General features: G+C 44.3%; 2 protein-coding genes and 1 long non-coding RNA gene across 6 annotated transcripts; all 3 read right to left on the bottom strand.

The window, feature by feature from the left end:
• Positions 1-44,210: 44,210 nt before the first annotated feature.
• On the bottom strand, positions 44,211-75,397 carry MAB21L3 (mab-21 like 3). Of its 3 annotated transcripts, XM_067003981.1 has the most exons (8): positions 75,308-75,397; positions 59,689-59,797; positions 56,222-56,362; positions 54,070-54,141; positions 51,539-51,830; positions 48,562-48,743; positions 47,597-47,791; positions 44,211-45,361 (listed from the first exon to the last, which is right to left on the bottom strand). In XM_067003981.1, exons 2-8 carry the CDS (start codon positions 59,734-59,736, stop codon positions 45,128-45,130), a joined length of 1,164 nt encoding a protein of 387 aa, XP_066860082.1. In that variant the 5' UTR covers positions 59,737-59,797; positions 75,308-75,397; the 3' UTR covers positions 44,211-45,127. The 3 variants fall into 3 exon arrangements, with proteins under 3 accessions (XP_066860082.1, XP_066860089.1, XP_013038525.3); XM_013183071.3 differs by lacking the exon at positions 54,070-54,141 and having other exon boundaries at positions 44,213-45,361; XM_067003988.1 differs by lacking the exons at positions 54,070-54,141; positions 56,222-56,362.
• On the bottom strand, positions 59,742-112,072 carry SLC22A15 (solute carrier family 22 member 15). 2 transcript variants are annotated; one of them, XM_048050197.2, is made up of 13 exons: positions 111,780-112,072; positions 98,815-99,027; positions 95,709-95,841; positions 94,479-94,643; positions 93,310-93,439; positions 91,387-91,602; positions 90,551-90,691; positions 89,686-89,771; positions 87,462-87,582; positions 86,501-86,573; positions 82,909-83,097; positions 79,720-79,802; positions 59,742-59,872 (listed from the first exon to the last, which is right to left on the bottom strand). In XM_048050197.2, the coding sequence occupies exons 1-13, from the start codon at positions 111,864-111,866 to the stop codon at positions 59,830-59,832; spliced, it is 1,680 nt and encodes a 559-aa protein (XP_047906154.1). In that variant the 5' UTR covers positions 111,867-112,072; the 3' UTR covers positions 59,742-59,829. The 2 variants fall into 2 exon arrangements, with proteins under 2 accessions (XP_047906154.1, XP_013038867.2); XM_013183413.3 differs by lacking the exon at positions 59,742-59,872 and having other exon boundaries at positions 76,320-79,802; positions 111,780-112,070.
• A 13,663-nt stretch (positions 112,073-125,735) lies between these two features.
• LOC106037495 (uncharacterized) lies at positions 125,736-128,158 on the bottom strand. Its single transcript, XR_001208069.3, has 3 exons — positions 127,015-128,158; positions 126,048-126,097; positions 125,736-125,821 (listed from the first exon to the last, which is right to left on the bottom strand). It is a non-coding gene; the product is annotated as an uncharacterized lncRNA (long non-coding RNA).
• Positions 128,159-129,648: the final 1,490 nt, after the last annotated feature.

Genomic DNA, 129,648 nt, shown 5'->3' with positions numbered 1-129,648 from the left:
TACAAACTCTTTTTGATACCTTGGCATAGTGACTGGGAGAAGCAGAGATAACATACAGGGAACTTCACTCCTGCCAGTGGATTAGGTCCAAGTCAGTTTTTAATGCCTGAAAAATCCTGCTCTTTGGCTTGCATGTCCCTCTCAGTTCATCCTGTGAGTAATCATGAATCCTTTTTGAAGATTTGAGGCAAGAGGTTGTTTTTCCCTCCCTCCTTGCTGGGGTGCAGTTGTGGGATGCTGAAGGGCTGTCAGATTCCAGGGGGAGGAAACAATGGACGAAATGAAAAGGGTGGGGCTTAAGTAGATAGTGCAGGGCACTATATGAATGCCTGCTGCTGGCTGCTGTTATTAATACCTTGTCCATCGCACCATCTTTCTGTAGCATTTCTTACTTTGAGAACCCGAGGGTGCTTTACAGCAGGGAGTTTTATTAAGTCCATTTTAGGGATGGGAAAATGGAGTCAAAGGGAAGCCAGGCAGAAAAGATTTAGCAGATTCCAGGTAAGTGTCCAAGGCTCTGACGGCCTTTTGCTCTTGCTGTTAGGGACAACAGCTTCTGCTCAGGCATATTCCTGCTTTTGGTAGCAACCTGCACGTAGCTTGACATAGAGAAGCAAACCTTTATCCATTTGCAACTGCTGTAGCTTAGGGCTACATTTGCTGGGAAAGCTAGGATGTTAGATACCAGTGATGGATACTACCTGGAATAGGAAAGAATGTCATCTCCCACCTCATTTTTCTTCCTGTGAGATCTACTGTGTCCACGAGCATTTTTCACGTGTTGTAATTAGAGCCACGGTTTGGCCTTCACCTTGGAAACCACAGCTGCTTCTTCAGTGGCAAGTAATACATGCGCACTGGGGTAGTTTGCCTGTGGACAGTACAATGTCCTTCACATCAGAAAAGAACCACAGAATCATCAAGGTTCGAAGAGACTTTCAAGATCATCTAGTCCAACCATCACATCTCCTGCAGTTCCCACTTAGCAAAATAATAATAATAATCCATTCTCTCCAGAGAATGGAGTTGCGTACAGCACACTAAATCAGGCAATAAAAACAGCAGCAATGCAGATAAAGCGAGCAGTGTTCCTCCGTAAGACGTCTATATAAATGCAGTTTAGAAAGGCAATCAAAGAGGATTCACTTAATAGGGGACACGGAGAACCCCAGGTGATTGCATGTAACTATTTCTCTCCACAGTCCAACCGTAATTACAGGTCTCACACCCCCTGCTGGCTTGTTTCCTGCTTTTAATGAGATCACTTTAAGAGATAAGGCTGTGACTCTACTAAAACGAGAAAACAATATCTAACTATGGGGTGAGCAAAGATCAAGATCCACTACAGCCAGTCAGGCTTGGCTAAGTTTCTTCATGTGCTTTTTTTCCTCCCTCTGGCTGATAGATTCAACATTTTGCATTTCTGACAGTGCTTTGCATTTTTCTGAAGCCTTTCAACTAAGTCATTCAAATGCTGTTTGCAAAAACATGACAAAGAGTTCTTAAAGTCCCTTTGAAAATTAGGCTTCCATCCTTCGCCATTGCACATGAATGGTACTACCTTCATTCAGAGCCACAGCATTGTGGGTTGCAGAGGCAAAGGGCAGAAATATCAAACATTCCAGTCATTTTGAGTGCCTCAGTGTTACGCTTATATAAAATTCCTAGGCACTTGGTACTTTCGTAGGTGGGAACTTTAGCTGCTCAGCCTTTCTCAATAGTAAGTTGAAAGTGTGGTGGAGTTGGTTTGTTTTTGTTTTTTTTTTTTTCTTCTTTTTTTCTTTTCTGCTTTACTGAGGAGGTGGCAGAGGCTTGCCATAGTCATGCAGCAAATCAGGTCAAAGTCTGGATTTTAGGAGAGCTGGGGTCCTGTCTAACTGCTCGATGAAGGGCTTTTATTGCTGGTTCACAACACCCCAAAGATGACTAGTAGGGGGATGCAGGGAGAGCAAGAGAAGCAAAGCCATTGACAGTACGTTCAAATATGCCATTCAAGGATTTGCACTTCCCCAGGAAAAAACAAAAAAAGTTTGGGAATCCACAAATAAAACGATTTTAAACTTGTGCTCTAGGAGTTCTAGAGCCACTTAAAGCTGTAACCTGCTTGTGATGCCTTTTTTATAATGAAAAAAATCCACACCATAATCTATCATTCCATTTTTAGTTACTGACACTGTTTTTAATTCACCCTTCTTTGCCAGTTAGCTATCTGGGAGATAAAGCAGCTTTGAAATCCTCAGACTCCCTGGAACCACACTTTATATCTGTCCAGGGTCTTATGTGCACTTCGCGGTTCCAAAGCAGATAAACCAAGTGCCACCTAACTCACTGCTTCTCTGCAAATTTTTGACCGTTAGTGGCTCTATGGGCATAATTGAAAGAGCATACGATTGAGCTAAAAATGTCTTAATGTGCTCTTTTCTTTCTTTCTTTCTTTTTCTTCCCATTTGATAACTTTCTACTAGAAATTTGCATTAGTAAAATGTGACGTTTTCAAAGAGAAACACCACGAGGTCAGGATGTGCCAAAGTCCAGCCTCTGGTCTTTCCACCTGTCTGCACCCACGCTGTGGTGCAGTCTTCAGTTACAACAGGCTGCTGCATTCAGCATTTCAGGTGAAATGCTGCCTGATAAATAAGAGGGAGCAAGTTTCTGTAGACCAAGGTTTATCTTCATTGTTCTGATCTCTGCCAAATTCATTTTATCCACGCCATTTTGTTCCCCAAAAGGTTTGCCCCATTAATACCTAGCCTTTACTTTGTATTCTCTATTTACAAGCATTAAGTCAAATCTGGTCAAGAATAAAACGCTTGGCCTTGAGTTCTGTGAAATCCTGGACCCTTAGCTGAATGTGACACAGCTGGTGCAATCCCTGAGACCACGGGAAGGATTGGATGGAGTCTCATAAAAAGGAGGAGATGGTGCCAATGCAAAGGCAGCTCACTTGTTACTACATCAGAAATTGCAGTTCTACGTTTTAATGTTACTATCTGTAACGGTCTTGGCTTTGGCACTTCCATACCACCTTAATGCTTCTTTTTACAAAATTAATGTTCTGAGATTGAAAGCACTCTCTTGTAGGACGCTGGGAGGTGTTAAGGAGAGGAAAGCAAGCTGATGGAGATCCTCCTGGCTGGCACCTGGCTGAGGCTGCGCCTTAGCGACTCCTGGAGACCAAGGTCTGTACAGAGCTCACTGCCTTGCCTGTTGACTGAGTGCCAAGCAAGGATGACAGCAGGATCCTGAGATCTGCCTGGTGGTGCTCTGATGGAGCTCACTGTCTTGATCGTACCATCTGATACCTGATCTGGTCTACAAGAGCTGTGCCTCGCTCCCCCACATGTTACACACCCAATAGGGCTCCTAAAACTGGGTATTCTTGGCAGTGAAAGAGAGGATATGGCTCAAACGTGTTGAAATAGCCTGAATGTGCTGAGTTTCTAGGCTAGCTACATCAGCCATCTAATTGACAGGGCACTTGGGGAAGACTGAGAATATTCTTCCCAGCACAACAAGGATGGATTTTCTGGAGGTGGCTGGTTCTGTTCCCGTAGAGATGATTACTTTAATACAATAAAAAATGAACAATATGAGTTTGGGCACCTACAGCCCTAAATAGCCGCGTCTTTAAATTTCATTTAAGTCTGCATCCATCAATAAAATATTTGATATTTTTTCGCTAGACAACTGAGTTCTGCACAAGATGTTCAGTCTGGCCCTGGTTCATCAAAACACTTAAGCGCTTTGCTGAATCAGGGACTTGCTTCTCATTAAATCAGGCACTTTATGCAAGGAAGCAGAGAGCATACTGCAACCTTACCTCACTGTGTGGTCTCTCTTGGCAATTGCTGTGCACAGTAATAGGTTATGGATTAGGACCCTCATCTTAAGGCCCAGGCTCACTCCAGATCTTCCACCAGACACATTTTCAGTTGGTATTTATCGAACTGGCGTGGGAGTGCTTGAGCGTCAGGAGCGAGCTAGTTGTTGGTTAGGGATGGCACTGAAATAAGTTTCCCTGAACCAATGAAATTCTTCTATACAGCCTCAGGCTTATAGAGAAAAGGTTGAAAGTGCTGGGCTCTGAAAGGGAGTCAGGCATTGTGCAAGTTCACTTTTGGGACAGTCCAGTCCCCATGAAGGTTTTAGCAAAAGGTTACAAAACCAGATATTGTGATAAGGCAAGCACTACAGAGTGGACAGTCTAGTAGCTCCTCTCCTTTGTTGTCTGAAAACTTCTTCGGAGTTTTTCTCTGGGATCTGCTCTCACATCAGGTCCACACAGACAGCAGTGCCAGCACAAGGCAGCATTGCCTTAAACTGGCATTGCCACTACAGCTTGGAAGCCAAGAGTCCCCAGATTTGTTGGTAACCATGTCTAGCCCCTATACAGGTCCCGGAGCTTATAATACCCGTTTGATTCACAGCTGTTTGGAAAAGCATTATGCACACCTGGAAATGGTAAGGAAGTGCTCATGTCTCCATTACTGGACTGAGGCACAGGGATAGGAATTCAAGATGCTCCTGGGGTCCTGCAGAAGTGACAAGACTAGGAAATGCCCCAATCCCACTGCATTTGGGACAGTCTGAGGATGGTCCTGATCCCTGATGCTCAGCAGTACTCCTGACTCATGCAGTTTGCATGCAGAAAAAAATTGTCCCCTTTGCTGGGGGGTGCAAGATGTCTTGTAAAGAGCAAGGATGTCAGCTATACCAGTCACAGCCAGGTAAGCCAGTGGCCAGGAGGTGCAGTCCCACAGTAGTTCTAAACTGCATTTACATAGTGAGTCTTGTGCCCTGGGAAATGCGAAGCACATACACATGATGGGTGTTTATATGTGGAGCTATTTCAGGGCAATGTAACCAGTGGGAAATATGAGGATTATAAAAAGGTTTTGAAACAGACAAGATACCTCCATAAAATCCTCCGCTGCCTTAAGTGGAAAGCCAACAGAAATAAGCTTCGCCAACAAACACAATTCATTCCAGCTCTTGTGGCAGGGAAATAAGACAAGAGAACTGCCAGAACAGTGGGTTGCAGTTCATCTCGGGAGTACATCAGGATCATTATAGCCCTGAGATGAGCAGTTGCCCTTAGTAAGAAAAGCATACTCAGCAGCAAAATTGTTCTGTGCAGATGGGTGATAGCCCAAAGGTAACTTGTGTTCCCAGAGCAACTTGGATAGATATGGATAAGCAAAATGCTGACCAGCTGTAGGCTTTCATTTTAAGTTTATGGGTCCTTCTCATCTGTAACACAATTTTAAAACCGACCTGTTAACACTGATCACTTGTTCTGGGACAGAAGAGCTGCCTATCAACACTCTGTAATTTTACCCTACAGGAAAAAATAAGAAAATTAATTACAAGAAGAGAATTGATGAGAGAGAGGGAAAGAGAGAGAGGGAGAACTCAGATGACAGATATGGCTAACACGGTTGCTGCCTTTCACAAGAAAACATTTTTAAAATATTTTATATATGTGTTCAGAATGCAAGTAAATGAGCTTAAAAAGCAGACTTGGAGGTAGTCAAGATCTTGAGTATGTTTCCTCTGCATGTTGAAGTACAGCAACTCTTTAAAGCAGGTACTTAGAAATCCATTCAGTCCTCTGTCACAAAGAGCCCAGCCTAACACCCTCTCCTAACTTCAGCAAGCCTTGCAAAGAAAAGGTTCGACTGGGCACAGATGCATGACATACCCAGGGGAGGGTGTCCGGATGTTGTCCTCCCTGCGTGAGCCCAGCCCCTGGCCAGGGCAGCAGGCAGCTCATCATCTGTCCAAAACTTAACACAGAGCAGCAGTGGCTCTGAATCAAAACGGGCAAGGACCCGTGTTGTCTCATCCACAGAATCACAGAATCGTCTAGGTTGGAAGAGACCTCCAAGATCATCTAGTCCAACCTAGTCAATCCAGGCATGCAAATCCCACAGTCCTGGTTGCCAGGCCAGAGCCAGCCACCAAGGAAAGGTTTTGGGGAGATTACTGCTCCAGGTCCTTTCCTCCCTATTGGAAGATGCCCACCTCCACCCCATCATACCAAGCAGGCTATCGTGTGGCTGTCACACTTCTGGGCACTGCTTCTGGCTGCCTGAGATAAGAGCTGGGCAGAGGCTCTGCCTGAGTGACAACATCCAGATTAGGAAGAAGAGGTCCCACATGCAGAACCCCATCATGCCATTATCTACATTGTGCAAGAGGGAGGGAGGGAAAAAAAAAAAAAGACGTCACAGGGAAGCAGGGGTTGGATCTATATTATTGCTATGCTCACTAGAGAGCAACCAACCTCTCCAAAGAGCAATTGGTTCCACCTACATCGGCCCCTGAACCAGCATGAGAGGAATCACATGGAATTCCTCATGTTTCTCCACTAACTTTGACCCAGTTAAAAACCTGAACTTTTGGGCAAGCTAAAGTTCACCAGGATACCGATGGTTCCTTTTAATGTATTTCTGGGAGTGTCTGCAAATGCAGCTTTACATTCACGCAACACATACTTTTACTAGGACCGTAACGTTGGTTTAGCAGCACTTGAAATTATGGCCAATCTACTGACTTGTACTTTTGGATTTTTCCCTGATGGAGTGAGATGTCTCCTGCTGGGCTCTGTTCTGGGTGCTTTCCTGTTGCCTTCTTTGTTCCTTCTCCCAGGCTGCTGTAAAAGCAACATTCCCTGGGACTGTAGGATGTACCTCTAGCACTCCAAGATGCAATTACAGTGGAGACTGTAGATCAGGGGAGCAGCCCAGGGAAGAGAGCACATGTCCCGGGAGAAAGTTCTTTGCTCCTTGAATGACACTGCTCTCTCAAGGCCCACAGGTATCTGCCAAGTACATTCCTCACCAGCAGCCCAGCTCCCTATTCCCCACTGTGGTTTGTTTTTTTTTTTTTGATTACATAGTGTTTAGATAGGTTAAGACTTCAGCTTGCCAGCACATAGCTATTGTCTGCACGGGCATGTCCTCAAGAAACAATGCAGAGAGCCCATTATGGTTTGTGATAGACCTGAGCTGTATAATTGAGATCCACCCTCAAGCCTCAAGATGTTCTGATCTAATGCTCAAATCCGTCAGTCTCCTCTCCTGCAGATAAAAGCAAAAAATCACCAGACACAGCATTTCCAGAGCTGAATTCTCCCAGTTTTAAAAAGTCTGAGGATTTTATTTTGGCTCAGTGTAAGAGTTCAGTTCCTGTTCAGCGTATCACTGTTCAGGAGGAGAGCTGGATGTGCTAGCTGTTTCAAGCCTGGTCTGTAGTTACATTGAAAGTACCTTGTGGGGAGAGGCTAATCATGAGTTTAGTAAATACCTGGGAAAATTCATTGTAAGATAAGTCAGTAAAAGTCTTTTTTGTGCCAGAATAGCAATTACTGTTAAGGCATTTTTTTTTTTTTGGCAGATAATTTGAAATTTCCGTAATGGCCAAAACCTTAATGCAAATGCTGTTGAATTCACTTATAAGTTGTTTTGCCAATATGTGGCCATTTTTTTTTTCAGTTATCAAGATCAGCTAAACCAACAAAATTCTTCTGAGAGAGTAAAAGCAGTACTCCTACAAGGAAGGTTTGCTAGGATAGCTCTTTTGGAATACTTACACTTGGAAATTTTAAGAATAAGACCCTGCTGAGGTTAAAAAAAATAAAAATAAATCATATATCCATATAGATTGTGCAAAGAGCTAGTGATGAGAACAGCTTAAAAATGAGTCTTCTCCAAGCTATCCCAATGGGCAGATGAGCAAACTTTGCCTTGCTTCCAGTTCCTACATAAACAGTGAGAGCTTCCTCTGTTATTTATGCCCCGGTGAGTAGGAAGACAGGAATAACAAACACCAGCCTTGTCTCATTCTACTCAGCTTATTACCCTTACAGTGCACACACAAACCTCTCCAAGGGCATTGCCAAGCTCACCAGACTGCTTCCCTGAGGTATGTTCTGGAGAGCTAAATGCACGTCACGCCCATTCAAACCTCTTTTCATGCATCTCCAGGCAAGGGCACGGACTGCCCATAAAAACATGCAAATGATTCTCTAGGCATTGTACAGACATGTAAAAGAAACTATTTCCTTGCCCTGAGGAAGTCACTGGCAATGAAGACGAGACTCAGAGAAGACTGGGGAAGAAGTGGAGGGGGTTGGCTGCTCTCAAGCTGAAATAAGCGTTGGGGGAATAAGCAGGGTGATGCAGGAGGCATAATGGTCATGCCTGCCGACAGAACTGGGAAGTAGGGCAGAATTCCCCTCCTGGCTCAGCTCAGCCTAAGCAGATCAGTTGTGGTGGCCCTCTCCTCTTCCTTCATTTTTAGGGTGACATTTTCCAGTTGTACTTGCAAACTTAAAATGCAGCTGTCTCAAAGGCTTCCTGGTGCAAACAGAGTGTGTTGAGCAAAACGCCAGCGTTACTAAACTGGAGTGGTACCTCTCCTTCCACAGAACCACAGCGGAGGAAGCAGAAGGTTTTGCAGACCTCATCAGCTAGTCCTATGGGAAGTCACGAGACCAGCTCTCGTCAAACCAAAGCACTGAATGCTTAAACAACAAATTCAGATGTTGATTAACAGGAAAAAGCCTTTTAATCTATATTGGTCAATCAAGTTCAAAAGGGAGGTTTATTGTTGCAAGTGTATATACTATAAATAAGGGGGTTATTTGATGTTCTGAGCATTGCACAACAGGCTGTTTTATATGATCTTTCAAGAAATGGTTTTCACATGAGCTAGGTGGGTGGTTCTCTGAGGTGTTGGATTTCATGAATATGCTGAGGCTTTGGGGAGAGCTTCCACCCTAAGAAAGATGGATCTGTTGTGTTGGCTTTCTGCCTCTCCCAGGTGACAGAGAACAGAGTGATAAAAGGACAAAACCCTCTTTGAGGAGACAAAGGAAAAATAGAGTTGTTTGGGTGAAGGAGGAGGGGAGATTTGTTTACTGCTCTTCCAAAGGAGTCCGCTCTGCATTTGAGTTTTGGAAATACTTTTTGTCCATGTTGTCAACACAGGCAGCAGCGCACCAGGAGCCTGATAGATCCTAGCACTGCTTCTAGAGTCTCCTTTAACAAAACACAGATGTTTTCATGGCCTGTGACCACCTGGTGACCCTGAAATCAGCTTGAAAGGGGATGAGGAAAAAATCACAGCAGAACAAATTAGTGCATGACGGGACATCAAGGCAGGGTGACATGACGTACTGTAACAAGCTGGAGTGTAGTGAAAAGGTGGCAGCACTCACACATCTGAACATCTTCAGGACCTCAGGGCAAAAATGGATGCTCCACCTCCCATGGTTATCTTTTCAAATTCCTGCCCTCCTATCATGCCATGTGGAGCCCCATTTCCTCTGCTCTGGATCAGTGCAGCAGATTGCAAAAAGGTCTCTCGTAGACACAAGACCATTAGCAAATGTACTGCTCAGAGAAGGCTGGGGCAAAAAACAGCTGTGCAGCTGGATGCAGCTCTCACCTATGGCTCCTGCTGGCAAACAGTGCTTGTGCCTCTGGTGATGCAGGATTTTTGTTTTTTTGATGTGGCTGGGGCAGGAAAGCCAAGATCCTTGCTGCCAGTCTACCCAAGTTAATGAGTATGAACTGGGTCATTGCCACTATAACAGGGAATGCCTTAAAGAAAGATTGTAGTGTAATAAAAAGGTAACCCAAGTACTGAAGTACTGTATCTAAGTGCTGAGCACTGGGTAGTTGAGATCTTACTCACTCTTGCAAGAGTTTTACACCAGTTTAACTATGAGAATAGACTTCTGCCCTAAATCAGAAAGAAAAGGTTAAAGTTGAGCCAAAGGGTAGGACTTACAGCTGAACTGGGAAGGCCACCAATCTGTGGGCTTAACAGCACAGGTATTACCCTGCTTCCCACCATACTGAAGCCTAAAATACCCTGTGCTAATTGGTGAGGATTCATCACAGAGTCTAGGGAAATCCAGCTACATCTTAAGTGGAAAACCATTGTTCTTCTCTGGACCACACACCCATATACAAGAGCGCCTACCTCTGTGCCTTCTCCCACAGTGGGGCTTTGATCACCCAGCCTCTTGGAGCCAGATGCAGGGGATGCTGACTAAGTAGGTGATGCATTTCCCTAAAGCCTTCATCTTCCAAAGCTAAAGGTCATGGGCAGTACCTGATTGCCTCGCTGGTTAGCTCATGCTGATCTAACATGTTCGTCGGAGGTCTTGTTTTCTGAGCCCTCTGTCTAGCTTGCTTTCTCTCAAAATTTTTGATCCCCTCTTTAATCTGAAATAACCCAGAGAGTCTGAGATAATGTAAACTTAGCCTGAATCCTGACACTAACATAAAATTCCCCTTGACCTTAAGTACACAATTTCCCTGTTGAGAGAACAGATACAAGACTGAAACATGGAGCCCACCTGTCTATGGGGATGTTTGCCCCTGGATCATAACATCATAGTTTTTTTTTTTTTGTTTTTTTGTTTGTTTTTAATTAAAAAGAAGTCCAAATCCTGCCTTTAGCCATCTCCAAACTTTGGATAAGCTCACATTTGAAATGAGTGCATAGGTCCATGAGCAGAGCCCAAACCACATTAATTCCTGAACCAGATATTAATAATGCAGAGGAATTAGAAACTTGGGATACTCAGCTTGATTTACCAGAGGTCACACCTGTGGATTGAGTTGCAGGTCCTAGCACTCAGACTTGCAGGGCTCCTCTGTGGAGGCAGAGGAGTGTTTGCAGGTGGCACTCCTTCTTGCCCTCCCACAGGCACCAGCAGCATAAAGCACAGTGTTTGTTACTGATTTGGGTTTCAGCACAGCTACAGATGGTAACCAGAGAGGCCATAGCAGAGCCATGGGGAAGGCAAGCTGAAATCGATCCAAGAAACACGTAGCCCATGGGCTATCCTGTTGCAAATCCTACTGAGAGGATGCCAGTATAACAGTAATGGAGATTACTAGAGAACAGGCCTCTCATGTTTTATGAATTTAAAAAAAAAAAAAAAAACAACACACAAACCCAACAAATTTGCAGCTTATGTATCCCTGTCTCAGGCACCAAGTCTAAAAAGCCACATGTAGGAGAGCAGCTGTAAGAAAGCCGGATCTCACGGGCATCAGCTTGGTCTCTGGAACCCCACATCCAGGAGGAGGGCCTTTTCCCCTTCTCAGGAAGGGAAGCAGGGAGTTAACAGTCCTGTAGCTACCTGCTGCAGCTTGTGATGGCACCCCGCATGCCCAGACCCAGAGGATGGGCCCTCAGGCTGCTGTGTGAAAGGAAGAGCTGCACCCTGCTTCACCAGGCTGTGCCAGCACCTACCCATGGCCTTGGAGGGGCTCTGGTCAGCCTGACACATCCCCGTGCACTCACCTCCCTCCTCTGGAGCTGGCAGGTGGGAAATTCACATCTCCATGTTCATCTCCTCTGACCATGCTACAGGGCTAAGAAGAGATATGTCCCTGTGTGCCAGCACTTATCTCTTATTCCCAACCCCTCTCAGCTGCATCCAGTTAGCCAGAAAAAGGCACAGTGCTCAGGAAGAGTTTGCTGCTGGTGTTGCCCTAGCACTGCTGGGTCCTATCCTGTGGGATGGAAGAGAGGGGAAGGTGGACAATATCTGGTGGTGGGACATGGGGTAATGGGGCACGAGCTTGCTCCTCGTGCTCACTGACACTGGGGCTTCACTGTAAAAGCCAGCATTGTCAGAGCTGCTTTGGAAGCCGTGGTTTTCCAATAGCAGGTTGCAAGAGCTACATCCTCTCAATCCACGCCTCTTGTCCCCTTCACCACACTCTATAACAATGAGGTGAGAAGCAGATAAAGTTGACACTTGTAAGGTCGTTTACCCCTGTTACCTGAAAAGCGGTACCTAGACGACAGCTTCTGCTGCTGAGGTGGGATTTTTTTCTGGCTGATTTCAGCTGGCCTTATTCCCATCCTCCTCAGATTTACCTATTCTCTGCCTTTTCAAATTGAAAGAGTTAATGCCCTTATTCTCACAAAGTCGGGCAAATATCCAGCTGAGTGTGGAGACAGTGAAAGGACAGGGGTTCATTAGCAACCTCGGAGTAACGTATGAGAAATCTCGTGCTGTATTCATCGCTCGGCACCACCACAGAGATTTGGACTGGATTGACGCTGCTTCCCTGCTTGTAAAACAGAGATAATCAGAGTGCCCAAATCTGTTGCTGGGACAAAGTTTGTTATTGCTTATTAAGCCCTTTGAGGTTGCTAAAGGACAGGCTGGCTGGCTGAAGGAGGTGAGGTCTAGCCCCCAGCTGGCAGGCGCTCCGACTTGCAATACAACAGCAGGGGAGGGGGGAGTCGTAAATTCCACAGGGCACCAGATAAACCAGAGGCAGTGGAAAGACAAAAAGGCAGCAGCCACTTCAAGTCCCTTCCCCCCAACCCCTGCCTCCTCCCACCCACCTTTGCCATGCCAACACAACAATAATCCTGACAGCCCTCTCCATCAGCTCTCCGGGCGAAAGCAGCGTGCAGTTATGCTGCGCCAGGTCCTGCTGCCCATGAGCCACATCTGTCCTTCATCCCTCTTCCTCCTCCCAAGATCGGTCAGCAGGTGGACAGCCTGACCGACCCCTCTCCTGGAAAATGAAGATGAATGGCGATGGAGGGGGAGGACAGAGGAAGGTGGGGAATGGGGTGGGATGGAAAAGCTGGAGCAGAGCAGGAGGAAGTGGAGATCCTGGGATAAGAGGAGGGGGGAAAGGAGTACACAGACACCCTCGCGAAAGATGTGAAGGGGTGTCAGTATGGAGGAGAGACTGTTTTTTGGGGAACCGGTGTAGCAAAACATAGCAGAGGCAAGAGGTCGCACAGAGCCTCCTGCCCTGCATGCACATCTCCAGGCAGGAGCCTTGCACACCCAGGAGGCAGCACTGATGAACACGCTTAGCAGCCATCTTCACCTGCCACTGCTGGTGCAGAGTCTTGGGACCAGACCAGAGACCCACAGACACGATGCTGCCTTTGTTTGGTGCAAGAAGTGCCTGCTTTGCCCAGCTCAGCCCAGACTGTTCGCCTTTTCCCTGTGTGGGGTGGCAATCAGTCACCCACTCGTCACCCAACTTGTTCTACTGCTTTGGTTGGACAACGCGGAAAAGCTACAGGAGCCTGGAGGCTTTCTGTGAGGGTGAAGGCAAAGAAAACAAGGCTGCACTTAAAAGTTTTACCTGTGTAATCACTTCGGAAGGGGGCAGGGAAGAGGAGGGAAGGCAGCACTTTGTCGGAGCAGTAACAACCCATGCGTAGATACAGTCATGCTGCAAAAGAGCACTTTAACCAGGAAAGCTCACTTCACTTGGGAATTATTGCAAAAAAAAAAAAAAAAAACCGCTGGCAAGTACTTTGTATGGAGAAGTATGTTTGCAAGACTGTAGGTATGCACCCAGGTCACTGTGGTGTAGCAAAGTCCTGCACATCAGCTGCTCGTTGTCTGTGACAGAATTCAGAGTTCGCAGCACATGCAAGGATATTGAATGTATAAAAACAAACAAAAATATTTTTTTGGGGGGGGAGGGGTAGATTGTTAGCGTCAATACCTTGACAATCTGTCTCAGCTCTAAAATGGTTGGGTCCTTACGCTCTTAGACTTACCTCCAAACTCCCCTTCATCCAGAAGCTTAGTCATTAGTTGGCCCTGCTGTGACAGACTGGGACCACAGGCTACTTGAAGCCTGTAGGCTGAGAACTGCCTTTCCCCAAGCGAACGGTAAAAGAATTTGCCTCTTTGTTTTAAGGATTGCTCTCCCCAGTCCTAAGCACAAGCTGAATATTCATGAACCCCCTATGTGAATTGGTTATCTTCTACATGCCAACACAAAGTCCCCATTCTGCATGAGGTGCCCAGGCGCTGGACAAAGCCGAGTGTCTGTTCTAACAGTGGATTTCCCAGACACTGTGCATGCTGCCATAAACCAGTTATGATTGCCTGCTAAAGCAGTATCACAACAGAACAAAGACAAAGACTCTTGCAGAGCTGTTTGAGGCAGCTGCAGCTAGTTCAGACTTCTACATCTCTTGACCTAACGTGACTCCCAGGCTGCCACAGTGTCTGGATGAGAAGCAAGAAGGAAGATAATGTGTTTTTTGTGACAAGTGCTGCTCACTGGTGCAGCCAGGCTAGTTTATATTAAGAGTTCAGGTTGCTAAGTAGCTTGATAGTGCAGAGGTTCAGATTCGTGTTTGTGCTGTATTTGTGGTAGGAACAAATCGGTGTGTATGTGCACAAATATATATAATGGCTTATTTACAGGTGTTCTTGGTAGCATGCGTGAGGGAAATGTGCATCTCCATCTGGGATCTCTCCTGAGGTTGTTGAGGACATTGGAGAATTGTTCATTATATACTTGACTGAGCTGACATGACAGTATTTAAGAAATGGATGTCACTGAGGAGGCAGACCCAGGTGCAAGTGAGATGGGAAAACGGAGTGAGCAAAAAAGGAAGAAAGGAAGAAAGAAAGGAAAAAAGGAAGGAAGAAAGGTGGAAAGGAAGAAAGGGAGAAATGAAGGAAGAAAGGAGGAAAGGGAGAAAGAAAGGAAGAAAGGAAGGAAGAAAGGGAGAAGGGAAGAAAGGTAAAAAGATAAAAAGAAAGGAAGAAAGGTAAAAAGAAAGGAAGAAAGGAAAAGAAAAGAAAGGAAGAAAGGAAGAAAGAAAGAAACAGCACTGATAACTGTCTTGGCTATTGTAGAGCCATGCCTGCACAGCATCAAGGCTTTCCCTCTTTTCCCTGTCTTGACAAAGGCCAGTAGGCTGGAGGTGGCTGAGAGGCTGGGAGGGGACACAACTGGACCAGCTGACCCCAACTGGCCAAAGAGGTATTTCATGCCATATGACCATACCGTGTATCATAATAAAAGCTCAGGGGAAGAAGGAGGAAGGGGGGACGTTCATCTTATTTCTTCCCATATCCTGTTGAGAGCACCTGGATGTGCACCTGACAGCCAGCCAAAGCCAACCCAGGGGACTGTGCTTTTGTTCGGGTGGCCTGTGTCCCTCCTGAGTCCCTGTGGGTAGGCAGTGGGGCTGTTAGGCCTGTGAGGAGGCTGCTGAGCAATTCTGAGGGCCCACATGGGGGATAGGAAGGAGTACCAGGGTTGGTCTGGCATTCTGTCCAGCTACCTGGGAACACGAGTGTTGTTGCCCCTCAAAACACCACCACAAGTGCTACAGAAGTACCTCAGGACAGCAAGTGCCTCTGGGCTGGCCCTCCCAAACCAGCAGGGAGCCGTCCTCTCTGGGCACACGGAGGCCCCTTACCCTCAAAAGATGCTGAGGGACCCCAGCAAGTCTGCTTGCTCCATGAGCCAACTCCATTCCCCCCAGCAGCAGCAGGGACAGGCATGGTCACAGCACGGTTCCTGGGACCCTAGACACAAATCTCTTCCTCATCGTGAGAGATGCCCTTGTTGCAGCCCCAGGAGGAGGAAGATGAAGAGGGGGAACCAGAGTGACTATTTCTCTCCCCATGCTTTGGATGCTTGCAAGGAGGTGGGCTATGCTCTGGTTCCCCGTTCTTGCACTTCTAACCCTTTGACCTCATCCTTTTTCTTCCATGAGTTGTCCCCATTTCTGCTGTTTTTCTTTATGCCCCCTGGCCCAAGCTCCTTGGTTCAGTTAGGATCAGCTGATACCCAACCTACAAGGTCGGGTTTTCCCCAGCAGGCCTTGGCTGGTGGCCACACCACTGCAGGCAGCAGGAGAGCAGCAGGGGGAACCCAGCCTGGCATTAATGAGGGCAGGAGGTTGCCGTGTGACCCCGCTGAGCAGCAGGAGCCTGGCCCAGCAAATGTTGCCATGTGTAGCAAAGCTCCTCTGTAGCCTAACGCTGACCCCCGGCACACCCAGGGCTCTCAGCATCCCAGCTTTGCTCTTTCCTAACCAGAAAAGACTGGAGGGTGCTTGTTCCTTGCAGCAAAAAATAAAATGGCTTGCATTTCAGCTGTAGTAGTGTGTGTATCCTGCCCAGCTCTGGAGGTTGCAGTGTCCAGCGTCCTGTTTGCAGGACACAGTTGCATTGGGACCTGCCTGTGTTCCCTGCTGCCATTCAGGCACCAAAACTCTCATCCTTTCCTTGTGCCAGTGCTTTGGTGAGGGCTGCGTGCAGGCTGTGAGAGCCAAAACTCTCTTGTCTGGCCAAGCTCTTTCTCTTGCAAGTCCCGTACTAAGAAAACCCTTCTCAGTGTAGCTCACTGGTAATTGCACAGTAAAACACTCCGGGCTTTACACTACCAGTGTAGTTTATCCCCACTTCTCCAAGTCGAATACAGCAGGGAGTTGCTGACACAGCTCAGTAAGCAAAAGATCACACTTCTTCACAGCCTTAACTGATACCAGATGTAGGGAAGGCCTGGCCCTAAAGTCCCTGAGGTGAATGTCATCAGGAGCAATTATGTAGTTTAGTTATTACTGTACCCCTGCACACAACAGTGGTCCCCAACTGGAAGCCTGGAGGCAATCCATAATGCTTGTGCAACCCTGAGAACAGATTATAGTCTCAGGAAGCCGCTGTCTATGCGGGCCAGAGACATCAAAACAACGTATTGCCCACAACATGCTCTCTGCACAGTATTGTTAGCTAAGGAATGACATATAATATGTGGTCATATCTATCATCTGTTTAGCTATGCCAGCATAATTCACACAAAGAAGTTATGCCAGCAAAATTTCCCTAGTGGACAAGCCTCATCATGGTTTTCTGACAACCACATAATACAAAGTTTTTGTACTGTTTAGAGCAGACAGGCAAGGATCAGACCTGGCTCTCAGTTTAAGAAACCCTGTGAACAAAAGCAGTATGCTAAAGGGTAGGTCACCATCAAAGATATTTTCCTGCTCTTCTGGAATTAGGAAAACAGAAAAGTTTCTGGCCTTCTAGAAAGTGAATTCAGAATAATTTTTGCCAGGGACTTCAAAATCATAATTCTGGAAACACCAAATGACAGACAGTGCTGGGTCTGTATGCGTCAGGAGAACTTGTATTTGCAACTGCATTTCTGCAGCAGAGATGTGGCTCTGTTCAGACCCCAAGTGGGAATCAGGCTGGTATAGGAGTTTGCACAGAGCGTGTCTGTCAGCACAGATCTCCACTGCAAAACCCTGGTCTCAGGGCAAGGACTTCCCATTGTAGCCTCGACAGAATTAACACGTAATCACTGATGGTTTCCAGGATGTTTATTTTCCATGTAACCTGAGCAGGGACCTTTGAGGTCAACCACAGATCCAAGGCCAGTGAAATGGCTGCTCTGGGGATGGAGGTGAAGCCGAGCTGTCATTCTGGCCAGTGTCTGAGGCACATTTGAGCTGGTTGCTGAGGACATGCTATGGTCCTCACCTGTATCAGTGACCGACCAAGAACCTCCCTTCCTTTTGAGCTTCTCCAAGAACAAATAAATTTACCAGATCAGAGTCCAACACATGCCCCAACACAAGGGTCATGGAGTAGGAGAGGGGTTGTTTGAACACCTTGCATGAGGTCATAGGCGGCTGTATGCTTGCCCCATTAGGCATACCTGTGTGCATGAAAGGATGTTGTGATGCTGCACTGCAGTTAAAGGGAGACCTTTAGAGGATGAGGCTACAGTGTAAGGTCCTTGTCAGCATGCTAAAATGAAGCTACCTGTGCTTCATCAGCCAAACACCTCAAACATGCCCCAGCCTTCAGCCTGGCTAAGGAGTGCTCTTCAAATATTATCTGCAGACATGATTTTGTCTTGCTGTGTCATTCAGGAGGATCTGCAATATTAATGGGATGGCAGAAAGCCTCACATGTGGGAGGGTTAGACAGTAACGCCAGAGATAGAAAGTGCAGCAGTGCAATAGGTGAGATGTGGAGCAATGTCACGCTGTAAACAAAGCTTGGCCTCACCTACGTGGAAGGGATCGTTCCAGGTTTGCCGTATCACAGCCTTGCAAAAGCCATGGGCCAAACACTGGTGTTTCACTCACATCAAGAGCACCCCTATTCAGAAAATAGTTAAATGCAGTTTTAGTTCTCTGTGGCTGAAAGGGATCGATTTTCCTGTAACATGATTAGGGGGACTGTAACTGGCTGCTTCAGGGCTATGGTATTCGTAACAGGGATGGGGCTTTGGCAGCCCAGGAAGTGGGAGGCGAGAACAAGCCATGAGCTGCATGTGTGCAGCCGCAACAGATGGGGATGGAGGCAAATTGTCCAGATGAAAATTGTCCATGGGTGAAGCAAAGGCCTGCCTGCAGACACCTGGGTGTGTCTGAACTTGCCCACCTGGAGAGGGTGTTGGAGTGTCAGTCCGAGCCTCTGGAAACTTGGTGGTGTAGGAGGTAAGAGTCAGAGCAGAATAGATCACAGGGTTCATACTGGTGGACGGTGCAGACCAGGTAATGGAGTCCGAATCCAGCAGCTCCGTCATCCTGTTAATCATGAGGATGAGGGGAGTTTTGCAAAATCACATCTTCAGGCCTTCGGACAAAGTTTGCAAAAAGGCATCTTGGTGCTGATGCACGTGCATTGCTCCCAGTGAGGCTCTGGGAGTACAGAGCAGAGGCGGCATTTGACCTGTCCTGGTTTTATCCCCTCCCTCTCTACTGCCCCCGTCATGGACAGTGAAAGGATTGTGCAAAGGGTTACCCAGCTGCTTTCCCATCACAGCCCCCTGACCGCGATGGGAGGTCTAGAAAAGATGACTTGGGTTCCCATCCAATCTGTGGGAGACTGAGAGGAGCCACAGTAATAGGCTTCAAACATGTGAAAGGTCACTGCAGAAGGGAAAGGAATAACCCGCTCTCTTTTCCCGCTGCGGGAAAGTCAAACTCATGTGCCTGAAACACAGCGTGAAGAGGCAGGTCAATGGCACAAACCACTTTTAAATAGTAAGTTGAGCCAGTCACTTCCTGAGTGGGCTGGAGGACTGCAGGGCTGCTAGGGATGTGCCAAAGAAACATCTTTGAGGCATGGGTTAGGTTGAGTTAATCCTGCTTTGGAGAGGAGGATGGGTTGGCTGATCCCAAGGCCCTCTGCTATTCTGTGTTTAGTGATCACATGAATCCTCCTAGTACCCAGGGACCGAAGGCAGCTATTAAAAGCTTGTGAGATCCCTAATGGTTTGTGCTTCTTCCACAAAACAAAACAAAAACAACCAAAAACACCACCACCACCAAAAAAACCACCACCAAACAACAAAAAGCAACCAACAAACTGACTGACCCATAGTTTATTTGAGGAGGAAATAGATATTCCCGAAAGGAAAACATCCTCCGTTTGCTCTATAACTAGTGCTAAAGGGAGGACTGTGAAAGGAACCAGGTCCTGCAGTGTTTTCTAAAAGCAAGCAAAGCTTTTCCCTCAGGAAGAGCATGAGGGACCAGACATCTGAACGAGGTATCACCTGGGCTCCACCTTAGATTACTCTCCCAGGCAGCAATCTGTACTTCGGAGCTCTTCTTTGTGACAGACTGAAAAGCACACCATTTAGAAAGGAGAGGACTGTGGCCAGGCAGAGGGAAAAACAGAAAAAGATACATTTTTGATTAATAACAACAGGCTGGTCTATAAACCCCCAGGGGCTTGCCATCACCGCCGTGGCATTTCTCACGCACTCAGGGATGGAGCTGGCGGTTGGCTCAGATGCAGGACGTGGCGTCCTCCTCGGCCATTTGTGACCCTTGCAAGTGTCCCGACGTATGCATCTGGTGACAGTGACGCCAGGCAGCTTTGGCCTCACGGTAAAAGCCTGGTGGTGGTTGCACAAGCTCCTCTCTGCTTTATGTCCCTGGAGGCTCCCAGGAGGTTCTGCTTCAGCTCCTGCGCCGGAGGGCTGGAGCATGCCGTCCTGCAGCATGGAGCATTGTTAGCAGAGACCAAAATGGGCTGTGCTTGGCAAGCACAGTGGAAACGAAAAAGAGGGTGACCTAGGAGCATTTCTGTTCTCACTTCATTTTTCCATTGCATCCATTCCTTTTTTTTTTTTTTTTTTTTTCTTCTATCAAGCCCAAAGAGAGAAGCAGAACAGAAAGGAAATATAAACAGGTTGTCTCGACAAAAATACTACAGTAGGGGAGCACTGTCAGAGAGAGGAAAACAAGAAGGTCTGGGTCACAAGCTCTGTTTTTCCACTCACCCCCTCTTCTGCCTCTCATTCCCCTGGTCTCCAGCATCCACGCCTGCTGCCACTCAGGGCTCTGAACAGACATTCGCAGTGCTGCCTCACACGGGTACCAGACAAAGAGCTATAGCATTGGCCCCGAGGACTGATTTTTGGAAGTGCCTCAGCTCTCCCCACAACGTATTGTCAATGGATACAATGGCTCAAACATGACAGCAGCTGAAGGCAACGGGGATGTTATTGTTCTGAGAGAAGCCAGGATCCCACACCGCTTCTGACTGCTCAGTGTGGCCAGGCTCCTTGGTGGGGCATGGACAAGGCCATCAGAGATCAAACAGACAGTGCCTTTCCCCTGTGGCACCACCTCCATGCTTCTTTTGGCTGCCAGGAGCTGAAGATCATGGGTGTCTGCCTCAAACTGAGAAACATGGTCCTCGCCAGCTGGTCTGGTGTGACCCCTACTGTGGCTAGTTCAGCTGGAGGATCAATGAGTGTGTGGTCCAGAGAGATGTCCTGCAACAGAACATGTATGGGGAAAGGTTGCTTTGCCACCACTCGGGCTGTGACACCTTTCCAAATGCTGTGCATGCAGTATGGGGTTCAGGGACACAACATGTCCATCAGGAAACCTGCTTTGCCCTTCCTCTCAAGAAGGTCTCCTGCACCACCCGCCTCCATCCCTGTGTGGCAGGGATGACAACGCGTGGGTTATCAGTGCTCTGCTCCAGCAGCCCTGCAGCTTTGCCCATTCCCATGACAGCATCATGGTCTGCAGAGAAAGGTTCACAGAGGACAAGATGACAGGAAAGTCCATGGAGAAGATACATTTGGAGAGGGCTCCCTTTTGAGACAGAATCGCACCCATGATGATCCAACTGCCCTAGAGCTGGATCCAGGGAAAAGACATTGATTTTTCCAGGTTTGACTGGAAGTGTTACCACCCCAGCAATGGGCACAAGTCAGACCCCTTGGTCTGCCCCCCTGAGCTTGGCTCCCTGTTGCTAGCAGAGCTGCAAGGGCCTGGGAACTGCAGCTCCCAAAAGCCTCAGAGCAATTGTGTGCTCGCCCACAACAATGAGTTTTTAAGCAAGCGAAGAGTTTACTCAGACCTGCAGGCGGAGAAGCCAACATTTCTTCCCTCTGAAGAATGGCTCCGAAAACAACAGCCATCAGGAACTACCTTGAAACGGGCCCGCGGCCAAAAGCACATTAGTCCTAATGCAGGGGAGGAGGCTGCAGGAGGCAGCTCTGAGTGCAACCTCAGGCAAGTCGCTGCCACCACTCTGCCTCAGCTGCCTGCACCCCAACACTGCCCGAAGTAATCCTTCCTGGCTTTTGCTTTATGCTGGTGGATTTGGTGGCCATGCTGCTACAAGCAGACCCTCTGGGGCGGTGGCCGTGCCCTTTAACAGCAGCTCCTCCGTTCCAGATGGCTCTTGCAATCCTCCTGTGTAACCTGAGCGGGCAGAATCGGTGCTGGCACCGCAAAGCAGTTACACAACGTGGAGGAGGTGAAAACCTTTTGGCGGGGGGATGCGAAAGCAGACACAGGTGGGAGGCTCCAAGCGCTCGGGCAAACGCCGACATGTCCTGAGAGCCGGGCAGCGAGGGGATGGAGAAAGCCACTTGAGTGACTGTCTGCCTCCAGGCTGTTGTGCTCCCCAGCCGTCTCTCCCACGAAGAGCAGATGGACCCGGACAATAAGGGATGGCACTGACGATGTCAGGCCAAGGCACTCTCCATCCACGTCTCAGGAAAGCAATGCAGGAGCTAGCACCTCTGATGCTTTTCAAGCCATGTGAGCCATGCGGGAGCATTTTGCCATTGCTAAATATCAGGCTCGGGGACCTCAGCTGGGGTGCTGGCCATCAGGTGCTGCAGCCTTTTGAGGCACTGCAGGTAAATGGGACAACCCAGACCTCACCGGGTCTGAAAAGCCACCAAGCAGGAGACCCACAAAGATGCTGTCACCCCTGCACTTGTTGGAAGAATCACCCTGTGGTGTCCAAAGCCAAGCCAGCCACACACTCACTGCGTTTTACCCTGCCTTCTGCCCTAGCTGATGCAAACTCAGGAGGCCCCCGGGCTGAGCAGGGGCTAACCCAGCCCCAGGGAAGGAGCCGGGCAATGTGCAGCCTGCATACCTCACCGTACAGGTGAGCATGCCGTGCCGTGCCATGCCGTGCCTGCTCCCAAGGGCAGGGCTTGGCTCAGGCAGCCCTGCCGTGCTGGCACGTGCTCATGGCAGCGCTCGCATCCTGTTCCTTTGCACGGGCTCGCCGGCATGTGCACCGCGGTGTGCTGGTGTGGCTGAGCCACCCCATCTCTCAGGGGGTGATGCCTGGGGCTGGCACCACCCCGCTGCCAGGAGAAAAGCTCCAACCTGCTGGGGCAGGATTTTGCCCGCAGTATGGTTTTTCTTCAGCCATGCAAATTAATTCCCTTGTAACTGAGAAGCGTGATCTAACTGGTTCTCTGCACCAGCTACACGTGCCAGGGCTGCCGGGGCTCCTGTCCTCCTGCAAGTGAATGCCCATCAGTGTTTCCATCTGCATGAGCCATGCAAGTTATTTGGAGAGGGGTCCAGTCCTGGGCTTTGCCCCTCTCTGCAGTGCTCACTGCTGCAGGGCCAGCTCGCTTTAAGCCGAGTGAAATTGCTCCCCACGAGCTGATTGGGAAAACACTGTCTGCGCACTGTCTCTCCAAGGTTTCTTACAGTCAAAATAATAATTACGTGGCCTGGGAAACAATGATTACTGCCCATGAGCCTGGGAATGGCTTTTGCTGTTCAGCCTTATGGGAACCGATCGGGCTCCTATGGAAGGGGATTATTTACCTAGGCCCTGAGAAAAAGCAGAGGAGCCTGCGTGCTATTGTGTTGCCGAATCCCACAGCGGTGCAGCCGGCGAGCAGCTTCCTCTGGCTGTCATTAATCGTTGATGCTTGACGGCCTCCACACGTGCATCCTTCAGTTCCCGGCTGCTGGGAAGCCGGGCCATTGTTTCAGGGCTTTTGTCCCAGACCCAGAGCTTTCTGGAGCTGAGGAACCAGGCTTTTCTGTTTGGCTGTGTCTGGCCAAAACGTCACAAAGTGACCAGATTGCAGCCTGACGGTCGCTTTGGCCCTTCCTCTTTCTCCCAGAGCCAAAAGAAAGCATGGGAGGGTTTTTAATGGGGTTGGTGCCCGCGTGTGCATGCACACACGTGCTTAGAAGGAGTCAGGGCATGCAGAGAAACCCAAACAGGCCCTTGGCTTGCAGAGGCCTGTGTGCTTCCTTCTTCTCCAAAACAACACTTGTGATGGCCGTCAGGAGGTGGGGAGGAAAGAGGAAGATGTGGGAGATGGGTGTCGGTGACTCAGCCATCACCAGACCATCGTTGTCGTGCAACAGGCAGGTGGGCACCAAGGGACGCTCTTGGGCAGCCTGCAATAACAAACCTGCGTGTCCAGGTCAGCCGTCTGGAGACCTTCAGACCTTCAGGATCTGCCACCTTCAGTGACAAAGCAGCACATTTTCCCCCCGGGCAGCAAACCCACGGTGTCCTGGGCAAAACCAGAAGGAGAAGGGCAGAGCTTAGCCAAACAAGTCCCTACTTTATGGCCACTCACTGCTTTGTGAAGGGTGGGGGGGTGAGGAGGGGGCTGAGAAAGCGGCCTGTTCCACCAGCCGGCTCACCAGAGGAGCAGCCAGGATCTGGAGAAGGTCTGGCTGACAGCCCCCGTGGATTGAGGAGTGCTGGTGGGGAGCCAGCTCCCTCCCCGGGACATGTCAGCCCCGCACAAGGCTGCAATTAGACGGAGGAGACGGCGTGTCTGCCTGCGGCGTGAAGCCTCCTGCCTCCTGGGAGCAGGCTGGCACATCCACGGCCCTGCTTGGGGTTGCTCAAAGGGGCTGGGAACATGGCCCGAGAATGCCAAAAGTGTGGAGGACAGGTGCTGGGGTACCTGTGGAGATTTCCCCCGAGGCTTTGCTGGAGGTTTGAGGGATGAGCTGGCTGGTGGCACTTGGTGCCCACTGTCATGGCTGCATAACCAGCATGCCCTTTGGCAGGATTTGGGGATTTTCCGGCATGAAGGATACTACGGGAATATGCGGCTCCTGAGCACAGCCCTGCTTTTAGCATCCTCCTCCACACTGTGATTATCCAGCCCCCGATGAAAAATTCAAGTGTGCTGGGAAACAAAGTCCTTGTCTCTGGCTTGGAAAGGCTCAAAATTACCCTGCAACTGTCACAGATGTTTAACATGAGCCCTGTTTGGCAGGGGCTGTACAGCAGGGAAGGGAATAGGAGCACACACCATGCTGCTACCACAAAGCCTGGCTGGGAAACTCGTGCTTCGCTCTCTGTAGACATAAAGGTCCAGGCAGAGAGCTAGGGGCTCTAAAAAGCAAGCAGAGTGACCAGATGAACTGATTTCCTTTTTTTTTTATTTTTTTCCCCAGTTTGTTTTTGCTGCCCTACCAAAACACAGATAAAACAGAGTTCATGCGGCCTTCCCAAGTGGTGACAGCAAAGAGAAGTGCTTGAAAAAAGCCAGAAACTAACGGGAGAGAAAGCAGAAAGAGGAGAGCCCTAGTGAGACAACGTTGTTTAGGTTTTTTTTAAATATCAAATAATATGCTTCAGACTTGCAGTGGTTTTCTGCTTCCTGTTCAGCAGTTTGAACCCAGCCCAGCTGTTTTCCTTCTCTTCTGGTCATTTTAAGGTCTTTTTATTTTTTTATTTTTTGTTCTTGAGGGGAAAATAAATGCAAGCAGAGGGAGGAGACCTGCTCCCCTCACTGTCCCCACCTGCGTGGGAGGAGCACTGGCCAGGAGCTGTGGCCACACCACGTACTGACCGGGCTGCCCGAGGGAGGCGCGCGGACGGTGCCCGCAGCATGTTGGGAGCTCTGCAGCAATAGCAGCTGATTTGTTTCTGCCTCGAGAGCAGCCAGGGTTGTTTTTGTTTCATTTCGAATAAAGGCTTTGGGAATCCAGAGGTCATTTCCGTGGGATAACAATGCTCCTTCCACAAAGGGGCACCGGCAGGGTCTCTGGTACGCCCCATGCATCGGGTGGCTCTGGGTTTCCCTGGGGATGCTCCAGGCACATTACCCACTGCCCCAACCTCATCTGCATCCTTCTGGAAGCCTGGGCAGAGGGAGATACATCCCGAATAGGGGGTCCCCTGCATCTTCCTGCCCTGCCCAACGTCTGTCCCTGCTACACCTGCCCCCCAAAGACAGGCACAGCCCTAGCAGACCCTCGCCCAGCCCCAGCAGCACAGATGCAAAGCCTTCTGCATCCATCGCTGCAAGGCAAAGAGAAACCTCCTAAGGAAGTACAGGGCGGGGACCTGATGTGACCGAAAACACACTGATTTAAAAGCTCGCCACGTGTGGAGGTTTTCCAGAGGTTGCCAAATGTTAATGGCAGGTGGACGTGCCCCACTGGCTCCAGTGAAGGCAGTGCCATTATCTGTGTCCACACAGGTGCGTCAAAGCACTGTGCTTTGCTCAGCTCATGCAGAAAAATTTCAGGAGAGCTGGGAGAAAAAGCAGGCATCTTGGTTACCTGCCCTCTGCTCCAGTAATACCATGTGCTTCTGTTCCTCTGTGCTTCCTAAAGAGCTACTTGCTCAGGCTCTCAGCAGGCAGAAAGCAATGGATCTGTAAAAAATGCAAACCTGAGGCTCAGGCTGCTTGCTGTCTTGCAAGCCACAAAAAAAAAATCTTTCTCTCTCTGCTGGTCAAACAGCCTTCAAGTTTCAGGCCACTTTGCTTTAGAAGTAAACTATCTTCTGCTTTGCACAGGGAAAGAATCTGCAGGCAGAAAAAAAAAAAAAGGTTAAAAAAAGCTCCCCTCCTCAGCAAGCAGTGCTGTTTGTCACCCACTTGGAAATTTATAAACTCTTTTCTCTGTATTTATCTAACTCTGCTATTTTGGGATTTGCTGGAGCTGCCTGTGCTGGTGGTGTTTGTGTGCATGGCGAGTGCCCGTGCCGCTGTGCTGGTGGTGTGACAGCCACAGCCAGCAGCCGCAGTAGGGCTCAGGTCCCCCGTGTCCCCCAAGCACCTGCCCGGCCAGGGATGACAGCCAGAGACTAGCACCCTGAAGCAGGGCTCCCCCCTAATTTGACACAGGCTTGAAAGACCACAGGCAGACGTGGAGTGTGCACTTCAGACCCATGCGTCTTCAAACCTGAAACAGGGTCGACGTGGGCTGTGATCTGGGGTGGTTCAGCCCGGTCTCCCCATGCAGCGGTGGCACATCTGGGCTCAGGAGGCCACCGCAAGGAGAAGGCACCATGGCTGTCCCCATCCATCAGCAGGTAGATGCGCTCTGCCCCAGCCAAAATCCCGGTCACAGCCACTGTGCATCCAATAACCACGCTCGAAGCCGATCCCCATTTCCTGGAGGCTTCGTGGCAGCGATGTTTTTCAGCTCTGGAGTTTTGACGAGGGCTCATCTTCCAGTAGCCAGGAGGTCATGGTGTCTGGATAGATTACAACCTGAACATCTGCATCCTATTACACAGCGATGGTGATTATTTTTCAGCATTCCCCAAGCCTTCTAGCAGTGACAGTAGCGATTAAAGCCCGGAGTGGATTCCTGAGCAGCATTTCAGCTTCCTTTACTTTCGCATCCTGATCATAAACAGGAGAAGAGGGCTTTCCTTGGGTGCTGAGTCAGGAAGCCCCTGTGCCTTACGGTGATGCCGACGCGCTGATGAAAGCCCACAGATGTCAACTGAGATGTCAGCTGAACAAACCTGCCAAGGGGGATGCCAACAATAGCAGGATGTCACTGCAGCTCGCAGGGAGGATGTTCCCATTCACTGATTTGGCTCCCGCGCCACAAGCCTTCCACTGGCCCAAGGAATGAAGCCAAGGTCTCCAGGAAGTGACCACAAGCAAGCCTTGGTGGGTCAGCGCGAGCGGCGTGGATTTAGTTTCCCATCCTCAGAGCCAGGAAGGGACGAGGACATGTGCCGAGGGGAGCTGTGGGCAGCACCACCATCAGTAGCTCTCGTTAAGTCCAGAGCTGTGCCTGTGACATGGGGGATCCACAAATCATTGCCGGAGTCCAGGGCTTGGGGAAAAATGGGTTGGGGAGAGCAAGGAGCCAAGAGGAGCAGGATCAGTCTGGACAAGCCTGTAGAAAGAGCCTGGAGCAGCAATCCAGCCTCCAAGCAACCACTCCAACCGGGAGACAGCCCCAAAATTTCCTGACCAAGGAAGGATTTTAGTTTCTCTCCTCGTTACGCAAGGAGACGTTAACGAGCCCACGTTTCTGGGCTGTTGGTTTTGGGCTCGTGCAGGTCAGCGCTCAAAAACCTTCTTTCATGGTAGTTTTCCCTGCAAGATTTTGTAAGGCAGCCAAGGTCAGGAAGCTGTCTATAAATGAGCGCGGCTGCCCTGGGTGGGTCTCGGTGCTGAAAGCAGCGGCTGTCCGCAGCCTGGATGCGGCCAAGGAGGCGGGAGGAGGGCAGGCTCGCCTGGCCGCTCGCCCCGTCCTTTAGGGACAAGCACTGCTGCCAGCTTCCCCCTCACCCCCTGTCTCCATGTTTTTGCCCCCAGGGGCTGGAGGAGGCTCTGGAGATGTTGCTGGGAGGAGGGATGGGGACAGCCATGTGCCACGCCGCTGGCCAGAGCCAGCCAGGGGTGCTGGTGATGCTGGTGGTGTTGGTACGTGCAGTGGCTGTGTCGGGGGATACACAGGGGGAGAGGTAAATAAAAGGCAGGCGCAGCCCTCGAAACAAGATAAAAATGAGTCAGCTCCACCAGCTGATGGCCAGGGGGGTCCTGGAAGATGTCAATGTTCCTGTCTTACTTTCTGGAAAACATCCAGCCTCGCACACATCCCCCAGTGGAAAACTACTGCAGCAGGAGTCACAACCGCGGCCAAGCCCAGCTGAGATGCCCGTGCTGGAGCAAGCTTCACGCTTGATGATCCCTGCAGGAGGGCACCCCATCTCCTGCACCTTTCCCAAGCATCCCCTGTGCCCTGCGCCTCCCCTGGGGTACCCCTAGATGCCCACCGCCTCCTCCACTGCTTTATCCTCCTCTGCCAAGGCAGTGCATGGCTGCAGACCAGCCCACAGAGCCCACCTGCACTGAAGGCAGCAGGGCTTGGTCCTTTCCCTTTGCTGGGGGGCTAATTTAAGGGCGGTTGGCTGCTTCCCCCTCCCCATCCCACAGCACTCCTGGTGTTCGTGGGGTTTAGTGACAGCAGGGAAGCATCATGCATGTTGCAGCCTGGACACATCAGCCGGTAGGCAGCTGGGATTTTCAGCCTACTTTTGATCTTTCTTCACCTATGATTACCTGTACCCGCTCCTTGTTTCTTGATATCTAATCACGTATCCTCAGATGACCGTGTTCAGGCCAAAAGCCTGGCGCGTGGACCGAGACGCAACCAAGGGCACACCACGGTCTTCATCACGGGTCAGGAGATAAGCATTCCTCCCTTAATGAGGGCATCGTACACCTGGCACGGCAATGCCCATCCCCGGGAACAACAGAGCCTTTCACTCCACGTGCTGGCACGGTCGCAGCAGCCGTAGGATGGAGGGGAAAAAGGCAGTTTAATCAGCTCAGGGCCTCCAGCTGCAGGAGGATGGAGGGGTACGGCTGCCCCTTGGGCTTTGCTGAAGGCAAAGCAGGATTCGGGTGGGGACAGCGGTGCTTCTCCTCCGGTGGCTGCTGGGGTGAGCCCATCCCTGGGGAAAAAGGGCAGCATCAGCTCTACCTGCTGCCTGGGAGGCAAAGTCCCCAGGGACAGGAGCCAAGCCTTTCCTGAACGCATCTGGCCATGATGAATTACTGAGAGCAGGGATCTTGAGGCTGTAGGTGGGGCGGAGAGGTTTACAGGTGGCTGGCATCCCGAGCCTCTGACGGAGAATCACCCCTGTTTGCTGCAGCACAGTTATTCAGCTGTGGAGGAGCACAAGCAGCTGCGGTGAATGCTTGCACCCCGAGGAATTACTATTCTTGGTAGTCTGCTGCAGCCTTTGGGAGCACTACAGTGAACCTGTGATGAGCAGATAACCCCCAGCCACCCTGTTCTCCAAGAATATCCACAGTCCAGCCTTTGCCCTTGCTGGGTGAGCCCCACACAGCCTTTCCCTGCCTCATCAGAGCAGGGAGGTGGATTTTTTCCTTCTTCCCTCGCTATGCCCATCATCCTTTTCCCTTGCAGACAGGCTGTGGAGCAGGAACCCATGGTCACCCCATGTTGGGCCACACACTCAGACTCTGCTGGGATTGCACTGGAAATGTGGGCACTGGGTTCCTGACACCCCAGTCACCCATCTGATGTTAGCTGCCAAAGTCCATCACACCGAGCTTTGCAGCCAGAAGGTGGGCATAGTGCTCCCACTGGGAAGGTGACCGTGGTCCCCAGCATCAGCCGGACCCACTTTGCTGCCAGAATGAGACCAATGGGACAGGTCATGTCCCTGATCCCACCTCTACAGCCCTCTATAGCTTTTGATGCCCATCACCCCATGCCACATGCTCCTTGTCAGGCTCTCACCAAACTATAGGCAGGAGATCCAATGTTGCCAGGAGCCATGCCAGAATAAGAAAAAAGAGGATGTTTTCCCTGTGAAACGGGGTGCCCAGCACCCTGTGTGTCCCTTGGGAACCCTAAGTAAGCCCAGCGTGTGACACCGAGCCATGGGGACACGCCATGGCCGGGCACTGCACTTGAGGGACTCACACGCAGCGGAGAGTGCAACGTTTTGTCTGTGAAACCTGGTCTCTGTGTAAGCAATGAGCAAACCCTCAGATGCCTTGGAACCAGACTTCTTCCCACCCTCCTGCTTCCACGTGACTGGGATCAGTATAAAAGCCATCTGCAGTTTCCAAGCCTCCTGAATTTGCCAAAATTGGTCTGGATTTGTGGAAACTGGCTTCCCGATGAGACCTCGGGCACTTCCTGCTTCAAACACCAAGCCTAAAACAACACAGCAGTGCTTGCTCTTCCAAGTTTTGGTATGGCTCTTTTAGTCCCGCACGGAGCCACAAGTTACAAAACTCATTGATTTTGAAATCTTTAACGTCAGATGTCTTGGCTTCCTACAGGCTGCTCCGGCTGAGCATTGCAATGTCACTGGGTACAGGGAAAAATTTGGGCAGTGGATGCCTCAAAGAAATGTCAGCTTCTGGTCGCTGACACCAGCGCCAGGTGATCCTGTGCTATTAAACAGCTCCCTGAGGTCAAAGGCAGGCAGATTAATGTCGAGCAGGCATGAGAGCTGTTGTCCCCTCTGGTGGGGATCGCTGAGAAACCCTTTTTGGGACCTGGAGAGCAGGAAAGTGCATTACAGCTGACCACGCTGCTGCGTTGGGTCAATGAAGCCTTTGTTCAAAGACCTTGTAATCCAATATAAGGGGAACAAGAAAGATGAAATCATCAGGGTGGAGAGGAAGCCAAGGGCTGGAGGAAAGTGTGATGTGTACCAGAGCTGCAGGGACTGAGGCTCTCTATTCCTAATTAACAGACTCGCTTGTCTCATTTTCTGCCCAAACCACCCTATTAGCCTGTTAAATACAGAAGCCCCCCCCCCGTGCCGTGTACGCAGCCATCCTGGCACCACCAGCCGTGTCGGCTGCCTTGCCACAGGTTGTATTTTCAGAACTGCTTGATGGATGCATTAACAGCTTCCTTTTTATTGCCAGCTCTTCAGCTTTTGTAGAAAAAAATAAAAAAAAAAAATCATATGTGAGGCACCAAAGTGTCAGGAAAATGGCTAAAAAAATCACGACTTTTAAAAAGTTTTTTTTTTTTAGGTTTTTTTTTGCTGCTTAGTTTCAGAAATGTGAGGCTTCTAGGCTCATTTTTTCAACCCCCCCCCCCCCCCCCTTCTTACTCCCCCAAATGTATTTTAAATGAAAATGTGGTGGTTTTGGTAATTATATGGCTGGGAGATCTGGGGCTTGGCTGGAGCAACAGCAACAGGCACCTGCGCAGGGACCATCAGGTTTCGGTCATATCGAAGGTGAGCAGCAAGGTCTGTCCCTCTCTGCTTAGGGCTTGGAGAAGTGATATTTAATATGAAAAACATGGAAGCAATTTACATGTATTTATGACTGCTGATAGAGGTTTGATGTACAAAAGAGTATAAATCACATAGTTTGTTTGGAGAAATGATCGTTATCGAGAGGGAACGGAGGGCAATAGCCCAGATTTACAATTTTCCCTGTAGGTAACACAAACAAAACCCCAGCGGGGAGCAGAAGGAGGTGCAAACCGAGGGGAACACAGCAAACGGTACACATGCTGCTGGAGATGGGACGGAGGCAATTAAAAGGTGCGGCTTGCTCTATCACCTTGCAGAGCTGCAGCGAAGCAGCAATTCAGCCAGGAGTCTCCCGTTCCACATTTCCCGTAGTGGAAACCCAACCCCCCGAAGGACAGGGAGGGATTATTTTCGCCTGGCTGCCAGTGGCAAGCCTCCAGCCGTGCTGCAGCTCGGGAGGCACGCTGGTTTGATGCCGCGTGGCTGCTGCAGCACAGCTCCAGCCCCTGACCCTGGTCCCACCCGGGTGGATTTGGCTGCAGCCACGCTCCCACCGGCGACGGAGCCGAGATGGCTCCTTGCACTTTGCATACGCCTGCCGGGGCCGCAGTGAGTCAGCCTCCCTCTGCCTCGGCGACGCCTGTTGTTCTCAGGAAACGCGGGGTGACGTGACTCATTTTGTCACATCGGTGCAAGGCCAAGCGCTTTGGCTGGCTCAGCTGCCGGTGCCGCACCGACCATCCTCACCGTGAGCATCCCCTGCAACCCCTATACCTGCACCTGGAAGCACCTGGCCAGGCCATGGAGCTGTGCCACGGGGCACAAGAGGTGTTCCCCCCTTTCTGGCTGCCATCCAAGCCCCGGGGGTCGCTGCAGCCCCGGTGCTGTGCCTGAGGATTCGCACGGACAGCCCTCCGTGCTCTTTGTGCCCTGGGGAGCACTGCCGGGCACGTGGGCTCCAAAAGTCACTTAGCCAGGGCTGGGCTGAGCTGCTGACACAGGGCCTGCCCTGGCTCAGCAATTAATTTGGATGCAAGTGGCGTTTGAATGTTAATTGTTCTGCCTAAGTAACACCATGTGTGGAAGAAGAAGAGCGAGCGCTTTTCCCCTACTCTGGAATAACTCCATTTATAGGCACGCTCTCTGAGGCAGATGAGGCTTCACACAGCATCGCCCCAAATTGGTCTGAGTGCTGTGTGGGGCCAGCTGAGCCTGGGGGTGCTTGGGGGGCAGGATCACCCTGCCAAGACGTGCAGGGTCCCCCCCCAGCCACCCTCACAACCGAGATTCGTCTGGGCTGGGGCATCATCGCTTCCCCCTGTGCTGCTGGCTGGGCGCGGGGAGGAATTTGGACCCCGTGGATCTGGTTACGAGCACACGGCATTAAGGAGGCACAAAGCAGACAAGTCAGTGCCAGCAAGCCTCATCGGCCAGCTGAAAAGTCTGGCGTTTGGATGACCGACGGAGGCTGAAGTGCCTGGCTGCGTCCAGACCCCGTGCTGGCTGGGGGGCTGCAAGCTGGAGCCTGCAGCGTGCTCTGGGGAGGGGGGAGCAGAAAGTGCCTCCCCCCGCTCATCTGCAGTTTTGAAAGCTCTTCTGGAGAGAAGGAACAGGGGGGAGCTGGGTAAAAGGCTGCTGAGAAATATTTCAGTTTCCAGCATAACTTGAGTCATTTGGAACGGAAAGTTTCCATTGCCCAATAAATCTAACACACTCATTTAAAGGAAAAAAAAACACACAGGAAGACAATTTTGGTGCTGGCTTGAGGTGGTTTCAGGGCTTGAGGAAGAGAACAGCGCAGGGCAGGTGCTGGGGCACACCACCCAGCAGGTACATCTTGTTCCTGGCCGAGGAGGTGCACAGGCAGCACGGGGGGCAGGGGACACCAGGTATGTGTGCCACAGAGGGAGAGCCTGCTTGCTCATGCTGGCAGAGCTCACAGAGAGGAAAATGCAGGCTTGGACCAGAGCAGGTGAGGAAAGAAAAAAAACAATCAACCAACCAAAAAAAAAAAAAAACCCGAACCACACAGCTTTGCATGACATTATAATGCATGAGGAACTTTTCAGGAGGTAAACACTGGTTTGCACTAAACATGAGGGCACTGTCACCGTGTTTCTGGGCAGATAGATGGCAGTCCAGAGACTTGTATAGCTGTCTGCACAGGTTGGAGAAACAAAATTCCTGCTAATACGGCTCGTTCTGGTCCATCTGAGAAATACCATGCTTGCAGTCACTGCCCTGCTACAGGACAGTGGGGGCCTGGCAGCAGCAGAGATGATGCTCCCCTCATGACCAACTTGCATGTAGAGCCAGAAACCAGCAAAAAATATTTACATCCAAGGCACAAGAAACGCTAGAGGTTGTGCAGACAGAGCCCTGCAACTGGATAAGAGACGGATTTGTAAACACCAAGCAGGATTTAAACAAACAAAGCAAGCAAGAAAGAAACCCATATCCATTAAGAATATCAAATAACAGCAGGGAGAAGAGCAGAGCAGCGTCACAAACAACAGTGGCAGCTTTTCTGAGGAGCAGCCACGGGCGGAGAGATGGCTTCTCAGCTCAGCACAGGCTAAGCAAGCAGCAAGGCCAGCGGGACAGAGGGCTGGGAGAGCTGGGCCCGGGTCTGCCTCTCCCACCCTCTGCATGTCACCTTGGATGAGCCACTTGCTGCCTTTCTGCACCATGCAGAGACACAAGCAATGCTGACAACCACAGTCACACCTCCCTTTCCCCCAGCCAACGATGCACAGCACTGCCTGTGCCAAATGGCCATGCTCAGCAGGACAAACTACAGCTTAAATGTCCTAGCAAATGTTTAGCAAACCCGCCTCGTGTCCTAGCCAGTCTTTGCAGGCTCTCAGAGGTGGGCTGGTGCTTGCAGCGTGTTTGTACCTTACCCGATGAGGTCTAGCTGGGGCACTAAGGGGTCTGAGGATGCTTTGGGGATGTTCTGTCAACAAATTGAAGGGAAATGGAAGGAGAAAAGCAGAGATCACAGTGATTTTAATGGTCATCTTCTCTCAAAAGAGCACTGTGTACCTTGCATCATAAACATTTCAAATATGACTCTGGCACCTACGTTTTATCTGACCAGGATTTTGTTATGGGGGTTTTCCAGCTTGTAAGAGCAGTCCACGGAAAGAAATCAATAAAAGCTACATCTGATTCGTGGCCTCTTACAGAGTGATTTTTAGATTGAGCTGTTGTCCAGGGTACGTAGGCAAGAACCGGTGTTTTGTTCCCATGTAGCCCTGTTGTCAGCATTACAAGACGCTTGCTGGGTTGACATTAGGGTTTCTGCCCATTAAGCCTCAGAGTTTGGCACATATTGCAGTTTTCCTTCATTATTGTTCACACACCCGGTCAGCCTCTCTGTGAGCTGAGAAGGGGATGCACCTGTTCCTACCTCAGAGTTTTGTGTGAAATTTCCGGCTTACCACGGGCAGCACATGGGTACCAGACCAGCCCCTCCAAAAGCCATGCCTGCAGTGCCCGTGGCACAGGGTACAACAGAAATGGGCATCAGGACTCTCCCAGGCTGCTCCCACAGTGGTGCTTTAGGCTGCATTTTAAATATGGAGTTTTGCCAAAATTTCTGGTTTGTTTTGTTTTGTTTTGTTTCCTGTTCAGAAAAATGCACATGGACCCTGGTACCCTCCTGTTTACTAACCATGTGTTACGAAGATCTCAGTTAGCAGACACTGGTTTTGAATGCTAGTGTGTTTCTCATAAATTACATGTATTTGGGATGCAAACAGCGACTATTTATTGAAGCATTGTTTTCTGTTTTCTTATTTTGATTGCAGGGTGAGGGTTCAAAGAGATTCCGCCTGAGAACATGAAGAGTGGCCTTTGCTGTGGTTTCCTAAGTAAAAGAGAGAAGTGAAATAACGTAAACAGGCACATGGTCCTTCACTTTGCCTGGAAAAACTTAAGTCCTAGCAAACGAACGAACCGCTTGCTATAGCTTCTCCATGCTGGGAGAGCACAAGAACAGAGAGTGCCCGGGAGCAGGGCGACGTTACCTGAGAAAGTCCCCAGGGTAACAGGAGGCCAGCCTTCGACCAGGCCATCCTCCTCCGCCCGGCCACGGTGTGCTTTGCACCCTGCTCACAGGGTCAGCGGCTTCACCTCCAGCTTGGTGCATGGGCAAAGGGAGCCTGGGCTCTGCCCCTGGGACATGTGGCCTGCATAAGCATAGAGAGGGATGCAGGAAAACACAGCCTACGTCTGGAATGCTATGTCCATTGTATAATGCATATCATATCCGTACTGCATGTGACCATCACCTGCAGCAAGACCTGAGATGCCTTCGCTGAGAGCATCTTCTTTTTTCCAGCAGGGATGCTGTCGGGAGCACGTGGTGCCACACAGGGATGAGCTCCTGAGGTCTTGTAGCTGCTTTCACCCCACGCACACTGGCTCAGACCGCTGCTGTAGCCCAGGTGGGCTCGGCCAGCTAGAGCAGGATCCCTGCCCCTGCTCCACTCCTGCCTTGCTGTGGGCTGAGCACAGAAGCCCCCAGGCACTGCTGGAGGGCTCTGCCTCCAGAGCAGCTTCCCCAGCCCCTCCTAGGCCCAGGAGCTTGCCCAAAAGCTGTGTGTTATGTGGAAGTCCCGGGGGTAGCCCAGGGCTCCTGCTGGCCCATCCTCTGATCCTGCTGCAAGGTTAAAGAGTGTCACAGGCAGATTTATGCTTTCCCATTGTGCAAGTGCCCTTTCTCAGTTCCTGCCAGGCACCGAGAGGGGAAGACAGCCTGCTGCCGTCTTTTTCTTTTTGTTAACGTCGGATGTGCGCTCCCTGAAGCCATACATCGAGCATCTGGCACCGCCACCCCCGGCGAGCCGGCACTTCATCATCTGAAAGCAGGGGACACCGCTGGCGATCTGCGTGGAGGTAATTCTTGTGCCGAGCGAAGTGCCGGTGTCTCCTCCATCTGCTCCCCTCATCACCTCAGCGATCATCTCGGGCGGCTGGAAGGTCTCTGGCTGCTTTCCAGCTGTTTGGATCAGGATCTCCTCCCTTGCTCTGAGTCTCTTCTGTGGGTTTGTATTGTGTTAAGTTTCAGGAAGCACAAGGAAAATGAAGATCTTCCTATGCCAGGCTCCTGCCCTAAGCTACTTAGTCTCTAGGGAACAGAGAGCAGACAAAGGAGGAGGAAGAGGGCATAATATCTGAGCAAAAGATCAAGCTGATGAAAGAATATATTATTCATTAAGTGCATCTCCAGGACAAGTAACAAGGAGTGCAGGAACAGAGCTTACAATTGTCTTAGGTACAGTTGTAAAAAATGCATGCACGTGTTTTTATCTCCACTTTCTGACAGCTGTTTACTTCTTTGGGGATAGGAGTCAGCTTAGCTGATTTTTGAAGGTGGGTACATTTATATATTCCTGCTGATTTCACTGGTGATAACGGGACAAGCATGTGATTATGTGGGTGCCTGCACCTCCCCCAAGACCAGAGTTTCCCTAAGAAAAAGCAGTTTTCTGTACAGATTTTGCCCCCTAATTGGCTTTAACTCCAGCACAGAGATAAGAATTTAGTAGCCAGTGCATCACCTACACCCCCTAGGTTTTCCTTCCCATGCGAGCCCTCACTTCCAGTCCCCATTTGGGGTGACAAGCACAGAGAGCCAGCCCCGTGAGGAGCTGGTGGCTGCAGGGCCACCCCATACTTCAAAGCAGGTCCTAAAGCCTTTCTGCTGAAAACTGAGCCAGGAGCCAGGGGCACAGACCCTCCGCGGTGGCTTCCTCTGCCCCTCTCGACCCCAAGGAGAGGTGACTGCACTGTCACACAAAATTAAACTCGTGCTTTATTCTCCAGCCTAATCTCTCCCTCCACAATATGATCCCGAGGTTTAATCTGATTATGAGCCTTCGTATCACACGATAACAAACGGTCCCAGCTGCCAGGCTGAGCAGTTTAATGAGATGCCGCGCTGACTGTGAAACAAAACACGGAGGAGAAATTTCAGACAAAGGAGTGGTTTGCTCGGTGCCATCCTTGGGTCGTGGTTCACAGGCTGCTCGTGCAACTGATGTCCTGTTTGACGCAGACCACTGCACTTGGGAAAGGAAGAAAATCTGCTTTCTGCAAGAGTTTTGATGGAGAACTATGCTCTGCCCGGCAGGGTGGTGGATGCCCTATGGCCACAGCCACACGATGCTTGCTGGCCACGGGGGTCTGAACACAAGATAGAGGAAACGCAGTTTATCTTTGTTCAGACGTCACTAGACCTAATCTAAACATAACAGTCCAAGATGCCTCACGTGACAGATCAATGCCATTGTTTGTTAATCCAAATGCAATCAGACACACTTTTTTTTTTTTCTTCCTGCCCAGATAAGAACCACGCTCCCCCCTCGGAGCTGCAGCCATAACGTAATTCCCTCTCAGCAGCTAATGGCATTCATAAATTACTCTCAAGACCTATTGTTCATTTAATCCTTTTTGCTGCTATTAGCTCTGGTCACTGATCTGTTGCCTCTCCAGCCTACAGTATTTTAATGATGAAGATAGAAAACAGCCAGACTCTGCGGCTGAGGTGTAAAAAGCCAGATTGGTGTTGCAAGGAGGGATGGACACCACCAGTGATTCAAGAAGCTGGGGAGAAGCTCAGCCCTGAGACAGCCACGGGCTGGGGAGCACAGGGAGGAACACACCGAAACAGACCGATCGATTCTGGCTGGAGCTCAGGCCTGCGGGAGATGATGAATCTGTTGGCTCACAGCCTTGGGAATTCGGTTCACTTCAAAGACAACCGGACCACGGCAAGCCTTTCAACCAGCCTAACCTGGTTTGCTGGAGGAAATCATTGACGATAGTCGCTCCTCCTTTGAAGCTGCGGTTATTTTTTAAGGGGACTTGACACTTTGGTGTTCTTTTCTCTTCAGCACAGCATGGATTAGTACTATCTATGTGACGTGCCACTACAGGAGATACTGATGAGACCCCATCTGGTTATTCACACTCAGATGAACTACACCTGGAAAAGGTGCAGAGCAGGACTGCAGCAGAGATTTCATCAGAGAAAAAAGAGACCTGAAGAGTTTGGCATACCTAGTCATGCTCTGCTAAAACCAAGGGAGCTTATGATTACCCTTGTGATGGCTGTATGGACAGCAAACCCTACGGAGGGAGAACAGCAGCTGGAGTCTGTGTTGGTACAAAACCAGACAACACTGGCTGAGAACTGAATTTCAGCCTGAATTCAGACTGAAAGCTCAAAGAAAGATCCTGATGATCAGTGCAGCTCTGAAACACTGATTCCCAAAAGAGTGTCTAAGAACCTTTGAAACAGCTCTTGGTTCATTTAGGAACAAGGACCAGAAAGAGCAGGTGATGGGACTCAGTGGCTGATGAAACCCCTCGCCCAGTGTCCTTACCCTTTTAAAAGGGGACCACAGGAATCCACCACGTGATGTCCATTTTCTTCAAAATTCTTTTTGCCAGAGATTTTTTACTTTCTCCTGAGATGCATTGCCTTTTCAGGTCATTATTAGCTTAAACACAGACATTCAAAAGCTCTCTTGAATTAATAAAACTCCTTCCCTGGCAAGTTTTGTCTATCCCCCAGAGTTATGAGGCATGCAGCCTTGAGCTTTGGGCTGCCCAGCCACACCAGTGACAGTATTGGCACCGCAGAGAATATGACCTGGCCTTTGCCGCTTGGATATGGTGCAGAAGCAGATGGGTCCAAGGCTGTCTGCAGCTGCAACAGAAGGGATTTGGCTGCCTGGTTTGCTGGGTTACAAATGGTACCCATCTCCTCCAAGGCAACAGCAAAAAAGCAATGGCAAATGGTCTATGGCTTGAGATCAGCCTGCAGAACACCCTGCGTGCTCAAGTGGCATGGCAGAAGGAGGCACAATGCAGGTTTCCCTGAGCTGTTGGCCCCTACAGCTGCATAAGTCCAAGAAAGGCTTCTCTAAAAAGGAAACAAGATGATGTTCAGCTTTTTAATCGAGAAAACTTTAACTTGCACACACCACAGTCATGCAGCTGGTAATTACCACCACCCAAGGGAGCCTGAGAAGTTGCCATTCATTCTTCTAATTACTACAAAGCCTTTCAATCTGATTAATTCTTTCCTTGATGTATTTCCTTGTAATTTCTATTTGTGAGGATGCTAAGGGTAAATTAGAGAATCTTTCCTGTGGAAAATGTATTCTGCACTCTCTCAAAAGCCCTGGTGCCTGGTAGCCTCTGTGCATTCCTCATCACACACCCAGTAGATGCTTTCAAAGCCAGGCTCTGATTCTGTCCCCTTCTTTCAGACAAAAGGTGTTGCCTGGAGCAGAACTGACAAATACCTGCGTCATGAGAAAAGCATTTTCCATTTCTTTGTGCTGCAACAGCTTGGGTTGAACATTTGCCACTTGGAGCTGTTTCCTTTTTTGTGGGACTCTTCATCTTCCTCCAGCCAGAGAAGTCAGATCCCAAAGAGGTTGGGGGCACCACACACCTGCTACGGCGATGCCAGGAAGATGCAGACACATGTGGCAGAGGCTGGCCAGAGAGGGCAAGCGGGATCTCTCCCCTTGTTTTGAGCATTGGTGTCATGCCCCTGTCTCACATGACAACACAAGGGCCTTGGATGAGAGTATTAGAGGGAAAAATAATAATAATAAAAAGCAATGTTTATCCTTAAGGACAGCAATCCTAGCACGGGTGGAGAGGAAAACATCTATCATGAAGGCAGAATTAGCTTGTCATCTTATCTATCACTGCAGTGTCCTAGTTTTGCTCAGAGGGGCTGGGCTGCTCCACCAAGAACACGGTTTGCAAGGTAGTCTAACTTCAGTGTGAGGCATCACTCCAAACCAAGAAGGAGCACGAGAACAGGGTGGATGATCTGCAATGGACACCGTGTACACGCGGGTCTCATGACATGAAGGAGGGATGACGTGCAGTCAGGGCTGACCATTCCCAACAGAGCTGAAGGAATGGCATCAGAAAATGTGTTGGGAGAAAATCTCTCCTGGGGAAAAGGAAGAATGAGAAAAAGAGGGAGATGGAGATGCCAGGAAGCTGAAGTCATGATTGTGTTGCTTTCTCAGTGGGCCCATGGAGAGAGGGGCAGGCAACGTGCCCAGATGGGGCAGGGTGGTGTCTACTCCCAAATGTTCCCTCCTTCCCAGCACCCTGTCTGCACTTTGCTTGGTGGTGCTCTCCCCAAAACAAGGCTGTTGGGAATTACTGCAAGCCCATCTTCTGCTGCAGAAAGCAATAAATCCATAATCTGGCTCTTGGAGCGGTTCCCAGAATTTAGAGACTTTCTGCCTGAGTCTTGCTATTCATTAGAAAGCTCTCCCTTGGTCTCTTGCCTTCTCTCCTTTTTGGCAGTGGAATATAGCATTAAATTAATCGAGTTCATTTGTCTCTCGGTCCAACGAAAACTAATAAGACACCAGTTTTGAGAGCAAGCAAGAACCTGGATGGGTGTGAAGGTGTGCGTTTTTGAGAGCGAGATTGCCCTCTAGTGACTTAAATGCAAACAGTGTAATAGTACTAGAACATCACAAGTTTTTCAGGGTTTTACTTCATAGCAGAGCTCCAAATTTCCAATTGAAGTTTCTTCTAGATGGAGCAACGGTGTCTGTGGTGGGTGCTGGTAATGCCCTGTATCTGTAAGGGGGCTTTCCCTCCAGATGTCCTGAACAAAGACAGAGCCTTTGATTAAATTCAACATACTTCAAGAAAGTCTATATTTATCTAGACTTATTCTTATTTTTTCTTAAAAAAAAGGTAAAGCTTATCCTGTAGCCAGACCACAATGTGACATCCTTTTGGGGAGTAAAAGCGTAAAGTAAGGCCATGAATTTACAATCAGGCTGGATGCTAAGAGAAAAGCTACTTGCAGAAAGTTTACTAAAATAAGAAGTGCAACAAGTACATTTGGAAAAGTCATTTTACAGAAAGCCTCCTGAACAACTCTCCCACCACCACAAAAAAAAAAAAAAAAAAACAACAACAACAAAAAAACACTCCCCCACTCAATCTGACCTGCAGTGGATGATATAATGCACGTAGCATTCTCCCCACCCATCTCTGAGATAAAATTTTTTTATTGCATTCCACCCCTTCAATGAACATAATAGTTCTTCCTCCAAAGCCTTTTCCTTCACTCTTTTATTAGCAGCCATCCCTGTCTTGCTGTTCTGGAGAAGAAGCTGGGGATTGCTCTGTGCCTTTGTGGTCAGTAGCAGTGTAGCTACCAGGGCAGATTTTAGTTTTATACGGTCACAGTGGTATTTCCTGCAGCAGTATATGCTAGCTGATGAATTTGCCTGTGTGTCAACAAGAGAGGAAAAAAAAAAATACTGGACTTGGCTCAAAGCAGGAGCCCATCATTCTGGGCTGGCTCGCTGGCTTTGCTGATTCATTCTTGGCTGAGCAACAGTACCTTCCACCCCACGGCTCTGTGAATGATCCCACTTCACAGCAGGCTGTGAGCTGCAGCAGCTGAGGACTCTGCTGCACAGCTGCAGCCAAGTTAGGATACTACCACTGAAAAAAAAAAAAAATCCTCCCTAGTTATACAGGGAGGTAAACTCTTCAACAGCTACAACTAAACCCACCTAAACCACGCATCGGGTCTCTAAAATGTAAAACATGGGAGTTTTAAAGAGTCCTGCATATTTTCTCACTGTCCTTTCAAACTGCTTTTGCTCTCTTCCAGCTTCAGAAGCTACAACCTACAACCGCAAGACAAATCAAGATGAAACAGGAGACATTACTTCATAGTCCCAACCGTCTGACTCTGCTCAGCAGATTGATGTCTCTTTGCTCTTTATGTGGAAGGTACTGGAACAGCTCTGCTCACCAAAAACAGGAAAGCCATGCTCGAACGTGGTGGTGTCGTCAAGAAATTGCCACTCATGCTCCCTTTAGAAATGAGCCTGGAGCACAGAGTTTTAGCAAGAGAAGTTACCTGTTCAAAACTGTTCCATGCAGCTTGGTTACTGCTGTGGAAAAGCAACCTGGAGGGTATTCCCGGGGGTGGGATCTGATGTAGGGGAGTGGTGCGAGAAGGGCCACACAGCTGGAATCCTGCCTGGCCCTTCTCTCCACCAGTGACGAACTAACTCTGGATGAAGACCTCCTATACTTGGCTGAGGGATGAGGAACCAAAAGCTTTTTAAGCAAATGGCTGACCCCCAAGGAAAGGGAGACATGAGGAATATCCCATCTTCTCTAAATATGGCCAGCAAACTTAGTAGAATTAATACATAAAGATCTACATTTTAGTACTCATTAGGGATTTCTAGGTGGTAACCAGGCTGAAATAAGAGGGGAAGGTACCGATGCTGGACGTGGATGCATTCACTGGGCTTATCCTAAAAGCAACCCTTCTGCCAGGTGCTGGTATCAGTAGAAGGACAACACTTGATCACCTGCAGGTTATCATTTTTTCTAAAAACACGCTTAATTTATACCAATGCACATACTTGCTCAGGAACATAAGAAACTCAATGACATTGTCAAAGAGTTCAGTATACAGTGTGTTTTTCTGCTTTGCCAGGAACAAATCATAGTAGGTAAAATTAACTTGGGAAAACCAGACAAGTGAGAAAAATCAGACAAAGCTGTGAGTAGCTAAGGAAGAAGGTAGTAATCACCTCCTTCTTCTTCACCAATCCACTTCTCCTGTCTCTAGGTTATTGTCCATGGTGAAAGAAGTCTCAGTTTGGAGAGCACAGCTCTGGCTCCCCATGGATAAGCTGCTCCAGCTCTTGTGTGAAAAGTGCACTGAAGTTGCACAGGCATGGTCACCTTGTGGAGGGAATTGTTTTCTCTAGTAGCTGCCCTCATGCTGACATACGCACATTGATCCATGCAGAGTTGGCACCAACCTTTTGCACTAACCTCCAGTCCTCCCTCGCAGATTTGCTTTGGCATCATTTCCTCTTGCTACAGCAGTGTGACATTACAGTATGTGGCACTGGGGAATCCTTTCTTTCTGGAAAAGGGGAGAAGTGAGAGTCTCACCTGGTATGCATCAGGTCTACTACATTTTGTAGACTAAGCATGGGCAGCAAAAAGAATACCATGCGAGATCCCCGTATGTTTTACCAAGGCACAAAATCTGTTTTGAATATCCAGTCTTGTGCCTCCTCTTGTTTTCTTAGAGTCATTTTGAAGATAGCTGACATCACAGTTCCTAGCCTTTGAAATTCTGTGCACCCTAAGTTTGTGTAGATTTGTGCCAAAGGCTTTGAAGAGATATAGAGAAGATGCAGGGCCTCAGCCACAGCAGTCTGGTAAGAACCCATCAGCAGGAGCTCAGCCAGACCCTGCAGCATCAGGCTCATGAGCGCTACAACTCTCAGTTATCTCTCAGCTACTTTTTATCAGAGCAATGGGAGATAACCCAGCAGCAATCACTACATACCCTGCAGACCTCACAGCCCAGCTCTGCCTGTCCTAAATTAACATTTAGAGCTGTGTGAAGTCAGGAGGGGAAAATGCATCAATGAGATTACGCTCATACAGGATTTGGGGGAATCTTTCTTTAATAGAAAGCAATAGATTGTCTCAAGCAGAGAGTTTGGAACTGTGGCTCTGGGTCTCCTGGAAGGTGCTCCTAGAGGTGGGGTGGGTAAGGACTTCTGCATCCTCTCCTGAATCCTTCCTGAGCCTGTAACCAGCTGTGAGCCTGGGACCAGCACTCCCATACAACACAGTTCCTAAATGCAAGTGGAACGGACTGGTGAGATGGGAAGTCTTCAGAAGCCTGGGTGAGACCCCAGGGACCCAGGGGCTGGACTTTGGGAATGTTGGTCTAGGATATGAGATAAAGTAACTCCTGCAAGAGTTACTCCTGTGTTAAAAAGCAAAGCCAGAAAGCAGAGACTATGCTAAAGATGCATGGTTAGACCACAATTTGACACAAGGGGGAGATGCTCTGCCACAGATGGTTCTCTTGCAGGCCACCCACCGAAGCAGCTCCCTGGAGTACGGGCTGCAAATCGCACCCCTGCCACCTCACCTCCCCTGGCAAAGCAGATACTTATTTACGTTCCTGCACAGGTGTAAGAAAAAAGTCCACTTTGGTTTAGTTTCAGTGATTTAATAACATTAAAAACAACATTATTATAGAACTCTGTTCTTTTCAAATACTAAAACTGATTTTCTTTTTAAACTAACATAATATTAAAAGCATGGAGGGTTTGGGAATTAAGAGCCTTTGAAAAACATTCTTCTGTACACCACCCAAAAAGATATGGGTGCTAAAAACTAGGGAAAAACCTACTCCTCCTCCAGCCTGTTGGATGGAGCTGGGGGTGTGAGTGAAATCTGCTCTGGCAGAGCCCCCTGGTTTTATGGCACTAACAGAACTGGCAAACATGAAGAAAATATATTTGAAGTATGAGAGGAAAAATGGAGGTGGAGGAGAAAAAAAATGAGGAGGCAGCAAAAACCAACATTCCTCCTCTTGCTTCCCTTGAGCTATTCAAGGCTACTAGCGTGGTTATCTTTGTACTGGAGCAGGATCCCATTTAACTGTAGATGGAGGCATCACAGACTGTCTCAGAGGAAGCTTCCAACTTCAATACACCTCAGAAATCATGTTCCTCTGCTCTTCTGCAGAGCTGGCCTGTGAGCTTGGCAGGGAATTAAGCACAGCGTCCTCGTGAGAACGAGGGAGGCAGCCGCCACCCGTGTGCTAGGTTACACAGCGGGGAGGCAGCAGGGTGAGACATCTTCGCAACGCCTTTCTGCTTGCATGCCACAAGACTGGAGGCAGAGAACAAGGCAGTTGCCTGTTCTGACTGACACAGAACTGGGTTTCACGGGCTGTAGCTTCCAGGAAGGTTGTCACTGCTGAAAGTGAGCTAGATCGGCTGGGCATCAAGCGATACCTCCATCAGTTTTCACCGCCCACCACTGCCAGCTTGATGCGTCTCTTTCACGCTGCATGTGCCAACTGTCTTAGAAAGCCAGCTGCAACATCTACTGGAAGGACACACGAAGAACAACCACCAGCGGGGAGAAGAGGTGGGGGAACAGCTCGAAGTTGGGGCAAGGAGGCCTTCCCCTGCCTCAGTCCAGGCAGAAGACAGGGTTCTCTAAGAAGACTGCGAGCTTGCTGGCCACCACGTCCAGGTCACTGGTGTTAGCGTATTTGAGCAGATTGGTGTTCTTGACAAAGTAATGCTTGAGGAAGTGCTGGCTTACGCACTTGTGCAGCTTCTGCACCAGTCTCAGGAAGGCTTCGCGGAAGCAGCGCCAATCCTTGGTGCGTGGGTATTTTTCACACGTCCAGAATAGCACTGTCTGCAAGAAGCAGATGGGAGAGGAGAGGTGTTAGAGGTTCTGTCGAGGGCTCACAGAGCTTACTAAGGCAATTTTAGTGCTGGTAAATGGCTGGCAGCCTTGGAAATCAAAGAGGCTCGCACTGCAGTCTTCCTGTGCTAACGTTTCTTTGACAGAGAGATCACAACCAACAGCCCAAGGCAAAGCCCTCTCACCTCCCCATGGCTATCCCATTTCCTTTGCCTTGTAAACCTCACGGGACATCCTGAAGATCCTGCACTGAGAGCAGGAGCAGGCAGGGAAGGGGGATTCACAAAGGCCAGCCAGGTTTCTCAGGATCCTCAGAAAGTTAACAGGGAGAGAAAGCTTCCTCATGGGATCAGGCAGGGCAGCTCTGTGATGTTCCTGGTAAGGATCTCTCCCCCTGAGGAGCCCCTCTCCATTAACTGCTGCAGGAGCCCAAGGAAACTGGTCTTGCTAAGACAACCTCACCATCCTCCAGCATGGGTCACTGTAGAAATTCCAGGTGTTTTAGGTGTTAAAATACCCTATTATACAAGTGTGGAAGACAGTAGGTGCAAGGAGGGAGAGAATAACAATTAGGTTAGCATAATTGTTAGATCCAGTCATACTTGTGCTGCAGATGCATGCAGATCTGCCTTCCAAGTGGACTGGGATTCCAAGCAATTATTGCAGCTGGAGGGCTTGCTTTCTGGTCAAACACAGCCTGTTTGTTTGTTTGTTTGTTTGTTTGTTTGTTTTCTGACGCGCAGCACAGCATGTGCTATGTTCTATTCTCCCAAGTTTATTTCATGTGATATTACATTTAGGAAATCAGTAGTTGAAATAATGAAATGCACGTGATTATTGCTATTGTGGGATTTAATTTTACGCTGCCCATGCTGCATTTTTACAGACTTTCCTGTGACTGAGAAGAATGTTCTGGAGGTACTTATACTTACTGAACCAAAAAAGCCATACCGACCATTGTAGTCAACCTGACAAACCAGTTCTAAAAGCACAAAGTCACCCTTCTGGGGAGCCAGAATTCCACTAAGTTCCTTAGTGTCCTCTTAATCCCAGTTTTCTTCTGCAGATTCAGTGTCCCAAATAGACCCACAGATACTGTGAGACATGGCTGAACTACAGCCTTCAATTCCTCTGTTTCTTCAGAGGTAGAATTTCACCAAAGTAAGCCATCATCTTCTAGTTTGCCTGCTTTTTCCCCCTCCAGTTGGCCTTGCAATAGCTGTAGTGATGAGGAATTTCTTCCTAGACAGCTTTTCAAACATGAGCAGTTTTTTATTCACAGCCACAATAACTGCAAAGACTTCTTTTTAATCTTGCCAGGGAACAAAAGACGTAGTGAGGAATTCAAGCTGTAGCTCAGTGAAAGCTGCCCCTTAGAGGTTTGCAGAGCACTTACCTCTCATCAGCACTAACACCACTTCAGCAAGATCCATGGGCAGCTGTTACAATGAAGTTTCTGGAGGCAAGGAAAATAGTGCTGCTTTTCCAGTTAGGTGACAAGCAGGTGATCTATCCCCAGCATTTACTGAACTGGCCTGAGCTGCCAACTGTCTAAAGAGGCACAGAGGTGGCTTTCAGGCTGCAAGGAGGTCTTTCAGAAGGTGAACGTCATTCCTAGGAGGGTAAGCACAACGAATGTGCTTACTTGGTCCTCTGAGGCTTTCTGTCCCTTCTTCACAAGTGCTGTTTATAAAGTGAAGCCATCTTGAATCCTGAAGAATGTTTAGGGAGGACGCTACCACCTTTTTATGCCTTTCTTCCCTTCTCACCCCAGGTAAAATAATACCAGAACTGGCAGTTAGCCCCTCATTTATGAATAATTAATTTTGTTTGGTGCACATCCAGAAAGACAAATGCACAAGTTTTGCTGCAGACAGATACGTGGATATGGATGGCTGGGTAGTCAGGAAGTAGGAGGTAACTACACAAAAACAATAATGCAATGACTATGTGAAGGCAAGACAGAGCAAGTGCCTCAAGTCCAGCATTAATTGCATCTCTGCAATCACGATGTTCCTATAGGATTTAGTTTCTTTTTGAAGTATGGAACACGTGCTCATTAAACTTCTTACCACTAGAAAGCAATGAAGTGGTATGGCAGTTTTAACAACTACCTTAGAAATTACATAGGAGACTCTACAGGGATTTAAGTTGTGACATTTTGACATTGCCAGGTAGAAGCCAGACTGTATCTGAGACCGTATCTTGTATCATGGTGATGCCTACCTGAAGGTGATAAGCAGTGATGATAGGCTTATTTCCAGCACACCAGACATCTTCCTTCATCTGCCTCATGACCCTGAAGCACTTCATGCGACAACCACCATCTTCATCGAGGCCTTCCATGAGCATATGTTCAGCACGGGCGAAGCACATCTGCCAGTGATAATTGGAGCGGGCCAAAAGGTCAAATCCAAGTGACTGTGGACAAAAGGGGAAATGTGATACCAGATCTGAGGCAAACTTCTCTGAGCAATGCAGAGCGATGTTACGAAGAGGATGTGGGACATCTCTCAAAGTGGGGCATGGTGTACTAAACAGGGTTAACAGAGACAGCAAACATGGGTAATGCTCCCATCATAATTCCCAACTGAATGAGCATGCAATTTGTTTTTTTTTTCCCATGTGGTGACATCAGTTACTCCCAGGAGACCCAGCTTTAGAGCCACCAGGTGCAGTACAAGCAGCTCTACTAAAGCCAAGGCACAGATCTGCAGGCACTGTGCCATGAAGCAGCAGGTCATACACGAGAGGGGACCAGGACTGGAAGGCAGAACTGGACTTGTGGGAACATGGCAACTGGGGGTGAGCTGGAGTGCCAGAATCCAGCCAAGAGCTTTGTAGGGATAGACAGGATTAGGCTGGAAAAAAAACAACTGAGAGATAGTGCCCGATTTGCAGAAGGGTTACACGAGGCGGAGCAGAACAGCAAGAAAGATGCATTGAGCTACCTGGCCAGAGCTGTGTTCAAGAGACACATGCAATAGACAGTTAACTCAGTTTTCCTTTCACAGAATTCACCACCATTAGGGGAAAAAATTCCCAACAAAATCTGACAGAATAACTTGAAATATTGCTTCTCTAGGGAGTACATCTTTCAACCATGCCATCACCCTGCAGTCCTTCATTTGGGAAACCATTATTAGATGTCTGCAAGGTAAATTTCTGCACAGACTTTTTATACTGCTCACCTTGATGCACTGCACTTTTTCCTGGGAAGGCCAACGCTTAAGGCAGCGAGGCCACCGGGCTTTCCCAGGCCAGCAAGTTGGGATCTCCACAGTAGGGACCAGCTCCACCTCCACCTGGGATTCTGATGTCTCCACAGCTACCCGGACCACTGAGCTGAAGCTCTCCAGCACCGTCACTTTGCCTGTTAAGGAACAACAGGATAAGATAATAAAGGTAAAAAGATCCTTTTCTACAAGCCAAGCAAGGGGCTGTCTAGTGCCCACGTCCAAAATGGGCCTTGCAGTTCCATGGGTCTTAACACTCTCTTCAATGACATAAGGAGAACACACACACACAAAACTTATCTCAGTCTGCCCTGGGGAATGAGAACAGGAAGCAAACGAACAACTAGATTCTCAATTTTGCATTCAATTACCATGCTTCTGTTTTCCCCTGTGGGTCCTCTAAGGTCCTAGGATCAGCTTCTTTAAAATAGAAGCTGATGCTTGGTGCAACCCAGCATTTCAAATGGTGCAGTACGACACTTTTGATTAGAGAGAACCAGATGAACATTTCATATTTAATGTCCTCAGTCCTTCAGAGGACCTGTGATCAGACCGAATGCTTACCCTCACTGGCAATGTGTACCCCCACTTACCCTCGCTGGTCATTCAGAATGTTTTTGTGGGGTATGCACTTTTTTTTCTTCTTTTTTTTCTGGAGATGCACTTGCACAGAAGCCAGTGCCAGAATTTATTGCCTTTTGTGCAGAGCTGTCATACAGAAAGGGTTAACTGCCTGTCTCACTGGGAACAATACGTTTCATGGAAGAGAGAAGAAAGGAATGAAAGTTGCAACTAATGTGCTTAGTGAGATGTTTCCTGTTGGTCCTGCTGTGTTCATGGAAAAAGTTTCTGTCCCATCTTTCCCTGTCACTTTGGACGGATCACTGCTCCTTCAGCTTTGTCGTCTGAGCCAATTGCGTGATCATGCTCTAACCCACTAAAGTAAAAGACAGCAGAATACCATACGCAGTTTAAGTAGTAGTGTGTTAATCCACCTCGTTTTGATTGACATGGGCTAGGGAGCAATTCCACCAGGAACCCACACAACAGACTTGAGGGACAGTGAAGAACATTTGGGATGGCAACTCTTGCTTTCACTGAGGAAATATCTGCCTACTCCCAATGGCAATTTAGCATCTCCTCCAAAAAGCACACTGGAATCCATTCCCACTAGAACTTCATAACCCTCAGTAAAATCTGTGTTATTTCCCTGCTGAGCCAAGCCTGGCACCAAAACAGGAACTACACTGCTACCAAGCTCTCAGCAGGGATCCCCAGCAGCTGAAGAGCATTAGAGCCATAGCTGTGTCAGCACATAAGTAAATTTACAGCATTTCCAAAAGTATCATGACTGTGCTACCTATCTTTCCACCAATGGCAAGTGAGGCACCACAAATACTCAGTTTTTGCTGGTGCTTAAAGAATTAAAAAGCAGGGAAGCTATGAGACGTGGAAATTCTTGTGTAACTTTAGATAAGCCATGGAATGAAGGGAGTTTGTTCTTCACAAAAACAAAAATGGTAATTACTCCTCCTGACTCCATCTCAGTTCATCTCCTCTGTCTCCATCTCCTCCCAGAGGAGAATTCCTTACAAAAAAGGAATCAGAATCATCACCCCAGACTTCACTCTCCAGGTCCCTTTGAAGTGCATCTCCTGGCTCAACAACTTGATGAACTGCTTCTAGACACAATGTCAGGTTTCCACCTCAACACAGTGACTTCCACATAAGTAAAGCTTCAGATAAAAGCCCTTTTCACCTGACCTTTTCTGTGAGCCTCAAGGGTAAAATTTTATTCACAACACCCTTTTCCCTTCTATCATAAGAAACATTTCCTGGAAGAATGCAATAATTTAGCTGAGCTTGACTTTAACATGTTTTCTCTTGTGAGTAAAATTCAGAGTACAATCAGAGGAGGTGAAACGTGTCCTGTTTCTTTGGAACACAGAAGACCCATATCAGGCTGCTGATGAATAAAGTCATCCTGGAAACACGCTGTGAGAAAAGGCACCATAGTCTGAACTTGACTGTGTCACAGTGTCTTAATGTGAAAAGATGAACACAGACTATTTGGCTTGGACAAAGCCATGTGTTCATTAGGCAAAGTCTATAATATGCCTCTAGGATGCTAAGAATTAAATATGAGGATCACTGTTCAGGCAGCATTTTGCTGCAGATGTCACAGCTATGAAAGCATGTTGCATGCACCACTGATTGCATTATGTCAGCACTTCCAGTATAAATAGCCACAGGAAATACACAGGCACTTTGGAATTGCTCACAGAAGGATCAGCACCACTACTGAAAGCAAACTTCCATGATAGCTGCTGAACACTTCTGGATTAGCCTGGGCGCTGGGGAAATGACAGTACTTGTCCAACAGACATTGCTTGAAGTTGAAGTCCTAATGAGTCCCTACCACCCCATGCTGGAAATGAACAGGCATCTAAGCTTTCCCTAGAGCATTATCTGCCCTACACATATCTTCAAGCACTTTTGCCTCCTCTAGCTTATGGGCTTTCCCTGTCTCCAATTTTCCTACAGTATTTTTCTTGCTAGTCAAGACATACTGTAGATGCTGCAGCAGAATAAAAAGACTTTCCCAGACAAATTCCTAAATGCTCTGAAAATCTGTGTTGCATCTTGGCTGAACTGTGAAGGTGATGCTGATGGAGAACTTACTTACCCAGACTCCTAAGAAAGGAGCATGATTTGGGGTATGAAGAGCCTATTGACTACTTAATTCTGTCTTCAGTGCAGGTCTACATTTATATCACTGCAGTAGGCTAGAGGGTCCTTGAATCTCAAAGGGTTTGTTGTTTTTTAACTTCTGATCATGTGAACGGCCCAAACACTTTGTGTGTGTGGTATTTTCCCCTCCGCCAGCTGCAGAAGACAGAGTTCCCCTTACAGGTGTCCCCACTAAACTCACTGGAGAGGTTACAGGAGATAATCGACTTCTCCACCAGCTCCCGGAAGACGACGAGGACTTTGGCTGGAACCAGATCGCCTTCGATGTTTACATCTGTTTCATGCCACTGCTGAAGGCTTTTTGAGAACTGCTCCACCTCTAGCCATTGATGCAGTTCCTCGGGGTCCCGCACGGAGGAGAGGAGCTTGGCTCCGTGCACGGTGTAATAACGCCAGTGCCGCACTTGGCATTCCCTGTACCCGGTCAGGCCACGCAGAGGGACTGTGATGAGGAATTGGCTGGGTGCTAAGACCTAGGAGAGTTCAGAGACATTAAGAGAGAAGGCAAGGGCAGATCCATGGGCCTGAAGTGAGCAAAAGAGGGTTTAGGAAATAACAGGTAAAACTGGGGGCTTTGGAGGGAAGGAAAACCACGGTGTGATAGGGACAAGTGAAAACAACCAGGACCTGTTCCATGCCTGTCTGAGGTTCACCTTGGAGGTACACTGAGTAAGAGGAAATTGTCCTGTGAAAGGAGTCTGATGCAACAGCCACAGCCCACAGAAGACAAGAGCACACTGGCTGATTTGCCACCACATCTGCCATAGTTAACCCCATTCCTTGTTATTTCTAGTCTGCAATTGCATGAAATGTAATAGCTAGCAGCTTCCAAGAAGCCGGAGAGCAGCAGAGAGCTTGTTCGGACATCCAGCCTTGGGAAACAAAATAGTGAAAGTTATTCCCTCAGAATCATTACTAGAGACAAGCCTAGAGTTCAACAGTAGTAACAACTATGGCAAAAGGTGTTTTTTTTTTTTTTTCAAACTCCACCTAAAGACTTTAATAAAATAAGACCGTGGCCCTTTCATTTTACAAGTCTTTTGCTCTGTCTGATGGGAAGAGCTGTGCTGCCTTGAGAAAGGGAGAGAGATAGCAGGCAAGTGGCATGCCTGCACCGACACAGGCAGAGGCACTCTCAGAAATAAACCCGGGTTTTGGCCAGAACTGTATGAAACTGCATCTCCTGCTGAGCAGAAGCCAGAAACAGTGCAAGCATGGAAACAGCAATGAGTGGATAACACACCCACAAGCAGGCTTGTTTGCAAGACGATTTATCGGCCTCGCTTCGAGGATCATTTTCCAATCAAAGCAGTGCTCAACCAGTATTTATGAAGAGCGAACAAGGTGAGACACAAACACCATGAAGCCTCAGGCTGCTTCAGGACACAGCCAGACATCGTCCAACACTAGTTTGGAAGCATACGGTGATCTTGGCTCCAGTTGCGGAGAGTGGGTGTCCAAGCTCATTCAGACTTTCATGGTGTTGACTCAGAAGCAGTTCAAATTCACTCACTACTAAGCCCACCTTACACTGGCATTAATAAAGTGAAACCGCTGCGTGATCAGGATGTGAGGTGACGGCTGTTGCTGGAAAGTGATTACCTCGAGGTGAATTCAGCACCCTTGTCGTTCCCCAGTAATAACCCAAAACATTCTGGTAGTCTGCCTGGTAACTGAGCCTAATTAAAATGTTACTGCAGAGGTCCCAAGGCCCTGAGGGCACTAACAAGGCATTAACAGCCCTGGACAGGCTTTCTGGGCCTCCTACCCACACCTTATGTCGATGGGCCCATAACCCCCATTTCAGCTCAGCCCCAGGCTGTGCTCTTTCCTGTACCAAATCTGACTTGTTTTCTCCCACACAGGTGGCAATCTCCCCACACAAAATCAGAAGGGAACTAGCTTTACAGGCATGCCACAGGTTGGGAAATACTATCTTGGCTGAAGGCACAAGGAGAAAGGCCCTAGGTCATAATGCTAATTTGGGCACCACACAAGAGCAAGCTCTGCTCGACCAGGCTGAAACATCACTTTGAGAACTGTGCTTGGACCAAATTCAGCCACATGCAGCAAAGGCCAAATACATCACCATCCCTACCGAGGAACAATGAACAACAAACCAGTACCACTGTAGAAAAATGGTATTCAATGGCCACCCAACAGGTTTTAAAGGGAAGAGCTGCAGCTGTTATGCAACTGCCTGCAAATACCAGTCACGAGGCTCCTCCACCTGGGGCTTGCCAGGAAATAGCAGAAATCACGAGGCAGGGGATGGTGCTGCAAGGCTGGGTGGCTGTACACCAGGTGTCCTCGTGGTCTAGACAAATACCAGTCTGCACCCGTGCTCTGCCACACAATGGTCCTGAACGGCATATGCAGACCACAGGCCTCAAACAAGTCATGGGTGATGGAACAAGAGCCTCTGGGACAGTTCTGGGACATGTAACCTACAGCCAATCCTGTTGTATTAAAAACCTGCCTGCAGTTTGTTGAGCAAATTAAATGCAGACTCAGTTTTGCACTCCTGGCTGGGATATCCCAGAGGTGGAAGCGTTAGGTTTGAAATAAAATATGTATGCTTTCAGCAAAAAAGAAAACCTCTTGCAAAGAAGCTGAGATAATCACGGGAGGATGGGTTAGGAGAGTGAGGTTGTATGAAGAAGAGGGTGGGTGAGGAGGAAGCAGGCTCCAGGTGGCAGGAAGGCTTTGTACCTGGATGGATGGGTGGAATGGGCGCTTCCCCCGAAGCATAGCTGACCACTTGGCCAGTAAAGCCGGCTGATCCTGAGAGAAGCAGAGAGGAAAAGAAGAAGTACACAGAACAGAGAGAAAGCATGTGCCACATCATTCATTCACAGAGCAAAGCCGCAAGCTTCCTTCAAGCCTGTTGTGTTAAAGGAAAATCCCCCCCACATGCCAGGATTACAGAGTTGAACACTTGGCGGTGCAGCTGGGCAGTGCTGTACTAGGAATTACTCTGGACACCAACCCGCTCCTTACGCCTTACCGAAGCCTCTACAGCTTCTGCATCAGCCCTGCATGGATGACAGCTGCAAAAAAATGGTGGGCCACAGCTAAAACACTTGAAAGTTTCTAAAGTGAAATATTTAATTTTGTTCGTCTGAGCTTTATTTCAAGTTCTCTTCTTAAAGATTTTGACGTTTTGTCCCTGGGGTGCAGAAAAACACTGAACATCTATAACCTTTCTTACAAGTCCCCACCCAGCCCTGGATATTTAAAAGGAGTCTTGTAGTTTCTCAACAAATCTAGACCCTAAACCAAGTTAAATTAATTCCTTTTAACCAGAAGCTGGAAGTTCTGAAAAGTCACCATAAATTTACTTGACAGGAAAAAAGATGTTGCAAAATTAAACACAGAATAGTTAATATACTGGCTTTCCCTTGACACAAGTCTCCTCTAGGGTGAGTTATCTTGGCAACAATATTAAAGATTCTATTTTTTTGGAAACAGAACAGACCAAGCCAAAAATATTTTCTCGTTAACCCATTCTTTGTTGCCCCACAACTACAGCACAAAGTTAGCCAGCCCTCCAAGTAGGACTGCCACAGATTTATAGTGCTGGGTTCAGTTAAGTATAAGTAACAGATCTGTCACTTTATAAGAAAATATATTTCAGTGATTTCTTTTAGGCAGACATTGTCCAGACCAGTCTACAATAAAATCAAGTTACTGCTCAGAATAGATTGCCCTGTTTTTTTTTTTCCTGTTTTCCAGAACAGCCATTTTATCTTGACCCTGGTGTTGTTAGACATCATTATCCAAGCAGGTTTGTTTCAGTATGAGAAGTGGATGGCAGACTATGGCACTAAGAAACGCATAGATCAGGACGTGGCACTGTTTTGTGTCACTGTGGTCATTCTTACTGGCAAGCCCACGTGCCCTGGGATACATGCTATTACAGAAAAATCTAAATATGAATGTTTGTCCCCAGTAGCCACATTTCAGACTGGATGACACTATTCTGTCTCCATCTCTATGCCCTTCCAGAAACTTCACAACACAGAATTCTCCCCTTTCAATCCTATACAGCAGCAAAAGTGGCCTCATGCTTTCACATGCTATGCTTTGGTCTGCAAGTGGCTACATTTTAGTGTAAGGGTTGACATAGACAGAATAAGAAAATGATCATTTTCATCTGAAGTTGCCATTGCTGATTATTTCTTACAACCTTACAGTAGTTATTCTTGTAGTCACAGGAAATAACCAGTCTTCTCTTGTCACAGCTGGGACAGGACATTATTATTTTGGGATCTGAAGGTTTAAAACAGGGAGGTGGTTCACTTTTCCCACTTATAAGCATATTTCTTCCCAGTAAAAATGAAGTTCTAATCCACGACCAAGAAAATATATATATACTTATATTTATTTCTGAAGAAATTGCCTATGTTCAAGCAGAAGAAAGGTTTTTGATTTATTTTTTTTTTAGTGTGTTGACAGGTTTTCCAGCTGAGAAAAATATGAGTCATAGCTCATGAAAGCATGAGCATTTATACCTCTTAACGTTAGAAAGAAAAAAAAATTGCACAGCACTCTCTCAAAGAGTTTTGGCTCCTGCTTGCAGACGACAGCTCTGGCAATAGAAGCTCTTTGTAAAATAAGCAGCTGTGTAAAAATGCTCTCTGCCTGATTTACCCAGCCCTTTTTGATGCTCCTCTAGTTGTAAGATAGCCACGAGTAAGTCAGTATGATCCAGTCAGTCACTAGAATTCCCACAGTGAAGTGTCAACATATTGTCTGTGGTGTTCAGGGTGAGGTACCTGATCCTACAGACAATTAAACAATGGAAAATCACTTACTGAGTGCCTACTAGCTGCAGAGTCCATACTAGATCTCTTGTTCATACCTTAATATTCTCATTGTGAATGCCAGAGTTGGAGATAGCCTGGAATCGTGTGGCCTTGTAGCTGATTTCTGTGGTCAGTTGCTGGATGATTCTCTGCACCTCCTCCACTGTTTTGGAAACCAGATAATGTCGTGGTTCCACCTGTCAGTTCCAAGAAAGACACTTCATATTACAGATAACTGCAGTCTTTGTCTCCAGTGGAAAACAGACAATTGCATTGGAGTACCTTGAAATATACGTGCCTGTGCTGCACTGGGAATAAAAACTTACTGTTCCCTGTAGTTACAACTAATTTACCATGAGACAGAGCTCTTGCCAGTGAACATTGAAGGGCCAATATTCAAGACTGCTGATTATTAGTTGATATTCCCATGCCAATACCAATGGATGGAAGGGAAGGAGTGCATTATGTGGATAAATTTGCTAGCAACTAGCTACAGTCTCATTCTTTATCTATTTTTGATCCAGAATACCCAGCTATTCCCCTGCATGTACTAGCTACTCTCAGAGCCAGAGTAAGTTACGTTCCAACAGCTGACTTAAGGAATAACAGATACCCTGTGTGTTAGTCAAATCGCAGCTGTATGTGGCAGCGCTTACATGCCTACGTAGCACATTGAAAATATCCATACTGTCTTCATATCTGAGTACAAACGAGAGTCCATTCTTAGATGGTGACATGGACTCTTTCCAAAGCTGGTTCCATTGATGGGTAGGTGCTTGTGTGACTTGACGGATAGTCCTTCGATTCAAGTCGTAGTAGTGTAATTATTTATTAAAAATTATTTCAGTGCAAAGTCTGAGGTGAAAATGGACAACTGCTTGCCTAACATCAATTAACCAAGGAAGAGCAATTGACTAACATAGAAGTTAATGAGCAGAGTTGGAATACACTCCTTCTCCCCTTCCCCTGCCAACAAAAGTAACAGTATTTTTGCTAAGCCTGAATAGTACTTGCAAGTGGGAAATACATCAGGACAGCAGCATCATATTCCCTTTGCTATGCTCTCATCTACCTTTGGCATCCCAATTTTTTGTTGTGTTAACAACACACAGTCCCTTATGTTTATAAAATACCCGTTAGTTTCCCTAATAATCCACCCTCCTCCTCACTCCAGTTCAGTCTTGTCCCTTGAGACTATCTTAACTAGTTTACAAGTACTTTTTTCTTGGTAAAAAAAGTAAATAAATAAATTTAGCTGATGTTCATCACTTCTTCATTTCATTTACAGCACATCTCCATCTGTAGCAGTAACTATTTTCTCTTCCATGTGTTAGCTTGTCCAGAATTCCTTAGTTCTTATAGCAGACCAATAATCTTGAATTGCTAAACAAGTATCAAATGGTATGAGTGGTAGAGAAAGTTGTCCACATCTACAAGCCTGCAGGCAGAAAAATCAGGCTCTGTTTAAAGTATACAATCACTGTTGGTCAGCTCAAGCTGAGGTCCAGGATGGCCCCCTCTATTCTTTGCTCATGCCATGCTATCTCTGTGTGGCACCTGCTAGACACACTTCTTTCTATCTCTGGTATCCTAGTAGAATCCATACAACCCGACCTGGCCTCATTTAATTGCGCCTTTATCACCTACTGGCTAGACTACAGCAGTTGACATGGAAACTTTAGGAGAGTACATACTCTCAAAAAACTTAAGGGAGGTAGCACTAAACACCTTTTGCATGTAGCTCCTCATCATTGAGGCAAGGATTAAAGAATAAATGACAGAGGACAGATGGGGCTAACCACTGCTAATCCCAATTACCTCTCTAATCTGCCATTGGATGATACATAAACTTCCTACAGAACAGGAGGCATAAAAATCAAAAGATGGAGAATGAGTGAGCGAATGCAGCTTCTGAAAAGGCCAAGGCATTTATCTAAGATGTCTTTAGCACCAGAGGGAACATGTTGGGAAAAGAGACATGTCTTCACAGAACAGCCACTTCTACAGCCTATTGGCATTCCCATCACTAGGTCTTCACCTTGGAAATTTGCCAGAACAACAAGGTTTTATTAAGGTTTTATTGTGGAGGAAAGAAACAGAACTGGGATTGACTGGGGACTGCAAAGAATGTTTGGGTTTGTTTTTATTTACCCCAGTCACCTTGGCTAGATATGCATTTGAGTATTTCCTCTGCTGGACGAGTGGGATAAGGAAGAAATCTTTGGAATCACAGAGATGCATTGCATCAGGTGGTTGACCTGTTTTGAAAAACAGCACCATTTTGCAGGCAGAGCTGTGGCTAGCTGAAGGTTGAACAACCTCACTTAGACAGAGGATTTGGGATCAGGCAGAAACTAGTAAGCTGTCTGAGCTGGAAGACTGCTAGAAAACAGATTTTCAGCAGAAGATGAGATATGCAGTTACGACCCTCACTTAACTACACTGCCTCTGTTCCCTGTACTTATGGCAGTCATATGAGCGTCTTCCTGCACATGGCTCCTTTTTAGCTCTGCTTTATGAATCTTTACAGAAGTGTTCACTATTATAGATCACTGAACAGATTCTGATGGAATGAGCAAAACACCGAATGGTTGAAAATGAAAGTTTTCATTTCAAAGAAATACACATGCTTGTCACCAAAATATTTCCATAGAGAAAACAAACCTTTCCCACCAGCCCCTTCATGGTTTTAGAGTACTTCATTCTTTTTCAGAAAAGATAGCCTTATAGTTTTCGATTCAGAAATGTTTTTTCCACTTCAGTGTCTTGCATTTTGTAGGAGTAAACAGACAATCAAACAGAAATTAGCTAAGCACTGTGATGAAACACATCAGCTTTAACAAAATAAAATATTATGGCTCATTTAGAATTACTTTTATTGGAGTGTACAGTTTTGTGGATTATTTTTATTGTGTTTTACTTCTTTTCATAATGGAAAAACAAACACCACCAAAAAAACAACAGAGTGCTGGAACACCTTATAAAATAGAAAATGTAGCTCCAGCCTGCCTGTGCTAATGAGACATGCTATTTAGTCATGGTGAACAGGGAAGTATCCTTAGTTAAGGTGACAGACTGTCAGAAGAATTCTAACTGTATCCATCTCTCTCTGATTCCTGCATGCATCTTTCTAAGACACAGCCCCTGTTATTGTGGTTTTGCTGTTGTTTCTGTCAAGCCGAGTCCAAAGGGACAGGGAAAGAGGTAAGGACCTCTCCTTAGATTAAATGCTGGCAATTACAGCCAGGCTCACATATGGAATTACAAAATTGGGAGCAAGAACTCAAGACTTCTAAAGGTAAAGAGGAGAACCTTGGAAAACAGGGGTACCAGCTGAGATCCCTGATAACACTCTGCATAGAAACCTAGACATCTCATTAGAAATACAGTTCTCACGAAACTTCACCCAGTCTTGTCTCAAAAAAATGAAGACAGAAGGCAAGCAACTAACTGTCAGATTTGGCACCCTTCAGAATCAACACCTAGTGTGGGAGACAGAAAATCTGGACAGATAAAGCCTTACCTTGCTCTGGATGTAGATTTCTACATCTTCATCTGTGAATGGTTTCATGGCAAGATGGTCTTCGCTGCTCTCTAAAGTGTGAATTCACTCTTCACTCGTTTGCCTGCATCTGGAAGTAGAGGGACACTCGGAGCAAGCTGCTCAGAGCCTTTTTGCCCCATGAAGCTCAGAACACCTAGTTCTTCTACGGATGAAAGAAGAGAGAGAGAAGCAGAGAAGTATGCCTTTTTTTCTGGTCTGAGTTACAATGGTGACACCCGGCTGCTTAGGAAAATTAGCTCCAATTACTATTTTCTAAACTCAATCGTTATTATTCTTACTATCTCACTACAATTACTCTTAAATGGTTTGTCTTGCATGCAGGTACACACAAAAATATCCCAGTTAATGCTTTGTCTCAGGGCAAGTCTAGAAGTGCCTTTCAGGTTGCATTGCAGATTCAGTAGGCTCGAGCACAGTATTATTATTCCGTACCACAAGCACTTCCCTATTTCTCTAACCCTTCACTAAACCACTTGTTAAACATTGTTATCCCTTGTTGACTTCAATCCACCCACTTTCTATCTGAAACTTTTACACTGAATTTTTACACTCAGATCATTCATTGGGGTTGCAGTCTGCAGCTTCTGCTCCCCTCTCCTTATATCTCCTATCTCTCTCCGGCTGTATTGACAGTAAATACCCTGCTGCCTGTCCCCTCCTGTAGCTTGCTTTGCCTTCTTTACAGTAAACAGACAGAAAGCTGTCTCTCTTTCTGCCAACAGCTCAGCTAACAACCCCATATGGATAATTCAGAGGGAAAAACAATTGATCAGGACTTATTGATCCAATGAGGGTTGGTGGCTTTTAGAAAAAAGGGTACAGCGGCACATGGAAAGGAGCAGCTGAGTATACTGATGGGATCCCACGCTGCTGAGCGTCCCTTATTAAGGAATGCACACTCCACTTTCCAGTAAAGTCATTATTTCCCCTGGAAATTGAACTTTGACATTCCTTGACTGACTAATTGCCTCTACAGCAGCTAGAAAAAGGCAGCACTTCGGGTAGGCACTGGGTGAAATCTCAGAGTAGGCTCTGTTGTTGCTGGTTATCTTTCGTGACCATTGGCCCTTATTAAGAGTTGAATGCAAGTACATTAATGGAGTACCAATACTTAAGGACATCTGATCCCCCAGAATCCACAAATCAAACTTTTCTCTGTGCCTCCCAGGCATCTGCCTTTGTCTTTTTACTGAGGGACTGGAGGAATATTCACAAACACATGTAGGCATTTACTTCCCAAGTCAGCTTCCATGGGAGCTGGACACTAAAAAAGATGAGGCCCTCAATTTTCAGGAGCCCTACCTCATCCTTTCTCATTTCAAGACTTACTGCCTCTTTTACCTGAGGGGCCAGCAGTGTATGAGAGCTCTGCTAGGGAAGCCAGAGAAAAGGCAGGATCTAAAAGAGGGTAGGAAATAACCTAGGAAGGACTCATAGGGCCAGGCTGGAGGGGGTTAAGTCCAGAGTGTGCAAAGTGGGAGAATGAGACTTATAAAAAGGTCAGATTTGTCTAAAAATATGTCCCTAATACATTAACTCCCTTGTGCCCCCTCAAGTATTTTATGTACTGAAGACAACTTCCTTAAAACTCTTGAGACCATACAGTACTTCAATACTCAGAACATCAGATATGTAGTAGGAAGCAGAGAGATTCAGAGTCTCAAGTACTGGCAGATACCCAAATAACATGGTTTTGGTCATTTTTCTTGCACACACTAACAAACCTTAAGTTTATCATCCTTTTCCATCGGGATGCACTTCTCCAAGAGGGCCTGGATGTCCCCAGCTCCCCTTCTTCATATAGAAGGAAGATGACAACAAGGTCTTGGGACCTGGATTGTCTGTTTTTTTTTTTTTCCTTTTCTTTTTTTTCTTCAATGTCCAAACATATTTAATTTCAACTCTAAGTTTACGCTCAAGTCCAAGGATCTGAGCAACACGTCCTGCCTGCATCTTCCATCTGGAGAGTAAATAACTCTCCCTTACCATCATTGATAAGGGGGCACATGGGGAGATGGCTGAAGAAGAAGGAACAAGAAATCCAGTATAAAAAGTAACATAAAACAATTCTTCTCAACCCCAAGAATTCCTTACTCCAGGTAAAAAAAGGTTGGTGCTGCTTAATTTGCTTGGACCAGTCTTAGAGAGGAATGAAGAAAAGCTATTTCTTGTTCCTTACTCTTTGACAAGCACCAAAGAAACCCCTCATACTACTTACACACTCCTTTTTCCAGGAGAAGGCATATTTTGTTCCTTGAAGGAGAATATTTGCTAACTGTGGCTTTTTTGCTCACATACAGGTAACACTCCCAGAGCAGGGGATGCCATGGCCTGCCCCAGACATGTCCCTTCACAGAGCTACCAGCCATGGCCACATGTTCCAGCTCTCCTGAGTGTCAGCCTGACTGCTGAGCCCACTGGGGGCTGAGCGGATGGGAGAAGCTCACAACTGCTTCATGGAGATGCAAAGACACAAACAGAAAAGGTCACTTCACTTCTAGTTCCTTTGTACCGCGTTTGTTTTGTACCTGTGACCTTATTTGCTTACTGATATTCCTCCAAGAATATTTAAGGATTTCCTAATACCTCCAACTATAATGAACCTATGATAGATTATCTTCATTCAGGCCTTTGGCAACATCCAGAATTAGGTATGATTGTGGGTCTGAGAAACCCACATACAAATATTCTGTGATATATACCTTAAACGGTATTAGATTGGCTCTTGTGTCTTCTGAAGCTACCAGCTACTGACACTTTTCATGCTTGCCTAGCTTTCCTTTCTTCACTCTTTAGTTCTGTAGATATGACAAACATATTTCAAACATACAATCAAAAATCATTTGAAACGTGAAGAACAACAAAAAATCACCAACGTCACGTAAATCAGAACAGTAGCATTAGCTGTACAAGGAAGTCCAATATTGTGGCATTTGCTGTTTGGAAACTATCTGGAAAAACTACTCATATGGAACAGTAAGCATGTATTAAAAAGCCTCTACTAAATCACACAAATGAGTTAGCCCAGTGTACCACTTGTGACTCACACATGATCTGCAGTGACAACAAATAAGCCCAGTTGAAGACGCTGCCTTCCAGATGAAATACAACACTTAATTTGCTGTAACTAATGATGACCCATCACTTCTTGCTCTAATTACCAGAGGCATTAAGTCTGTTGCATTAGCTGAAGTGTGTACTTGGGTCAAGAGAGACTACCAAAACAAATCATCCCTATATATTTAATAATTTCTGACAGCCCTCTTGCCTTCTTAAACTGTTGCCCCTTTTCTCCCCATTAGTGGATTAAGTGACTGTACAAAATGAGTAATCGTAGCTTGAATGCCCTATAACATATTTACACTGTAACAGTCTTTAGCAGTGATGGTTCAGTATTGTTCAGTCTCCATTCAGACCACAGTAGCATAACTTAATCAGACTTTTCAGGCGCACAAGTTCTTTGAGCTCCCCCCCATCCCCACCCTGTTGTCTTTTAACAAATAGATATGGGCAAAGGGGATGCTTCAATGACAAAAGCCTGGGATGGGCTAGAGGGAAAAGAAAGTGCTGCTAATTCACTGTGACAGCATCAGAATTGCATACGGATGACAAATTGAAATGCTTCTCCACTCATTCCCAACCCTCACTGATCAATACTTGGCAGGCTCAAAAGTGCTCCAAATGCCTGTGCTGCTTGTGCTCACTGCCACACGTTCTCACACTAGCCTTGGGCCTGTACTACACATGAAGCAAGCTAAAGGTTTATATCCTTTCCAGACTAAGCAGAGCACTGGAACAGTTCCAGTGGTTTATATCAAGCCTGATATCTTTTCTCCATTTTTGGCCAGACTGGACGTATCAGAGAAAGGCAACTAGCTTTTGCTAGAAAACAGTTCACTCGGCCTGGGAAGTCTTGAAATTCAGAACAATTTACAAACTGAGTCTTTTTAGGCTGCAGTGTAGTGTTTCCAAAGAAAACGATCACTCTGGGAGAACTAGCTGAGGATGGAGGTAATTCTGAAAACTATTGAGATGGGTGATGCTGCCACCTGCCATTGACCACCCTTAAACAGCAAATTCATGAGCTCTTAAGAAGCAAACCACAGGATAACAAATATAAAGCATACCATAGCTTCTAGTATTGCTAAGACCGCTGGTACCCAGTATGGTCAGCTGTTCAGAGAGCCCGGAAATTTCCAAGTTCACAACAGTCAGCTAAACGGGTGGTGAAGGAGGCAGGAACCTGGGAGCCCTGGCTGCATCAGCTCTCTCTGAGCTGAGATATTGGGCAAGAAAACTGACATTTTGACTTAGTTCCTGTGTTGTCCTCTGGAAGTTCACTGAAATAGTCAAGTTTGGTGCATCAAGATTTAAAGTATTTCATCAGACCACTTCTAAACATCTGCAAAGGATATTTTTCCCCTATCGCTGTTTTATACATCATTAAACTACAGTGACAGATCTATTGTTTCAATCAGGATGTCCCATCATCTTGAAAAACTACCTGTAGCCAACATTCATAACATCAGGAGCCTTCCAGCACTTATTTATATGCACAGGTAAATGAACTGAATGCCAAAAAGGAAGTATTCAACACCAAGAAACTCTCACTGATTTAAACACATGGTTGGGAGAATTGCATCTGGAGGAAACATGGTGTTTGGCAGAGCACAGCGCAACTGGAAAAACACTTAGCACTAGAAGTCATGGCAGCTGAGAAAAAGCTGCCTCACTTTTGATCTCGGCATAGGTTTGCTGAGCTCTTGGTAGACTGATTACTTTCAATTGTCAAGAAAGAGATTTAAAATCGAGAGGCACAATAACTCTGGAACAGACAGACCACAGCCACAATTTAAAAGACCCAATAAAATAAGCACATTTCTAATGATGCTCTGTCTATATGAGGGGCTGAATCAGACTGGGCCACAGCACTTCCAGGAGCTGGTATTTTTTCTGTGGCTGCCCTCCAGAGCACAAACAATGTTAGCTTGTATTATTTTTACACTTTATGGTTGTGTCCAAATCGACCTGATTCAGAACTTATTGCTTGTGTCTGTGGCAGTTTGAAGCAAATTGAATAAATCACCAGTGCTAAATGAGAGCAGTCACTCCCAACACAAACTCACTTGGGAAAGAGAGACTCAGATTGGCATCCCTGTTTACGTGCTTCATCCAGTGACTGATCATTAAAAAATGTGTTCACTGAAGCCAGAACTAGAAACTAGGCTTCATACCTCAGCGGCAAGTGACAGCTACATGGCCATGAGATCTATTGCTTTCTCTAGATGAAAATAGAATTATTCCAGAATAAACAGGTCAGCTTCAGCAAGCAGGTGGGAAGGACCCCCAGGCTCAAGAAGTCTGGTCCTTGGGAGCTACTTCTGGATGCTGGGAGGTGTATTTGTGTGGGAGGGGGTGACTCAGGTGAAAAACAAACCAAAAAGGAATGAAGAGGGCTGGACCACCACACTCAGAACGTGCTTTAACAACATTAAAGCATCTGTGGTTTTGTACAACCTTGTTAGCAGTATGGGCTGATGTACAATAAAAGCTGTCTGATCAAACTTCTCAGCTTGTGTCACATCATACAGCTAATAAATACCAAACATAACTAGCGAGCAATCCCCAGGATGTTAACCTGGACGCTGCATTGTATTTTGAGGCTAACATGGCACTGAGAACAGGGTGGAAAAGGAAAGCTGAAGAAGCAACCAGAATAGCTTAGGGAGTGGCTGAAGAAAAGCACTGGGAAAGGATCAGACAACTGCATGTTTTGGATGGAAAGAAGAGAGGGGAGGGGAGAAGAGGATCATTAAGAAGCTTTATAGCGTGAGGGCCCTGAGGGAAACAGCTGCCAGGAGGGAACAATAAAATACAGACAAGAATGAGAGCACCAGCAGAAGTGAGAAAAAGAGATGCACTTTATTAGAAGTACGATACATGTACCACAAAGTAGATCAAGAGATTCAGCAGACAAACTGTAGCGAGAACCAGCCTTGTCTGAGAAAGTATCTCAACAGAGGCTTCAGTCAAGTCTTATCAAAGGGTTTCTAGACAGATCAGACCATGACCTGCATTGCTACACACTCCAATTCCAGTCACTGGAAAACAATTTAACAGCCTCTAGCCCATGCTGTGTATTGCAAATAGTGGTTATCTTTTTAGTTGGTAACTTCTAAAAAATTGTCATCAAGAGCACGCAGCAAAAGGGGGAATACTATCACATTTTTTAAGCAAACACTTCCTCCTCTATTTCAGACCATAAAACTATACAGCTCCAAGCTAATCCCCATAATCAGCTGCCCAGCCCCTTCCACTTTATTGGCTGCTTTGTGCAGTCAAAGCCAAATTGCCAAAGGGCAAAGGGTCAATCATTTGCACTGCATCTGCTCCAGGCAGCGTTAGGACACAGGGTAGATATTTAGGGCTAGAACTAGTTAAATGCAGATTCAGAGCACTGAAAGCAGGGGTTGGGGAGGAAAAACAATCCTGGCATAAAAGCACTGCAAACATGCAGAAAAAGTTGCATGGCTAGGCTATCGAGTGACAGGAGAAAGCCATCTCTTTGCTCCTTGGGCTTTTCTGGAGAGAGGGGAGGGGATGGCAGATGCATGTGTGTGGGGAAGGGGTGGTGTTTATGAGGAGAAGCAAGGTAAATAAAGCTACCAGTTGTCTAGTAAGAGAGGGAAGGGCTGTTTCACCACCTTGCTGAGATTGGGCCAAAAGGGAAGAGGAAGCAGAGCAGCATTTATAGGAACACGGGGTCATTCTGTCCCTGGTAGCAAGAACTGGACAAGAGAGGTCTCATTTGAAAAGGTTCAGAAAACTTCTACTGCTTTCACTGCAACAAACAAGAACAAACACCTGCAGCTATAATTCAATGTTTTTGAGGAGGTAAGGGACTCTCAGTTCAAACAACCCAATATCCCTCAGAAAAGGCCACAGTTGTGAGCATGGCTTTCTCCTACCCTTGTGCATATTGTTTCTGAAAGCCACACCATCTCAAAAATTTACCCTTCCTCTACATACCATGCAGGGATTAAAGCATTCAAGATTAAATTCCTAGAAATTCTCAGTTTCTCTGTAACATCATGCCAAGCTCAGTAAAGATGCCCCCGCCCAGCATCATCAGCGTAAACACTCGTTGAACATAACCCGTGATCCATATAAGTTGCATTGGCTCAGATTTATAGATGAGAGTGAAGGATTGTAGAAAGCAGCAAACTTGGTGAGAAAAAGTGACTTACCCAGAGCTGGTGCCAATTTCAGCTCTAGTACTCAAAGGTTTTGTCCTAATCAGCACACTGGCAATGTATGTGTTGGCAGGGCTTGCAGAGGGTTGAGCAGATTTTTCTCCACTTCCTTTAACAAGTTATTAATCAAATATTTCAATGTGAATATCAAACCAGAGAGAATGCCTGACACAAACAGAAAAAGGGCTTGGGCAAGTGCCTGACTCCTGCAGCTATTTAACATACAACAGGGTGGGTATTTGGCATCTACTGCAAATATATCTATGAGCCAGGATACTTAATACAAGTATACTTAAACACAAAGAGCCAGTTTTACTATTACAGGAAAACAAAGGTGACTGCAGAGCAGGAAGCTGACACTGTAAAAACTTGCAGGCTCAAGCTGGCAGGGCAGATCTCCACAAAGGGCAATGCAGGCACACTGAAGAATTGAGGCCTACTGCCTTCCTGTTACACAAGGGAGCTCTGTACTGGTCGTGATTTGGCTCCTTGATGTAACCAGAGGCAGAATACTTGCTTTCTCTGACAGTTTCTACTTTTTGCTTGAGCTTTGAGTTGGGAACATAGTGAGTTATATCTGGGGAAAAGGGAGAAGCCATCAGTCGTGCTAGGAACTGTGCAGAGGTACTATGTACTATATGGTGTACCCACCATCCAAAGTGAGGTGGACAAGTCCCAGAAAACCCAAGTACTACTAAAAGCATTGTGAGGATACAGATATTTACAGATCTTGGAAGAAGGAGCACTTGGTCAAGAGAGGCATCATCCTGCGCTGAACAACTTTCTTTACCACAAGTTTTTACTTGTGCAAAGCATCTATATGCTGCTCATGCTCGTTTCTCTGCTTACGTTAGGCATACCCACAGGACAGCTCTTTCACTACATTAGTAAAGGTGTCACCTTCCACTGTCACGGCTGGTAACCACAGCAGCTGGAAGATCAGAATCAGGAGTCTGGGGTATGCTCATACTGCAAGATGCAGCACCTGAGAGCTACCTACGGACACTCCTAAATAAAATAAACAAACATTAGAGCACTCCAGCTCTGGGATTTGGTCCACGGCTCGATCTATAGCTGAACTAAAATAAAGCTGAACTAGACTTTTAATAGTTTCTAAACTTGCAAGCTTCCAAGTAAACCCATCTGCATGGCTCAGTCAGCCTTCCCTTTGATGAGCCCTCATGACATTCCTCATTGTAGCTTTGCCAAGGCACTGCATGGATTATACAAAGTGCAGAGAAATGAACAAAATTGCCCACTTATAGCTGCAGAACAGATTGCAGGATTGTCATATCTTAGCTATCTCAGTAGCAAAAACATGGAAGGGAAAATGAGATCAAAAGGAATGCTAATCTTTTTTTTCTAGTGCATATTACCTGCTCCCTCCCCCAAATGGCAGTAAAACTGATCAGTTGCATCTTCATCATCATTAGAAAAAGAAAAGGCAAGAATAAGTCATCCATGAACCACTTTTTCAAAGTTTGATATAGTATTATATGCTGTTGCCAAGTTTGATCAATAAGAAGTTGAAATTTCCCCCTCCTCCCTGCAGCAAGGATTGTTCATTGAAGATGCTCCGAAGTAATAGAGCAGGATTAGAGACTTACTCACCAAGACAGGGAGAATTTGGCCACAAGTGTTTGTCTTGTGTAACCAACAAGATGCAAAATGACAATGCTGGAAAAGGCAGAGCAGAGTCTCCCCCACAAGCACACTGCTGGGAAATACGCTATTACTCTAGCAGAAGTTTACTTCGGTTGAACTTCAGTTAAACTTGAACCTAGTTTTTTGAAGGACTGAGTATTTTTACCTGATAGCTGCTTGGTAGCTGGTAGGCAATACTCACTACTGTCATCACAATTTATACCAGTACTGGCTGTCATTGCCAACCAAGAAGCATCCCTACCAAAACGTCCCTGACTTCACAGGATGGCACTTCAGTTCCACACCCATTTGATGGCTTCCAGAGATGTTTTCCCCTTACCACCATGAAAAATTACGGACAGCAGAAGCATCTCAAAAAAAAGCAAAGGCTAGAGCTAACAACTACAAACCAAAACACAGCCACATGAACCACAGTCTTCTTCACATGTAACTTGCACCCCCTTCCCCCATTCTTGGTCTCATCCTGTTTTTCCTTATCTTGGCCCAGCAAACAGTACAACACAATTGCTCAGTAGTTAAACAGGCTCCAGTTAGGGCAAGATACAGCCAGTTCCCATACAATGCCTAGGAAAGTAAGGCTGTGTTTAATGGCAGCCCAACTTGGCAGTTCCAAAAGAAATGTGCGTCAATGCAAATGAAATTTGCAAACCCTGCCCAAGTGTTGGTGTAAAAGTAAATAATCCCAAACGCTGCTCACATAAGCATTCCATATTCTCACGAGGCTGTCCATAGATGACAACCAGCCACCTTTCAGGCCAGTAGTTCCCTACATATGTAGTTGAAGTGTGTTTGAGAGAGGGGAAACAACAAATTTGAATGGCTATGGGAACTGAGCACATAACTAGACACCTTTGAAAATCAGGTATTTCAATCAGTTCCATGGTGAAACAGCAGCAAAAGTGAGAACAAAAGTAAAACCCTATGCATCTCAAGTACCAGAAATAAGAGTAATGTTCACAAGAATTGGAAATAAGAGTAAAAGACAGCCTGTTTGGTAACTTTAGATCAAAGAGTGAGCAATTCAGGTATTTTTAGATACTGGTATATGTCTCAGATTCTAATCATTAATTTTGGAAAGGGCGATGAAGAAAACATTTAAGAGTTCAAAGTCTTAATACCTTGTGCAAAGTTTCACAGGCTTCTAAGTAGTGTGACAGATGTTTTTCTTTTAATAGTGAGCAATACAAAAGCAAGGGATGCTTTTGCACTGGTCTGTGCCCACAAAAGGTGAACAGAGTCTGGCTGGATTCTTGTTCATAGTTTAATTTTGAGGAAGAGTAAAATGTAACATAACAGAAGGCCCGGTGATGTTATCTACCATGTAGACCACCTGCTTTCTTTAGTGTATACACTTTAAAATACTGATATATGAAGTGCTCTGGCATCTGCTCAAGTCACTAGCTATTTAAGGAGAATCTTTAAATTCATGATGAATATGCAAAGGTATGAAAGCCCTGTTAACCAGCACTTTAGAACAGAGCACTGATCCCCATTTCCCACAGTCCTATATATTCACATAGTATTCATTTACTGGACAGGAAATGTACTTAAGCTATTTATCACCTCACTTCCAGGTAACGAAAACAGAAGTTCAAATTCTGCCATTCACAAGATGTTTAGGTAGAGTCCCTGAGGACAGGGGGGGCTATGTTTTCTTGCATTTGCATAGCCCTTTAAAGAAGGGGTGTAAATGTCAACTACTGTTTGTGAGCACTCCTCCAGTAAAAGTGTTAGTAGCAACAACAACAGAATTTTTTGTTATGTTAAACCCCCAAAGTGTTTTCAGTCTTTCAACATCAATCAGCACAACTGAAGCCAGTAGTAAACTGATTCTCACATTCCACTGGTGCCAGTTTTTGTTAGAAATGATTTGTGATAGATATAGTGGAATATATTGATTAGTACTGACAGTCCCAGTTTCCCGGGCGCTTTGTAGAGCTGCCATTCCAAACTGACCTGCTTTCCACCTTGTCAATTTTCTTCTGCAGTGTCCGTTATAAATATCTACTCTATTATGAGATAGATTTAATCCCCTCCAGAAAACAAAACAAAAGGGTCAGGCAAGTAAAGTCAGTACAATAAAATAGGTTTGCAGTGTTCCAAAAGAATTTGTTTTTATTGAGAAATTTTTGTGTCAGGGGAAGAAAAGGCACAAAATAAGTTACAAAGACATTATATGAAATGTATGAGTCAGAGGCAGTCTCAGAGCTGTTACAAGTCACCTAAAAGTTGGCTTTCCAACATAGATTAGCCTCTACAAAAATATTACAAGAATAAGTTTATTTCAAATGATCAAAATCATTCAGACATTAACTGAGAACAAACACCAGCAATATTAAATTTTGACTAAATTCACCTGGGTTTACCATTATCTACCTCCCTAACTTGGAAGAAATATATCACTGGAAAATATGTAATATTACAGGATTACTTTTTTTTTTAAGCAACTCATTTTATAAAATAAAACCCTGATAGTTACCTTTTGTTCCTCCAGTGAAGTACAGTACACATGGGTAAGGCAGTATGCATAGGAATTACATCAAGAAAACAAAATAGGTAAGTGCAATTAATCTAAATATTTCTACATTTGTTGCTATGGTCCCTCACCTAGTGCAAAAAAATATCTTAAGAAGAGATGGACCCAACAGCTGTTCACAGAATATATGGATATACCACCATAAAAGGTCTGTTGCGGAAAAGCCTTTGTTTTCAGTTGTGACTTCTCAGACCAAGTATTCTTAACACACAGATTTTTCATCAGTACAACTCTGAATTAAAAGCAGCACACTAATACAGTTAAAGTACCTCGAAATTTCTCAGTCCTCATTTTAATGTCGGAAGGCTAATAACACTCAGTATTCAACTCATCCAAATTATATACCTAAATACCTAAAAATACACGCACCAGCTATATACAACTTGTTTCACTGCTGCAAACAAAAATCAATTCCCTGTATTCCCACTTTTCCGTTACTCAGCTCTGAGCTGACCACGACTTTTTTTTTTTTACTGTTGGTTCAAACTGAACTGTGGCATAAGGAAAGTTTACGAGGCCTACAAGATAGAGACTACAGAAAGATTTGATTTCATGATGATGAAGGCTTGAGCAGAAATAAAGAAATTTACCCCTTTGGCTGCTCCTCTGGTTAAATGGAGATCTAAGATCTGTCTTCTGAAATCACTGAGGATACAAACATGTCACCAGACACAGAACTTGGCAATAAGTGTCTGATTTTATCCTTAGGAATTTCATTTACTTGACCTAAGACAACAGTAACACAAGGGGAATACAGTACCAAGTTCTGCTCACGGAAACTGTCAGCCCTGCAAGGTCTTGATTCACAAGGAAACCCTGTACTGTAATGCATTAGACATACCTGTCAGGGTTTTGGTAGTGGAGGGGTGGCAGGGTGTCCTCTGTGGGAGGAGGTCAGGGACTGTCCTGTGCTGGTCCGAGCCATCTCAGCAACAGGCAGCACAGCAATCACACAATGGCTGAGGTTGGAAGGGACCTCTGGAGATCATCTTGTCCCACCTCCCTGCATGGTCACCGAACTAACTGCCCAGAACCTCATCCCAGATGGCTTCTGAACATTGCCAAGGACTCCACAACCTCCCTGGGTAACCTGTGCCAATGTGATTGGTCATCCTCACAGTAAAAAAAAGTGTTTCCCTGTGCCCACAGATCCTCCTGCCTTTGGTTTGTGCCCATTGCCTCTCAGGGACAGGGGCACTGACCCACTGCACCCCAACACTGTGGCCAGTCAGACTCTGGCACATCTGCAAAAGCATATTTTTAAAAGGGCAGTAAATGCCAAGAGACAGTGTTATAGAAGGAGGAGGAGAAAAACAGAGGACCATGCCAGCGCAGGAGGAAGCGAGAGGGTAGACAGCTGAGCAGGAGAAATGCCAAAGCAAAATGTAGCCTGAGCAGGGGCTGAGAGGAGACTCAGAAGGAGATACAACTCTGAAGAGGCTGCAGCCAGTGAAGAAACCCACACCAGAGCAGCTGGGTAAGAAACAAGGAGCAACAAAAAAACAGAACGCACAAGGTGCTGATCCCAGTCTCCTGGCCCACATGTTGTCTTGCTGAAGGGCCTGAGAGTAATAGTCAGCCAAAGGATTGGAGACACTCCCTCCCCCCCAATTAAAAACCCTTTAATTGGCAATAAATTAAATTGATTAAAATTCCCCAACTCAAAACTTGTTGCAGGCAAGAAAATCTCCTCAACTGAGGTTAGTATAAGATTAAGGGCTTTCTGGCCTTTCAGAAAGCAAACAGTGCACACAAGTGAACCCATAATCTAAGGGTATAATTATTCATCTCCTTCAGAAATATAATTTAAAGGCCTTTTAAATTTAGCTTGAAGTAAAACTTTAAAACCTACAAATCTTCCCTCTGTTTAAACCATGGATTACTATATAAATAAAAAAATGGAAGTTTCATAGTTTCCTAAAAATCAATTAAATAAGAAATTGACGAAAAAATCAACATAAGGAGGTAGTTTAAAAAAACAAAATAACCAGATACAAGAAAGAAAGGTAGTGCAATAGAGGCATTCATATGAAAAATATACTCCTGATTTCTACATGACATTCAAATTTTTAACAAGAAAAAAAGAAAATCTTTATTACTTTGGAGAGTGAGGAGCAGCTAGTACTCAAAACCTGTCATTTAGAGGCATACTAGAAGCCACAGCAACCACGATAAATACTTTTATTACAACTCACTCAGTCATCTGCTCTACATAATAACACTTTTAATCCGTTTGCAACAGATTTTTCCTGCAAACTGCTATCAGAAATGCCTGTCTCCCAGTCAAATTTCCATCATTTTAGAACATTTTATTTGAACACAGATGCTCCAGATGCTTCTATCAGGCCATCCTTAAGGAAATATAACTGCTTCAGTATTGACAAAGATTTTCTTAATGCCATAATTTTTGCCTGCTGAAGCAGGTATAATGTAAGCACCTCAGGTGTGGTGGTAGGCACCAACTTGTTTGCAAAAGACCTCTTCCCTTTACAAACCTTTTGTAAATGAGGATGAATAAATAGTTATTTAAACATAAGCTTACTGAATAACGAGAGGACCCTGACACCTCATTGTCCCACTTCATTCTGCACACACAGGAGGGAACACAAATTGCTTCTTTTAAACCAGTCTTGAGGGCAGCCACTTCCCGCTTCATAAGCTTTTACTGTCTTGTCTATCTGCTGTCAAACAATCAGCCATGATAGGGCTGACTTGCATCAAATTTTGTAGTTGTAACAGGGAGTTAAACTCTAGACATTATTACTTAGCAATGCTTCAAAGTGATTTTTATAAAAATATGCTACATTCTATGAAGCTCCAGACAAGTCATTATTAGTAATGCTAATTTGTAAGGCTGATTAATGAACTAAAATTCAATGTGCAGTTTTTACCAGGTTTTATCAGTCTTTGAGAAGGAGCTTTGGCATTTGCAACTCAGAAGCAAACAGGCTCTGCAGAGTTCTTTAATGGCCACATGGTGTAGATTCTGCATGTTCTACAAATCCTACACTTTTTCCCCCAGAAATAAGCTACTTAAGTGAACTGAGTAACGGAAGACAAGCAAACAAAGGTTAACTCTGTCCCTAAACTTCTGGAGATGCTTGTAAATAGCAGTCTTAACAGGTTGTATGGAATAATTCCACATAAACAAAGCTAGAACTAGTTTTGGACCATTACTTTCCAGCAAAAGCTGCCTTTGGCACTTACATCATCCAATTCTATGATGTTACTTTAAACATAGTCCCCATATCAAGTTGATTGAGGAAATTAAAAAAAAGCCTTTTATAAAACAGGCATTTGCAATAAACTAAAGCAGAAAAATCCACTCCCTATTAGGCAAGAGCTTTCTTCAAGATGACAGAAGAAGCCAGTAGTACCAAAAGAGCTGAGAAAGTTCAGTAAATTCAGACTGCCAGGATGAAAATTTTATACAGCTCTATTAGACTTAAATAACTGTAGCACCAGGACAATCTCAAGGTTACCACAAACTGCACAAGGCATTATAAATACATGGCATGAAAAAATTCTGTAGAAATTTATTCACCCTCCATTCTACACTTAGAGGTTTCCTTATGTTGGTCTTTCCTCCACATGATACATCCCATAGCAAGATACAAACAATGAGACAGCTATACTCAAGTCTCCTGTTTGGTAAACAGCTAAATATAGACATTTCTGACACAGGCATTGAGTGTGTCAGGCCAGACTGACTTCTACCTTCAAATGACAGTACTGCTCATAGGCTTTTCTGACATATTTACTGCCAGGCTCACAACTTGCATGCACAGATGCCTAGATTCAGACGTGTTTCAAAGAGCATGATTAAAGAAGCTTTAAGAGTGGAGGAAAAGGCATAATTAGCACACCACCCTTCAGCTGAAACAAAATACTGAGCAAATCTACATTTGGAGATTACACAGAAAACTCTTGTTCATGAGTTTTAGCTCAATGTTTCCATTAGCATGCTCTAGGAAAATAGTTTATTCCTCATTTTCCCTTCTTCTTCAGTACAAAAAAAAAAAATCTCTCTTGCATACTGTTTTGATATGCTTAGACGAAACGTGCTGGAAAACATACAGCTAAACTGCATTTCCCACAGTCCTGCAAAGGGTATTCCACTAACCTCAGTACAGCCATACAGCCTGGAAACTCTGTCATGGAATATGTCATGATCTGCACTGTGAGCAGATCAGCATGTGGCTACAACCCTTACGGACTGGACTGTAACTAAGGTGGCAACTAGCTACAACCTGCCCCATGTTAATTCTATCTCTTTGGAGTCACATGTAGCCCTCCTTTAACACAGACCTTCTGAGTTTGTGGTGTTTAAGGATATCTCAGTTTATGAACAACTCCCAGACCCTAAAAGGAGAGCACTTGTTTCCACGGGACCTAGTTTAAAAAAAAGAAAAAAAAAAAAAAAAAGAAGCATCGGATCACTGCCCCGTTCTATTCTTTCCAGGCTAACAAAAATAGGTAGTAAAATCCTTTTAGAAGGCTGAAGTATTACTTCACAAGAAGTTAGGTGACAGAACTGGATCAAATGTTCCTAATGTTCCCGTCTTTCTAAAGTGAAGCTAGCGTATGTATTAAGTGATGCCCAGTTATACCGTATTCTCCATTAGAGGGCTTCACAAATTTCAGTAATTTTAATCATAAGCCATTAAATACAAAAGCTGAGTCCAAAAGAAAACTGAAATGTGCCATGCATTGCCTTGATCAAAAGTAGTGTTTCATCATTAAAGCAGCCATGCTAAACAAAGTTGACATTAGATGGAAGTGATGAAACTAGTGTCCCTAACAGGACATCCTGGAACCAACGCTAGCTCTGAAAGGAGCTTCAAGTCAACACAAACAGCAAGAAGGGTATTTTAGCAGCTACTATCCTATACTTTCTCTTACCCTTGCCCTAAAGCACTTCTGTTGAATCCTCTATTCTTTCAACTCCCTCTGGCTAACTCTCTTCTATGCTGTCTCACGTGACTTGTCACTCCCCTTCGCTCCTAGCTGTATTCAGGTACCACTTGTGAGCTCCCCAGATAACAGAATTCCAGTTCTGTCTCAGGTGAGACATGCTTAAGATGTAACTAATCAGCACCTCTCTCTTCTCTAGCACAATCTAAGTGAGTTGGCTGAAAAAAAAAAAAAAGACAACTGCAAAACCTAAGGAATCCAAGGAAGGAATTACCATCTTGGAGGTCAGTATCCTAGTGCTTGCACATCACAAAAACCAGTTAACAGGGCAGAATACTTAATATACAAGGCTATTCTAACAAGTGTGAAACAAGATTGTCATGCTTCACTCAACTACAGCAAAAATATTGTGTTTCAGACTTTTAGCATTACTATACACCATAAACATATATAACTAGTGCTGCATCAGTTCTCCAGTAGCTCCACAGGGCAAACTTACTGCCCAAACACAGATTTTTAAATGGGCCTATGCAGACTGCTTAAATACAAATTTTAAATATATATAAATATAATCACCAATATATATATAACCATTTAAATAAAAAGTCACAAGCTCCCTGACCTTCTGACTTGGGCTTGTAAGTAACATAGTTGTGAAACCTGTAACAGCAAGCACTGTCTGATTAAAAAACTTCTGCTTAACAATAATGTTCCACCTGAGTACAGAAAAATGCTGACCACGTGGGCTACAAAGGACTGCGCAGCATCTCTCCCCAGTAAAAGCTACATACAGCACAAGTATCTCAATAATATAATGTCTTACACTCCCTGGGAAGAAAAAAGGTGATCCTACAGATTCCTGTATCAGGTGGCCAGTTTTATAAAATAAAGGTCTGAAAAATTAAATGCATCTAACTGATTTGGACTTGAGGACACAAAAGGAGGGCGGCAAGTGATCATAGCATAGTTGATCACACGTAGCGGCAAGTGATCATACATAGTTGATCTCCAGGAGTGATTCCTTCCTATAAAACTGCTGAATTGATTGGTCAGGAAGAGTAACAATAGAAAGCCCCTACAGTTGACAAAAAAAGCCGCCTTTTAAAATTCCATAGGTGCAAACACAGGACAGATTTGAGGTTTAAATAAAGTGCAATTTTTATGAAAAAATGAAGATGTTTTCTTCACTCTTGTTTTGGCAATTTTACCTCTATATTTAGAATATAAAAGTGCATGAGTAGAGAGGTAAGTTTGATTATAAATTGAAGACTGTCATAAAATGCAGCTCAGATCCTGCAATGATCTCCCCACCTGAACAGTTACACCCTACTGTTCTAATGAAAGCTATGTTGAGGTGTCCCATGGCATGACTAGGATCTCCAGTAGCTGGTGACACTAAAACTATGGAGGGAAGAAGGCTAACAGTTCCTGTCTGCTTCTCAAGGAACTTAACTCTATCAACTATCCAAGGAGGGAAAATAAGTATCAATATCGCCCCTCACCCCCAAACAAACAAAAACGTTGAGTCTTGACAGCAAGGTAATACTGACAGGCTTACCACCATTTGCCTTTAACTAAGCAGGTTTTATATCTTTAGAAATCAAACACCAAAATCAGTTACTTTTTCCAGCTCTCCATAATTAAAAATGTGAATGCAAAATTAAAAGTATCTTTGAACACATTTAAACACTCCCAGAATTTCCAAGTACCTTATTTTGAGCAATTTTCTTGCACCCAGAACAGCCAAATAAGGCAGAAAAAATATCCAACCGGGTTTAAGAGTGCCCTCTTGCATCTACAAGAACTACGCAACAGTCTGGAAGAAAAAGTGAAGGCTGTAAGCTGGAATTCTTCAAATAAAGCTCCTAACAGGCAAAAATCACAATACTGACACCTTGTGCACTGGGAGTAAAGTTCCCCGCTTTGCTCACAGACAATGCCTGGACCAAGTTCTGATCAAGTGGGAGTAGCGCATGCTTGAATCTGTAGTCTCTAGGCTGCCCGCTGCACCAAGCAGCATAGTTGGACTTTGCTCAGTACTACAGTTCCCAATGAACAAAGTTCAAGCAGCTAGCTGTAAACTTCAGATACTGTTTAGTTTCACTTCCTTTCAGAGTAAATGAATTTCCCAGTTTAACTGGCATAAATTCAGCAGGCAGCTTTTCTCTGATTTTTTTTTTTTTTTTTTTAAATCCAGCACTCGCAGAAATGGCTAGCAAGGCTGGCAACTACTTGCAGTCACTATGCAGCAGGCACTTCACTAGGAACTCCAAATATAAAAGCTATCAAACATTTTAAGGAAACCAATCTTAATAAATAGCAAGCCACAGGTTAGAGAATGAAGATGATAATGTAATCAAGAAAGCTGAATCTTCCTAAGGCCTTACTGTTGTAGTCACAACATCTCCTTTGTTCCTGTTTCAAGATTCCATACCCTTCTAACAAAGAAGCTCACTGTAAACAGGAGAATGAAGTTGTCTTCCTCAGGAAGGTCAAGTAATCAAGTAAATGCTGGCTTAAAGAGTTTCAAAACTTTATCAAACACAAAAATTTAAACAGATTCTAGCAGCTTTCTGGCAATAGTCCTACAAAATGTAATAGCAGCCCACAGTTTCTCTTATCACTTCAGAATTGAGTTTCTTCCAGAAATAAAAACACAAATTGGTCCACATAAATGAGCTACATATTCTAACACACACCTCACATTACACAGTATGTGATAAACACCTCAGCCGTGTCCCATTCATGAAATTATATCCTTTAGCAGATTTACTTCACTGAACAGGCAGAGAAGTTGCTGAACTTCAGTATTTATGGCAAAGTGAGGACAAAGTTAAAGTAGGCAAAACTATGGAACAGCAGGTTTAAGATGTGAGGAACATGTGGCAAATTTATGCATAAGACAGCCCAAGAAAATGTTTGGTGGATTAAAAGGTGAGAGAAACCAGCAACATCCTCTATGTCTGCAGACTTTGTGGCTGCTCTTTCCAGAAGTCCCTTCTCCCAGCCTTCCATCATCACAAAGTTCACACACAGATCATGACTAACCAGCTGCACCCTGTAACTCTGTACAGGTGTTGGTGTACAGAAAGAGAAACCGTATGTTCACAGTTGCCTCTCCACAACTCAATATGTGGAACCCATTTTAACATAAAATTTCTAAGGTTTGCTCTCACTGGGGTAGCACACAGCACAGCGTGACCCCTTTCACTCTACCAAAGTAAAACAGCGGACATTTTCAAATTTATCAATTTATCCTGACTCAAAACCAACCACCTTGAAAAGACAATGTGTATGCTGATGATCTGCCCAAACAGTGGATAATTTCCTAGGCTTCAGAAATGCATCATCCTTCTCTTGCTCTCTCACCTGGCTTCAAATGTAAACTGTGCATTCTTATTCTGTCCTACAAGAATTTGAATGGCTGTCTTGTATGAAGAGTATCAGTGGTGTAATTAATCTGAACAGTACTCAAGCTCTCCTCCTGATCAGGAAAGACAAAGGCATTTGCCCAGTTACATTCCCTGACAGATGGTCCCCAGAACTCTCGTCTTAGAGCTGGACTGACTGGACAAGTAAGAACAGGTATGAAAACAGGTCAGTGTTTCTTCTTTTCATTACTTGATCATATGCGTCTCTTCATCAGCATCATAAAACTCCTCATCTTCACTTCCACTTCCTGCAGAATTGTCCTTGTCTCCAGACTAGAAGAAAAATGAAGTAATTGGTTAATTCAGAAGCCATCAAATCAATCTCAAAATATTAGAGCATGAAACATTATACGTATGTTGGAATGCTGGTAGATAAAAAGAAAAGACAGGGCAAATCACTATTAAAACTTTGTGAATTAAGATTTGTTTGTGCTCTTGGTTTTTCAAAATCTCTTGGAAAGAGATGGGCTTCTACTAGATGGACTGTCTTGGTTCTATCATTACACTAGAGACAATACAGGCAGAAGAGAAAGTGTCTAGGACGGCTTTTTTCATTTAAGTCTAAGGTCCATACTCCCTAGTGAGCTGCTGGAATCAGAGGCTCAGAACACAATGATTAATTGAGGATGGAGAAACTTACCTAATCAAGTACTATTTCATGTGTAGTGTGTGCATTTTATTATGCAAGTTTAAGTCAAAAAGATCGCCTTCTAGTTCTAATCAAAGGTGTTATGGAAAAGGAAAAAAACATTACCAGTTAGCATGTGCAGAAAATAAACTCTTTGATACAGGTATATTTACTCCAGCCAGAGTCCTTTCAGCAACGTAATTTATACCATATACCCAAACTGAAGTCAACTATTATAGCTAATTGATTTTTATTTGGTCAGAAATTTAATTTTCCCATGAAACCAGTGTGGACTGTCCAAGGTAAAAAGAGTCCATTGCCAGTATGAATTCCATTTAGTTTAAATGAATATTTCGGATTTTTTCCAGTATGCTTACACCCATTTTAAGACTTCTGTCTGCCTAATCATATGCAAAGAAGGGTGAGAGGGAAGGTGAAAAATAGAAAAATGGAAATCATATTCCTGACTGACAGAACCACACAAGCAAAATCTGTATCTTTAGATCTGTCTTCAGTGGAGGTTTGCTACAGCAATGTGCGTTAACTGCAAAAGAATTTCAAACAGTTTGAGCACTAGGAACTGTCAGAAGATATAAAGGGAATCATGTTACGCTTTTCTCTGAATTTCTAAAATTATTTGAGGAGAGTCAGATTATCACTGGATGCTGTCCAACTTGAATATCACATTTATGTATGTTAACAGGGACAAAACATCCATTTCAGGCAACCAGAATGCATGTTATCCTGAAAGTGGTACAAAAGGACAATGGATTCCACAGGGGAAATTCAGGGTATGCCAAATAAATTCTACAGCTTTCTTACAGCGGCTTCATAAGACCTCTCCATGGCCTTGTCAAATAGGGTTAATGTTTAACAGCTTTCCATTTTATCAGTGCTTTCTTTGTTGTAGCTTTAAAATAAATCCTTAATGTGCCACAGACATTCCAGATATAACTTTACTGAAGTTACAGTATTACTCCAGGCCTGCACCTGGCTCTTCTGTTTCTCATTTGGATTCAATCATTTTAGGTAATCTAGGGAAAAGTCTCCCTGAAGAGCACTGTCAATTTTTTTTTTGTGGGTCTTGGTCAGATTGGGATTTTTAAAAAGCCTGCAGAAACGCAAACAGGGAAGATTTAACCTGAAAAGACTGCTTGATGCAAGTGAACCAAGTTGGGTGCGCACTGATAGATAGATGTGTAACACTGGTCACCCCTAAGGGTGATACTGACCTTACTTGGTTAAAAGGGAAAAGCACGATTTTTCTCTCCTCTAAGTTAAAATAACTGCACTGCTTGCTAGAATTGCTTTTTGTTAGTAAGCCATTTGCAAAGTTAAGATGTAATAATAATGTAATTACCAAAATAATAGCTGGTATAAACTTGATGTAAAGGTATATGATAGATTTGTGTTGGCAGCAAGAATATGAAGCCATAACAAGTTACTCAGTATGGTTAAAGATGTTTATAAAATGTGCGTGTCAAGTATAAAATTAATGATTACAGGTCTACCTCTTTCAAGCTTTCTTCAAGGGGGCTTTTGACACTAAACTGCTGTCCTTTCACGAATTATTAAAGCTAAATTTGGTAAATAAGGCAACATGTTGAAGCCTGTCAAAGGAAGAAACTGTTCTGATTCTAGAAGTTAGTTTTACTCTGCCTCCTAATTTCTGTGAAAATAAATCTATGACTACCTGCAAATCTCAGACTGCTTTACTAAAAATTTAGTAACTGAAAGTAAAATTTATTATACAGTCCTGTCTCGTATCAACTTAACAGGACAAGCAACATTTTGATATGAAAAGAGCTGACCTTCAAGTCTTCTGACCACTTCAGTTTTTACTCATTCACTGATACTTAGAATTTTGAGACCAGGATTTAAACATGAAGATAATACCAACATGTAAATACCCACTTCCTAATTTCTAGCTAGTCCCACATCATTCACAGAAAAACAAAGTAAAAAACCCCTACAGGACAGGAAAAATGCATCCATCTTAATTTTGTCAAACTCCCAGACACTTCTTAAGTTTAAAGTGAAGTGACAAACACACAGTCAAGGAGACTTAACTGAAGAACATTTTAAATAAAAATTAATAAAGTATTTTAAATACTTTAATAGTTTTTAATAGTTTAATAGTTTTATAGTTTAAAATAAAGTATTAAAATAAAGTATTAATAAAGTATTTCTTTATGCTTATACCTGGGAGTTTTGCAGTTCCAGCATATTCAGCTAATCTCATTTCCCAGACTCAACAGTGAGAGAGATCTCAAATTACTCTATCTTTAACCCTTTTAAACCCTTTTAGTGTCTCTTGGGCAGACCCAACAACTGACGCTGTAGAACAGCCAGTGCAGGTTAGAACAGAAGTACAGCGTGCTGCCTTTGAGAAGAGTCCATCACAAATGGATGTCTCAAAAACTTCAATGGCCAGCTTGTACGAAGGCGTGCTGCAGCAATCCATCTTGGATTACAGAAGCACAGATATCACCAAGTCCTTTATCCCAAAGGAAACAACTGTAAGCTTCTGGGCTTGAAGGGATAAACTAACCCACCTACGTTTCAGCCTGCATTCCCATGGGACATTTCAGATGTGATGGTAAAATTACTAAACCACCTCTTGTATCTCCTTGGGATCTATCTTCCACAGGCCAAGAATCACTGTCCTAGTGTATTTAGAGTGGCATATTCAAGCTGACAGCTGAAATAAATATGGCAGATAAATACCAGGAAAAAAAAAAAAGAATATACCTGTGAGCCATCTAGGGCTTGCAATGACATGGCTTCATCCCCCAGCCTCCAGTATGAGCACACCTGCAGGTCTGAAATTGTTTCTAGCAAAGGGCTGTTTAAGGTCTCTGGCAACAATAAACTTAGGAGCCCAGACAAAAGACCAGTTGCTCCAAATACAATGTAAGGCAGAGACCACTGTACAGATTTCTGTAAACAAGAGCAGAGAGAAAGGGAGTTAAGAAGAGGTTGGTTCCCTGTAGCTCATACTGCATATTTAAACAGTCAACCTTTACAACCATTTCATGTGGCAGCAATGATGAAATTAAAGTTTTCAGGAATATAATGAATTCATAACTTCGAAACCACGAGTTCATATTCAACTCAGCTAAGTTGAATGTGAGCCAACATTGTGCCCTGGCTGCAAAGAAGGCTAGTGGTATCCTGGATTGAGGGAGATGTTCCTTTCCCTCTAACTCAGCACAGGTGAGGCCACACCTGGACTCCTGTGTCCAGTTCTGAGCTCTCCAGTATAAGAGATAAGGACATACTAGAAAGAGCACAGCAGAGGGCCACAAATGTGATTAATGTACTGAAGCATTTCACATATGAGGAACAGGTGAGAAGGCAGGGTCTTTTTAGCCTAGAGAAGGCTCAGAGGGGATCTTTTTGATGTATATAAATATCTGCAGGGAGGATGCAAAGAGAATGGAGCCAGGCTCTTTCCAGTGGTGCCCAGTGATGGGGCAAGCATCAGTGGGCACAAACAGAAACCCAGGAGGTACCATCTGAGCACTGGAAAACACTCGTACTATGACGGTGACTGAGCACCAGCACAGGTTGCCCAGAGAGGTTGTAAAGTCTCCAGCCTTGGAGATACTCCAAAGCTGTTCAGATACAGCCCTGGCAAGTGGGTCTACGTGATCCTGTTTGAGCTGGGGATTTAATGAATCACAGAAGCCTCTATGTGTGTTTGCAGCCCAGAAAGCTGACCATAACCTGGGCTGCATCAAAAGAAGTGTGTCCAGCAGGTCAAGGGAGGTGATTTTCCTCCTCTACTCAGTTCTTGTGAGACCCCACCTGGAGTACTACGTTCAGCTCTGGGGCCTCCAGCACAAGAAGGACATGGACCTATTAGAGCAAGTCGAGAGGAGGGCTATCAAGGGTGATCAAAGGGCTGGAGCACCTCTCCTATGAAGGCAGGCTGAGGGAGTTGGGGTTGTTCGGCCTGGAGAAGAGAAGGCTCTGGGGAGACTTTATAGTGGCCTTCCAGTATCTAAAGGGGGCCTACAGGAAAGCTGGGGAGGGACGCTTTGCAGGAAGTGTTGGATGAAGCTTTGAGCAACCTACTTGAGTGGAAAGTGTCCCTGCCCATGGCGAGTGGAGGGGGTGTCATAATTACCTGATCTTTACGGCCCCTCCAACCCAAACTGTTCTATGATTCTACAGAGAAAATTAACTCTATCCCAGACAAAACCATTGATACTATCAGAGCCACACAGATTTTGAGATGGACTTTAAAAGGAATGCTTGCTGAATCCATACGCAATTCTTACCCATAAAGCATACTCTTTAAACAAAGGCAACACCACTTTGTAGTAGGGAGATATATCACACAATCAAAGACATGCTGGTTAGAAGAGATCTCTGGACAACATCTAGCCTAACCACCAATTCAAAGCAGGGCTACAGCCAGCACTACACCAGGCTACACAAAGCTATGGTTGACCAAGTATTGAAAAACTCCAAAGATGGAGATTCCACCCCTTGAGCAGGCTGTTCTAGGGCTACATTAAGCCTCTCAGGAAAAAAAGGTTTCCCAAGTTTCTTGTCTGTAACCCTCAAATCACAACTTTTGTCCATTGATCCTTGCTGAACAATTTTACACTAGTGGAAGTTTGTCTCAGACCAAATAAGCACAACTCTCTCAAGCCTTCATCTGAAGACATGCACTCTAGGCCCCAACCATCTTAGCTGCCCTCCACTGGACTCTCCCCATAAATTTTTTTCCATATCCTTCTAGAACTGGGAGGGAACCTGAACTTCATCTGTGGGCCACGGACTAATGTAGCTCAGTGTGAAGTTTGCCTCTTTACAATGAGGCTCCCATTTAATTTGTCATCCCATTGTAGTTCCTGGGTCTCTTCCAGAAAAGCTGCTACTCATCCAGTTGGTTCTTAGCCTGCATAAAACCATGTGACTAGTCCACACCAAAAACAGAATTTTCCACTTCTTGTCAGCATTCATGGGGATTCTGTATTTATGCTCCTTGCTATTTTTAGCTTCAACTGAGCTTTGGCCTTCCTGTCATCACCCCTGACAGCTTAAGCAATGTTTACACTCCACCTTTGATGCCTGACCCTCTTTTCATGTTTTGTTACAGCCACAACTACACTTAGTACAGCTGTGTGCAAAGCTACAAGTCATTCACAATACTGTGCCAAAATGTATACATTCACTTTTAGAAGAACATGAAGGCTCATTAAAAAAAATCCAGGAGTATAACTGTTTTAAAACACTCATCCCCAGACAAAAGCTACTGAGAAATGCATTAAAATCGTTGAAGAAACTCTAAATAAAAACTTAATTAATTCCTCAAATCAACATTAATTTGTTTTTTAAACACACCTATTTTGATTTTCATTGGACCTTCAGAACATGATGATCCAAGATTTGTCTCCTTCAGTGACAATCCTCCACTAGATAAAACATAATGGATGCCCTGACTGCTACATAAAAGCAGTATATTAGCTCTACTTGGGAAACTTGCACCTGCCTTGTCTTTGCCTTTTGTAGCCCTGGAGATGCTGCACTCTCACCTACCCCATATGTCATTCTACAGAACAAAAGGTCCGATGTACTCATTTACCCTTTTGCCAGCCCTCTGCCTGACATAGTAGGATGGCAGATGGCACAGAGAAAAGTTATTTCATGTGATGTCTGTCACGTTAAAGGAATTCTCATTTGACCTTACCAAGCAGCGTGTCAAAGAAACTTGCATTCTTTTACCTGCATATATACATGTCTATAAACAGAGGAAAGCATGTATCATCCTCATGTTTGGTTCTTGAGCATTTCTCTTTGCCTGGACAGGCCGCTGTGAAGTTTGTGCCTTAGAGGTATCTCAGGGCTCCAAAACAGCATCTTCCTTCATTTAAAGATAAACCATTTTGCTGATGATTATAATTCACAGATATTCAATGAAATGAAGGTAAAATTATTTTCTTTTCAGAAATATGAGTTTGAGAAGGGCATTGAGTCTTTATGCTTTATCGTCTTGATGCAGTTATTCTTTAAACCACCTTTTTTTATTGTTGGCTTATTGTTTAAAATAGGAATCATCAATTCGGTATTTTCAAATGACAATATTGCTAAAGTCCACTGTAAGCCCCAAAATTCTTATAGGGCTAAAACAACTTCTGAACTAAATACTGGGATTTTCTAATTACAGATTACATCCTTATGTCTTTAGTCTACCATGATACTGCCAAGACATTCAATTTACAGATCTTAGTATACATAATTTACCCCAAATATTCCCACTTCTGCAAGCTTCTGATGCATCAGAGCCACAGAACAAAAATATTTAGAACAGTGAGAAGTTCAGACAAACCAATGAAGGGACAAAAGGAGCAATGATTCCACCAACACGGGAAAACATGGAGCAGGCACCCATTCCAACATTCCTAAGAAAAAAGCAAAAATCATTAATCAATGACATTTGTATAGGATGAGCTGGACTTAAGAAGGGTAAGAAGTTACAAGTGCAAGAAAGGACTTAATCAGCCAGAAGCCTCAGTCATGACCCTGACCTCAATAACTGGCAACAAAAAGTGAAATGTAACTGAAAACATCTGAAGACAGGAATTAAAACATATGATTGGAGAGAAATACAAATACCCTGCAAATTCAGAATTCTAACATATGTCCACATATAAAGAGACAAAGCGTGATTTCAGTCAACACATCTCATCTCTGCCTGAAACTTTGGATGAATTCCTCTATCCAAATCAGCTGATCTGCCCACTCACAAAAAAAAAAAAAAAACACCACAGGATCAGTTTCAACCCGTATAACAGGTGCTTTTGTCTACTTTGTCACCGCAAGCACAGGGCACTTCTTCCTCTGAATCATCAAGCTACGTTTATAAAGCTTATTGACAGGTCATCTGCAGCATTGTTGGTTATCCAAGCATGAACATTTAAGAGATGTCTGGTTTATAAAGCACTGAGAAACCTACAGATATCACTCATTAAAAAGAATGATAAACAATTGTTTTGTTATCCTCACAAGTGGAGAGAGGGCTGTGAGCATACCAAGCATCTAAGAGGGTTATTTTACTCTTACAGAGAATATGGTTATGCTGAAGAGAACACTACAGATTTGAGGGAGACAGAGGTGAGGAGAGGATAAGGGAAGAAGTTTAGTATACAAGACTCTACAGATAAACATTGTATGTTAACTGAACATCTCAAAATAAAAGGGACACTTGATAGAAAAAAAGCAAGGCAAGTAAAAGGTGATCCCGATATAAGAACCAGAAAAATGAAAGCCTTAAAATTAACTTGCATTACCTGATCACTGTGGGATAAAGTTCTGATGTGTAGATATAGACGATGTTAAATGCAGCACTGATTGTCAGTTTTCCCAACAAAGAAAGAGAGCGACTGTTCACCACTGCAAACACTCCAGTATCTGAAAGAGAAAACGTGATCTTCGTAATGCCTTGGAACACTGAATTACATCTCAGTAATCACTTCAATCACACAAAAGTACGGAGCAAAACAGAATCTATTGAAGAATCTGCTATGGCAGGCAAGCGTTTTTCTATTAAAGACCAGTATTTGTTGGAGGTGATTTGTACCTTCAGGAGAACTCTCAAAACTCAAGAGAATCCAAGGAGCCTTCTTTTAGGCAGCAGTGGCAGAAGTCATCCAACAAAATTTATATTCTGTGTCTACGGATTTATTTTCTTTTTCTGTGCAATTAAATTTGTACAAAGAGGAAAAACTCTCCATAAAACACACCATGAAAAAGCAACTAAAAAGCACATTTTAAATGAATTGCAGACTTTTTACTAGCCCAACATTATTTCCATTTTATCAAATAAAAGCCAACAGGAAAAAAATGGATTAAATGACAGAACAGTCCCAGAGACTACGGTATTGAACTATTGCTCAAGACCAGAAAAAGAGAGAGGTTTTTGTTGTTTCCTTGTCCTCACTGTTATAATCAGAGACATCTCTAAAGTTAAAATCCTGCATGAAGACCGTATTAGAATGTCAAATTTTAGAAATGCAAGGTAAAAATCCTATAAACATAACAAAAGCTGAAACAAAACAAGAAAGAAACAATGAAAATCCCACACATTTTCTGGTCTACCATTAATAATCTATATCAGCTCCGTTGGCAAGTTGAAGAAAAGAATGACAGACACTAAAAAAAAAACTTGGCCACTTAACATAACTAGAACCCTATTCAGTCATAGTCACATATCACACTATGATAACATGCTTTCTAACATGATTACTTCAGAAGAAAAAAAAACAAGAGACAGGAAGATGCCATACAGAACCATACCAAATATCCCATCCAGCTCAGAGTTTTGTCAGAGTGGCTAATGATTATGAGCTTATACATGGTACATCAGAAGACATTAAATGGCTAACAAGGAAGACTATAGAATAAGCTGTTACTGCCTTGAACAAATAGTGCTTAGTAAGGAGAGTGGTGCTTGCTTCTGGCAAGCTAAGAAGCTGCTAAGCTTCTTAGACGTTTTGTTCCTGTCTGACTTTGGCAGTTCAGCACACAGGTGGTTTCTTGAAGTCCAGCAGTTCTATCCTCTTAAAAATCTTTCTTTACACAAGTTCTAAAGGGAGCTTGGATTGAAATGCAGAAACTACTCGATGACTGGCACCAGCCTAACACGGGTATCTCTAATGTCTGGGCTCTAGTATCTGGAATATTTCTGGGAACTTGAGTTGCACAATTCTCTGAAAATGTTTTACCTATTATATTCACTGCCATCTACAGCTAGTTATTTATGTGGACAACAAGAGCATGTGTGATTAATCTTTTTAAATCATGCTAGTTTCAAACACTAGAAGCATTTTCACTCATTGTGACTGTTACACATGCACAAATATTACAAGCTGACATGAATTTATGTACCTCACTTTCAAAGAAAAGCTGTTCACTGTACTATTGTGTTTCTATCATTTTGAAAAATGTATGAAAACCAAGAAATGCACATTAGTGCTTTTAGAAAAAATACATTGAATTTAAGACCTCTTGCTTCAAAAGATTTTCAGAATGCTCTCTGAACTACATGTTATGTAGCCACATTACTAAAACCACAATCACACCCTTCTGAAACATTACAGAGCAGTGAGGAAAAGATGTAAACTCATCCCTTAATTCACTTCTTAGAATCTTTTGACATTGGTCTTTCACTTGGAGTCACACAAGTTGCATGGGTACTGTTTATACTGACAGATTCATAGCTAATGAAGATATTCCAAGAAACATCATTCAGAAACACTGGACAGGATTGACTGATGTGATTAAAAGTGTAAGTCAGAATTCAAAAACAAGTTAAAATCCACACCTTTTCAATAAGCATTTCTTAAGATCTTAGGAAGGCTGCTGCTTATTCTATGAGTTAGCTTCTCTGGCTTTAAAATTGCAGACTCGCATGTGGTATAAGCCTAACGCTCTGACAACAAACAAATTCTTAGGCTGTGGGATGAGTTTTACAACTTCTTACAAAGTACTCCAAAAACAAAAGGAAACATTTACCTTTCTTTTTAGGAAGAAACATGACAATAAGACAAGCCAATCCTCCCAGGAACAGAAATGCACTCAATGTTCGCTTTCGACCAAACCTGATGTCCAAAAAGGGATAACCAGTGAGTCCTCTAAATTCATGTTCTCTCTTTATTTGCAGCCAGAAATGCTGAATGCCATCTCCCACAAACACTTCCTCTCTCACTGTTTTTAAACAAATTGCTGCTGTTCTCATCAAAATGAGCACCAAGAAAGTTTCATGCAGTGGCTGACAATCTAGGATTTTGATTTCATTCCCACTGCATGTCTGTATGTAAAGCTGCTCAAGAGACATGAAGAAAAGAGACTGGCAGGTGAATTCCACAAAAAATGAAAGACATTGTCTAGAGTACCATGAATCAGGAAAAGGCTAGGTATCAGACTCAACAGCTCTGCTCACAGATCCACACACACAGCAGCTATTACATGGCACCACACAACAGTTTCTGCTGAGTTTAGTTACAACTTTGACCTAACAGTGAGAATGGGAATTACAAGACAGAGGTGAGAAGAATGCCATCTTGTGTTAGCACAGAGTCAGCACAGCTAGGTTTGACATAGCCTCATCTTTGAACCAAATTTAGACAACTTGTTAACAATAAAATGAGCTGCTGAGAAAAAGTTAAGCTGTCATTAAACTGTTACTAGATGTAATGATCTATCAGTGGCACTTTCAAGTTTAAAAAAAGAAAAAGGATTTCTTAGGAGTATATACTGAACTACTAAAATTGAAGCATGAAGCTCCATACTGTAGATATAGAATAGGGGAGACAATATGCATCAAACTTATATGAGAAAAAAAAAACAAAACAACACATTAACAGAATTTCATACTTACCATTTTTGGTTAATCAAGTAAATACAGATTGGGTATGCTGGGATTTCTATCAACCCTGAAAGGGCTAAATTGGCATAAATACTTCCACCTAAGTCACCTACATTAAGGGTAAGACCATAGTAGACCAAGCTGCACACAAACCTGTAAAAGAGAAGAAAAAAGTAATATCAGAGTTGTATCTTTGACTGCCATATCAAGGCACTGCTCATGCACAATGCAGTATAGAATATATTTAGTATTTCAGATAATAGGTCTAAATTTTTTCTGCCTTCCTTTAATTTCTATACTCTAGTACACTTCTATTCATTCTCAAATTCTGATTTTTCATATTTCTTTTGTAACCCTGACTGGCTGACTTCTCTACAGAGATGAAAAGAACAGGTCGCTAACTCATTCTGCAGGAAATCATCAAGGCAATCTCCTAACTTTCATTTATGGAACAAAAAATGACTATTCTGCACTAAGAATTTAGAAAAGCAACAAGAATATAGCACTACACTGCCTGCTGACAAAATAATGCCTTTTTTCTTAATACATTCTCCCCCAAGAATACACATTATAAAAGCAACTGTGTGAACAGCAATGCCAGAGGACTTGCATACCCTATCATACATTTACTTCAAAGTGGCAGCAAAAAAAACTCAGGGCTAGTAGAACTCCCCAAAACACAACAGGTACTTTTGGAGAGTTACATTTCTGGCAGCAAATAGCAGTAGTGTAATGGGTTCCTGCTCCATATTACAACTGCTAGCCCTGGCAACAACTGGCAGCGCTTTCTCTTAAGAAAATACACACAGTCATTAGACATTGCTGGGCCTACAAAGTATTTTAAGTACCAGGTGAACATCATGATCAGTGTGCGTCCCAAGAGAATCCTGTGTCGGAACAGATCCAAGAAACTGCCAGCCTCTCTGGGGCTTCTCTCTGCTGGGAGTTTTAATGAAAAAGTGTACTTCTGCTTGCGGTTCTTCTTTGCAATGAGGTAGAGGGCATCTTCTGCTTCATTCAGCCGGCCTTGCGAGTATAGCCAGCGGGGGGACTCTGGAATGAATCTGTAACGCACAGTTTCTGATTTTAAAATAAATGTATCATAAATATATATATATATATATATATATACACACACATATATATCAGAGACAGCTTTAGGGCTTTTCTGTTCTACATTGCTAGGCTTGCCTAGGGAAATAAGTCTGAAACATGTTTCAGCATAACCGGTTTTGTTTTTTTTTTTTTTTTTTCCAAACAGCCCTTTAGGTATAGAATTCGCTTACTGAAACAGACAAAACATGTTGAAAGGAGAAGGAACATAATTCATATGTAATTCAGATAGTGAAAAATTACATATATATGTATACACACATACATACACAATACTATAAATTACAATATCATTAGGATTCCTCCCAGTGAAATTATGAATTAGAGGCACTGTATCACTAAAAGCAAGATCTTTTTGCAACACTGACTAGTTATCTCCTGTTCCTCATGTTTCAGCATTTCCCCAAATTCTCTCCCATAAGCAGCAAGGCAGAGGGTGTACAAAGACCAGGCTTTTATTCCCTATACACAGTGTGTAATTGATAGGTCTATAACTCCAACACAGCCTACAAAACAAATCTCGTACTATTTTTGGATTCCCAGAACTAACTTAAACTTCAACTTTTTGCCAGAACTTTTAAGATTCTCTCTGACCAGAAGTGAAATCATTTATTTAAAAACTTTTTTTTTTTAAATAAGAGTTTAGAAATGAACATGTTTTCTTTCCCATGATAAAGCCTGGTAATACTTCCTATAAAGAATCTTTTTAAAGCAATGTGGGGTGGGAGACAGTGTGAAATTTGGAATGAAAAAATCTGAACACAGCTCTGAAGTCCCATACACAAAGCACTTCAAAAGAATTGAACATATTATCCAAAAGTTAAAATACAAGTTAAAAGGCCTGAAATGCCACTGTTTTAAGTTTTGAAGTATCGGAAATGTCAAGTCTGCCTTTCACCTTACAACCTTTAAGACCTCTTCCTGAGTTCTGATGCTTCCTTAGAAAGGGCATTTGATTGTTTAACAAAGAGTTAGTTACCAATGTTACAGATGTTGGAAGGAAAAAAAGCTTAAGTTTAAACAGAAGCTGAAATTCACTTATTCCCTCAGTTACTGAGTTTTTACTGTCAGAAAATATATGAGAAAGATCACTATGCATCATACCTTTCAGTGTTGAAATATACAAACAAAAAGCCCAACTACCTTAAGAAGCCTTCTTCTTCTTTACTAATCACAATATTAAAAAAATAAAGAGAAGCTGCCCATTGTTTTACATGTCACCTTTGAGACTGTATGTGCAAGCAATTTTGATGCTCTTCCTTCCATGTAAGCAGAATTATAAAAGAAATATCATGTTATTACATAAGCATATTAATGTTTCTGTATCATTTAGAATGTATATACAGCATCTTGTAGCACACCAGACAACAATTTAAAGCACCTACACATACCACTGAAAGACCAGGATGTTCTTCTATACTACTCAAGACTGTTCCCATCTACAGTAATAATGCACAGACAATGCAACATATGCTTAGGTTTTCAGATATTGCAGCACTGCAATTTAAAGTAAGCACAGAACATAGGGTGGTGGAGGTTGAGAGAAATACCTTAGTTACAGCACTTCATACCATCCTAGAAAAGCTCCTTGACTTAATTGTATTTTCTCTCATTTTTGACATCTTCCTTGAAGGACTTCAGTTTGAAAAATAACTTACAGAGAGAGAAGAAAGACTACTGTTCCTTCCAGGTTAACCACAACAGCCAGAGTCCTCCAGGATCGAATGAAGTACCCTAATAAAGCATACTGGGCAATTCCCACAGCAAAGAACAAGCCACCAATAGATCCTAATATACAATAAAAGAAACAAGAACAAAACACCATTATCATTCCTTTAAGGAACATTGCTAACTCCCATCGTGTGGGATCATACATAAACTAACACTTCATTAAAAAATTTCACTCAGCAATACAGGCAAATACACAGCTATTTGACCGAAGAACGTTGTCCTTCACCCACACAGAGCAGATGCATTACACCTAATCACAAAGATCAAGACAAGTCCAAGAAGCACCCTTCTACAACCTCCTCACCCAAATCCCTGTAAATAATTAAGTCTTGTAATTCTAAATGTAAATGTTTCATTTTTCTATGTGTAAAAAATACTACAAACCACTGGAAAATGGTATTTTTATGAATATATAGTATTCATTTGTAGCTCTCACGATTTGCAAGATATTCTCTTTTAAAACAGCCACTGATCTCTCATTGTAACAATTCTTTGCCACTTGTCAGTGACTTGGCAAGTCATGCCAAGAAGAAAGACTGTACCCTAAACAGTACAGTATATAGTCATCATATCAAAAGTACAGCTTCAACGCTAGTAACCAGGACAGTTAAAGGCATCTGTATCATTTGTTCTAAGGTTGATTACCACATGGGAAAACTCATTTTTGAGCACTAACAATAGCTGTCTCATCTTCCCACTATACTAAAAGATTTTTTTATTTATTTTTGGGAACAGCCAGGAATGAAAGAATCGATATGTATCATACAAACAAACTAAGCTGCTTTGCATAGCCCAAGATCCTAATGGATAGAGATCAGTTATCATAAACCACGGATGAGTATTTAGGTGTGTAACATCCACAGGGGACTTACTGAAGTACCTTAGTCAGTTTGCGTGATGCAGAAATCTGAATGGCCACGTTATCTACTGTGTTTGTCTAAAGTTCATATTAAACAAAGGAAGGCTCAAAGACTGTTGTCACACAAATGCTCAAGCGAGTAGAATTAACTTGGCAAATGCTAGTGAGCTTTGGCATGTCTCAAGTGGCGTGCATGATAAATCTAAAAATTCTGAAAATAGACATTGACAATTTTACCTGCTAATGCCCAGTATGCAGTACCCACACACTCATTCAGAAGAACAAAGGCCACCAGCGACATCCCACCATTCATCACCCCTACCAAGAATCGAGACGTGGCAAAGAATTCATATGAGGGTGAAAATCCATTTGCAATGGCGAACAAGATGTCAAGGGCAAAACCTGAAAAACAATGCAAAAGGTTTCATTTCAGAAGAGCATCTAACGTAAAACAGAAGCAATTATTAGCATCTTTACTTGATTTTCAGTGACTTCTATCTTAAGTAATCCCTAAAAAACACTGCTACATGCCACAAGTTCAGGCAAAAACATAAGTACCCAAAATCAATATCATAACAGGGGAACATTAGGATTAGTATTTGGTACATGATTTGCAGTACTACACTTTGAACTTCAGTTCATGGAAGACTTTTTTTCAAATATTCAGAACTACTGCAGGACTCCAGTTAAAACGGCTTCATATTTATCCCCATGCAAGAGTCACAGACTAAACAAAATACCTCCTCTCATACTTGGAAAGCACTCCATATAGGCTAGAGACGAGAAGCTTAAATCAGAGGACAGTGTATGGGAAGTTTGCACTGCATAGCAGGCTTATCTTTATCTGCTTTGAATTGATTAGATTGTTTCTTTGAAAAAAAGCCACTGTTTTTTAATTCTACATGCTCATCCAATGACAAGCAAGTTTATAAATACGTATACAAAACATGAAGTTCCAAATGTTGTTTTATCTGGGTAGAGTAAAAGAACAAAAACTTACAAGCTTTAAAGTGATGAACCCACATACATAAAAATTTAATTATGCAGCCAAGAGATGAAACGTGATAAAATTCACAGCAGGTTATACATGTAAGAACATTGCTAATAAATTACTAGGAATATTAATTGCAATTTGTGGAGATCCCATGAGCATGACAACCATTGCATATATTCATTTCTTAAGTATAAGCCCTTATAGTACAATTCCTAAATCCAGAATGCCTCCCAGATGCTCAGATGCTGACCGAACAGTCAAATATTAATTTATTGTCCCTGGAAACACACTGGAAGAACGGTATACTAAAGTGTACTGGAAGGACAAAAAAAAAAAAATCACAGCATGTGACTCACAGCTGCGTATCAAGCTCTCAGCAGAAACTGGGCTCTTGCCACTCATCTTCAGAGACAGGACAACTTTGCATCATTCATTTCATTAGGTTACCTGTGAAACAGACTATTACTGGTTACCTGTGAGATAGACCTTCTTCCTCCCAAAGCGGTCTGAGAGCTGGCCAAAGGAAATTGCTCCAACAAACACACCACTGAAGTAGAAAGAACTGGCAGCGCTGACTTTGTACGATGTGTTGCCAATTAAAAACCACTGGATGGAGACAAAAAAGGAGAATTAACCAGTGTCAAAGTGGTTTGCCAATAGGTGGAGGGGGATGACATACTTTCAGGAAGATAAAAACTTGCCTAAGTCTCCTAAGCATCCCATTCAGTCAGTCATCAGACACTGAAACAAATGCTGTCTTCCAGACTCTCTGGATGGGTAGTAACCAAATACGTAGTTCCCCCAAATCAAGTATAGTCTTTCATTCTGAACTCAAGAATAGATCCCTTGCGGGATATTGTAATTTTGCAGCCTTCTTCCCCTTCTCTCCCTGTTATTGCCTTTTCCTCACATAAATCTCTTAAGTAAAATCATTCCTGACTCTTGATATATATTGCTGAAGTGTGTAGGCACACCATGCAAAATAAAGCATTGTCATTTACATCCAGAAATAATCCTCTCTTCCTTATGAACTGTCTCATCACTGAGAAACACTTTGGTAGTTTTAGACAAGTTTTCTGGTATTGCTTTTTTTTTTTTTTAAACAGTCCACTTTCTGTAACTTCCAGTTCTTTTCTATTCCAAACACACAGCTGAACCTCATATGATCTTATAGACTTCAGTGTCTCCTCTTCCAGGTTGAACTTACCTCCCATAAAACTCTAGAATTAAATTATGCTATGTTTTCACTGTTCAAAAGCTATTTCATTTTTTATTCTAAAAGCTATGTATCTTGTATTCTTTCCTTTTTCTACTCCTCTCAAATCTCAAAATAATAGTTCCTTTCAGTGACACCCAACTTTTCTTCTTGTGCTGGTAAACTGATAATTAATTCATTTTCCCTGCAATAACACTAACCCTCTCTTCATAACCTTTTCCAATACCAAAACCCCATTAGATATCCTTTCTAGCTATGCTTATATTATTTCACAACTCAGTTATAAACTACCTCACCAAGATTAGGGAGCTAACAAAATCATTCAGAAGCTCCAAGAACATAATTTGCTTGCTCTCAGTACATGCTTCATTTTGAATTGTCATTTAAGTGGTGACGCATTTACTGACAGTTAGTATTAGGGTGTCAGGATTCTGACAAAATTCTCTTCTAAAGCAAGCCATGTGACCACAAATCAGCTCCTCAAAGTTTAAAAAAATCCAGGAAAATGTATTATAACAGCACATTAATTTTAACTTGGAATAATATAGTTAATTTCATAAGAGCTAAAGAATCATTCCCTAATTTTGGTATAAATGTTAAAAAACTGCCAACACTAGATAGTATGTTAATAGATTCTTTCTGAACTGTTCAGAGATCAAGGCAAAATTTGGTTGTGGCAAAGCAAGGTTTGTTCTGCAAGTTAATCTCAGTGACTAAGAAGCCCTTCAAAGGACTTGAGGCCTCTCTCCTGAAAAAAGGAAATACGATGCATCTGTTTACATCAAAATATTTTTCAGAGCACTTCTGCAATAGTCAAGTTACTACTAAGTGATGCCACAAAGTAAGCATTAAAAATATCCTCCTCAAATGCAGAGAAAACTTCTCTGTCAGTATGGAAATTGCTTAGCAATCAGAAATCCCCAAAACAACTTCAGATTGTTTTGGAAAAAATACACCAAGAACTTCATAGTTAAGTCAGTTTTCAAATGTACCATGCATACAGTTAGATTTTTGAACAAACTGTATCTTAGTCATGGGATACAGAAGAGGCAACAGGATTTTTATACACATGGGCCTTTACTGAAAAGTTCAGATTCTGCTTTGAAGTTCTTTAAGGTACCAGATATCATGAGATATACTTTTTTAATTTTGTATTTTTCAAGTAAACTTTGTTCTTTACCTGCATTTCTTACCTTTGCAACTAAAACACATAGGTATCTTCACAAAATTTATATCCTAAGCCACTTCTAGGCTCCATGAACATGTCTCACTTGTCAAGTTTAAGAGAATAAACAATTCTTGGAGCAAGTAAAAGCAAACCAGGAAAAGCCCAGAAAAGATTTTAAAACCTTTTTGACAATTAGCTTTAAGTTATGCTTAAAGAAAAGCTACTGTCCATCAGGACTTTAAGTTCAATAGTGTCATAAGTACTCATATCCACTTTATTACCAGAATAAGAAGGCATGCCTGTTGTATACAATTGCTTGGTACTATTCCCAAACTGCCAGTTTTTATTAATATGCTCATAACCAATAACATTAAGTACTTTACAGGACTAATTCAAATAGTATTAATGCATTTGGTCAATAGCCATGAATTATCAAGAAGTGCTCTGCTTGACTCAGCTGTATAGTGCTAAATCCAGGTCTTGTAACAGCTGCAGACAGATAGGGCTCCTGTGCAGACGAATGGCATTAATAAATACTCAAGGCCGCAGGAATGGGAAGTTTTGAACACAACAGTGTGGAAGCTGGAATCATTCCTTTAAAGACTGTGGCTAGACCATGAAAGAGGACACTTACAAAGCACTGATAAAGCTAAAGCCTGTTTTGGGATATAATGTATGCAATTGCTTTGTCCATCTTGCTCCCTACTGCCGATGTCCTCCCTCATACCTGGAACAGCAAAGAAACAGAAGTCGTTTCTTCTCCAGTTTCTCTACTGCTTGCTAATTGCATGATGGATGCATTTCCTTTCTTACCAAGGAAATTGCAGAAGGTGGCCAGAAAGAGCTCGAGATACACACAGGACTTTGAACACATTAGTACAATTACATGGTTCCAGCTCAATTGTGGAACCAGGCTACAAGATCCAACACGCATCTCCCATGTGGAGAAGGCAGGTACTTTTGGAGCAGAGCATTGGTCAACATCTGCACTGCAAAACAAAAGGTAGCTTTTGTTGCCAGTAAGGATATGAATAGGTTACCTGTTCTCTACCCAGAGGTAGCACCTGTTTCATTTGCTAATTAAAACATGCACTAGTATGGGAGAGAGAAGCAGCAGTACCGCCAGCTTGCCCCATACTCCCCCAGTGCCATTTACTACTTAAACACGAGGCAGCAAAACACGATCCAGACTTACCTCAGAGACTATTGATGTGAAGCTGCTGCTGAAGTGTACGTGCTTGTGAACCTCGCTGCCATTGGCGGTCAGAAGCCATTCTCCAAAGGCCCTCTGCTCGCTCGCTGACTGGTTGCTATGGCTCTGGTTAGCCGAGAGCTCTTCGAGATCCCAGCGGTAAGGAGGAGTTGCCCCCACCAGTGCAATGAGGATGGCTTCAGTGGCCACATAGAGCTGAAGTGAAAGACAAAAAACACAGATGCTAAGTGTACACCTAAGCAATGCTTCCTTTACAGTTGGATCAAAATGGTATCTAAAGAAAACATGAAATAGGACTCTTTCTACCAATACGGTCATGTATAGTCTCTGTCTAATATCTCAAATCATGAAGTCACAACTTCAACACAGTGGCTCTTGCAACACAGTGGTTCTTGCACTTTTTAATCTGCGGATTATTTGAGAAAAAGGAAATTTCATTACTGACACCCCCCAACTTCCACACATAGCAAGTGCAGCACCTGGCTGAAGGAAGAGTTGTTAATGCAAAGTCTTCAATGCATGTATTTTAATGTTTTATTCTCTCCTTCCACCTGTGTTGTTCATTTCTTTAATTTGATATTTAAAATAGATTTCCTCAGCATTTTATATTTCCACTTTTACCAAAGTTATTTTTTCCTGTGAACCTGTTTTACTATCAATAGAGACACATGCAAACGTGCAGATACCTTTTTAATATATATTACATACCCGCACAAGGCCTATATTCAGAAATTAACAGCTGGCTTTGTTTAGGGAAAATATAAATAAAACTGCTGGAAACCCAGATGTTTTAAACCTGGCATGGAGTAGGGTCACTGGTGTTTGTCCAGAAGAACATTCACAGGCCACTGCTTTAACAATCTAGAACATTACAACTTCATCTTAAAACCCATGGTTTTAGACCTCTTTGAACACAGAGGTACTATGAGTTTTGCCACAGAAAACCCATGGTAAAAAGTCTCCTAAGAGACAAAAGGAGTTGATGGCAACAAATCAAAGACCTCTGCCATTCCCCAAATAAATCTGCCTCTTGTCTCATGCCCTTAATAACTCATCGCTGTAGCTCATGACAAAAAAGGATCTTGTTTCTCTTGCCAATTGCCTTCATGAAAAAAAATCTGTCAAGCCACCATGACATTCATTACCATTCCTCAAACTCCGCTTCAGCTACCTCCTTCTGAATATAGCCCTTGCTCTGCTACCAGCACCTCCTCGGTGTATTCTTGGAAAGAGCATGCCTCTTGGAAGCGTAGCCTCTCACAGGGCTGCTACACAAATAATACTCAGAACTGAGGAGAATGTAGATAGGATCAATAAATATTCAAGATCTGAGTTATTACATAAGTATTTTATTTCCATCAGCTCCTTTGTGTTCCACATGATAAACTGCTACTGCAGTGCTCGAAGGCAAAAGCTTCAAGAGTTCATTCTCCTTCCTTTTTTAGGATAAAATAAATGAAAATCGAAAGGGATTTGGAAGAAAAAGACACAATCTGTTAATAATATTATTTAAACTAAAGAACAACTTCTAAACAGATGATGAAAAGTGAAAGACCTCATCTGAAAAAGAGGGCAATGCCTAAGATTACATGAGGAAGATGGAGTGAAAAAGCTGAGTGGATATGTTGCTAGGGTTATGTGGATACGGTACTCTCAAGACTTCAGGAACAGTCTGAAATAAGTGAGAAATGAGAATTACAGGTCACGATCTCTGGTGCATTCCTGTATTCTGACTCATGCAGACAATTCCATGTCAGGACTAACTGGTAACATCCTTGTTTTTGTCTTCTGAAATAATAAACATTTTTGAAGTAGTTCAGGAAATGATGTCTTCAAGGCATTTGGTTTAGGGAAAGAAAGCTGAACACTTTTCATTTTTGCTCCAAGTGAAGCCCACCCCAGCTACAGAAGAATAAATTGAAAAATAAATTATTGCAGGCACACAAAGAACATCATATTTTTTTTAATAAAAAAATCAGCCTTAAGCATCCTAGCAGCGCAGCAAGCAAGGAAAAAACAACAGAAACACTTTCAATTAATATGCTGAATCAGAAAAATATTCTGAGATGGTGACATGCTTTGATGTTATCAAACACTACTTTTTCTATATTCATGTTCAATGAAGTCACTGCTGTGAAGAGACTGATTTTTCTAGTGATCATTTGCCTTTTACTTTGGCTAACAGGTATAGTAAATCCTCTTAATTTTGTTGCAAAGCAGAAAAAAAACACACCACACAGCCTTCCCCAATCCCAGCTTATTTACAATTCAAAAGACCAGAAACGTTTTCTAGAATTGGTATTAAGAACATGACCACGCAAACTTGAAGCTTACGAAGAACAAAAAATACTGAAGCTTACAAAGAACAATAATACAATAACAAAATATTACATTTTTATATTAAATATGTAACAAAAGAATAATAATACAAGAACAAAAATATAATTTTAACACTGAAATAAAAGGAAGCTTTTTTAAAAAAAATGAATCTGGGGGTTCCCCTCTTAAGAGCACTAAATGCTGGTGCTTAGCAGTAACACAGTTATTTAGACTGGTGATCAATACATAATACTTTATTCTGTTTTGATAGCATTTTATAACAACTTAAGGTGTAAAATGGTTACATTATACTGTGTGTACTGTGGCAAATACATAGTACAAGTCAAATTTACGTGTCGTTTAATTAATACCTGCTATTGATACGCCATATTAATTAGCTGTACGTGGATGCTAACAGCTCCCCACAGAATTCCATGCACTGATCTGCATTAATCAAGATGAACACCAAGCACAGGGGGAAGAGGTGGCGGCTCATAGTCACAGATGAGAAAGAGCCAAGTTTTGTTAGTTTCAAGTTTCTTCTGTTTGTTTCTATTCTTTGTAGGTTAAAACTTCATAGTTTGTGTAGATTAGAAATCTGTGATGTATGGAGATGTACTAAAAGACAACATAATAACCTGTAAGTTTTTGCTTTCTTTGCTACTTTCACTTTCTTGGCTAAGTAAAGGGAATTTTAGTCATTCGTTTACTGCTACTTCATTAACAGTTTAACTTAAAATTTTAAAATTAATATTAATAGAGTTGCCTGCAATCTCTTGACTAGCTTTCTCAATGTTAATTTTCCTAATGAATGATTTTGAAGAAAAAAAAAGTAGAATCTCTAACACAACTAGCATGGGGGAGGAAAGAAAGCTTAAACAGCTTCATTCATGATGAATGCCAAAAATCATTTAAGAAACTTAAATCTAATTTATCCATTATAAAGCACAGACAAAGAACAAAAGCACAACTTAAATTCTACTATAAAGTTTGAAAGCACTTCTTAATCAGCTCACCAGCTATTCACAACCAGGCTAGACATTCTATGCAAGTATCAGCTGAAGCATTCACTGCTGAACAAAACAATGAGCAAGCCACTAGCTTCTGACCTTTCAAATACAAAAACATTAAAACTGCACCTTAAGGGGAAGGCAGAAATTTAGAAGGAATAATGAATGACCTTGATCTGGTAAAAGCCTATGATGAAGAAATTAACATTTTTGGGCTAAAGTCATTTCTACTGAACACAGTACAAGCAGCTGAAAAGCTGGAGGGCCACCTTATTTTTGAAAGCCTGATGATCTCATCTGCTCTGAGTTATTCCAAAAAGGGCAATTTGCCTTTTAATTCACGTGTTGTTTTTTTTTTTTTTTCCAGATTTTTTTTTTTTTTTGTGTAGAAGAACCCTAAAAGCATCTTCCTGTTGCGAAGTTATTATCTTACACTGACAACATGCTCTTCTATCAAAACAGCTTTCCTCTCTTGGTAGTAGAGTAAGAGAAAAAGCACACTACAAGGAAAGGTCCCCTTGTATTTACAAAATGAAGAAGAACCATGTGCAGAAGAACACAATGTAATCTCTCAGACACTTAACAACTCCAAATCCACTCTGATAAGAAACACTCCTCATGAAAAACGTAACCAAAAAAAATTTACCTTCAGTGACAGGTTGCTATTACAACCTGCAAGCTAGATTTCCCCATAGTACTACAGATACACAGATGACAAGTTTTCTGCTAAAGAGTCATCTGTCAGTCTTGTACTGTAGCAAAATCTTGCAAGACAATTACCTACAGGATTTACTCAGAGACAGATGACACAGCTTACAGGATTTGAAAGACCTCTATAGACTCCCCGACTGGGCCACACCACTCCCTTGAATAAACTAACATCTAGAACGCTACCTACAAAAGGAACATTAAAGATGACCATAAATACATTTTTTTCCAAAATAGCACAGGAAGTACAGACAATAAACATGACACTAAGGAGACCTGGAATTTGTTGGAAACCTTGGTTGGAGAACCGAGTGCTACAGTGCTTCTGATGAAGCACTGATAAAGGAAGTACACCAGCCAGAAAAAAAACTCAGTCTTGCCCTGCGAAGCTTCAAGCTTGGTGACAGGTTTGCCAAATCTCTGAACCACACAGCAGTTGAATGCACACTGGCAGGCCAAAAACAAGAGGCCAGAACCGCTTCCAGAACAGTTTGAGGCAGCATAGCCTAAAGCATTTGCATTTTCACAGCATGCTGGATGACGTACAACACTACAAAGGCAAGCATACCTATCTAGCGTGGGCTCATATGCTGCAGCTCAGAGGGCTGGCACAGGACTCGCCACTGCTCTGACTGGATCCCCTCTGCAAAGGAAATAGAGCAAACCTTGCATCATATGTTGACAGGTCTCTGAACACGAAGGAGAAAACTGGAAGTTGTGGTATCAAAGTGTTATTTTTCTGCCTTTAAAAACAGAAGGCAGAAAGAAAGCTTTTGTGCCTTGTTAGAATATCCACATAAAACCCTGCAGTTCTCTAAACATTCACACATGGCTAAGTTAAAGAACCAAGCTGAAAAACAAGAACTGGCAACCAAAATTATGAAGAGCACTATAAACACTCTCGTGTCTTCCTATTTGGGCAGAAGTAAAGTTAAATTGTATTAGTGCGCAATCAAGTGCCAAAACTCCGCATCTGAACACCAGCTACACAGCTTCATCTACAACCCCTTAGAAGTGCCACTGCACTGTTACATAAAGAAGGACTTACAGGAGAAGGAGGCAAAAAGGTGGCAGAGGTTCCTATTCCAGGTTAGGAATAGACTACGTACCAGCCCAGGACTGAACTGTCTCAATGACACAACGGGATTACGTGAAGGGGAAGCCAGCAACCGCTAGTGAAGAGGCAGGACTTGTGAGCTGGCAGGTGTCAGAGCTTAGCCCCGCTTCCACAAGCAAGATCATTCTTCCATCTGCACTTCATCTTGGTCCCTTTTTCTCTCCGGATCTCCCAGCCTGCTTTGGCAATCAACACGTCTCAGTCAGAGCCAGCAGCAGAAGAGATCAAGGCTCTCACCTTTCTCAGCATACTGATTTGGGACACTGCCAAAGCACGGGTGAGCATCTTGGTCTCACAAACAGCGCACTTTAAGGCTATGCAAAGAGCACATCCTTGGCTGCGCCTGGACTTCCTCTTTACCAAATGACTAGAGCATTTAACTCTGTAAAAAGATGCAATTAAAAGCATACACTGATCATTTCAGAAGTTTCTGCTATTTAAGGATTCAGATTAAAAGACACTGCTGACATTTGTATCATCTGCTTTCATTCATTTAATCATTTTAAGGACTTGCCTGAGGATAAGTGCTTTTTAATTTAAAAAGAGCCTTGGTTTTAGTGCTACTTCAGAGCAACGTGATTTCCAGAAATGAAAGAGTAGCTTTTCCAACCTTGTGGTGGAACTGCCTAAGCCAGTGATTTCCAATTTCCAGTCCACAGGCCTCAGAAGTCCCTGAATTACTTTTAAAGAAGCTCCGTGAAAAATAATTAAGAAACACCGAAGTGTCAGCAGTCTTAAATTTACTGTGGAAGGATTTAATATCTTCAGTGGAAAGTCTGTAGGGGGCCTGCAAAATTCAAAGAGATTTAAAAGCTCATGTCTTTCTCTCATATATATATTTTAACACACCAATAATTGAACAGCATGCCACAAATAGGAAGCTGGAATAAGCCAGGGATAGAACTCCTCTCAGCTTTCCCTGCCCCAGGATCTCAAAAGCTTCACTGTGCCTTGCAAGGCAAATTCTAAACACCCTTCCTCCCAAGCCCACCAGGATTAGGAAAACAACCAAACACAAATACAATGTTTACCCAGGTTAAGTATTGGTGACAGAAGACCTGACTCCCTCTCAAACCTAGTCAGAGATCAGACTGTAAACAGACTAAACCTAGAGAACAGATGCTATTCCTCCAAAGGGCCTCCAGTCCACTGAGCTGCTGCTTGCAAAGAGTAGAGATTTTACTTACGGGAATCAGTGCACATGAACCACTATGTGACCTATAAGTCCAAGTCACTATGTTAACTACTTCCATATTTTTCTTTTAATAAAAGCATTTGAGCGCACAGACCTTTATTTTGGTCAAATAAAGAGAAACAATCATGTGCAAACTGGAAACAATTATTCTGAGTCCAACAACACATCTACCAGTTAAATCACCTGAAAGAAAAGGAAATCAGACTCTGTAAAATGAAGAGAGCGGTGAGGAAAGCAAAGATGATGTGGCTTGCTAGTGGAAAAACACTGCAAATTTATTGTCTACAAAACATGGGAAGATTAGAGAGTGTGTGTACATAAGGGCAGGGAAGAAGGAAAGGGAACTAGTGGGTCATAAAGTAAATATATTTAATCCATAATCTTTGCTATCCAGTAGAACTGTCTATGATAACTCCCAGGCTTGTCTTCTGAAGGTGTTCAGAGGACGGACCAGCTAGACTGACTGTTCCAACAGAATTTGCCAGGCTGAAAGCCATCTTGATTAATAACAGAAGACAGGATTGTTTCAGTTCCCACCACAGCTAATTACCATCCCATCACACAAAATATTTCACGTAACAGTAACTTCATTGTTAATAACCCCCCTAAACCATATCCAATAAAACATGGAAAGATGCCAGACACCAGTGACATGATGCCTCCCAGTCGCCTTCCGTTCCCAGCCATTAAAGAGACATCCCAAAAGCAAAGCACTCAACCACAGCGAGAGTAAGTCATCCCTGAGCAAGTTTCTTCTGACACCTTCACTTTTTACACAGCATGGTTACTTATCACATCATCTTTACCCCTGAGAAAAATTAGACCACCTCTGTGGAGAACATTGCCACACAGGAGCATGCCCTCTGTAGCTGGGGGACTGGTATAAAATAGTTTTTGTAGTAGGTGATGGCAGGTGGAGAGTTACTAGACTTACTGCTGTTGTCACGGGCCTGTAGTAGGGCAGCATCCACTCAATTTTTTTTTTTGGTTGTGTTTTGTTTTTCAATAGGCATAACAACCTGCTTGATTTCTTCTGTTTCTATGCCCTCAGGATATTTACTTCTGGGTGTTTCTCCCAAAACTCACGGTTCTTGCTATATCCATCAGCTAGAATGCTGGTAAGGTCTTTCAACAACACATTGAACAGGAAACTTTTAGGACCGAACTGCAATGAAACTGAAGCCAGCCTTGTAAATTAGTTTGCAAAAGCTGACCAGAGGTGTTTACATGGAAACATACATAAAAAAACATGAGGTTTCAGTGGCAAAGAGTGAATGCAGTGATCATTAAAAGAGCAAGAAAACCTGGGAACTATGCGATGATATGTAGAACCACCTAAAACTATGAGGTCAACTATGCTTGCTTTGTAATTAAGATCCAGCTAATGAAGGGAAGTTCTTAAAGTAACAGCTCATGTTTCTTCTGTGCATCAAGGTTGCTCTGATCATAATTCCGTGTATAAGCATATGTTTAAAGCTTAGCTGTATTGATGATACACTGGTTCGGACTAAGACAAAATCTTGAGGGAAGACAGATATTGGCAGCTGATAAAGTATCTGTGACTCCCACTTCCCGCCAATCCATTTGGCATTATGTTTGGAAAAAATGGTATCAAGTTCACAATTTAACATTACTCAATGAGGACGAAGTTACTGGACTTCAGACTTTGGTATTATACCTGAGAGTTAAGAACCCCACTGTTAACAAAGCAGATCACAACTCAGCTTTGTTATTTCATGCTTTCTGCAGAATATAATGCAGTGTCTGCAGCAGCTGCACTCACGTTTTCAAGTTCTAGCTGTAGTATCAGAAGAGATGAGTGACTGTTTCTTTTAAGGAACAGTTAAGGATCTGAAAGTATTACAGAAAGACAGACCATGCTGAGTCTTGACTATATTTCTGGTTCTTCTCCTAGATAAGAACTCCAGTAAAGCATTGGGAAGTCTCAGTCAGCATCTAAATCACTACACACGAAATAAAAAAACAACATGTGACCAAATAACAACCTTTTTTTCCTATAAAAGGTCCCCCCACCCAGCTGAAGCAAGCAGTAGGACTGGTCTTTACTCACACATCCTGCCAACTTTCAGGTAGAAGCATTTCTTAACTAAATGTGTAGCAATGTGTCTTGCAGCATAATTAGTTTATGTACTTATGCCCACCCAAAATATTTTTCCACCCGAACAGGAATAAGGACCAGACCAAGGCATTATATTCCGAGCTGCAACTATGTTAGAAACCTTCATCACTTTCACAAGGAAAGTAGAAGTCCTTGTATTCTTTAGTATAAGCATATTCTTAAGATAAAATGTATGAAATACGTGGGAATCAGAAGCTCACCTCAAGAAATTAAAATTGGGACTCTACTTTATCTGTTTGTATTGCCACATTTGAAACCACTTTTCCACATAAGTGGCTGCACACATCTGACGCACATTCTGCAACTGCTTTCCCAAGAAAGGGACTTAAAACTTCTCCCATAAATGTTAAGAAAAAAAAAAGCAGCCAAATAGTGAGGCAATCAAAGTGAAGGAATGTCACACAGCAATTCCATACAGCTTTTTTATACCTGTTGCCTTGCTTACATACCTTACAGACTCTTCAAGTTGAACTATGTCTAAGTTACAGTGCAAGTAACTTTGGGCAAACAGCATCTGTCATGAAGCCCCTGAACACCCTCAGCAACCTATGCTAGCAAGTGTAATTCTTTCCTTCATTTTAAATTTTTCATTACACTTCAGATTTGTTTTGTGCCTTATATTCAGATATGATCCAAACAGTATGCCTCATCAAGGAGGGACTAAACTATATTAGTTTATGACCGGTTCCACATAGTTCAAAGAACAGCATAATTGGCGCAAACAAGCATTGAAAAAATTCACTGACAAGGTTTTATTAGTGTCATTACAGATGCTGAGTGATGGTGTACTCCCACACCTTCCTGTATTTCATCTTCTGAATTAGTAAGAAATGTTATGTCAAGAAACAGAGTTAAGCCATGCTCAGCATGTAATCACATCCGTATCCTATCTGGAGCCAGACACTGCTCATTTGACTTATTTCTAAAGATTCAGAAAGAACTTGCCTTACTTAAGCTATGTGCCCAAGTACATGCTTTCCCTCAGAACATTTGTGCAGATGGGCTGGTTAAAGAGTAGCTTCCTGCATCATGATATTCTAATCATGCTGCAACTGCATCAAGAATAACTTTGTTTTAAATTAAGGCAAAGTATTCTTCAAGAAACTTGATTACACTAATTTCATCTACACTAATTCTTATTCCATCTTCCCTTTAGTTAGTAATAGTTCCAAGCTAGAGAGAAACAACACCCTAGGTAATTATTCATATCACTGTGCAAGGCACATGTAACCCAACTTTCCACAAAGCCTTTTTCAGCTTTGCAAATAGGACCTCCCTTTTAACTCCAAGAGGTTTAAAGAAGCCTTTTAAAAGAGACATAGTCGCAACACATTGCCATTCTTCAATTTCTGTTTCGGATTCAGATTGGATTTGAGCAACCTTGAAATTCAGGTTCACTGGCAAATGCAAGTCTCCTTCACCTACATATATTGAGAGCAATAAACATTTTTTAACACTTGTACACTCTTTAGGCATCTGATCCAGATGTGAGATTGTCTAATGTTGCTACACACTAAACACAAGACACCATTTTAATAACGTATGGATACATGTTCTTCAAAAGGTAGCGAGCACTTTTCTAGTAATCAGTAGGTGTCAAGAACCTACTTTCAGTTCAAAGTAAAGTTGTAAGTATTCCAAGACTTATCAGCTCACTTTATTCCTCCCTCTAACTCTCTTGAAGGTGCACTAGAAATGCAAGACTAATGCAGCCTGCAATTCATACAATTAGCCTAACCCCATATCCTTCAGATAAGTTTGGCCTTTGGGTAATTCTATAGATACTGGAACAAAATGTTTCTCTGCTTTAGCTATCATCATGCCACTCTAAAGATATCAACCACTGCTACAGAACACATCCAAGAATCTTCCAAATTCATTAAGCTGGTAGCAAATAAGCCAAACACAGTTTAATGCAGTAACAGCTCCAACAAGTTAATGAGTAACAGCAGCAGGTAGTAGAGGAACAAAAGAATCAGCAAGATAGTCAAATCAAATACCCTGCAAAGTTGAACAACAGTGGCCCACAAGACTTAGGCTAATTTTACACTGATGACACACAGAGACAATTTTCCACCTACAAGCAACCTGGAGGGTTTTCTTTCCAGTGTCAGCTTATCCCACAGGTCTAGCACCAGTTCACTAAAGCCTGTGTGAAAACTGACTGCCATGTGGAAAGTCTCACTCATACAAACTTCAGCATTTGGTACAACTCCTCTCAAAGAAATTCTGTGAGCTAAACTATGTTTGCATTTTGAATTCAAAGATCAGACGTGAAGGCTTTACCAGGGCATATCAGTAGGGCTACACACAGTTCACTGTAGAAGTTTTTAAGAGGAAAAAAAAACAACACTGCAAGATGAGGGAAAAGAACTACAAAGTAGTATGGAAGTCAATAGATCAGAAACATCCAGAGATGAAAAAGCACAAGTTCCACATGGAAAGCAGAAAGTCTGCAGGGAATCTTATGGGGTAGGGAAAGCATAGAGTTTAAGTTCAGTACATTGTCAAGACCCTTCATCTGATACAGACTGAAGACAAAACCAATTTTCACCCTGTGGTATTGTTACTTTTAAGAACGTAGAAATATTTTTGTTACAAATACGCTAGCAACACAAAAACCACAAGCCAACTGAGGAAGCTTGTAGGAAGGAACAGGGAAACAAGCAATCAATTGGAACAGTCAGTCCATTGCAGAGGCACTGACAGACTAACAGGGGTTCTCTTCCTCTAGCCAGATGCTGCCTGTGAGGCACTGAGAGCCCATGATTACCCAAATTCACATCACACACACCAAATACATTACTTACACCTTTGTGTCTGTCCTTCAGAACTTGACAATAAATCAGACAAATGACTAACACCAGCCATGGCACCTCCCTTCAGACTTACTCTAGCACATCCCAGTGACACATTACGTAACCTGGCACCAATAAAGGAACACAGAAAGCAATCAGCCACCCAAGCAGGAGCCAGTGGTATAAATCTGAACCTACCCACAGACTGAAAGACAACAAGCTTCACATCTAATTCCCTAGTGTTTTCTGTGCTTCACATCTGTGCAGGCATAGGAGTTTGTATCAGCCAGGGGGTGATCCTCATTGGTAAAGTTCGGGAATCAAAGATCAAATAATTTGAGAATTATAAAAAACAAATCTGTACACCTGTTCCGTTCCTCCCCCCCAAAAAAAAATATTCTGAATTTGCTCTGTGGTTTGCAAAAATACTTCAGTCTACTTTTGCCATGGGAAATACAAGTTAATCCATTACAAAGCAAACAAATAAAAAAGGCGTTACAGGACAGTTGAACCACACTACCCAACCCTCTCGGAGTACAGAGCACTCATTGTAGTTGCTGTTTGCTCCAAAACATGGCCACCACTGGAAGGAAAAAAGTAAGTATTGTTTCCTTGCTCTCTCAACTTCAGCGAGCATACATATCATCTTGCCAGTCAGCCAGAACATCAAGTTCTAAGCAGTGCTTAATTTTAAAGGATAAATAAGTTAAATCATGGATGGAAAAAGAGGAAAAACGGTACAAGGAAACTGAAACCTACGAGGCCTTTGCCATTCATCATCTTAGCAAGCAAGTACAGAATTCCCAGCTGACAGGACTGGGCATATGAAGTTTTTTTGGTCACCTTACAAAGTTTCTTACTACTGCCATCAATCCCTTGGCTGACAGAAGACGTCTTCAGTCTCACAGCTCAAGACTGGAAGTCGTAGATTACCAGAAGATATTGGTCAGCAGCAGGAGGGATGCTTTTAAATCTCCCCCTCTTCCCTCCTGCAGCTGGTATGTTCCCACGGTGGCAGTAATCCAACATTACTAAGCCTACTTGAATTTACTGCCATCAAGTTTTTGACAAGTTAGAATAGAGTAAAATGAACTTTTGTCAGATTCAAGCTGTACCTTATCCCTTTGGCAAGGTATGAAGATACACGTATTGTACGTATACAATACGTGTACAGCTTTGGGAACGGACAAGAAGACAAGGCAAAGCAGGAAGTACGGACGGACTTGCCAGCAGGTCACATCACTAGGTTCGCAGGTCTCTGAATTTATGCTATTATGTTGGGCTCTGTTTCTATCATCAAAGCATTTTGTTTCTATCACTGACATTGCAAGCACTTTGAATCTCGTAGGAACACAGACCTGAAAGGCAGAGCCTTGCCCCAACACCTAACACAGACACATGCGGAAGACAAAGTCAAGGCAAGATGACATACCACGAGCAGTCGCAGCCTACCAGCTTTTTAGGTGACAGCTCCTACACCCAGAGGCATCAGTGAGCACCTATATCTCTGCAACCCTTCCTCCACCAAGGCACCACCCGTAGAACACCACCCTAGGCCACTACAGCCAGGCAGTGCCGGACCGCAGCAGCACCTGTGACAGCAGCCACCACCACCTCCCAGCCCGGCACGCAAAAATCCCTCCCTCCCTCCCTCCCTCACCTGCAGGAGCACGGCCAGCAGGACGCACAGGTACACCTGGTAGGGCCCCATCTGCCCCACCAGCGGGAACGCCTCCTCCACCTCCATCCCGCCGCGCCGTGTAGCGCCCGGCCGGGCCGAGCAGCGGCAGCAGTGGTAGAAGCAGTGCTAGAAGCAGTGGTAGAAGCAGTGGTAGAAGCAGGAGGAGGAGGAGCAGAAGGCGCTCATGCACATGCGCCGAGGAGGGGAGCGGCCATGGCGGCTGCTGCGAGTGTTGGCGCACGCGCGCCTCCGGGAGTTAGATGGGGATGGGGGAGTGGGAAGGGAAGGGAAGGGAAGGGAAGGGAAGGGAAGGGAAGGGAAGGAGCTCGGGCTCCTCCGGCTGCCATTAGCCTGCCCGCGGGAGGGAGGCGGGGAGGGGCGTGTGAGGGTTCAGGTCTGTGAGGGAGTCTGAGGGGTCCATGAGGGGGTGTGAGGGGTGTGTGGGGTCCGTGAGGGGAGCATGAGGGTGGCAGTGTGGAGGATGCCTTGGGTGGCTGGGTTGCCTCCAGCAAGCAGACACAGTGCTGGGGAGATGGGTGCTGCCTGTGTGGCACAGCAGCTCTGGTCCCAGCTTTCTAGAAGCGGATGAGGGAAGGGCGATACTGCTGGACCCCTTGAGACCAAGACAGACCTGTCAGCATGCTGGCTTAGTGAGGAGACTGCTCTGGGTCCCTGCGAATAGGGTGGCTCCCGATTTTCTAGCAGCCTCCACGCAGCAGTTTAGCTCTGATGCAGTTTCTTCATAAGAGCAAAAGCTCAGTTACAGTCTGTGCTCAGTGGGTTTGCACCTTCACTGAACAGTTAGCCCTGTGCCTGAGAAGCTGTACCCACACAGAGCACGCTGCTTAAGGCCTGTAAATTTATGCAGGGCGCCTGTATCTTGACATGCCTCAACTATGGGATATTCTGTAATTATACTTCTTAGCATACCCACTGTTATGGGTGTCTTCATGAACTGTAGTACTTGTGCTGTGTTTTGTGGAAAGTATTTATTTAGAGAGCCTGCATTGTGAACATGTGGGAGAAGTTCTCATTTAGAAGTAATGAGGCTGATTTGTGAAGGAAAGTGAACTCTACTGAGTGAGAAGGGAAGGGAGATAGATACATTTGTGTAGTACTTGAGAATATTCGTGCAAAGTGGCCATGAACTATCCATTTTCATTCCAAATTCAAAATAACTTCTGAGAACATGCAACAACCTAGGTTGTTGAGGCTTTTTATCCTGGCAATACCAAGAAGCGGCAGTGACATCTTCATGCCTGTTGTGGTTTTTGTTCTGGAAACAACAGCTGGAAAAAAAAGGAAGAGAGCTGTGTTGTGAGGTGTGACCTTTAGTGCCATGCCAGGAGCCTGGGAAATAATATCATTTCCTTGCCATAAAAATCTCAGCAAATTGACAAGCGTCAAAGCAATTTGCTCTTACTATGAAATTCACCTTTGCCCTAAGCATTTCTTTTCATATTTGAGGCTTAGTACAGACTGATTAAAGGCAAAACAGCAAAGGATTTCTGAAATGTCAGGACCTTTTGGGTGTTCATCCAACCGCACTTGCCTCATTTTATTACTTGGCTAAGATGCAGAGGAGGTGTTCTGGTGCTCAGGATGCTCAATGTTCCTCCACCCTTCGCACCCTCCTAGTCAATCCAGTTGCACTCTGTGCCAATTGCAGCTTTAACCTAGCTTGTCCAGCACTGGGGAGGGCTGCTGCCTTTGCTGTGAACTCTCAGCCCACCTTGACTGCCTGCGTGGTGGTTTTACTCCGTATTTCACATGCTGCCTTGCAGCCACCCAAGCCACAGGCTCTGCCTCCCTCTTGGGCAGTGGTTAGGACAGGCTGTACTCACCTCCATTCACTGCTGCCTTCGAGATGATGCTCCTGTTCCGCTCCTGCACAGCTCAGCTGGGATAGCACCGCCAGCTCCTGCAGCCTCTGGTCCTGACTGTGCCAAAATTACCGTGTTTGCTTCAGGCATACCCATACCTGCTGCAAAAGGCATTGTCCTATGCCTGGGGAAAACAGCTGTCGGGGAATCGATCTCCTACCGGACCATGAAATGGCTGAGGGACTGGACCATCTCTCATCTGAGGAAAGGCTGCAGGAGCTGGGACTGCTCAGGCTGGAGCAGTCGAGGCTCAGGGAGAACTTATCAATATGTACAAATACCTGATGGGAGGGAACAAAGAAGAGGGGGCCAGACTTCTCAGTGGTGGCAGTGACATGACAAAAAGCAATGTGCACAAATTAGGAAAACAAACAAAAACAAAACCCTGCAAACTTCAATCTGAACACAAAACTATTATTTTTAATTTGAGGGTGTTCAAACACTGGGTCAGGTTGCCCAGACATGCTACGGAGTCTCCATCTGTGGAGACATTCAGCACCTGACTGGGCACGGTCCTGGACAACCAGCTCTAGCTGATTGAGATGGGTTGGCCTAGATGATCTCCACAGGACACTTCCAACCTCAGCCATGCTGTGATTCTGTGGTTTTCGCTGTCCTTGTCTCACCTGTTGCTGCTGTGGCTGTGGCCACACTTCTGACCCAGTACTGTGTCCGAGTTCAGCTGGGAGCTGGTGTTACGCAGCTGGACTAGGGGCCCAGATCTATATAAGCAATAGGAGGCTGTATGATTGCAGTCATGAGAGGCTGTATGGTGTCACAGTATTGGGTTCAGCTACCACAGGTGGTTTGTTCACTCGCTCATTCAGAAGCTCTCTCCTGTTGCTCCAGGGCAGAATGCGTGGTGTCACATGCTTCATCTCTTGCATGGTTCCGGTGGTGTCCGTGTCCCAGATAAGGCTGAGCCTCTCATATTCCCGCTTTCTTCTAAAACTTACAGATCTTGGTCACAGCAACAAAAATGAGTGACTTTAGTAGGAATTTGGCTTTTTTTTTTTTTTTAACTAAACCCAGCAGATTTCTGACCTGAGTGTTGGCAGAAAGGTGATGTTTAGTGTCAGTGTGAAGGATGGGACTTGGCAGGAGTGGGTGCAAAGAGCTTACATGTGGGACACAGACCAGAGGTGTAAAGCAAGGAATCCATCTGAGTTTAGGGAGAGGAGAGGAAGAACAGCCTGTGTGAAGTGAAATACGTATTAACTGTCACCCTAAACCCCAAACACTCAGGTCACCTCATGTCACGTTCTACAAAGACCATATGGTGAACTTAGAGGAAAACAGGCTTTTTCATCTTGCTGATTTTCACTGACAATGAAAGGTGTCTGCCCTGTGAGCCCACTGGTTTTGGAAAGGATTGGATGCAATGTTCAGAAGTTTCAGCATTTTACTGGCATAATGATAGCGCTGCACTCCACTTGGCCAATGGTCTCGCCTCACTGGAGCCCTCAGAGCTTCCCAGAGTATTATTGTCTGTGAAGTTCATTAATGTGCGATTTGCTCCCTCCTCCTCCTCATTAATAACCATGTCAAATAAGAATAGTCTGAACAATCCTGTCTGCGGGGAATTTTTCTTTTAATGAGACTGAATCAGCCTTCTCACTCAGACATAAATATGGTATCCCCAAGGTTTTACCACATCGCTCCCAACCTCCTTCTGTTACTACTGCTTCATTGCTGTTGCACTTCAGATGCTTACATGTCAAATTCATGTGGGCACCCCAAAACAGAGACAGCCTCATGGCTTCTTTTCAGCCTTTCTCAAGTAATTTTCATGTATGTTCAGCCCCTTTGTCTGTGTGTAATGATGGCCCAGAGCATTTAAAGCACTAGATCTATGTAAATGCAAAGGGATAATCCTAAAATAAATTTCTTTCTAAAAAACAGTTAAATCAGATTTCTTAAAGCTAAAATCTCGTTCTGGTTCATTGGCATTGTGTTTCTACATTTGTTGTATTAATTCATAATGGAATGGATTCTGACATGGCTGTTAATTTTGCATTGGAGACACAATCAGTAATAGTTTGAAAGAAGACCTTAAAAAACTATTGATGGTCTCACCCTCTAGCTGGGAATTTCTGACCCATTCTAAGGGTGGCCACACAGATCCTTGATTCAGCGTTTGGCACAGCTGAGATCTAGAGCAGATCTGTTCCTGATGGTGGAAGTGTTCAGCTTGTCCAGAAGTGGCTGAACAAGTTGCTGTGAAACTCCTTAGCCCAGGCTGCTATGGATGCCAGAAGATCAAGTGGGTTCAAGTGAAGGCTGTTCAAGTGCACAGAAGGAAAATCCATTGAGATCTATCAAATGCAAAGAGGAAGCACCTCTGGCTCCAGAAAGTCTCCCTGAGACATAAATTGTTTAGCACTGATATCTGGAGGGAATTCTTACTCTCTCTCCTTATACTTTTGCCTAAGCATCAGCTTTTGGCCACAGCAAGAGATGGGATTTGGGGCAGAAGGACCTTTGGATGCTGCACAAAGGCTTCCATGATGTTGCACTTCAGCAGGTTCCTGTCCCCTCCTGGCCTCTACCCCCTTAACTCACAGAAGGTTTCCACCACATCAGCTAAACTGGGTGCTGCATGATTGAGCTTTGACTGAGGCAATGAGAATGACAGCTGCGGGGAGAAGTGGTGGAAATCTCTACCATAAGAAAATAAAAGGGTTATGGTTCATGAATACAGCTACTGTTAAGCCCAGGGCTAACGAGGTTTCCCTCCCTGGACAAAAATTATGCAGAGGTTCTTTTTCTCTCCTAGCTCAGTCTGATCCACAGCAAAATGACAGGAGCAGTCTGAGAGGTTGTTTGGCACCTGCCAGAATGCTTATCTTTGCTGGCCTCCTCTTACAGAAAATGAAGATTTTTCCAACCAGACTAATCAGCTGCACATTGCAGCTGGCTTGCCCCATAATACTATGCAAAGCTAGCATATGGCTCATTACAATACACCCTGACTAAGTGTTCAGCCAAACAATCCACCAAGGCATTTTTGTTTCTCTGATGTGCCCTTTGCACTTTTTGCAAACAAAGCAACAAACAATTCCTTTAGAGGCACTTTCCGATCTTAGATGAGGCTTGAGGATGCTGAATTTCAGGCTGTGCTGTGAATGATATTACAAGCTGATTCCCTGTCCCTTGCAAGATGGACAGTTGTCTGTTGCAAACCAGCTCCTGTTCAGGTTCCAGAAGGACTTGAGCTTCCCCACCCATCACGTGTCTCTGACAGTGGCTGGTTGCTCTCAAAATGACTCTCCTGGTCATGTCCTAAGGCACACACCTGTGTCTAACATCCTTCTTGGTCAATGGTGTCTGTAAGTACGGCCCTGATCCAACTCAGTTTCCCATCACTTAGACTTGGCCTGCATTGTCCACCCTGTGGTGGGAACTCTGTTTTCACCACTAACGCCTTCAGGGGTTTCAGGCTGAGAAAAAGAGTTTCTGAACCACAATTCTATGCTTAAGGCATACTAAAAACTTAGATGTTAAAAGAAAAGAAAAGAAAAGAAAAGAAAAAAGAAAAGAAAAGAAAAGAAAAGAAAAGAAAAGAAAAGAAAAGAAAAGAAAAGAAAAGAAAAGAAAGAAAAGAAAAGAAAAGAAAAGAAAAGAAAAGAAAAGAAAAGAAAAGAAAAGAAAAGAAAGAAAAGAAAAGAAAAGAAAAGAAAAGAAAGAGAGAAGAGAAGAGAAGAGAGAGAGAGAGAGAGAAGAGAGAGAAAGAGAGAAAGAGAGAAAGAAAAAGAGAGAAAGAGAGAAAGAGAGAGAGAGAGAGAGAGAGAGAAAAGAAAGAAAGAAAAGAGAAAGAAAGAAAGAAAGAAAGAAAGAAAGAAAGAAAGAAAGAAAGAAAGAAAGAAAGAAAAACAGCATTGTCCTAAGACGCAAGATCAGACACTGTTGTCACCCAACAGAGACTGAGGCACAGATAATACCATTGAGCATACAGGTGAGTGCTTCTGTCTCAGAATGGTTCTCTTGAACTGTTGTGCCATGCTGCCTTTGAGAACCCCTGGGCTCTTTGTAGGCTCTTTTCTTTAGAAGTGCAATCATCGTTTGGCTGAAGTAGTGCTCATCGTCATGACATTTCAACACTTCATTTTCTGCCTTATCATCAGCATACAGAAGACTTGTTTGGACCATGTCTCCTGCTCTTGATACTGCCGAAGATCCCACAGAAGTACATAGAAGCATTTACAGGTGGTTTGTCTGGCAGAAGCAAGGGCACCCTGGATTTGGGAGCAGAGAGGGTATGTGACAAGTAGTAAAAAAGACCTTAACAAGGACTATTGCAAGGATTTCAACAACTATTCCCACCCCAGACTGCCATGTAGTGAAGTACTGCTACTCTGCCCAGTGTATCTGGCTCCCATTAAATTTCCTAGTCACTGCTGCTACCAAATTACCACAGGATCAACAACTCCAAACTGCAAAATAAGGCCTTTTGTCCTCTCCTGCCCTCACAAAATAAGCGAGTCTGCTTAGAGAAAAAAACTAAGAAATGAAGGTGTAAGACAGGCAGACATCGGACAGGTGCTCCTGAGTGTCAGGTAGAAGCTCACAATCAAAACTGGCAGAAATCTGGAGGCCTCAGATATCACTGTGGCAGCAACATGGAAAGTCTCACGAGACCCTGCCTGTCTGATCTGATGCTACAGGGACTGCCGGGCTCTGGCTGGTGCTAACTGGGCCATCCAAGGTATGATCTACTGAACTGTGTAGACGTACCTTAGGGTTCTGCACAAAAAGAGAAAGCAGCCATGGGTGATGGGATTCTGTTTATTCAATGTTTATTTCTAAACATTGGAGGTAGGGGATGCTCATTATGTCAATTATTGGGATGTAACAGATGTTATCTGTAGGCAGCAATAGGGCACTTCTCCAGCAAACAGGTATGCACCTTGAGGGAGTTCCCAAGACAAAGAGGTCTTGTGGATTTTCTTTCCCCAAAGAGCTGTAGTTCTCAAAGAGATCTTAGGATACTAGTTTGTATTTACCCACAAACCTCATAGGAGTTGATCCTTGCCTCAGAAATTTAGAGCCTAATACAAGACTCGAAGTCAATGAGAGCAATGAGGGGCAGTGAAAGAGGAAGGCAGTAACGTGAATCTAAATGAATACATCAGTTAGCTGGATGCAAAAGCATGGAGGCAATAAGTTTTTACCACTGAGATAAACAGTACAAGGTAAATAAGATAAATAAACTGACACCGAACTAGTTGCCTCTTATAGCTAATATGTGCTGCCAGATTTCCATAGGCACTCAGGTGGAAAGAGGTCCCAAGGAAGGCTTCGAAATGGAGTGGATTTGGACTATCTGGAGTTTCTCTAGCAGAGACAATGGCTGGGGCTGTTGTATCCTGGATGTGAATGCACAGACAGTGTGACAGCTTACATTTCAGTGCCCTGACAGCAGGAAAGGTGCTTGACCAGCAACATCCCAAGGACCTCGATGGCTATTCCCTCCCGATGCGTGCCAAGCCACCAAAGTGGCATTAGGACTCACTGAAGCAGACCTCAGAGAAAGACACAGAATGAAGCAAGATGATGGGCCTTATCAGAAAAGCGAATAAAAGCCTATTGTTGATGTATGGGGAAGGAGGAGTGCAGTAAGCAACAAGCTGATAAATGTCCCCGATGCGGTGAAATGCAGGTGGAGGTGGTCCGAGAACAGGGAATCAGGGCAGAACTAGCATTTTATTTTATTTATTTTTCTTTCAGTGTGCAGGGTGGCCTTGGGGCTGGCCGGGGGCAGGAGGGAACAGCTCCGGAGCCCTCGGGCCTTGAGGCTGCCCGCAGGCTGGGGACAAAGGCCGGCGCGCTGCCGGTCGAGGCCGCCAGGGGGAGGCCGAGCGCCGCCTCAGCCTCCGGGGGAGGCCTCCTCACGCGCCCGGCCTCCCTGCGGGGTGGAGGCCGGCGCCCGGCTTCCGAAGATGGTGGAGGGCTGCTTCGGTGTGAGCACGGCAGAATCTGGGGTGCTGCGGCCTGGGTTAAGCTTTGTCAAAACGTGAAGGCTGTCCTGGGAGATGTTTCCGGGGAAAGATGCACACATCTGCCGTTCGGACTCGTGAGGGTCTAGTTCGTAATTGCTACTGCCACCGATCGCTGTGCCATCGTCGTATACCGCAACAGACGTGGAGCTGTAACACAAAGCTAAAGCCCAAGAACAATTCTGCTAGCAGAGCTGAGAGAAGCAGCTGCTTTATAGAGGATTAGCTTCCTTGATGTGGCAATGCTAAGTACCAAGCTTACCGTAGTGAGCGCTTGCACATGATGGCCATATTTTCCAGGCTGCTAGGGAGCATTAGATCACAATAACAAGTGCAGAATAGCTGCAGATTTTATGATGGCAAAGTCTAGGGTAGGGGCAGAGAGAGAATGTGGCTGTTCCAAGTCTAAGTCACATAACTGAATTCCTGGGAGTCAACGCATGCGGTGTTTTTATACCTACTTAAGCCTCTAGATTATAGCACAGAAGCAAATTTGTCTTCTTTAAGTTATCTTAGGCTGAATGGGAGAAAGTGTTCCAGAAAACTGAAATGGTGAAATCCAAGTCTTGTGCAGGAAATTCAAATACATTTTCTTTAATAATAATAATAATAAAAATCTGGAAGATGCTGAAATCTGAGGGAGTCACCAGCCCCTAAATCAGTTTGCTCAGTCCAGAGCTGACCATTTGGGGACAATCCTATTTAGTGCTGTTGCTGTAAATGAAATGAAAGCTGGAGAGAACTTTTGCTGCCCAAGGTTGTAGTGGTGCTGAGGTAAAGCTATGCATAGCCTTCATACCCACAGACCCCTCAGTGAAGGCTGCAAGCAGCACTCCAGGAGACCTGTGTGGAAACAACAGGGGAAGTTTGCTGAACATGAGAACGTTCACACAAGTGTCTCTGGTGGATTCTGGTGACAAGCAACAAGTAGGAACTGACATCAACTCCAAGCCCCAGCAGGCAGCAGCGATAGAGAACTTCCCTTCTGCTGTCTCCCCTGCTGCCACTTGGGGCCTGAGGCCTCCACTTGAAGCCTGCATTCATTCTTCATCACTTCGCTCCTTGTTGACTCAAACCGCCAAAGAGGACATCTGGTAGCAAAAGGAGCTGGTGCTTTTTCTGAGGCAGAAAGACAGTATCTTTATTAGCAGCCGCACTTAGACTTCTGACTAATTTCATCTAGGCCACTGAACAGTTGGAGGATGACAGCAACTCCATTGAGTTTTGAGGGTACAATTGCACCTAAAGGCTTCAGCTGTATGAACATGTTTGGCTAGTGAGTGACAGATCTGCCATCGGGTACGAAGTCAGGGATGACATTCTAAGAGGAGCTGGCATCTGTGATCGGTTCATTGGTCATGACACCTGAGGCAGGACTTTGCATAAGTCTCAGACCCTATTTCCAATGCCTTTAATGATTGCAGTCACCAAAATGAATTGTGTTGAGGGGACAGAGGCTCCATTAGAACGGATAAAGGAAAGACAAGTGTGAAGAGCTGTGTTACTCTCTGCTGGGGCTGGGATATTCATCCTAACCCCAGGGTGGGCTACAGAAAGGTCTCCAAACTTCTCAGCAGAGATTAACTTCCTCATTGCCTCATAGTTTATTTTTAAGATCCATATGTATGGTTATCTGAAACTGAATCCCATCCCAGATTACCTGATCTCCTAAGGATGGAGCAAGAATTCGGGAATCAGGATAGGAGGTGTAGGGAAATGGAGGCCACAGGCTAAACTGATTTCCTAAGCTTTATGAGACAGCCGAGGAAGTCAGCAACAGTGCTAGAAGGAAATGTTAAGAAGTCTTTTTCCATGTGCAGCTGTGAAGCTGCATTATCCCTGGTCTTGTTGCAAAGTGAGAATGCAGCAAACAGAGAAAGAGATAGGATATTTGATGAGGAAGGACCAGAGCACAGCATGGCCTGAGCTGGTATCCTTCCTGCACGAGGGGGACCAACGACAGGAAACCCAAGGAGGTCAGGCAGTAGGACAACAGAGGTCTAGGAGCCTAAAGTAAGGTCTCTACAGGGATGTGGATTTTAAATAATTTGTGAAATGCACAGGAAGCCAGAAGGGTTTTAAACAAGGATTGTAAGGACAAACTCATTGCTCAAGGAAAGAGGATCCTGATTCATTTGATGATTCAGATGCATTTTGCATGTTTTCTATACTGAGAGGAAAAAGCAACCCAATTTATTGGGCTTGTCTTGTTTTGCTTCCTGTGTAATGTGTTTCTAAGGATTTTTTTTTTTTTTTGAGCTGAAAAAGACTCATGGGACAAGAATGGAGCACAGTGCTGTGATGCTAACACACCATAGCATTTCTAGTACCCTGAATCAAGTATCTCCACATGGCACAGTGTGGACCAACCAGCTAATTCAAAGCCAGTTTACAACTCTTAACCTTGACAGCCACTTGTGTGTCTGACTACATTCTGGGCTTTCTACAGGGGCCTTTTCTTTTTGTTACTTCGCTGAATATTTTTTCCTAACTGAAAACTTTATGTCACTTCAACCCTGTCTAGCCCAGGTTACAGTAACGGGAGAGGGGAAGCTACCAGTGTTTGCTTTCTGTACCAGAAACAATAATGTTGGAAGTACTAACGAAGAGTAGGAAGGGTGTTTTTATAGAAAACATGTTGCCTGCATTTGAGCTGAGAATGCTAAAAAAACATGATTGCCAGCTCCAAACTTGACAAGTTGCTGCCAAAACAGAAGCATTGCCAATAAAAGCAAGGAGGGATTTGTTAAGAATACAGGCAGGAGACTGCCTTTGCTCCTTGCGAGTGGAAAATAGTTGGAAGTGATTCGTCCACTTAGAACATCTTTATCAAATGTGCCATATGTACTTCAGCTCAAACTTAATATTTGCTAGTAAAGAAAGAGGAAGAAAAGTGACAAAAAAACAAAACAAATGTATATATATCTATGCAAAATAAAAAGGAGAAAGTCAAAATGGAAATGGAGAGTCCTTTCTTTGTCAGTCATGTGCTGCTAGAATTACAAACAGTCAAGAAATGGGACTCCAGGATTTGGCCATGGGGAGAAGACAAGAACTAGCCATCAGTTAGCATGGATAAGCTCCTGGGACAGGGAAGGCAGCAACAGAGAAGAAATTATCAGAGATAGAACTGAACAGCCCCTTCTTCAAAACCTGCTCTGATTTTAGTATTCTGAGCAGAGTCCTGTGTTCTCCTCTGGCATATTCTGACCCATCTTGACCACTGGTTAAGCTATATGCCAATTACAAAAAGAGGAACCACACTCCATAATTCAAATGATCTAGATTTTCAGCTATTTGAAAGTCAGTTTTGAGAGCTGTGATTAAAGCCAGATCAGTTCAATGCAGAAAAGGCAGCACCTGAGGAAGTCGGTTGCTAGGTTTTGGGTTGAGATCAAGCTTTTCCCTAAGCCAGGGGAAGCTGTGGATTTTCATCCCTTCTGCCAGAACATGCCTGCTGCTGCCTCATCCATCCATCATTACTGCCTTTAAGCATGATTGCTTTAAGTAAACTCATTAATAGCTGATTTCTTTGGAGTTCCAGTTGGGCTTATTGAAAGAGTTTATATTCCGTTTCCAATTATCTGTAAATAAAACATAACAGCTACAGACACCAAAGGAGGGGGAAGGTAGGAATGGAAGAGAGAATAGTCAAGGGAGCTTTTTGGATTCAATTAAAAGAAGTTGGTCCTTAATTCATGCTATACCAAAACCGTGTGAAGCTTGGGGATTATTTTTTTTTTAATTGAAGTTTCTTGAAGTGTCTTTAATTTGCTCTTTAAAGTTTAGCCCATTTCACGTCAACTGAACATCCTCATCCCATAGCCAGTACTTCCTAAAACATATGTATTTACCTAGCGTCAATATCAGATTATCCAAGCAGCACCAGACAGGCAGTTTCACCTCTCAGCCTCCATTTCCCCCAGCCCCCAAAAGGGAATAGATTATCCCTCTTGCCTACATGCCTGGATTTTCAAGAACCTGCATATTTCCTTATTTTTGGATCTGATCTAAAAGCTACTTGTGGTCAATGCAAAGATTTCAACAGATTTCCCTGGGCTTTACCTCAGGTTAATAAATATACTCTGAAGTATATTACTCAGACAAATAACACTGGAAACACAGTGTTAATACCAGGGCTTCTTCAGTCAGTTCTTTGGCTGGCAATATTCCCACAGAAGACAGACTGAGCGAAAACCAAGTGTAGAGCTCCAGATTTCATCCATTGTTTTCTAAAACAACGGATGTGTAATGCAAATTGTACTGCTTTGTTAGGACTGAAGTGCATCGACTCAAAAGGGTTTATTCCCAGAGAAATTTCATGGTAAGCAAGACACATTGTACCCAGACGGTGGGGCTAATGTCCCAAGAAGTTTAATGGCCACAGGAGATCTGGCTTTTTGTTACACCCTAGGTAGTGCAAGCCTGAAGAGAGCATCCCTGGTGAGCAGCACTATCCTTATTTCAGAAGCAGGGAAGAGGAGAGAATAAAAGCTCAAAGCCAAGCTCCTGGCAGACAACAGGAAACCTCCTGTTAGCCTCAGAGGTGCCCAGATTTAGCTAATGAATCAGTGGCACAGGCAGGAAACTGACCCAAACCTCGCATGAATGACAGTAGCTCTACACATTGGCCCCATGACTCTGCTCCTTTTAGCTTTGTCTAAACTCCTTGAATTCATTTAGTAGGGTTGATTAATGGTTATTAGCCTTGGCCATTCATCAGTGCTGATGCTGGGAAGCAGTGCAGAGACACTTCTGGCCTTTTAGGTCCCGTTTGGTTTAATGCTGCTTTCTGCTGAGGTCTCTCTGATTAGTGTTCAAGACCCTGACAGGAGTCTTTCTGTGGTGAAGATCCAGCACAAGTTGATACTGGGAAAAAAAAAAAAAATCCAGCCAAACAGAAATCCTGCAATGTTTCCTCAGTATCTTGCAGGCTATGAGGGTTTACCTCTTAACAAGATTGCTGTGATGAACAGATGCGCCCTGACCTAAAAATTCTCAGCATTTTGATCAGTGTATTAACACAACACTTAAATTGTCAAAATTATTTACACCTCTGAACACATTTATTTTGCTAAGCAGTTGGAAGGAGTGTGCTGAATGCCTGAACAAAGGCACCGACCTGTATGAGAGACTCGACTGGCTCCTTGGATCATGCATCCCGGGATGGTGCTTGTCAAAGCAGGACAGCTCCACAAGTGTGGATTGCCACCTTGAAGTCACACCAGCCAGGACAGACATTTCTTTCTTCCCAGCCTGGAAGAGGTGAGCCATATGTAGAGAATGCCCTGCTAGCTTTCAGAGGTGCTGCTCATCCAAGCACAACATGTCAGAAGGGTAAGTAAGGAAAGCCAAGCATGAAGCTTCTTACAGCTGGGCAAAAAGGGCAGTATTTGTGGTCAGATAAGGGACCACGAGGTTTCAGGGCACATCTCTGTGACATGTTAATCAGCAAGTTCCTCTTCAGATCCTGTTACAAAAAACATGCCAGGATATTCATCCTCAGGGGCTGTCTCTGGGGGCAGAGGCTGAGGATTTCAGTTTCTGGAGCCCAGGAAGTATTCAAGAAGCTGCCAACATCATGTTTCTGTCTGGAAATACACCAAAACCAGTGGTCCAACTTGGAGAGGGTCCAGGGAGCAAGGAAGGAATGAGTAACAGTGATTCACTATTACACAGACCTGGGATGCTGACTCCTTCCACAGGTGGGTAGTTTAGATACCAGGGATCAAAGACATTATCTCCAACAGGAGGGATTTACACACATACCTGCTTGGCACTAACAAAATAACTGCTAAACAAAGTGAAGTCTCCAGCCTTTGAAACCTGTGCCTGTATTAGTTTGGGGCTCAGGGCTCACAGTTCCTTGGGCCTTGTTAACATTGGAGGATCCAACAAATGACTGGTGTTCTGATGTAGCCTTGAAGCAGTCAATGTAACAGTCTTAAAATGGGAACGAAGAACTGGGGAAACTTGTATGTCAGTCTACATGCATATAGTTTAATGCTGGCTGCAGTATCATAGTAAGGAGACATCTTCGTTCCTAAGCAGATGAATTCTGTTTCATAAATGTAGCCCTTTCTGGTTCTTGCCAAGCAAGCATGTGGCAGTATAGAAGATAACCTGCAATCCTGTGAGATCCCTGTGAAGAAAGAGTGAGACTACACAAAGACAGAAACTTGTAAAAACAGTGCAGAGATGCTCTTATTGCCAGCCTCAAAGCTATGTGCCCAAGCCTGTGAAGAAATGTCCCTGTTTGGGTACTAACAGTTGGCCAAGGGGTGCGTGAACAAAAAAGTTAGTCTTTTCCTCCAGTGAGATGAAAAAGGGGTAAGTGGCGAGATACACTTGCCATGCAATTCCCTTACCTGCCTGTAATGTAAGGAAACATGCAATGTATTTGGTGAGTACAGTGACCCTGGGGAAATGAGAGCTGCTGTTGGGGAATGCTACAACATGTTTGTACTTATATAATATAGAAGAAACATACTTAGAGCAACAACCAAGAAGTCTGCCATGGACACTCATTAAAGATCCCTGCGAGTGCCCCCACCTCTGAAGTGCAAGGACTCCAGTTTGTTCAGACACAGAGCTAGGCCTATGGAAGGAGCAGCAAGGGCTGCTGAACTGAACCAAAGACAGCACCAAAACAATGGCTGCTAGAGCAGAACCAGTGCCTGTGCCAAAGACAATAATTTTCATGAAGCAGGAAAGCCAGTTAATAAATCAGAATCCAGCATACCCCACAGAAACAATTCAGGAGACTGGAGGATAACAAAGTTCATGAATAGGGATGGAAGATGGAGAAACAGCCCCATTTCTCCCTGCAGCAGGGTATCTTCTGCAGAAGGAAGGCATAGCTGCTTAAGGAGTGGTAAAGTTATTGACACAGACTTCCAGTGAAGAGGATTTCTACAGTGTGATAACAGAGCCTAGGAGATTCACACATACAAGGCACATCTCTGAAGACTGCTAGCCATTCAGCTACCATTGCAGTTACTCTGCTCTAGGATCAATGACCAATTTGATTTCTGCTGGACTGCAGACCTAGCTGTCATGTAATACCAACCAAAATGATAAGCAGGAAAATCAGCTGAGAAAAATACATCCGTATGCTGATGACATGCATTGGCCAGCATGAGGCAAATGCAATTCGTAGGAAATACATTGTTCTGTCCTTACTGAAAAGTACAAAGAACAGCAACCTATTATGTGATCGAAACAGTTAAATGCTTCCTACTCTCAGGAAGGATTCAAAGGAAGACACGACCATGCCTCAGGAAAGTAGAGAGCAAAACCACAACAGCATGAAGAATATCAATGTGTGCACTTTACCTAAAGCAAGCTTATCTGGGTTCCAGCATCTCCCTGAAGGTTGTAGACATGATGATCTCCTTGTCTCTCCAGACAAATCACAGCAATACTTGGCCATTTCTCCTGACAAGAACCAGGGAACTGACCGTCTTTTATTGACATGGAGTTGACAAGACAGGACACATCTGAGAGTACCAGCAGGACACCTGTGCAGGAGCAGCAGGAAAGGGCAAGCAAGCAGCTGAGGGTGGCCACAACACAGGTGGGACAGCACCTTCACCAGCAAAGCACAGCCCCACAGTGCTTGAGCAGGCCAGAGCAGTGGCAGTTCAGTGACAGCCAGACAAGGTGAGGTGATGTGTCAGTGCAAGACCCCATCCAAGGAGTCCCAACAGGAACAGCAGAAGACAGGATCAGTGCTGGTCAAAGGACCCAGATCAGTGCTTCCCGGGGCAATTAAGGCCAATTGGTGCCCTCAGGGCAATTAAGGCCAATTATTGCTGTCAGGGCTCTCTCTAATAGCATCTAGAAACAACACCCCTGTTAAGCAGTGAGTGTTTCAAACTTTCAGTTTGAAAACCTCATGAAATGAGAGATGCTGTTGCTCGGTTTATAATTCAGAACTGTGGTGGAATGCCAGAACATCCCCACCACATGGTGAGGGTGAAGAGATTATTGGAAATCTTATCCAGCACTCTATCAAAATAGTCCCAGAAGGTGAAAGCCCTGCAGGACTAAAATAGAGTTAGGTGTTGACCCCTTTGTGCCACTTGTGCTGCCTTGACTGTCAAGCCTGCAAAGAAGAACAGATCAGCTTCTATAGCTATCTATAGAAGCTTATGCCAACTTGACGAGGAAAAGCTAGTGGCAAGACAAGCCCTGGTCATATAGTGAAAATAGATGGTGGCCTGCCACTGACATGCCTAGAGTTCATGATCATACATGGCATTAAAATGATAATTTCTGCAAATGACTGGACCCTTAGAAACTGAGATATATTAAGGATGTGATGGGAATTCAGGAAATTATGAGAAGGGACAAGCAGATTCTGCCTACACCAGTAAGAAGTGTACAAGCCCTTGTATTGGATCACAAACAGTGGGTACATCTACTGCGTTTCATGCATAAATTTGGATATACACTTAAAATTATCTCATGTGCTTTAAATCAAAATTATCTCATGTCATCAGCACACACCTAAGCATCACCTGCCTTTAGTGCATGCAATGGGAGGCACACTGTTCCCAGCCTGAGGCTGCCACCCTGATTTTTGTGTACCCTCACAGTGATACCACACGGACAGGTTTGGGCGGATAAATCTTCTGTTGGATCCTTATGGTGCCACACACTTCAGGAGCCCCTGGAGTTTGTAGGTGGCCCAGGGCTGGAGCATCCTTGTAATGGCATGATTAGAGGAGTCACAGGCTGGTGGTGTACGCCCGTGGAGCACAGTGAGGGGAATGTGCCACAGTTTTTGCTCATTTCTTGAAAGTACGTAGCCTTAACGAAAAAGCACCATAAGAGTAGCCAAGGAGATGCAGAAAGGCTTTTGAAAGGAAATCACATGGAAGACAACAAACCTGAAAAGCTGAAATTTGTGGCAATTCTTAAGAGATCCCTAAACTGGTGATGGCTGGGAAGATCCCTTTCTGCTCATTGTGTCTTTGCATTCTTCCCTAGCCAGCTGCTGCTGGCCACTACTGCAGGCAGGACACTGGCTTTGAACTACATCTCATTTGATCTCGGATGACTCTGCTTGTCAAATGTGTGAACTGAAAAAAAGTGTAGCAGTTAGCAACAGAAAGAGCTTTAAAAAACCCAACCCATCTCCAGAAAGGGCCAGAGGGGCTGCTTGTTTTCCAGTGATAGGATCATGAAAAGTCACACAAACAAGGAAAATGGCACCGAAGGGAACGGAAGAAAATCAGCAGAGAGCACACCCAAAGAAACAAGAGTCATGTACAGAAATGGGAGAACTTAGTTGATTCTGCTATCAGCTTGCATGATGTTGGGAAGAAAAAGCTGTGGGAGCAGCAAGGAATGCAAAATGGAATCAGCAAGAAGAGAGAAAGTGTGCCCTAAGAACAGAAACAGTACAAACAATGGGTAAGAGAGGGATTGGAAGATTGGCAAACTCAAAAAAGCAGCAAAAAATGTTCTTCCTAGACTGGGCTATGCACCTGTAATCAGAAGGTATGACAAGTCAGCAAACATTCAGACAAAACACAGCAACAGGAGCAGCTGAAGGAGAGGCTGTAGCAAGTTGCATGGGCCATGGAGTGGTGAGCACTGGTTTGGAGGGTGCCTTAGGAAGCCTGTACAGCCATATGCAGGTGCAATGCCTGCTGTAGCTGTGATGCCTCTAATAGAGCTGTTGCCAGTGAAGCAGAGGTTTAGTCTCAGAAATACTGCATGGTTCTTTGCTGTGTGTCCTGCTAAGCAGGGCATGAAATCATCTCAAAAGTTGTACTCCAGGTTGAATTCACTTCCCATGGCCACAGAGAGGTTTAAGGCTCTGCTCCTATCTCGAACTGCACCAGCCCCAGGACAGGGCAGGTTTCTACAAGAACCACAGGTGCAAACCATACCAGGACCCCTGGTTTTCCAACTGAATTGGCCTTTGGGCTGCTGAGGGTGAGCAAAGTTGTGCGATAA

Source organism: Anser cygnoides, chromosome 1 (genome assembly GCF_040182565.1).
Source record: "Anser cygnoides isolate HZ-2024a breed goose chromosome 1, Taihu_goose_T2T_genome, whole genome shotgun sequence".
Lineage (NCBI taxonomy): Eukaryota > Metazoa > Chordata > Aves > Anseriformes > Anatidae > Anser > Anser cygnoides.
Note: the sequence above shows the minus strand (reverse complement) of the source record. Positions and strands in the feature narration are given on the sequence as shown.

What these genes read in the sequence shown, in the direction of transcription:
- MAB21L3 (XM_067003981.1), bottom strand. Translation starts at nt 59,736, where the DNA reads ATGAAACCATTCACAGATGAAGATGTAGAAATCTACATCCAGAGCAAG. An exon ending in TTCACAATGAGAATATTAAG is followed by an intron (nt 54,142 to 56,221) that starts GTATGAACAAGA and finishes TGCTTCTCTCAG; the next exon opens with GATCAGCCGGCTTTACTGGC. An exon ending in CATTCCACCCATCCATCCAG is followed by an intron (nt 51,831 to 54,069) that starts GTACAAAGCCTT and finishes GAACTCTCCTAG; the next exon opens with GTCTTAGCACCCAGCCAATT.
- SLC22A15 (XM_048050197.2), bottom strand. Translation starts at nt 111,866, where the DNA reads ATGGAGGTGGAGGAGGCGTTCCCGCTGGTGGGGCAGATGGGGCCCTAC. An exon ending in TCACATCAATAGTCTCTGAG is followed by an intron (nt 95,842 to 98,814) that starts GTAAGTCTGGAT and finishes GTCTCCATCCAG; the next exon opens with TGGTTTTTAATTGGCAACAC. An exon ending in CTTTATCCCACAGTGATCAG is followed by an intron (nt 86,574 to 87,461) that starts GTAATGCAAGTT and finishes CTTTTTTCTTAG; the next exon opens with GAATGTTGGAATGGGTGCCT.